The sequence below is a fragment of the Podarcis liolepis genome (genome assembly GCF_965112155.1).
Source record: "Podarcis liolepis genome assembly, chromosome: 7".
Lineage (NCBI taxonomy): Eukaryota > Metazoa > Chordata > Lepidosauria > Squamata > Lacertidae > Podarcis > Podarcis liolepis.
In genome coordinates, this window is record NC_139561.1 from 90,168,211 (window position 1) to 90,309,965 (window position 141,755).

Consider the following 141,755-nt stretch of genomic DNA (forward strand, 5'->3'; position numbering starts at 1 on the left):
GCAGCCAGTGCTGTCATTGGCCTTATCTGCAAACTGTCTTGGTGCAGGGAACAACCTTGCACAAAATGGCTTGGACTATATTATTCTCTGGGAATGAATTTTCATGGGGCATTTTAAAAAATCTTCTGTGCTCTACCTGGGACATTAGACACTGAATTAATAAGAATCATTCATGATAATGTACAATCTGATACTTGCTATGCGAGTGTGGATGTTATGTTATATACACATCTTTGCCACACACACACACACATACACACACACAAACACAAACATACATACGGTGGATGCTCAGGTTGCGAACGTGATCTGTGAGGGATGCATGTTTGCAACCCGCAGTGTCCGCAACCCACAGCTGCGCGTCTGTGCACACGCGGGTTGCGATTCAGCACTTCTGCGCATGTGCAAATCATGATTTAGCGCTTCTGCACATGCGCGACCACCAAAATCTGGAAGTAACCTGTTCCAGTACCTCTGGGTTTCGGCGGTCCATAACCCAAAAAAACCACAACCTGAAGTGTCTGTAACCCAAGATATGACTGTAATGTTAGATGTATTCTACAACCATGGCAGAGGAAGGAAATTCCACAAATGGAAACAGAGATAACGGAGGAGCTTCAAAAGAAAGGATAAGAGCATGGGATGGTTAACCTGCTCTGTCCCTTTACATGTTGAAGAATGCGACTCTTTTGGCAGTCGGGTGGCCAAGGTAGGTGACAATGGGACTCCGCTTCTCCAAGACACCTGACCACCTTCAGAGGGGAATGGCGCACATTTCATAAAAATGTGGGACATTGAAAAAGCCAACCAGCATGGGAGAGATGTCGATCTTTTCAGGAGGGATGGGGGATTTGAAGCAGAAGTTCTGCAGGATGCTGGTGAAGAAGAGGAAAAGTTCCGTTCGGGCCAGATGTTCTCCAAAGCAATAGCGCTTCCCTAGGAAAGAGGAGGAAGGTGAATATGGGCTTTCACAGTGCCGTTATAGACAACTAAGGAGTGTTTGGAAATGGAAGGGGACTCACTCACCAGCAGAGAAAGGCATGAAAGCCTTATTCCTCTTGAATTGCCCACTCTCATCCAGGAAATGTTGGGGGTCAAACACATCTGGTCTTGCAAAATGTTTGGGGTCTTTCAGCACAGACCCGAGCATGGGAAACACTTCAGTCCCCTGAACAAGAAACAGAGAGAAATGAGAAGAGATGGGAGAAATGGAAGATTCTTCTGGGTGACAAATCATTCTGAGATTTGGAGGAGCAAATCCTGTTATCTACTACCAGAACCAGTAGTGTACTGGTCAGTTCTGTACTGCAAAAAACTATCATGGTGGCCTCCACAGCCACGCACCTCTGAGGAGAGTCCCCAAATGCAGACAACTGTGACGATCCATTAGCCACCCTCCAGTACTAATATTCAGAAGATGATGACGATGACAATGATTATTAAATTGTCCTGTTTTTTGGCCTTCCCACAGTTATCTGGTTGGTAATAACTTTGCCTTCATGAAGTTAAATTAACAGCTGCTCCATCTAAGAAAAATACCGTAGCTTTTGGAGAGTTAGAACTAAGCCACCTTTCAGCCTCATAAGAAAACCCACCACCACTCCTTTGGGGAAGAAGGCACCAAGAAAAATGGGCCTAACATAGTGTCATCTGGCTGGGCTCTGTTGGAGGTTCCGTACGACTGAGGTGCAATGGCTCTCCTCGTCGTCACATCTTCCAAATCCATCAGGCTCTCCTCCTCCGACGGTGTTTAATGACCTAAGCCTTTGATGAGGCTTCAGGCACACTCCTCCATTACGCAGAGTATCCAAACAGTAGAAGGAGCCAAGAAATGTGTGCTACATCGCTACATTTATTTCTAACTACGCAGGATATAAAAGAATATGCATCTACTCTCTGTGAGAATCAGTGAACAACTGGAACAAAGAAACAGGAAACCAGTAACATCAACATCCGTCTCCCGTCTCCCGTGAGACTTCCAACAGTCTGGAATGTAAACAGAGTCTTGTGACTCCCAAAACTGCACAGTGGCATAACAGAAATCTAATAGGCTCTTCTGGTCTTATTTTGGATTTGACTCTTATAACCCTAGAGCGGTGATGACTGATAGGTGAGGGACAGAGGTACCTAAGGGAATTTTGTTGGCCTTCAAAATATGTCTGGAGATTGTACTGAATGGCAGAGTCTTCATCTCAGGAATTAATAGAACCACAATACCTTGGGAATGCTGTATCCCCGGAACTGGGTATCACGGGTCACACGTCTTACTACGCCTGTTGGGACCAGATCTGAGAATCTCTGGATCTCGTGGATCACAGCATCCGTATAGGGCATCAGGGGACGGTCATCCATGTTGGGAATGCGATTCAGGCCAATCACCCGTTCAATCTCTTTGTGGACCTTCTCTGTTGAGAAATCAGCAAGATGTGACCAAAAGTGCCATTTGCACCTTCAGGGAACTAAACAAGGATCCCACCTCACAGGTGGGAAAACAAAGAGGGACCATCCCATAGAAAGGCAAGGACACACCTCTCCACCCTCTTTTCCAGCCCTTTCCCCATTCACCTTCGATCTCTGGGTATTTCAGTAGAAGCAGGAAGCCATAGCGCAAGGTGGTGCTGACCGTTTCTGTGCCAGCGAAAAAGACATTGAGGGCCGTCATAACAAGATTCTCTTGGAAGAACTCTGTGTTTGGGTTTTCCTTTTCCTAGGCAGAAGAAAAACAAGAAAAGAAGATGTTTCACTTGTTATATCTTAGTAAAGGTAAAGATAAAGGTAAAGGGACCCTTGACCATTAGGTCCAGTTGTGGACGACTCTGGGGTTGCAGCGCTTATCTCGCTTTACTGGCCGAGGGAGCTGGTGTACAGCTTCCGGGTCATGTGGCCAGCATGACTAAGCCGCTTCTGGCGAACCAGAGCAGCGCACGGAAACGCCGTTTACCTTCCTGCCAGAGCTGCACCTATTTATCTACTTGCACTTTGACGTGCTTTCAAACTGCTAGGTTGGCAGGAGCAGGGACCGACCAACGGGAGCTCACCCCGTCGCGGGGATTCGAGCCGCCGACCTTCTGATTGGCAAGCCCTAGGCTCTGTGGTTTAACCCACAGCACCGCCTGACTGCCTCCTTTCTATGAAGCTCTCTTTCCTAATGATTGGCTGAGGGGGGAAGGAACAGTTGTGGAGTTCTGAAAAGCAGCCCAACGGTTGTGTAGGCAACAGGTGGCTGGGTGGAGTGGGAGGGAGCAACCACACAGTCCCTTTGTGCAGAAAGGCTACAGAGGAGAAGTCCTGCTGAATCAGGCCCATCTAGTCCAGCGTCCTGTTCTCACAGCAGCCAACCAGATGTCCCACTGGGAAGGAGGGTTTGAGCACAACAGCCCTCTGCCCTCCCGTGGTTTCCAAAAACCGGTATTAAGAAGCATGGTTGCAACCAACCCATGGAGGAGGGTAGGGCACAGCCATCCTGGCCAGTAGCCTTCAATAGAACTCTCCTCATCAATGCGTTGAATCTTCTTTTAAAGCCATCCAAGTTCCAAAATTTCCTTGGTTGAAACTGTTACGATATAGAAGCAATGTGGCTGCGAGCTACTGCTAGCTTGAAAGCAAAACATAATGGGAATGTTGGGACTGTTCCGTAGGAAACAGAGGGACAGTCTATTCACAGTGCGAAGCACCGGAATTAGCTCAGAGTGTAATATGAGCTGTACAGGAAGTACAGGAGGAGTTTGGTCTCTCGGCTGTTGGAGTTTGAAGAGAGCAGACGTGTTTTTCTGTAACGCTGCAAAGACAGAAATAAAGGCATGTAAATACGTTTCTGTCTATCTCTTTCCCCTGCCCGGGGGGGCAGGAAAGAGGGGGTGTGTTCTTCTCACGCTGAGAAGGATCGCCTATCGGGACCTAGCCTGTATCCTGCCGGGGAATGCAGACAGGGTGATCAAGCCGGGTGCCTGGAGAGTGGCCAGTTTCTCCTGATAAAGGCTTGATTCGCAACAGAAACAGGCTCTACAAAGTTTCCTTACACAGAAATTGACCATAGTACTTAGAAGAACATAATCGTACCTGCTGCATTTTCACTAGGAAGCAATCAATGAAATCCCGAGGGTTGTTGGGGTCCAGGGTCTCCTTGTTGGCTTTTATCTTCCTCACAAAGAACTCTTTCATGAGCAAGAGCTTCTTGAAGGCTTTCTCTTGTGGGCCAGGCAGGTGCTGCATGATGCCTGAGAACATCTCGTAGAGCTGTGTGTGATGGGTTTGGAGGAATGCAGCGTTGGCAGGAGGAAGAGAGAGAACAGATATTGAACAAAGTGTGTGGGGGGCGCTGGGGGCACCTTGGAAGATGGCGGATATTAACATCTATCCAGCCCGCACGAGGTAATTAGAGCAGTGTTTCCCAACCTTTTTTGGGCAAAGGCACACTTGTTTGATGAAAAAAATCTCGAGGCACACCACCATTACAGCCCCGTGACGTCAGCGCGCAGCGTCACGCCGGGAGGGATGCACGAAAGTGTAACTTTCAATTTTTTCCCCTCCCCCTTGCCGGGGAACCTCCAAGCTTTGGGGGTGGGGGGGGGGAGGAGGCAGCAAAGCGAGGGACTGAGGGACCCTAACCCTAACCCTAACCCTCACCGATCACCCGGGAAAGCATGCGAACGAGGAGCCCCCGTGTCCTGCTCCCGGCAGCGGACGGCACAAAGCGAGGAGGCCTGGACAAGGCAGCACGCTCCCCGCTCTCGCTGCATCGGAGCTTTTCTCCTCCAGGCCGCTTTCGAAGTCCCCTTCTCCGCTCCCAAGAGCCGGAGCCGCTGCTTCCAGGCCCTGTCCGAGCCCCGACTTGTGGCCTCACTTCGAGGAGCGCCTGTTGCTGGGGACGGGGCTGCATCCCCCTCAGCCGCCGCCTCGCTTCCTTCCAGGAGACCCGATGGCTCCCCCTCTCCCGCTCGCCCTCCTGCGCCCGCAGCAGACCGAGACCTCCCCGCCCCCGCCCGGCTCGGCCCTACCTGGGCGCCTCCAAGCCCGGCCGGCTCCGCGTCGCGCTCCACGCCGGGCAGCTGCAGCAGGGGCTGCGCGGGGGCGTGCGGCGGCCCGGCTGAGCGTGCCCCGGAGCCGCCGCGCCGTCGCTCGCGAGTCCCTCCTAGAGCCCTCGGGACTGACTCCGGAGTCGCGAGGCGGCGCGTCGCCCAGGGAAGGGGCGGCTTCCCACAAGTCCTCCGGGAAGCAAACGCCCTCGCCCGCCTCCCTCCAGGCAACATCTCGCGGCACACCAGGCAACATCTCACGGCACACTAGTGTGCCGCGGAACACCGGTTGGGAAACACTGTAGAGGCTGATTATGGGGTAATCAGTCTCCCTTCATCTCTCCAGTGGGGAGAGATGCAGCTTTCGCCCGCTGTTGCCATAAATCACCCCCGAGTTCGGAAGAAGGAGGGGGTGAGGCACTGGGTGCACAACCCTCGGCGGGCCTCGGAACTCCTCTGAAGCTGCTTCCAGGTGTGAAACTAGTTGCGTTACTTAAAGGGGAAAAAAAATTGGTGAAAGATAATGCACATGCTTCAAGAGAGGCAGGAGGTTTTTATCTGCTTACAATTTTACCACTGAAATGAAGAAGACTGAGACGGAAGATTACATCAAAGTACTACAGACATGGTATGTGGAATGGAATGCAATGGAACTGAAAGGGGGGGGGAATGACTTTTTTTTCCCCTCTATGTGATTAACTAATAACCCTCCCTCTTAGAAGATCCGTCACAGCAACTAATTGCAAATGGGACTAAAAATGAGCTGTGTGGAAATAATATGAACTTAAAGGTTTTACTTTGTGAAGGATTTGGAAAGAAGAAGGGCTCTCTTTGTGACGCAGTTAGAATGGAGATGTGATACGAGACCTGTGTTGCAGGAGATTTGGTCTTGGGGAGGGCGAGCCGAAGATTTATTATTTTCGAGGAGATTGTGATCTGGAAGGGGCAGCCCTCCTGGAAAAAGACTAAGTCCCGGCAGACTGGAGGAGGACAAATGTTGTCCCTATTTTCAAAAAGGGGAAAAGAGAGGACCCAAATAATTATCGCCCAGTCAGTCTGACATCAATACCAGGGAAGATTCTGGAGCAGATCATTAAGCAAACAGTCTGTGAGCACCTAGAAAGGAATGCTGTGATCACCAATAGTCAGCATGGATTTCTGAAAAATAAGTCATGTCAGACTAACCTGATCTCGTTTTTTGACAGAATTACAAGCCTGGTAGATGAAGGGAACGCAGTGGATGTAGCCTACCTTGATTTCAGCAAGGCATTTGACAAAGTGCCCCATGATATTTTTGTAAAGAAGCTGGTAAAATGCGGTCTTGACTATGCTACCACTCAGTGGATTTGTAACTGGCTGACTGACCGAACCCAAAGGGTGCTCATCAATGGTTCCTCTTCATCCTGGAGAAGAGTGACTAGTGGGGTGCCACAGGGTTCTGTCTTGGGCCCGGTCTTATTCAACATCTTTATCAATGACTTGGATGATGGACTCAAGGGCATCCTGATCAAATTTGCAGATGACACCAAACTGGGAGGGGTGGCTAACACCCCAGAGGACAGGATCACACTTCAAAATGACCTTGACAGATTAGAGAACTGGGCAAAAACAAACAAGATGAATTTTAACAGGGAGAAATGTAAAGTATTGCACTAAAAAAGCCAATGCAATTCTGGGCTGCATCAATAGGAGTATAGCATCTAGATCAAGGGAAGTAATAGTGCCACTGTATTCTGCTCTGGTCAGGCCTCACCACTTTCAGAGTTGGTTGCATTATCGACAACTATATGAAACACATAAAGTCTTTGTATCTTTCCCATACTCTCATTAGTGATTTCCTGATTATATGGTTGTAAAAACTTCTATGAACCTTCCCTTTCCTGTACCATAAGTATGCGTGCCAGCAGAATCTGTTGTCATGTCCTTCTAGTTCTAATGCCCCTTGCTTATCCAATCTCATCCAGTCCCTGATCCATACCAAACAAGCAGATTCATAATACAAGTACGCTTCTGGTCGGTCTTGACCACTGCTGGACATGGGGGTAATGACAGAGCCCCACACAGAGCTGGCTCTCCTGCGTACCATGCCTTCAGCAGATCAAGACAAATAGCATTATTCACAAATGCACAATAGAAGTTCTCCCCGTCCCCTCCAATTTACCTGTCCCCAAGAGCTGGAAACAAACTGGTAGGTTTCCTGCATAGTGGTGAGCAAGGAGAGGAATTCCTCATCTTTATATTCAAAGCGGTTGCCAAAGATGATGGAGCTGATGACGTTTGACACAGAGCGGCTCAGGATGTAGGTGGGGTCAAAGGGTGCACCTAGAAAGAGAGACACCCCCCCCCTCAAGTCACTCAGCCCTGGAACAAGTCAAGGCTACAGTTGACTTGCAAAGCTGTCCAGTCCTTGCCTTATCCATGTTATGGGTTGAAATCTAGGCCTCAAGCATGACACAGAAAACCTAACCGGAGTTGACCTTATGTCCATCTTAAGATGATGGGAGTGGTAGAAAACCACCTGAGCAAAAGGCCTCCAGGGAAAGTGCAGGACAGGACCATTTGGACCCGGGTTTGTGGTGGTGGGAGAAGGGCTGTCATATGGAGGATGGAGCAAGCTCATTTTCTGCTGCTCCAGAGGGCAGGCTACATGTCGCAGATATTTTAGCTGTGATTCCTGAATTGCAGGGTGTCACGAAGCTGGGGAAGGCTCCGGAGCTGAAGGAGGAGGAGGGACGGGAGCCTGTAAAAGAGGAAGGAGTAACAGAGGGTGGAGAGCAAGGGGAAGGCACTCAGCTGTGAGCCAATCTGGTCCTCCAGGAAGTGCACCCACAACATGGACAGGCCACGCAGAACTCGAGGCTGGAAGGTCTCCTGGAAGATGCTGCTCTTAGCACCATGCAATGGGGAGGACTTACTTGGGGGGCATTTAGGATGCTGGAGGAATTTGGTCTTTTAGCACAGACCTGCATCTCTCCCACTAATGCAGATGTCGAAACCTAACTCTGCACCCGATTTCATCCTTCTCCAAATGTTGTGGTGGTGCAGTTCTCAAGAATTCGAATAAGAGGATGGTGTCATTTTGAGTGAAAATGCCTTTTTTAACATGCATTTATGTGCAAAAGGCCTGCTAGGGACTACCCTGTTGTACACTTCGGTTTCCTACCTACTAGGATGCAGAATCCGGACCCCATTTCCAAAGGGGTTGCCGGTAAGAGCCCTGGAAGAGGGCATAAAAACTCCTTTTGGAATGAAAGAAGCTTACACGCAGCTGAGCTGGGGGTTGGATCATGACCTCAGAGACCTCTCAAGAAGGAGCACCAGCGGTATTAGAAACCGAGGTATGAAAGCTAGGAGCTAGATGGCACTTTAAGCCTAGGTTAGGGGCGCAACAACAGAATGTCTAGGCACGCTTTTTTTAATAACAAAAATACAAAGCTGAAAATGAAGGAACTGCAGCTAAAATATTATGTTCGTATTTCACATGGTCTAGTCCTTCCCCTGCCCACCCCCTTAATATTCTTAAGAGGGTCTCTTCTCCAGTCTTCAGAGAGTAGCTGGAAGTGGGGAGGCAGAAAAAGGCCCTCCTTTCCTCCCACTCTGCAGTTTTAATCTGAAATCTTCGGCGCAGTACTGCCCCCAGAGCTCAGAAACTGCAATGCCAGTTCCTTCTGCGCAGGACCGGAAACGGTTAAAATGCAGGGAACCAAGAAGGTGTTTGGGATTGCCCAAGCTGCTCTGCTGGAGGAGGAGCCAAAAACTCCCACTTCCGGGATCTTCTACGGATAATTCGGACGCATGAAAGCTATGCTCTGCATCTTGTAAATAGATGTAAATAAAGACATCTCTGAGTGAGCAGAGGTATTTCTTGTGAAAGGCCTCCCAAACCCATCACACAGGGGGATTGGTCTAGAAGACCCTTGGGGTCCCTTCAAACCCTAAACTTCTGCAATAGATGAGCCATTGGCTAGATTCAGCAGGAATTTCTTATGTTCTTATGATGTGAGGTGAAGCAGGTGTGCTCAGCTTCTGAGCACTAACTCCTGGTCTCTGAACACTTGTCTGATTGTCTCAGCAACATCCTTGTATAAAACTGCATGACCTATCGTTTACTAAGAATCTACCATGGATCAACTTCAAGGTGTGAGTCCAGCTTCTAATATTATATGAGAGAGGGAGAGTTTCAATTCGCAGAAAGCAGTATGTGTTTAATGGCGCTTTCCTTCATCTGTTATTTTTGCCCTCGACATTCATCAACAACTCTCAAACTGGCTTACAGATGACCAACATTCAAACACTCGGTTCACTGTCAAACATTTCTATCACCTCATGAAGCAACATTTCTTGAAGTTATAAAAACTGAGCTCACTTTTTGTTTCCCTCAGGGATTCCAGCAGGAAGTGGGTCTCCTCCAGGATCCGCTCTTCTACGGATCTCTTTCCCATCCCAAAATTCCTCAGCGTCATGATGGAGAAGCGCTGTAGCTGTTTTTCCCGTTCCCCGTTACTGAAGCCAACCCCTGAGAAGCAAAGGAGTGAGGAATAAGGAGCAGGATTGAATGATGTTGTGGCTGAAACCACAAAGGTATGGAGACCCCCTCAAAAAAATTTTTTTTGCTTTTTGGTCTGGTTTGAAAGACCCAATTTCAGCTTTTGAGAGAACATTCTAAGTGTAAGAGAGGTGTGTGTGTGTGTGTGTGTGTGTGTGTGTGTGTAAGAGAGAGAGAGAGAGAAGAAGAAGAAGAAGAAGAAGAAGAAGAAGAAGAAGAAGAAGAAGAAGAAGAAGAAGAAGAAGAAGAAGAAGGGGAGGAGGAGGAGTTTGGATTTGATATCCCGCTTTATCACTACCCGAAGGAGTCTCAAAGCGGCTAACATTCTTCTTTCCCTTCCTCCCCCACAACAAACACTCTCTGAGGTGAGTGAGACTGAGAGACTTCAGAGAAGTGTGACTGGCCCAAGGTCACCCAGCAGCTGCATGTGGAGGAGCGGGGAAGCGAACCCGGTTCCCCAGATTACGAGTCCACCGCTCTTAACCACTACACCACACTGGCGTAGAGAGAGAGAGACTTCCCTCAGTAAGAGGGGTTTAACAATAATCTACTACATAGGACCATGAGAAGGGCCAATGAGACTCTCCAGTGCTAAGCGTGATAAAAAGGGCATATAAATGCCAGTAATCATGCGCTCTGGGCAAGAATTGCCCAAGAAGAGACTGACCGTAACCCTGGAAAAGCCAGTCAAACGTGGCTTGTTCTCCACGGTCACTGAAATCTTCATCCTGGTCCACCAGGGCCTCCTTCACGGCATCGTATCCACACAAGACCACAACACGGCGGGGCCCTAAGTGGATGGTGTAGACAGGACCATATTTCTCACAGATCTGTAAAAGAGAGCACAAGGTGAGCCTGCTGGGTCAGGTTAAAAAGGGGTACATCTAGAGTCCAGGATCCTGTTCTCAGAGTGGCCAACCAGATTCCCCTTCTGGTAAGATTACCAGATTTTTTCAAAGAATCTAGGGACACTTTTTTTTTTGAAAAGAGAAAAAAAAGTTATTAAAAATGTTTATTTTCATTTTCCAAGTAATATCTTCTCTTCTGTGGTCTCCTCTGTCGTGCGGCCTTCCTCTGGGCCCCGCCTGATCTCTTGGAGCGCTAGCCACCATGAAGTAGGTTCAGGTCGGGCCTGGACTCGGCCATGTGTCCTTGCCCTTCCGGTGTTCTCTTACCTCTCCTCAGTGGTGGCAGTGGCATTGGTGTGGCAAGGTCAGGGCTCCCCTCTTTTTTCTCCTTCCTCTTTCTCTTCCTTCTCCTTCTCCTCTCCTCCTTCTCCCTGCATCGGCTCCAGAGTTTTCCTGGTTCCGGAGTGCCACTGGGCAGTCGGCTGGGTGGCCATGTGCCCTCGCTCCCGGCTCGACTTTGGTTGCGGGAGGGTCAGCGGTTCCCCCAGTTGACGCGCCAGGTTCCCCCTTGGCAGTGGCGGCAGCTGCGGCAGTCTCAGCAGCCCGGAGCCAGCCTGGTAGCGCAGTTGGCTCTGGCTGGCTTCAGAAGCTGCTTGCTGCCATGGCGCCCACCATTTTGCCTCACCGGAAGTCCCCATATGATGTGTCTTGTGCCGCTGAACCAATCATGCAACATTCATTCCCTACTAATAAATCCACAACACTTAAAATATAAATCCGAGGGCATTAAATGAAATCTGGGGACATTCTGGGGATGGATTTTGTCCGGGGACAGATTTGTAAATCCAGGGACTGTCCCTGGGAAACGGGGATGTCTGGTAACCATACCTTCTGGGAAACCTTTAAGCGCTCTTCCCTTGTTTGGTTTCCAGAAACTGGGATGCAGAGGCATAGCTGACTCCAACTGCGGAGGCAAAGCAGATCCATTGTGGCTATTGACACTTCCCTCCATTCCCACACACTGTTAGGCAGAGGGATGGAGAGGGAGAATCAAAGTTGGAATTAGACAAGAGAGAAGGCTGGGTTGGCAGACTGGAGTGATCTTCATTCACCATCAGCATATAATAATGATTTTATAACCACAATTCAGAAAATGGATAACTTTCCAAACGGCTTTCCAAACGGTTCATGTTGTCAACACACTTTTAAAGGCATGTGTCATTTCGCAACACAGTCATTCAGTATTAGTAGCAAACTGGGCATTAAACTAACCCCTTTCCAGCCCCGGGAGGAGCAGAGAGACATCTACACACTGCAGCCAACACACTAATGTGTCGTGACACACAGTTTGGAAAGCTCTGTTACAGAATGTTACCTTCATAAGTGAACGGTACATATCGCTTGTGTTGACTTGGAGCAGGTTCCCGATGAAGGGGAGGGGAGTTGGTCCGGGTGGCATCTTGCTTTTGCGGTGCATCTGCCGCCATGTTGAGAGGACCATCAGGCAAGAGAGGCAGATGACCAGGAAAAGGGTTGCTGCTCCCAGGAGATCCATGGGGAAGTTGCGGTGGCCTGTGGAGCTCTACAGGCAATGTGTTGCTGACCAGCTGGGAAGCGAAAATACCCGCACAGTCCGAGTTGAGCCTGTTACATACCTTTGGAAGAACCTACTCCTTGAAATTGTGCAACCTGTTTACTCTCTGCTCAGGGTCTTCTTTCAAGTCAAGAGAAGACCTTCCAGAGCAAAGTTCAGATGGACAGATAGTGGAGACAGGGAGTTGCCTGTCCAGGTCTGCACCACCACGGGAGCTTCAAGGAGTCAAACACAATTCTCTCACCTCATTTCTCAGAATTCTGTATCATTTGACAGGGTCTCTGCTGGTGTAAGACTAAGAGGAGAGCAGCAGAATTGTAGAGTTGGAAGGGATCCCCAAGGGTCATCTAGTCCAACCCCCTGCAATGCAGGGATCTCAGCTACAGAATCCCTGACAGATGGGCCCTCCAACATCTGTTTACAAACCTCCAAGGAAGGAGAGTCCACCACCTCTCGCAGGAGTCTGTTCCACTGTCCAACAGCTCTTACTGTTAGAAAGTTTTTCCTGATGTTTTGTTGAGATCTCATAATTTGAAGGTGCCCTCCAGAGCGGGAGAAAACAAGCTTGCTCCATGTTCCATGTGTCAGCCATTCAGATGTTCGAAGATGGATGGACTATATGGAACTTGCCAAACTGACTGGGAGACTCTGGGACCAGAGAGAAGAGACGGTGGAAGAAGATTGGAAGAAGTTTGAAGAATGTTTGAAAAAAATATGTTATTTTTAAAAATCTTAGAATAGCTTTGGAAGTGGATATAGGCTGTAGGGTTAGCAGTGGAAGATAGTGTATTTTAAAATAGTATTATTTGTAAGGGATAATATGTGAAGATTATAATGGTAAAAGTAAGTGTGATTTTAAAAATGGTTAAAAATTATGATATATGTAAACTGCTAAAGATGAGGTAAAATGAAAATCAGATGCGGGGACTTGGGGAAGCTCACCTAACAATGTTTAGAAAAAATAAGGATAAGACAAGAATTTGTTTGTATTCTTTGTTTGTTTTTTGTTTGTGTTGTTTATTAGTGTTATAAAATGAATATTTATTTATTTTTTGAAAAAATCCCCCACAGATGTTCGAAGATGGGTATCATATCTCCTCTCTTCTCAGGACTCCTCTCATATCATATCAAGAGAGATCCTGATCTATTTACCAACTTTCCTTGTTACTTATTTCTGCACATTCCCCCCCACCAATGGATCATAAAACCTGATCCTCCAGGCACACCTGCCTATTTCCCCTACTCTGTTGGGAGTGTTTGCAAGGTCTACATGCAACAGAAGTGCCCAATGTTGACAAAAGGTGAAAGAGCAACAGTGCGGCAGTGTTTTACACTGTTTTACAGCTTCAGGACCAATATCAAGGGCCACCCGACATAAAATGTTTTACAAAAACCAAGCTTGCCTGCTAGATCTCCAACAAAGCCACTTCCGAGCTGGAGAGGAGGTGGGGTTGCGGGCTTCACGCCCCTCTCCATGCACGTGGGGGCTGGCTCACAGCTCCCGCGATACTGGGGGAATCCTTGGACGTGTCATCCCCCCGGCCAGCCAATCGGCTAGTCCGGGAGGCGTGGCCTGCCCTATTTAGGGCCGGCGCGACTGAGGACCCCCCTCTTTCCGCGCTACAGCTGAGCAGGTTTTCCCGCCCACCCACCCATTGGGTTAGGCTCTCTGACATTGCTATGGACTTCAGTTGGTCACCGTTGAGGAGCCTGGTAGGAATTTTTCCCAGCTGGCAAATTGGCACCGGCCTTTTGGTTTTTTGCCTACCTCGTAGCAAATCGACACAACTCCCTTTTCATTGGCGGTTAGGCACTGGTAGGGGTATTGTTATGCAGATGGGGGGGGAGCACATCACCTTCCCCCAAATTGAAGGGTAGTCCGCTAAAGGATTCCGGGGGGCGTTGCCTTGTCCTAAGCCTATGGAGGTGTGGGCCTACAGCACGCCCCCGAGTGGTGACCCTGGGGGGAGTTCCTAGTTGATGTGCATCAGCAGGACTCCCCCTACTGGTGGTTAACCCTTGCCGGTCTTCAAGCAAGCAGGCTGAAGCCGGTTAGTTGGGAGGACCAATGCCTAAGCCAATACCGCTCAATTCCTGTAATCAATAAAGCTGTGGCCTAATTTGACCCATTAACCTAAAATCTTGTGTCTCGTGTCTTTATTTCCGAGAGGGGGGGGGAGGCGGGAACTCACCACGCAATGGTGTTATGGAGCAGGGACAGGCAGGGATGAAGTACAAACCATTTATTTCGCAGGGCGAACGTGTTGTCATTTGTCTGTGCACCCCATATATAATAGCTTTTTTTAAGAAGAAATCCGGCCGAATAAGCCAAGCAGGCAAAGTGTTCAGTCACATTACCATGCACAGCTCAGGGGTAAGCAGCCAGTTTTATTGTGAAAAATCCCATGTCCCTTTATTAGGGCTAACTAAAGTGTCACAATATTGAGTGAGCTTTTGAGTTTACCAGAATCTTCATCAGGTTAAGTACAGTGCGGGCAGAAAGGGACAGGCCACTGGTTTGGTATTAAAACAAAAAGGACAGCGTTGATTTTCGTTGCACAACCTTAGAAGATGTTCAGTTTCTGTTAATTGATTCTCATGAAAACTTACAGATTCTGGCTTCACACAATTAAGGCAGTGTCAATTTACTCTTGGCAGAAAGCCCAGGTCTGCTTGACCTAGAAACTATTTGCAGTGATTGGTTAACGACCAGCACTCAACTCTGTTATCTAGGAATGCTAGCACAGTTTGGGGTTAGGTGTGTTGAAGGAGTAGAAGTGCTGTGTATGGTTAAGAGAGAGAGAGAAAGAAAGGATTTATTTGCTTTGCTTTGTATGCAGAAACTCTGCTGGTTTCCCCCCCCCCCTTTTAATAAATCCTGTAAATAGTTATTCTGAGTCTAGCTGACTAGTCATTTCCACCTCAACTAGCTTCTTCGCTGTGCAGGAAAACTCTGCTACGTTTGGGCTAAAGCCATTAGGGCTATGCCTGACACTTCAAAGTTCCATGAGAAGAGGCATGTCTACAGAGTTGTCGTGCAGAGCCTATGCACTTCAGAATTTCAGTTTACCATAGAATCATAGAATCAAAGAATCATAGAATCATAGAATCATAGAATCATAGAGTTGGAAGAGACCACAAGGGCCATCGAGTCCAACCCCCTGCCAAGCAGGAAACACCATCAGAGCACTCCTGACATATGGTTGTCAAGCCTCTGCTTAAAGACCTCCAAAGGAGGAGACTCCACCACACTCCTTGGCAGCAAATTCCACTGTCAAACAGCTTTTACTGTCAGGAAGTTCTTCCTAATGTTTAGGTGGAATCTTCTTTCTTGTAGTTTGGATCCATAGCTCCGTGTCCGCTTCTCTGGAGCAGCAGAAAACAACCTTTCTCCCTCCTCTATGTGACATCCTTTTATATATTTGAACATGGCTATCATATCACCCCTTAACCTCCTCTTCTCCAGGCTAAACATGCCCAGCTCCCTTAGCCGTTCCTCATAAGGCATCGTTTCCAGGCCTTTGACCATTTTGGTTGCCCTCCTCTGGACACGTTCCAGTTTGTCAGTGTCCTTCTTGAACTGTGGTGCCCAGAACTGGACACAACACCTGGACTCTAGGAGATTTGGACAGAGATAACTCTGCGCTGGTATTGGTACAACTGCACACGGGTCCATTTTCTGCCCACTAAGAGGTTGTACAAGGACCGCTGCTCTGCATACAAACTATCCTGGACTTTGTGTTCATCATCTGAGGCCCTTTCTTTGTGTGCCTCCTCCACAAGAGGGCTGGACGGTGGCAACATGAGAACAGGAACTTTTCTGTGGTGGCTCCCTGTCTGTGGAATGCTCTCTCCAGTGAGGTTTGCCTGGAGCCTTCATTATATATTTTTAGGCACCAGGTGAAAATATTGCTCTTACTCCAGGCCTTTGGTGGACTCGTATCATACAGCCTTTTAGACATGTCTGTTTAATAAAAGTATTGGACTTTGAAGACTCCTTCATGTGCCCAGAAAGTTCCCTTCTTCAGAAATGTGAACAGCCCAGTTCTGAACAAGAGCCCATCCCTATTTGTAGCCTAACCAACTAACCCAATAAGAATTGCTCTGTTGGTATTTTGAAAATGCAAGATTATTTTCTGTCTGTTCTCTCCCGGCTGCCTGTCGGGTGTCTGAGTCTCCAAAATCTGAAGCACACGTTGCAAAGAAACTCCCATCTGATAATTCAAGAGAGAATATGACATGTGATATTTTGGCCAGTCACAAATAATTTAGACAATGCAGTTGCGGTTAGGCATTGGTGGGGGTACTGTTCTATTGTTCTGCAAATGAAGGGGGCAAGGAGCGCCATCACCTTCCCCAAACAAGGGTAGTCCGGTAAAGGATTCCGGGGGGCGTGGCCTTGTCCTAAGCCTAAGGAGGTGTGGGCCCACGGCGCGCCCCCACGCGGTGACACCGGGGGGAGGTCCTAGTTGACGTGCCTCAGCAGGGCTCCTCCCACTGGTGGTTAACTCTTCCGGCCTATGAGCCGGTTAGTAGTTAGGACCAATGCCTAAGCCAATACCGCTCAATTCCTGTAATCAATAAAGTTGTGGCCTAATTTGGCCCATTAACCTGAATTCTTGTGTCCTGTGTCTTTATTTCCTCGGGGGGAGGCAGGAACTCGCCACGCAAGGAGCTTCTTCTTTTTTCCCTTTTTTAAAGGGGGAGTGTGACTAATGTTTTTGAATCTTTACATGAAATTGCAAGAGACCCAGCCCTATCGTCCTCTGACTCAGGTTGCTATACCTCCTGATATTTTGGCTAGATATAAAGAAGATAAACATACAGCTGAGAAGCGGATAAAATATACTTTGTAAGCGATAATCCTTTCTCTAGGACTAGCCACATCTTTGAAGGAAACAAAGGTGGGAATTTGAATTAAACTTTCTGCTCATGCCTCTGTGAGCATAGAATAGATCAATAAGGTTCAATAGTCAGGGGGCATAATATGGTGGGTAGAGTGAACTGTTCTACAAGAAAGTGGGGTGAAAGGACAGCTCCAAAGTGAAATCTGTGACCTCTTTATTCACAACATGGGAACAGCAGCTGACATTAGAATTTTGAGGGATGCTTTTACAGCTGTGATTCTGGTACGCCTTATAAATAGGAGTACAGGTAAAAGAAGAGAATAGAGAACCAAGACAAAATATTTGATCTTGCAGCTTCCTCAATTAGGGGTGCAGCAGAAAAATGAACATTCACAAGAAATAAGGCAGCAAGATACTAAACATGTAGACAAAGAAGTAATTCCAGAAAATGGGAAAATGTTAAACATTGCCATTGCTAAAATTATGGGTGTGTGGACGTTAGGTGTGTGTGTGTGTGTGTTTTGTCTGTGTCTCTCCTTTTGGGTGGCCAAGGTTGGTGACGATGGGTTTCTGCTTCTCCAAGACACCGGACCACCTTCAGATGGGAATGGCACACATGTCAAAAAAACGTGGGATGGTGACAAAGCCAACCAGCATGGGAGAGATGTCGATCTTTTCAGGAGGGATGGGAGATTTGAAGCGGAAGTTCTGCAGGATGCTGGTGAGGATGAGGAAGAGCTCCATCCGAGCGAGGTGCTCCCCAAAGCAATAGCGTTTCCCTAGGAAAGAGGAGGAAGGTGAATACAGGCTTTCAAGGTGCTGTTAGACACGACTCGGCAGTGGCTTGGAAAGGGAAGAGGACTCACTCACCGATGGAGAATGGCATAAAAGCCTTATTCCTCTTGAACTGCCCGTTCTCATCCAGGAAATGTTGGGGGTCGAACACATCTGGCCTTGCAAAATATTTGGGGTCTCTCAGCACAGATCCAAGCACAGGGAAGACTTCAGTCCCCTGACCAAGAGAGGGAGAGAATCTTAGAACTATAGAATTGGAGAGCTGGAAGGACCCTGGGGGCATCTAGTGCAGCCACCTGTGATGAAGAGATCTCAACTAAAGCTTCCATGACAGATGGCCATCCAACCTCTGTTGAAAAACCTTGGTGGAAAGAGATTCCACCACCTTCTGAGGGAGCCCTTTCCACAGCTTCAAAGCTCTTACCATCAAAGAGTTCTTCCTGATGAGAAGGGAAGGGGAAAATGGCTTTTGGAGAGTTAGAATTAACCCCTTTAAGCCCCATAACCACCACCACCACTCCTTTGGGGAAGGCAGCACTAGAAGATGTGGAACCAACATCACATCATCTGGCTGGGCTCTTATTTTGGTCTTATTTTGGATTTACTTGGATAACCCCACAATGATAATGGCTGACAGGTCAAAGATAGAGGTGTCTCAGAGGAATTTGTTAGCCCACAAAACATGTCTGGAAATTGTACTGAACGGTGGAGTCTAAGTCTCAGGAATGAGTGAAACCAAAATACCTTGGGAATAGTGTATCCCCGGAACTGGGTATCACGGGTCACACGTCTTGCTAACCCCAAAGGGAGCATGTCAGCAAATCTCTGGATCTCGTGGATCACAGCATCCGTATAGGGCATCAGGGGACGGTCATCCATGTTGGGAATGCGATTCAGGCCAATCACACGTTCAATCTCTTCGTGGATCTTCTCTGTTGAGAAATCAGCAGGATGTGACAAAAAGTGTCCATTTGCACCTTCATAACTGGCAAAAACAAAGAGATTTCTCCACCCTCCTTTACAGCTACTTCCACATTCACCTTCAATTTCTGGGTATTTCAGTAGAAGCAGGAAGCCATAGCGCAAGGTGGTGCTGACTGTTTCTGTGCCAGCAAAGAAGACATTGACGGTTGTCATAATTAGATTCTCTAGGAAGAACTCTGAGTTTGGGTTTTCCTTTTCCTAGCAAGAAGAAAAATGAGAAAAGAGGATATTTCACATATTCTATTTTGGGATAGGCTACAATCTGACTGCCTCCTATCTATGAAGCTCTCTCTCCCCTACTGATTGGCTGAGCTACAGTGATGTCATGCAATGAGGGGAAGGGTCAGTTGTGGAGTGCTGAAAAGCATCCCAATGATTGTGTGGGAAACAGAGGGTTGGGTGGAGTGGGAGGAAGGAGTCACATAGTTCTTTTGTGCAGAAAGGTTACAGAGGCAAAGGAGAAGTCCTGCTGAATCAGCCCCAACCAGTCCAGCACCCTGTTCTCACAGCAGCCAACCAGATACCCCACTGGGAAGGAGGGTTCAAGCACAACAGCCCTTTCCCCTCCCGTGGTTTCCAGCAACTGGTATTCAGAAGCATGGTTGCAACCAACTGCGGAGAGCAGGGCACAGCCATCCTAGCCAGTAGCCTTCAATAGAACTCTCCTCATCACTTCCGGAGGCGGCGCGAAACGGCAATGGCGGTCCCCTTTGCACTGTGAAGGGGAAGCTCTGCAGAAACGGGTCGTCCGCTACGGCGAAGCGGAGACCCACATCGGAAAACCACAGGTAGAGTGAGCCTGTGGCCGTGGGACTCGGCGAGCACCAGAAGCGCCCCCCGAAACGAAGAAGGAACCCTGTAAGGGGCTCTGGAACGTGGAAGGGCTGGCGCGGTGCTGTGAGTCGATCGCTCTTTCTGCGGAAGTGAAGCCGCTTAGCTGCTGCCGATGAGCGCTGACCTTTTTTCCTGGAACATTTGATCTGAAACTACTAACCCGTGAGTAAGAGGGACTGAAGAATTTGGGGACTAAATTGATTTAAAATTTGGCGAAAGCGGGAGATGAAACCAGGAAGTCCGTCTCCCGGCTATGCTTAAAGACTCAAAGCAAAAGACTTTGACAAGCTGGAAACCTTTGAAGTGGCATTAGAAGTTCTTTATACGTGCAACATTTGAGCTGCTTTAAAGAGACTAAGAGAGGTAAATTTGCTTTTCTCTTCGCTTTTGGACTTGGCTTTTCCTCTCCCTTGTGGATTTACAAATGTTTGAGAAGCCCAAATACTCGGGCTGCCAGGTTAAATAAAACTGTCAAATTGTGGACTTTGTTCAGCTATTGGAATTGATACATTGGAGCGCTACTGGACTGGATATAATTGAGATACTGTTTCTCACACCTTTTAGAGACTTTGTTTCACTTTAAGGACTAGCTCTGTTTGCTAAAAGAGAGATGAAGGTCTTTTTTAAAGCTGTTTGGATATTAATGGAAGAACAATCTTATTCTTTCCTTTGAGATACTTTCACACTCCCCCTAGAGGATCTTGGATTTACAGCTGTCTGGGACTTGCTTTTTGTTTCTATTCTCTCCTGCCTTGTTGTTTACTCTCTGGACTTGTGGATTCCCATGGGAACACACACGGTTTGACCTTGACACGTAGACAGGAGTGGAATGAGTGGCTTTGGGAAAACAAGATCGGCTAAAGCGAAAGCTAAACAATTAACGCAAACAACTTTGTCTTCACAGCTACGCAGATCATCTGTCCCTACTGTTTTAGGGTCACAAGAGGAAGAAACTGAGCAGATTTTGCTAGAAGGTATGGCTGCAGGAGGATCCGCTGCAGTATTAGAACAAATTTTGGGAAAATTGGAAAGCTTAGATAAAAAAGGCTGATGAGCATTCGGCCAAAATTGATCAAGCCACAGCCAGTGTTAATAAATTGACTGAACAAGTTGCTCAGCATGCACAAGCAATTGGGAACCTTCAGGAAGCTACCGCAGAAAATCGTAAACTAGCTGTGGAAGCCAATCAAAAAGCTGAAGCACTACAGGTAGAAGTAAAGCCACTGCATAAGTAGATAGGTGAACAGCAGGCCTACCTGTCTATGATTGAACTACGAAATAGGGAAAATAATCTCAGACTGAGGGCGATTCCAGAACTTGAACAAGGGGACTTAATTGACTATTTGACAAAAGAATTTTCAAAGTTCTGGTCTATTGAGGAAGATAAGGACTTCAAAATTGTAAGTGCCTTCAGACTGGGAAAAGTGGTAAGGAAAGATAGATCCAGAGATTGCTTGATTATTTTGAGATCCAAGCAAGAAAGAGATAAAATATTAAGTCTTCATTTTGAAAAGTCACTTGTAATTCAAGGCAGCAGAGCAGAAATTTACAAAGACATCCCGAAACAACTTTTGGATCTTCGATCTACGTATACAGAACTAACAAGACTATTGAGGAGCAATTCAATTCCTTTTAGGTGGGAATTCCCTCAAGGATTATCCTTCAATTTCAAAGGGAAGAAAGTTAAAATCAAAACAGCTGAGGATCAAGAAAAGTTTGTGAACAACCACGGAAAAGACCTTCAGAAAGGGATCGCAGGACCTGGGTCTTGGCCACCGCCACCGCCTATACCTACACCTTTGGGATCAGAGGACCAAAAGAAAGAGACGCCACTACCAAAGGAATAGCAGATTTGCCCAGGATGTCTCTGCAGCTCCTCAGTTGGAACATCAATGGTGGAAATTCCCCAGAAAAAAGGAGAAGAATATTTCACGTATTGAAAAAAGAACAATTGGACATTATTTGCTTGCAGGAAACGCATGTGACTAGGCTCCACAGAAAAGTGTTAATCAATAAAAGATTAGGCCAAGAATTTATTTCATCGGACAGAGTTAAGAAAAGAGGAGTGGTGATTTATGCAAAAGAGAGCCTATCACCAAAATTTCTATTTAAAGATGAGCAAGGAAGAATTTTGGCAATTGAGATACAAACTCAAGGTGAAAAGTTTCTGATATTAGGAATCTATGCACCGAACGAGGGGAAATCAGAATTTTACAAGAAGCTGCATGAGACAATGCTGGACTATCTGGACTATAGCAACATCATTATGATGGGAGATATGAATGGGGTGGTCTCTACAAACATGGATAAGTCACAAAATCAAAATCTGACAAAAGACGGCAGACTACCTAAAACTTTTTTTGAGCTAACTGACAATATGGACTTGATTGATATTTGGAGGACAAAGAACCCCCTAGGAAAAGAAGGAACATTCTTTTCTGAAGCCCATCTGACATGGACAAGAATTGACCAAATATGGATAACTAGAGGACTGGCACCTAAGACTAGACAAGTGGAAATCTGCCCAAGAATCTGCTCCGACCATAACGCCATGAAAATGGAAATGAGACTAATTCCAACCGGCTCCTTCAGATGGAAGATGAATGACACCTTGTTAAGAGATCAGGAGATTATCAAGAAGGCCCAAAAGACTTTAAGAGACTATTTTGAAATAAATTTGAACACTACAGTGGAAAAAAGAGTAATCTGGGATGCAAGCAAAGCTGTTATGAGGGGGTTTCTGATACAACAGAATACGATAAAGAAAAGACTACAGAATGAGAAAAAGGATAAGATCTTGGAGAAAATAAGAGATGATGAGAAAAAGTTAAGATTGAAACCAAAATCACAGGAGATCCTGAGAGAAATTAAATTTAAATTAATGGTTTAATATGCTAAATTATTAAACCAAGAAGTTGAGTGGAAAATTAAGTGAAACAAAGGACATTTGAATCAGCAAATAAATGTGGGAAACTGCTTGCATGGCAGTTGAAAAAGAGACAAAAACTGAACACGGTTACAAACTTAGAGATTGAAGGGAGAAACATTCAGAACCCCGAGGAAATTAGAAAGTGTTTCCAGAGATACTTCAAACAACTTTATACGCAAGGGCCGCAAAAAGAGATTGAGATAGACCAATTTTTAAAAATAAATGGATTACCAAAATTATCTCAGGAAAAGAGAACAATCCTGAAATATAAAATAACACAACAAGAAATTGAAGGTGCCATTCAGAATATGCAACTTGGCAAATCTCCAGGGCCAGATGGACTTACCTCCAAGTATTATAAGATATTGAAAGATTATCTGACACAACCATTAATGGAGGTTTGTAATGAGATTTTGGAGGGGAAGAAGGCACCGGAATCGTGGAAAGAAGCTTTCATCACATTGATACCTAAATTGGAAACTGAAAAGACTCAACTTAAGAACTACCGTCCCATCTCACTCCTGAATGTGGATTACAAAATATTTGCAGACATTTTGGCAAGTAGATTTTAAAAAGTGTTAAATGAAGTAATTAATAAAGACCAGGCAGGTTTTCTCCCAGGCAGACACTTGTTTGATAACACTAGGAATATCATTGACATTTTGGAACTTTTGCAAACGAACATCAATACAAAAGCAGTGTTAATTTTTATAGATGCGGAGAAGGCCTTTGACAACATCTCATGGAAATTTATGAAGAAAAACCTTGAAGGGATGGGAGTGGGACGGGGGTTTGAAAATGGGATAGAGGCAATCTATTCAGAGCAAAAAGCTAAATTGATAGTTAACAATGTGGTGACAGAAGAGTTTAAAATTGAAAAAGGAACACAACAAGGCTGCCCTATATCCCCTCTGTTATTTATCTCGGTCCTGGAGGTGCTTTTGAATATGATCAGAGGGGACCGGTTGGTCGAAGGGATTCAGGTCGGAGCTAAACAGTACAAACTTAAAGCTTTTGCAGATGACCTGGTTCTAACACTACAGGAGCCAGAATCTAGTACGAAAAGAGTTTTAGAATTGATTCATGAGTTTGGTCGGGTGGCGGGATTTAAATTAAACAAGCAAAAAACCAAGGTTTTGGGGAAAAAATTGACACCTTTGGAATCAGAAAGGTTTCAGAAAGAAACAGATTTAAATGTGGTTAAAAAGGTGAAATACCTAGGGGTCAATTTGACTGCCAAAAATTTGAATTTATTTAAAGATAATTACGAAAAATGTTGGTCAGAAATTAAAAAGGACTTAGAAACTTGGTCAAGATTGAAACTTTCCTTGTTGGGTCGAATTGCTGCTATAAAGATGAATGTGTTGCCAAAAATGTTGTTTTTGTTTCAAACCCTACAGATTGTGGACAGAGTGGAATGTTTTGGAAAGTGGCAGAGAGATATTTCTAAGTTTGTCTGGCAGGGCAAAAAGCCCAGAATTAAATTTAAAGTACTAACTGATGCAAAGGAAAGAGGGGGGTTTGCCCTGCCGGACTTAAGGTTATATTATGAAGCTGCAGCTTTCTGCTGGATGAAAGATTGGTTACTTCTAGAGAACACTGATGTCCTAGATCTGGAAGGGTTCAATAATGTTTTTGGATGGCATGCTTATTTGTGGTACGACAAGGTAAAGGTTCACAAAACGTTCAAGAATCATATTGTCAGGAAAGCAATATTTAATGTCTGGACAAAATACAAAGACTTATTAGAAAACAAGACCCCAAGGTGGTTATCACCAATGGAAGCTAAGGCTCGGAAAAGACTCAATATGGAGGCCGTATGGCCGAAATATTGGGAAATAATAGAAAAGGTTGGAGATACCTGGAGGTTGCAGAGTTTGGAGAAATTACAGGACAAGGTGCGAGATTGGTTACATTACGCCCAGATTAAGGAGGTTTTTAATTTGGACAAAAAGATAGGATTCCAGGTGGAAAAATCGAAATTAGAAACAGAATTGTTAGAATCAAAGACTAAGGTACATTCAAGAATGTATAACTTGCTGTTAAAATGGAATACTCAGGATGAAACAGTTAAATCAGCCATGATAAAATGGGCTCAGGACATTGGGTACAACATTATGTTTGCCGACTGGGAACGGTTATGGACCACCGGTGTGAAGTTCACGGCATGTAATGCCTTGAAAGAAAATATTATGAAAATGATATACAGGTGGTACATGACCCCAGTCAAGCTTGCAAAAATATATCATCTGCATGATAATAAATGTTGGAAATGTAAGGAGACTGAAGGGACATTCTTTCACCTCTGGTGGACTTGTCCAAGAGTGAAGGCCTTCTGGGAAATGATCTATAATGAGTTAAAAAAGGTATTTAAGTATACCTTTCCCAAGAAACCAGAAGCCTTCCTCTTGGGTATTGTCGGCCAGAAAGTGTTAAAGAAGGATAGAACTTTTTTTATGTATGCAACAACAGCAGCAAGAATACTTATCGCAAAATATTGGAAGACACAAGATTTGCCCACACTGGAAGAATGGCAAACGCAACTGATAGACTATATGGAGTTGGCCGAAATGACTGGCAGAATCCGAGACTTGGGAGAAGAAACAATGGAAGAGGACTGGAAAAAATTTAAGGACTATTTACAAAAACAGTACAAACTGTATGCATGTTAAGAAACTGCATGATTGAAAAGAGCGTGGTACCAGCAACTTAGCTGAAAGATATATGAGACTAAGTGATGTTTAAGAAAAAGATGAAATCTGAAGTAATATTATGTTTGAATTAAACTGATAAGTATTGGACAAAAAGTATTTGAAGTTTGAGACATAATATTTGAGAAGTATAAATTAAGAACTGAAACAAGGTAATAAATTGCTGTTTAAAACTTTATTATTGAGAATGCAGAGAAGGGAGATGTGAGGAAGCCCAGTTAGGTATGAAAAAATATGTTATGAACAGTCATGATGTTTTTTATTTTAGATTTTTGTTCTTGTTTATGTATATATTTTTTTGTTTGTTATTTCTTGGTGAAGGGATTATATATGTTTGGTGATTTTTCTCTGTTTGAAATTTGCAATAAAAAATATTTATAAAAAAAAGCATCCTGTTCTCACAGCAGCCAACCAGATACCCCACTGGGAAGGAGGGTTCAAGCACAAGAGTCCTCTCCCCTCCCGTGGTTTCCAACAACCGGTATTCAGAAGCATGGTTGCAACCAACTGCGGAGAGCAGGGCACAGCCATCCTGGCCAGTAGCCTTCAATAGAACTCTCCTCATCAATGTGTCGAATCTTATTTTAAAGCCATCCATAAAATTCCCGGCGTGCTATAAGCTTAGGGAGAACGTAATGAAAATGATTTATAGATGGCACCACACTCCAGCAAAACTTGCGAAATGTATAAAGGCAGATCACCAATCTGCTGGAAATGCAAAAAAGAGACAGGGTCATACTTACACATGTGGTGGAACTGCGCAGTCATCCGTGAATTTTGGGATAAATTATACAGTGACTTCAAAAAGTTATTTAGATTTACATTCAGAAAAAGGCCAGAAGCCTTCCTCCTAGGTATAGTAACACTGGAAATCGGAAAAGATATAAGACTGTTGTTTATGTATGGAACTACAGCAGCCAGAATATAAATGTTAAGAAATTGGAAAAATGAAACAGTACCCACGATAACAGAATGGCGGACTCTTATGATTGAATACCTTCAACTGCCAACGATGACGGGGACAGTAAGAGGGCTTTACAATCGGAAAGTATACAAAGAGTTGAAAATACTCAATGATTACTTAAATACACACTGTACAAGTAACAAGCTCCTTGCAGAATTAAATTGATCCTTGTAAAACGCAATGTGTAAATGTTAATTTACCAGAGTACAGGAAGATAAATAAGGGCAATAGAAGCCTGTGCGTTAAGTGTAAATAACAATACAAGTACAATGAGAAGAATTGGAAGTCTCTTATTTAGAAATTTAACGAACGATTATATAATAATGCAAATTTCTTTTTTTGGTGTTTTTTTTTCTTTTTCTCTCTCTTTTCGTCTTAATCTTTTCGTCTTATCTTTATGTATGTATATATATTCATGTGTATATATTTGTATTTTAATTCAATAAAGATTTAGAAAGAAAGAAAGAAAGAAAGAAAGAAAGAAAGAAAGAAAGAAAGACTATAAAGTTTCCTTACACAGAAATTGATCGTAGTAACTAGAATAACATAATCTTACCTGCTGCATTTTCACTAGGAAGCAGTCAATGAAATCCCGAGGGTTGTTGGGGTCCAGGGTCTCCTTGTTTTCTTTTATCTTCCTTTTAATGAATTCCTTCAGGCCCAACAGCTTCTTGAAGGTTTTATCTTGTGGGCCAGGCAGGTGCTGCATGATGCCTGAGAACATCTCGTAGAGCTGCATGTGTCGGGTTTGGAGGAATCCAGAGTTTGGGGGAGGAAGAAAGAGAACAGATATTGAACAAGTAAGATGAAATGGATTTGGGGAGCAGGGAGAAGCAGGAGTTCCTCCCTCCCTTGGTTCCTCGTTATCATGGAAGGTTTGGGAAAACAGGAGGCTTAAAAGAAGGGAGACTGGAGAAGTGTCTCTCCAAGAAGAACAGACAGAAGGTACTCCTGACTCCACCCCAGATAGACCTTGGTGCTGACTACGCCATAAACTTGTCACAGACAAAACCTCAGGGCCTGAATTCTCCTCTTTGAGTGACAAAGAAGGAAATATGGAGGAAGAATCAGGGGGTGGGGAGGAATTCCTGACGAAGCAAGCAGCTTCAGTGCCTCAATCTGAGATTCGCTCCGGTTGAAGCAACATTGTAAACTTGCTCCGGGCTGAGCCTGACCAAAGAGCAAGGCAGACCAGGAGTTGCAGCACCACGGAGAGCTCAGAGTGAGACGCTTGCTCCAACAAATATCAAAACCATTTTTAAGCTTCTCCCAGGTTCTGCCCACTTGTGGAGCACTTAGTATGGTATGAAAGATTGTAATATTGGCTTTTGCTGGTCAGGCTCACTCAGACCCCTGAATGTGATCTAGGTCCTTAGCTGGTGATGCTGCAGCTTTTAACCCTGTGTCTTGACCACTGCTGGTCTTTGGAGTAGTGACAGTGGTGGCTGTCCTGCATACCGTGCCTTGAGTAAATTAAGAGAAATTGCATTATTCACAAATAAGTCCTCCACTTCCCCTCCAATTTACCTGTCCCCAAGAGGTGGAAGTAAACTGGACGGTTTCCAGCATAACGCGGAGCATGGAGAGAAACTCCTGATCTTCATATTCAAAGCGGTTGCCAAAGGCGATGGAGCTGATGATGTTGGACACTGAGCGGCTCAGGGTGTAGGTGGGGTCAAAGGGTTCACCTAGAAAGAGAGACCCCCAAGTCACTCAGCCCTGGAGCAAGTCAAAAGTACACTTTTCAAATCAATTCAGTCTTTAATGGTGTTTTCTTTCATCTGCCTGTTTCTCCCTCACTGTTCATTTAAAGGTGGCTTACAGAATATTAATTAGAAGATTATACACATGAAAACCACAATTACTACTTACTGTAAAAACTCATGAAACATCATCAAAATTAAACCAAAAGATTCAGTTTATCAGCATTCAAATTCTCACTTAACCGTCAACAGTTTCAATTACTTGTAAGCCATTATGTCACATTTCTTTAAGATACCAAAACTGAGCTCACTTTTTGTTGCCCTCAGGGATTCCAGCAGGAAGTGGGTCTCCTCCAGGATCCGCTCTTCGACGGATCTCTTTCCCATCCCAAAACTCCTCAGTGTCATGATAGAGAACCGGCGTAGCTGTTTGGTCCGTTCCCCGTTACTGAAGGAAATCCCTGGGAAGCAAAGGAGGAGTTGTATCACAGTGTGGTACGTTGGCTTGACAGCCACAGACAGAAAGTCTTTGCAGAGGGTGGTGAACACAGCCCATGATATCATGGGCTGTCCCCTGAGCTCACTAGACGACATCGCAAGGGATCAATCCCTGAGGAGAGCGAGAAAAATTCTGACGGACAAGTCACACCCCAGCCAGCACCTCTTTAATCTTCTACCCTTGGGCAGGAGATATAGAAGTATAATGAGTCGGACCAACAGGCTAAAAAAATTGTTTCTGTCCATGGGCTGTTAGGCTGCTGAATGGAAAATAATATAGTGCAACTGACTTTCGGGGCTGGTGTGTTGTGCGACAAGCACACAGAGTGCAATGAGATTGAATGTTTTTTTTGGGGGGGAGGGAGGGAGGCTTGGTTAATTTCATAGTACACAGGTTGTACATCAGGTTGTACATTGACAATAAAGGTGTTATTATTAAACAGAAGGAGGAGCAGGAGAATGTGCACTTAGTGGGAATGAGGATGAAAACACACAGTGATGGAGATCCCCCCTCCCCCCCCCCAAATGATGAGAACTTCTTCATTTTCAAATCTTGTCCAGTTTTGAAGTTCAGATTTCAGTTTTGGGGAGAACATCCTGAGATGTGTGTGTATTTTTCTTAGAGATAGAGACTCTCAGGCTCATTTACCTCTTCAGTAAGATGGGTATAACACAACCACCATTGAGAGTCTTTGGTGCTAAGCTTGCTAAAAGGTGCCATATAAATGCCAGTAATCATGTGCTCTGGGCAAGAATTGCCCAAGAAGAGACTGACCGTAACCCTGGAAAAGCTGATTAAATAGGGCTTGCTCTCCACGGCCGCCGAACTCTTCCGCCTGGTCCACCAGGGCCTCCTTCACGGCATCGTATCCACACAAGACCACAACACGGCGGGGCCCTAAGTGGATGGTGAAGACAGGACCATATTTCTCATGGATCTGTAAAAGAGAACACAAGGAGAGCCTGCTGGGTCAGGTTAAAAGGGGGCACATCTAGAGTCCAGGATCCTGTTCTCAGAGTGAGCAACCAGATGTCCATTATGGGAAACCTTCAAGCATGACCTGAATACAGGAGTGCTCTTCCCTTGTGTGGTTTCCAGAAACTGGTTTCCTCCAACTGTGGAGGCACTCCCGTAAGGAGTCTTGCCCTGACCTAGCCACTGTGATCCACACGACAGTCACCTCCAGACTGGATTATTGTAACTCGCTCTACGTGGGGCTGCCCTTGAGACTGACCCAGAAACTTCAGCTGCAGCAAAACTCCTTATGGGGTCCTTGCTGCGAGATCACATTCACCCGGTGCTATACCAGCTGCACTGGCTCCCGGTGGAGTACAGGATCAGGTTTAAGGTGCTGGTTTTAACCTTTAAAGCCCTACGGGACCGCCTCTCCTGGTATGTCCCATGGAGGAACTTACAATCTTTAAACAAAAACATGTTGGAGGTCCCTGGCCACAACCAGAGCCAGGGCTTTTTCAGCTGTGGCTCCGATCTGGTGGAATGCGCTGTCCCAAGAGACTAGGGCCCTGCAGGACTTGACACCTTTCTGCAGGGCCTGCAAGACGGAGCTGTTCCACCAAGCCTTTGGCCAGGGCACAGCCTGACTCCCTCCTTTGGCAATCTTCACAATGGTTGCCATCAATTTGTTTTGAATTAATTTTATAATGAAATGATTTTAGAATGTTGTATTATTTTATTGTTGTTAGCCGCCCTGACCCTGGCTTCGGCTGGGGAGGGCGGGATATATATATAAAAAAATATTATTATTATTATTATTATTATTATTATTATTATTATTATTATTAAAGAAGATCCATTGTGGCTATTGGCACTTCCCTCCATTCCCACATTCCATGAAGCAGAATAATGAAGAGAGGGAATCTGCATCTACAGCACCAAAGTGACCTCGCTGGAGTGCAAGCCTGACGGCAAGACCCCCCTCTCAGCCTCACTGATGTGGTCTGAGGGAGAACAAAGCAATAAATTTGGCAACAGCTTGGCTGCAGGAGTTGTTGGAAGGAAGCATACAAGGCATCATCCAAGCACCTTACAGACTCCACTCTGGATTTGCATATGGTTAATAATAATAATAATTTATTATTTGTACCCCACCCATCTGGCTGGGTTTCTCCAGCCACTCTGGGCGGCTCCCAACAAAGATTAAAAATACATTAAAATGTGACACATTAAAAACTTCCCTGAAGTTTAGTCCTTATCCCCCAAAGATTTCCCCCCCTCGGGGTTTATTCCTGAATCCTTTCCCATAAATGAGTGTAACCGCCAAGCAGAGGAGGTTTAGGATAAGAGTTCTGCAAGACTGTCTACTTTCTCAGGTTGATGAGCCCCTTCTTGCCCCCATTTCTCTCTTCATGCAGCAACAGCTTTCTTGACTGTTGGACCCGCTGTTGGTCTCTGTTTGCTGCAGCCAATCGTCACATACAAGGCACCTACCTAACTCACTGAGGGTTTGCAACCTGTTGGATACCTTCACCTGTTTTAGCTGGTGAATTTAAGCTGTTTCCTGGGGTCTGGCCACTGTCACGTGCTGACAGCTTCTATCTATCTATCTATCATCTATCTATCTATCTATATCTATCTATCTATCATCTATCTATCTATCTATCTATCTATCTATCTATCTATCTATCTATCTATCTATCTATCTCTATCATCTATCTATCTATTTATCTATCAATCTATATCTATCTATATCTATCTATCTATCTATCTATCTATCTATCATCTATCTATCTATCTCTATCTATCTATCTATCTATCTATCTATCTATCTATCTATCTATCTATCTATCTATCTATCTATCATCTATCTATCATCTATCTATCATCTATCTATCTATCTATCTATCTATCATCTATCTATCTATCTATCTATCTATCTATCTATCTATCTATCATCTATCTATCTATCTATCATCTATCTATCTATCATCTATCTATCTATCATCTATCATCTATCATCTATCTATCTATCTTCTATCTATCTATCTATCTATCTATCTATCTATCTATCTATCTATCATCTATTTATTTATTTTCTATTCCGCCCTATACCCGAAGGTCTCAGCTTCTAGGAGCCATAGAGGGGAGGGGGAATTAACAACCCAAAAGGAACACACTGCGTCCCCCACCAGGTATACTGCTTCTCCCCAACAACTCATACACCTCAGAGAGAGAATCAAAAGATGGAGAATGTGGTGGAAGAAGAATTATGAGGAGATGTTGAGTCAAGTGGGAGAGAGAGAGAGGGAGACACACACACACACACACACACACACACACAGAGAGAGAGAGAGAGAGAGAGAGAGAAGGGTGGGTGGGCGGATTGTATGGAGTGATCTTCATTCAGCAGCAGTATATAAAAATGATTTGATAATAACAAAGCAGAGAGTGGATAACTGACACATTATAGAAAGTTACCTTCATGAGTGAACGGTACATATCACTTGTCTTGACTTGGAGCAGGTTCCCGATGAAGGGGAGGGGAGTTGGTCCAGGTGGCATCTGGCTTTTGCGGTGCATCTGCTGCCATGTTGAGAGGACCATCAGACAAGAGAGGCAGATGACCAGGAAAAGGGCTGCTGCTCCGAGGGGATCCATGGGGAGGTTGCGGGTGGCCTGTGGAGCTCTGCAGGCAATGTGTTGCTGACCAGCTGGGAAGAGAAAATACCCGCACAGTCTGAGTTGAGCCTGTTACATACCTTTGGAAGAACCTCCTCTTTGAAATTGTGCAACCTGTTTACTCTCTGCCCAGAGTCTTCTTTCAAGTCTAGAGAAGACCTTCCAGAGCAAAGTTCAGATGGACAGATAGTGGAGACAGGGAGCTGCCTGCCCAAGTCTGCACCACCAAGGAGCTTCAAGGAGTCCCAGAGTCATAGAATCATAGAATCATAGGATCATAGAGTTGGAAGAGACCACAAGGGCCATCGAGTCCAACCCCCTGCCAAGCAGGAAACACCATCAGAGCACTCCTGACATATGGTTGTCAAGCCTCTGCTTAAAGACCTCCAAAGAAGGAGACTCCACCACACTCCTTGCCAGCAAATTCCACTGTCGAACAGTTCTTACTGTCAGGAAGTTCTTCCTAATGTTTAGGTGGAATCTTCTTTCTTGTAGTTTGGATCCATTGCTCCGTGTCCGCTTCTCTGGAGCAGCAGAAAACAACCTTTCTCCCTCCTCTATGTGACATCCTTTTCTATATTTGAACATGGCTATCATATCACCCCTTAACCTCCTCTTCTCCAGGCTAAACATGCCCAGCTCCCTTAGCCGTTCCTCATAAGGCATCGTTTCCAGGCCTTTGACCATTTTGGTTGCCCTCCTCTGGACACGTGGATTTCTGAAAAATAAGTCATGTCAGACTAACCTGATCTCGTTTTTTGACAGAATTACAAGCCTGGTAGATGAAGGGAACGCAGTGGATGTAGCCTACCTTGATTTCAGCAAGGCATTTGACAAGGTGCCTCATGATATTCTTGTAAAGAAGCTGGTAAAATGCGGTCTTGACTATGCTACCACTCAGTGGATTTGTAACTGGCTGACTGACCGAACCCAAAGGGTGCTCATCAATGGTTCCTCTTCATCCTGGAGAAGAGTGACTAGTGGGGTGCCACAGGGTTCTGTCTTGGGCCCGGTCTTATTCAACATCTTTATCAACGACTTGGATGATGGACTCAAGGGCATCCGGATCAAATTTGCAGATGACACCAAACTGGGAGAGGTGGCTAACACCCCAGAGGACAGGATCACACTTCAAAATGACCTTGACAGATTAGAGAACTGGGCAAAAACAAACAAGATGAATTTTAACAGGGAGAAATGTAAAGTATTGCACTTGGGCAAAAAAACTGAGAGGCACAAATACAAGATGGGGGACACCTGGCTTGAGAACAGTACATGTGAAAAGGATCTAGGAGTCTTGGTTGACCACAAACTTGACATGAGCCAACAGTGTGATGCGGCAGCTAAAAAAGCCAATGCAATTCTGGGCTGCATCAATAGGAGTATAGCATCTAGATCAAGGGAAGTAATAGTGCCACTGTATTCTGCTCTGGTCAGACCTCAGCTGGAGTACTGTGTCCAGTTCTGGGCACCACAGTTCAAGAAGGACACTGACAAACTGGAACGTGTCCAGAGGAGGGCAGCCAAAATGGTCAAAGGCCTGGAAACGATGCCTTATGAGGAACGGCTAAGGGAGCTGGGCATGTTTAGTCTGGAGAAGAGGAGGTTAAGAGGTGATATGATAGCCATGTTCAAATATATAGAAGGATGTCACATAGAGGAGGGAGAAAGGTTGTTTTCTGCTGCTCCAGAGAAGCGGACACGGAGCAATGGATCCAAACTACAAGAAAGAGGATTCCACCTAAACATTAGGAAGAACTTCCTGACAGTAAGAGCTGTTTGACAGTGGAATTTGCTGCCAAGGAGTGTGGTGGAGTATCCTTCTTTGGAGGTCTTTAAGCAAAGGCTTGACAACCATATGTTAGGAGTGCTCTGATTGTGTTTCCTGCTTGGCAGGGGGTTGGACTCGATGGCCCTTGTGGTCTCTTCCAACTCTATGATTCTATGATTCTAAGTATTCTTGTACTATCTCCTTAGTTATTCTGGGCTGTGTTTCCTTTGCTGAATCATTTGCTCCAAATTCTTCAGGTCGGGCATTGTTTTCTTTATCGGAGAAGACTGAGGCAAAGAAGGAATTGAGGAGTTCAGCCCTTTCTGTGTCCCCTGTTTGCATTTCACCATCTTCTCCTCTGAGTGACCCCACTGTTTCTTTGTTCTTCCTTTTGCTACGAACATACCCATAAAAGCCTTTTTTGTTGCTTTTAACCTATCTAGCAAGCCTGAGTTCATTCTGTGCTTTAGCTTTTCTGACTTTGTGTCTACACGTACTGGCTATTTGTTTGAATTCCTCTTTGGTGGTTCCCCCCCTTTTCCATTTTTTGTACACATCCTTTTTTAATCTTAACTCAGTTAAAAGTTCTTTAGATAGCCACCCTGGCTTCTTTAGGCACCTTCCATGTTTCCGTCTCATTGGTATTGCCTGACGTTGTGCTTTTACTATCTCCCTCTTAACAAACTCCCAGCCATCATGAACTCCCTTTCCTTTTAGTATTGCTGTCAAACACAATCCTCTCACCACGTTTCTCAGAAGTCCGTATCATTTGACAGGGTCTCTGCTGGTGTAAGACTAAGAGGAGAGCAGCTGAGAAAGAGACCGCGAAGGGGTGGCTGTAGCAGTAATAGAGTAGTCCAGGGAGATAGAGACAGTATCCCAGAAGTTCCACCATCTGAGTCTCCTAGAAGACATCTCCTGATTTACCAACTTTCCTTGTTACTTATTTGTGCACTCTTTCTTTTCTTTTCCTAACTTCTGAATGGAGAGGTGCTAATATTTGAATCTCAAGTCACATCTTCTGCTTCTCTTTCTGGGTTGGTCGAGGCTCTCTACAATGTGAATGTCATTTCCAGAACTGAATTAGCTTGACGACTTAAATCCAGCTGTTGCTCTCTGAGGAGTGGGGTACAGAGGCTCACTAGAAAGTTGGCTCAGGTTGCAACACTTTCAGCGGAGGTGTCCCATGTGGTCGATAGGTTAAACTGAAGAGTGACAGTGCAGCAATGTTTCACACAAACTTCCACAGAGCAGAGCAGGAACAGGCAGGGAGAAAGCATCATCATTTAATTCACAGGAGGAATGCAGAGCCATCTGTCAACCACAAACAAACACACACACAAGCTTTTCTCAGGAAGAAGCCCACGAAATAAGCCAGGCATTGAAAGGGTGTGTGTGTGACATGAGTATCCATGGCCACTTTTATCTTGAAAACCCTCAAAGTCCTTTTATTGGGGCCAACCCAATAGGGCAGCCTTTTCAACCTGTGGGTCCCCAGTTGTTGTTGAACTACAACTCCCATCACCCCTAGCTAGCAAGGCCAGAGCTCAGGGATGATGGGAGTTGTAGTCCAACAACATCTGGGGACCCACAGGTCGAGAACTGCTGCAATAGGGGAACCAAGCAGAGGGCCTTCTCGGTAGTGGCGCCCAATCTGTGGAATGCTCTCCCATCAGATGTTAAAGAAATAACCATCTGACTTTGTGAAGTCTTCTGAAGGCAGCCCTGTGTAGGGAAGTTTTTAATGACTGATGTTTTAATGTATTTTTAATCTTTTGTTGGAAGCCGCCAAGAGTGGGCGGAGCCAGATGGGCGGAGTATAAATAAATTATTATTATTATTATTATTATTATTATTATTATTATTATTATTACTACTACTACTACTACCCAAAATGTCACAAAATACCGCACAAGCCTCTGGGTCCAGCAGGACTTTTATGAGGATAGACGTTAAGTACCATGAGGGCAATTGGCCATTATGGGGAGAAAATATGGTTTGGTATTAAAAACATAAGGCCTGCCTTGATTTTTGCTGTATAGCCTTGAAAAAAGGCACGGCTAGGGAGGTTGTCATGTTGAGCACATGCTCTTCAGAGATCAGTTTTCCAAAACACTTGGAGACTGGAGCATTTGAACAGAAATAGCACTAGGATGGTTAGGCTGAGAGCTTGTTCCAGTGGATAGAGTACCTTAGTTTGCAGTTTGCAGACTTTGAAGGAAACAAAGGTGGAAGACCTCCTTCTTTGGAGGTCTTTAAGCAGAGGTTTGACAACCATATGTCAGGAGTGCTCTGATGGTGTTTCCTGCTTGGCAGGGGGTTGGACTCGATGGCCCTTGTGGTCTCTTCCAACTCTAGGATTCTATGATTCTATGATTCTATGAATTCCATTTCTTTCTGCTAATGCCTCTGTGAGCATAGGATAGATAAATAAGGTTCAATAGTCAGGGGGCATAATATGGAGGGTAGAGTCAACTGTTCTACAAGAAAGTGGAGTGAAAGGACAGCACCAAAGTGAAATATTTGATCTCTTTATTCACAACATGGCAATAGAGGATGACATTAGAATTTTGAGAGATGCTTTTACAGCTGTGATATATAAATAGAAGTGCAGGTAAAAGAAAAGCATAGAGAACCAAGACGAAATATTTGATCTTGCATCTTCCTCAATTGGGGTGCAGCAGAAAAATGAACATTCACAAGAAATAAGGCAGCAAGATACTAAACATGTAGACAAAGAAGTAATTCCAAAAAAATGGGAAAGTGTTAAACATTGCCATTGCTAAAATTATGGGTGTGTGGACATTAGGTTTGTGTGTGCTTGTGTGTGTTTGTGTGTGTTTCTGTGTGTGTTTGTTTGTGTGTGTGTGTGCTTTTGGGTGGCCAAGGTTGGTGACAATGGGTTTCTGCTTCTCCAAGACACCTGAGCACCTTCAGAGGGGAATGGCACACATTTCATAAAAATGCGGAAGGGTGGCAAAGCCAACCAGCATGGGAGAGATGTCGATCTGTTCAGAAGGGATGGGAGATTTGAAGCGGAAGTTCTGCAGGATGCTGGTGAGGATGAGGAAGAGCTCCATCCGAGCGAGGTGTTCCCCAAAGCAATAGCGTTTCCCTAGGAAAGAGGAGGAAGGTGAATACAGGCTTTCAATGTGCTGTTAGACACGACTCGGCAGTGGCTTGGAAAGGGAAGAGGACTCACTCACCAATGGAGAATGGCATAAAAGCCTTATTCCTCTTGAACTGCCCGTTCTCATCCAGGAAATGTTGGGGGTCAAACACATCTGGCCTTGCAAAATATTTGGGGTCTCTCAGCACAGATCCAAGCACAGGGAAGATTTCAGTCCCCTGACCAAGAGAGGGAGAGAATCTTAGAACCATAGGTTGTAGAGCTGGAAAGGACCTGTGGGCCATCTAGTGCAGCCACCTGTGATGAAGAGATCTCAACTAAAGCTTCCATGGCAGATGGCCATCCAACCTCTGTTGAAAAACCTTGGTGGAAAGAGATTCCACCACCTTCTGAGGGAGTCCTTTCCACAGCTTCAAAGCTCTTACCATCAAAGAGTTCTTCCTGATGAGAAGGGGAGGGGGAAATGGCTTTTAGAGGGTTAGAACTAACCCCTTTAAGCCCCATAACCACCACTACTCCTTTGCGGAAGGTAGCACTAGAAGATGTGGAACCAACATCGCGTCATCTGGCTGGGCTCTTCAGGTCTTATTTTGGATTTGCTTGGATACCCCCACAATGGCTGACAGGTCAGTGACAGTGGTGCCTCAGGGGAATTTGCTAGCCCACAAAACATGTCTGGAAATTGTACTGAAGGGTAGAGTCTAAGTCTCAGGAACGAATGAAACCACAGTACCTTGGGAATGGTGTATCCCCGGAACTGGGTATCACGGGTCACACGTCTTGCTAACCCCAAAGGGAGAATGTCAGCGAATCTCTGGATCTCGTGGATCACAGCATCCGTATAGGGCATCAGGGGACGGTCATCCATGTTGGGAATGCGATTCAGGCCAATCACACGTTCAATCTCTTCGTGGATCTTCTCTGTTGAGAAATCAGCAGGATGTGACAAAAAGTGTCCATTTGCACCTTCATAACTGGCAAAAACAAAGAGATTTCTCCACCCTCCTTTACAGCTCCTTCCGCATTCACCTTCAATTTCCGGGTATTTCAGTAGAAGCAGGAAGCCATAGCGCAAGGTGGTGCTGACTGTTTCTGTGCCAGCAAAGAAGACATTGAGGGTCGTCATAACAAGATTCTCTAGGAAGAACTCTGAGTTTGGGTTTTCCTTTTCCTAGCAAGAATAAAAATGAGAAAAGAGGATATTTCACATATTATATTTTGCGATAGGCTACAATCTGACTGCCTCCTATCTATGAAGCTCTCTCTCCCCTACTGATTGGCTGAGCTGCAGTGATGTCATGCAATGAGGGGAAGGGTCAGTTGTGGAGTGCTGAAAAGCAGCCCAATGATTGTGTGGGAAACAGATGGCTGGGTGTAGTGGGAGGAAGGAGTTATACAGTCCCTTTGTGCAGAAAGGCTACAGAGGCAAGGGAGTAGTGCCTGCTTAATCAGCCCCATCTAGTCCAGCATCCTGTTCTCACAGCAGCCAACCAGATGATCCACTGGGAAGGAGGGTTTAAGCACAAGAGTCCTCTCCCCTCCCTTGGTTTCCAACAACTGGTATTCAGAAGCATGGCTGCAACCAACTGCAGAGAGCAGGGCACAGCCATCCTAGCTAGTAGCCTTCAACTCTCTTCATCAATGTGTTGAATCTTCTTTTAAAGCCATCCATAAAATTCACGGCGTGCTATAACCTTAGGGAGAACGTAATGAAATCTTTTTATAGATGGCACCACACTCCAGCAAAACTTGCGAAAATGTATAAAGGCAGATCACCAATCTGCTGGAGATGCAAAAAAGAGACTGGGTCATACTTACACATGTGGTGGAACTGCGCAGTCATCCGTGAATTTTGGGATAAATTATACAATGACTTCAAAAAGTTATTTAGATTTACATTCAGAAAAAGGCCAGAAGCCTTCCTCCTAGGTATAATGACACTGGAAATCGGAAAAGATATAAGACCATCGGAAAAGATATAAGACCGGCGGACTTCTGGGTTGGCGCCTCCGGCAATGGCGGAGCTCCTCCATTCGGGAGGAACTTGCTCTGTGAAAAACAGGGTCTGACCGCCACGGCGAAGGTGGAGACCCATTGAATCACAAGCGGGAGAAGCTTGTGAACCTGGGATTTGGCTGGCACCTTTTGCGCCTCCCCTACTTGCGGGGAAACCCTGTTTTGGGGATCAGGAGCAACGTGGGGGGAGTGGCGCGGTGCTTTGAATCGACTGCTTTTTTCACGGAGTGAAGCCGCATTGCTGTTGCCGGAGAGCGCTGACTTTTTCCTGTAGACAATTGGATTTTAAACAACTACTCGTGAGTAAATCGGAAAATTGGATTTTTAAATACTTTAATTTGGCACTGAAGCGGGAGGTCATAAACAGGAAGTCCGCCTCCCGTTTTGTAAATAGACTGAAGCAAAGATGTTACAAGTTAAAGTCTTTGAAAGCTTTTGGCAAAGGATTAAATTTCCATCGGTTTAAAATACAAAACCCCCCTTGGAAGCAGGAGAAGAGGGGGAAATTTTGGATCTAGTGAGCCTGCAGGAGAGAGTGAAAAATCAAATTACCACTGCTCTGAACCTGGGAGCGGGCTGCCAGATGACGTTTGGAGAGAGTGCATTTGACAGAACGGATTTGACAGCTAGCTAAATAAGAGTAAGATACTGTTTCCATTGTCCTCCTCTGCATTTAAAAAAGAGGAAAAGTAACTGAAAATTTATCTTTAATGCTTGAGTTGTGCTTGAAAGAACTGATACAAGTGGAGACTGTTTCCCTCTAGAGGGAGCTTTTGAAACTGTTACAGGACTGTAACTGGGGGATTTCCAGCTGCAGATAAGGATTCTGTGAACCAGAGAGTGACCTTGGACCATTTAAAAATGTTGACAGGAGAGGCTATTGTGACTGTTTTATGTAAGATAAGCTGTTCGCTGGGACAGCTTCACAAGAAGATGGATGACATGACTTTTAAAGTTGATAATTTGGAACAGAAAGTGACTAATTTGAGTCAAAAAGCGAACATCAACACAGAAATAATTCAGGACTTGGTACAGGAATACATTTTGGCAGGACAAATGGTGGAGGAGAAGGAGGAGAAGGAGAATGCTGCTGTTGTTGAACATAAAGTTGAACATAAAGTAATACAAGTGAGATCCGTGGCTTACAGAAGCAAATTGAGGACTATAAGTTGAGGCCTTTTATGATTGAATCTAAGAAAAGTCAGACTCCGAGGAATGGATCCCGGCTTGGACGAAAGAAGGAAAGTTGGAAAGATCCCTCTATGCAGGGATTAACTGACTTTTGGGACATGGACTCGGGCCTGGAGGAGATTGAAGTTTTGGGGGCCTTTGGACTTGGAAGAATCTTGAAATATGCCCTGAAATACTTTATGGACTGTAGCTTTAACTATGGAAATTTGGCTGATCTGTTCAGAAGGAAGAAAAGGATTGACAGGTTGGCGTTTCCCCGAGATTTGCTCTTTAGCATTAAAGAAAATGAAGAAGACCTGCAGAAGGGACTTGGAAAAGAGTTAAGAGCCTCGGACATAAGATCACCAGGTTGATGGACTTTATGGAGTTGACGGAAAGGACTGGCAGAATCCGAAACCAGGGAGAGGAGATGGTGGAAGAAGATTGGATAACTTAAAGTTTATATATAGACTTATGGTAAAACTAATGAGTGATAGAAAAATGGTGGAATGATTTTTTATGGGCTTAGCAGAAATGTTATAAGGAGTTAAGTATATATAAATATTTTAGTTTTAATGGAAAATAAGGTTAAAAAATACGTTATTTACAATATGATAGAAAATGGAGAGAGATGGAAAGGATTTGCTGAAACAATTAAAAGAAGTGGAATACAAAAAGGGAGATGAGAGGAGGTCGAGGAAACAAGGGAATGAAAGATAGAGTATGGAAAAGAGATTATGTATGTTTTTAAATTGTTTTTGTTTTGTTTCATTTAGGGTTAAGGTTAGGGAGTGGGGTTTGTTTAGTTTAGTTTAATGTGTTTAGTTTTGAGTTTAGGTTGTGTTTTGCATTGTTTATATATTGCATTGTATTTTTTTCTTCTTTTTGCTTTCCTTCTTTGTCTTTTTTTCTGTTTTTTCTCTCTCTTCTTTTTTCTCTTTTTGTAATCTATAAAAGTAATAAACATTTTTTTTAAAAAAGGAAAAGATATAAGACCGTTGTTTATGTATGGAACTACAGCAGCCAGAATATAAATGGTAAGAAATTGGAAAAATGAAACAGTACCCACGATAACAGAATGGCAGACTCTTACAATTGAATACCTACAACTGGCAAAGATGACGGGGACAGTAAGAGGGCTTTACAATCAGAAAGTATAGAAAGAGTGGAAAATATTCAATGATTACTTAAATACACACTGTACAAGTAACAAGCTCCTTGCAGAATTAAATTGATCCTTGTAAAACACAGTGTAAATGTTAAGTTACCAGAGTACAGGAAGATAAATTAGGGCAAAAGAAGGCTGTGCGTTAAATGTAAATAACAATAAAAGTACAATGAGAAGAATTGGAAGTCTCTTATTTAGAAATTTAATGAACGATTATATAATAATTCAAATTTCTTTTTCCGGTGTTTTTTTTTTTCTTTTTCTCTCTCTTTTCATCTTAATCTTTTCGGTTTATCTTTATGTATGTATATATTCATGTGTACAGTGGTACCTCACAAGATGAATGCCTCGCAAGATGAAAAACGCGCAAGACGAAAGAGTTTTTCGGTTTTTGAGTTGCTTCGCAAGACGAATTTCCCTATGGGCTTGCTTCGTAAGACGAAAAACGAAAACGTCTTGCGAGTTTGTTTCCTTTTTCTTAAAACCGTTAATACCCTATGGGAAACCATGCTTCGCAAGACGAAAAAACTCGCAAGACGAAAAAACTTGCAGAACGAATTAATTTCGTCTTGCCAGGCACCACTGTATATATTTGTATTTAAATTCAATAAAGATTTATTAAGAAAGAAAGAAAGAAAGAAAGAAAGAAAGAAAGAAAGAAAGAAAGTCTATAAAGTTTCCTTACACAGAAATTGATCGTAGTAACTAGAATAACATAATCTTACCTGCTGCATTTTCACTAGGAAGCAGTCAATGAAATCCCGAGGGTTGTTGGGGTCCAGGGTCTCCTTGTTTTCTTTTACCTTCCTTTTAATGAATTCCGTCAGGCCCAACAGCTTCTTGAAGGTTTTATCTTGTGGGCCGGGCAGGTGCTGCATGATGCCTGAGAACATGTCGTAGAGCTGCGTGTGTCACGTTTGGAGGAATCCAGAGTTTGGGGGAGGAAGAGAGAGAACAGATATTGAACAAAGATTGATTTGGGGAGCAGGGAGAAGCAGGAGTTTCTCCCTCCCTTGGTTCCTCACTATCATGGAAGGTTTGGAAGAAACAGGTGGCTTGAAAAGAAGGGAGACTGGAGAAGTGTCTCTCCAAGAAGATCAGACAGAGGGAACTCCTCACTCCACCCAGACAGAAATTGGTCTGACTAAGCTATGAACTTGTCACAGACACAACCTCACAGGGCCTTACTTCCCATCTTTGAGGGACAAGGAAGGCAATTTGGAGGGAAAATCAGGGTGTGTGGTGGAATTGCTTACAAAGCCAGCAGCTTCAATATCTCAATCTGGAATTATCTCAGGTTGAAGCAACATTGTAAACATTGTAAACAGAAGGTACTCCTGACTCCACCCAGATATAACTTGGTGCTGGCTAAGCCATAAACTTGTCACGGACAAAACCTCAGGGCCTGACTTGTCCTCTCTGAGTGACAAGGAAGGCAATTTGGAGGAAGAATCAGGGGGTGGGGAGGAATTGCTTACAAAGCAAGCAGCTTCAGTTTCTCAATCTGAGAATCGCTCTGGTTGAAGCAACATTGTAAACTTGCTCTGGGCTGAGCCTGACCAAAGAGCAAGGTAGAACAGGAGTTGCAGCACCATGGAGAGCTCAGAGTGAGACGCTTGCTCCAACAAATATCAAAACCATTTTTAAGCTTCTCCCAGGTTCTGCCCACTTGTGAAGAACTTAGTTTCTGCTGCTATGGAAGATTGTAATATTGGCTTTTGTTGGCCAGGCTCACTCAGACTCCTGAATGTGATCTAGGTCCTTAGTTGATGATGCTGCAGCTTCTAACCCTGTTTCTTGACCACTGCTGGTCTTTGGGGTAGTGACAGTGGTGGCTGCCCTGCATACCATGCCTTGAGTAAATTAAGAGAAATTGCATTATTCACAAATAAGTCCTCCACTTCCCCTCCAATTTACCTGTCCCCAAGATGAGGAAGCAAACTGGAAGGTTTCCATCATAACGCGGAGCATGGAGAGAAACTCCTGATCTTCATATTCAAAGCGGTTGCCAAAGGTGATGGAGCTGATGATGTTGGATACTGATCGGCTCAGGGTGTAGGTGGGGTCAAAGGGTTCACCTAGAAAGAGAGACCCCCAAGTCACTCAGCCCTGGAGCAAGTCAAAAGTACACTTTGCAAATCAATTCAGTCGTTAATGGTGTTTTCTTTCATCTGCCTGTTTCTCCCTCGCTGTTCATCTAAAGGTGGCTTACAGAATATTAATTAGAAGAGTATTCGCATAAAAACCACAATTACTACTTTCTGTAACAACTCATGGAACATCATCAAAATTAAACAAAAAGATTCAGTTTATCAGCATTCAAATTCTCAGTTAACCGTCAACAGTTTCAATCATATCATATCATATCATATCATATCATATCATATCATATCATATCATATCATATCAATCTTTATTACGGTCCAGAGACCCAAGAAATCATTACAAAGCAATGCACAATTCAAACAGCCTATCTCCAGGTTAAACAAGCATTTTGTTCCGACTTAAAGATAGGGATCATTGGTTGTTGCAACCACTGATATAAACTTCGCAACTGCTAATGTTCTAGCATTTGTCTAGTCTTCCAATAGGAACCTGACATAGTGAGCCTCTGATTTTCCCAGGAAAGGTACCAGCAAGAAGAAGAAGAAGAGTTTGGATTTGATATCCCACTTTATCTCTACCCTAAGGAGTCACAAAGCGGCTAACATTCTCCTTTCCCTTCCTCCCCCACAACAAACACTCTGTGAGGTGAGTGGGGCTGAGAGACTTCAGAGAAGTGTGACTGGCCCAAGGTCACCCAGCAGCTCCATGTGGAGGAGTGGAGAAGCGAACCCGGTTCACCAGATTACGAGTCTACCGCTCTTAACCGCTACACCACACTGGCAAGGGTAATATCAGTTCAGCCCTGGCTTGCTCATATTTCGCACAGTGCAACAAAATATGTTTTAAAGAATCGATATCTTGAGCACATGAGCAAAGTCTGTCCTGGTAGGGAACTCCTCTCAACCTTCCATCCATCTATAATTATGCCACATTTCTTGAAGAAACCAAAACTGAGCTCACTTTTTGTTTCCCTCAGGGATTCCAGCAGGAAGTGGGTCTCCTCCAGGATCCGCTCTTCGACGGATCTCTTTCCCATCCCAAAATCCCTCAGTGTCGTGATGGAGAATCGGCGTAGCGGTTTGGCCCGTTCCCAGTTACAGAAGGCAACCCCTGAGAAGCAAAGGAGGAGTAAAGGGAAGGAGGAACAGGAGAAGGTGCACTCGGTGGGAATGTGGCTGAAAACACACAGTGATAGAGATATCCACCCTTCATTTTCCAACCTTGTACAGTTTTAAAGTTCAGAATTTGGGAGAACAGCCTAAGATATGATGTGGGGTTTTATTGTTATTGTTGTTATTATTATTATAGAGGGAGAAAGACTCTCTGACTCATTTACCTCCTCAGTAAAATGGATATAAGGGGATGTGGGTGGCGCTGTGGGACAACCCACAGAGACAAGGACTTGCCGATCAGAAGGTCGGCAGTTCGAATCCCTGTGACGGGGTGAGCTCCCGTTGCTCGGTCCCTGCTCCTGGCAACCTAGCAGTTCGAAAGCACGTCAAAGTGCAGGTAGATAAATAGGTACCACTCCGGTGGGAAGGTAAACGTCGTTTCCATGCGCTGCTCTGGTTCGCCAGAAGCGGCTTAGTCATGCTGGCCACATGACCCGGAAGCTGTATGCCAGCTCCCTCGCCCAATAAAGCGAGATGAGTGACTGGACCTAATGGTCAGGGCTCCCTTTACCTTTACCTAAAATGGATATAACAATAATCCACGGCACAGAACCACCATTGAGACTCTCCGGTGCTAAGCTTGCTAAAAGGTGCCATATAAATGCCAGTAATCATGTGCTCTGGGCAAGAATTGCCCAAGAAGAGACTGACCGTAACCCTGGAAAAGCCAGTCAAACGTGGCTTGCTCTCCACGGTCCCTGAACTCTTCAGCCTGGTCCACCAGGGCCTCCTTCACGGCATCGTATCCACACAAGACCACAACACGGCGAGGGCCTAAGTGGATGGTGTAGACAGAACCATATTTCTCACGGATCTGTGAAAACAGAACACAAGGTGAGCCTGCTGGTCAGGTTAAAAGGGAGCACATCTAGAGTCCAGTACAGTGGTGCCCCGCAAGACGAAGGCCTCGCAAGACGAAAAACTCGCTAGACGAAAGGGTTTTTCGGTTTTGCGTTGCTTCGCTAGACGAATTTCCCTATGGGTTTGCTTCGCAAGACGAAAACGTCTTGCGCTTTTTTCTTAAAGCCGCTTGAAGAGGCGCAGTTGCGACGGACCGTGCTTCGCAAGACGAAAAACATCGCAAGACGAAAAGACTCGTGGAACGAATTATTTTCGTCTTGCGAGGCACCACTGTATCCTCTTTTCAGAGTGAGCAACCAGATGCCCATTATGGGAAACCTTCAAGCAAGAGCGCTCTCCCCCGTGTGGTTTCCAGAATCTGGTTTCCTCCAACTGCGGAAGCAACGCAGATCCATTGTGGCTATCAGCTATTGGCATTTCCCTCCATTCCCACTTTCTGTGAAGCAGAATTTGCAACTCATTACCAAACTTAAAACCATGGAGAGACCTGGTCTGAACAAAGACATTGGATTCTTATCTCATTATACATGACTAAGCCATTTTTCACCTTCTCACCCCTTGCCTTTTCCTGTAAGACCTATTGCAGTCGTTAAGAGTCGTCAACAGGCTCATCTCAGCTATCTGCCAATCACCCATTCCCACCACCCTCCTGAGTAATACCCCTCCCCACCTTCTCACTATATAGAAGGATCTGGCAACTTCTGTTTCAGTGTATCTGAAGAAGTGTGCATGCACACGAAAGCTCATACCAAGAACTAACTCAGTTGGTCTTTAAGGTGCTACTGGAAGGAACTTTTTTATTTTGACTATGGCAGACCAACACGGCTACCTATCTGTAACAGAATAATGAAGTGAGAAAATCTGTATCTACAGCACCAAAGTGACCTCTCTGGGGTGCAAGCCTGTGCGGTGTGTAGGGGGGTCCTGGGCTGCCCAGACGGCAAGACTCCCTTATGTGGTCTGAGGGAGAACAAAGCAATACACTTGTCAACAGCTTGGCTGCAGGAGTTGCCGGAAGGAGGCATACAAGGCATCATCCGAGCACCTTACAGACTCCACTCTGGATTTGCGTATGGTCTAATCCTTATCCCCCAAAGATATCTCACAAGGCAGTGGGTCCAGACCCCCCCCCCAGGGTTTACTCCTGAATCCTTTCTCATGAATGAGTGTAACCGTGAAGCAGAGGAGGTTTACGATCAGAGTTCTCCTAGATTGTCTACCTTCTCAGGTTGATGAGCCCCTCTGCCCCTATTTCTCCCTTCATGCAGAAACGGCTTTCTTGACTGATGGACCTGCTGTTGGTCTCTGTCTGCTGCAGTCCATCGTTGCATACAAGGCACCTCCCTAAATCACCGAGGGTTTGCAACCCATCGGATACCTTCACCTGTTTCAGCTGGTGAGTTTAAGCTGTTTCCTGGGGTCCGGCCACTGTCACATGCTGACAGCTTCTATTCATTATATTATATTATATTATATTATATTATATTATATTATATTATATTATATTATATTATATTATATTATATTATATTATATTATTATTATAATTTTCTATACCACCCTATACCCGAAGGTATAGGAGCCATGGAGGGGAGGGGGAATTAACCCAAAAGAAACATGCTTTGTCCCCTTCAATATATACTGCTTCTCCCCAACACCTCAGAGAGAGAATCAAAAGCTGGAGAATGCGGTGAAAGGAGAATTATGAGGAGATGATGAGTCAAGTGGGAGAGAGAGAGAGAGAGAGAGAGAGAAGGGTGGGCAGGCGGATTGTATGGGGTGATCTTCATTCAGAAGCAGTATATAAAAACGATTTGATAATAACAAAGCAGAGAGTGGATAACTGAAACTGAAGTTACCTTCATGAGTGAACGGTACATATCGCTTGTGTTGACTTGGAGCAGGTTCCCGATGAAGGGGAGGGGAGTTGGTCCAGGTGGCATCTGGCTTTTGTGGTGCATCTGCCGCCATGTTGAGAGGACCGTCAGACAAAAGAGGCAGATGACCAGGAAAAGGGCCACTGCTCCCAGGAGATCCATGGGGAGCTTGTGGGTGGCCTGTGGAGCTCTGCAGGCAATGTGTTGCTGACCAGCTGGGAAGAGAAAATACCCGCGCAGTCCGAGTTGAGCCTGTTACATACCTTTGGAAGAACCTCCTCTTTGAAATTGTGCAACCTGTTTACTCTTTAAGTCTTTAAGTCTTTCAAGGACAGATAGTGGTGACAGGGAGTTGTCTGCCCAACTTTGCACCTCCAAGGGAGCTTCAGGGAGTTCCAGAGTCAAGCACTTTCTCAGAAGTCCGAATCATTTGACCAGGTCGCTGCTGGTGTAAGACTAGGAGGAGAGCAGCTGAGAAAGAGACTGCAAAGGGGCCACTGTAGCAGTAATAGAGTAGTCCAGAGAGTGAATGATAGAGACAGTATCCCATAATCCAATTCAAGGGCAGCCCCACATAAAATGCCTTGTGGCAGTCACCACCAAAGGTGTAAGCAGAGCAGGAACAGGCAGGGGGAAAGCATCACCATTTATTTCACAGGAGGAATTCAGAACCATTTGTCAACCACACACTCACACACACACGAAGTTTTCTTAGGGAGAAGCTCGTCAAATAAGCCAAGCACTGAAAAGGGGTGGTGACATATGCAGGCACGGCCACTTTTACCTTGAAAACCCTCAAAGTCCCTTTATTGGGGCCAACCCAGAATGTCACAAAAAACTGTGCAAGCCTCCGAGTCCAGCAGGACTCTTTATCAGGCTGGACGTTAAGCACAACGAGGGCAATTGGGCATTATGGGGAGAAATACGATTTGGTATTAAAAACATAAGGCCTGCCTTGATTTTTGCTGCATAGCCTTCAAAAAGGCACGGCTAGGGAGGTTGTCATGTCAAACACATGCTCTTGAGAGATGAGTTTTCCAAAACACTCGGAGACTGGGGAATTTGAACAGAAATAGCACAGGGACGGTTAGGCTGAGGGCTTGTTCCAGTGGACAGAGAACGTTAGTGTGCAGTTCTCATAAGCTCACCTGAAAAGGGACATTTTAGAGTTGGGAAAAGACTCAGGAAAGGACAACCAAGATGGTTCAAGGGGTGGAGCAACTTCGCTATTTTGGAAGATTGCAGCCTTTTTAGCTTAGAGAGAAAGTAAGAGGGGACCTGATACAATTTTACAAGATTATGCATGACATGGAGAAAGCGCATAGACAATTTTCTCTCTCTTAGGGAGTTTTTGCACATTTCAGAAAAGCCCTCTTGATTATTTGGCTGTGTGTGTGTGAGAGAGAGAGAGGGAAGTTTGTGGTTTTTGAATAGACAAGACGAGGACCAGCTTTCAGGTTGGACTTTGAAGACTCCTTCATGTGCCCAGAAAGTTCCCTTCTTCAGAAATGTGAACAGCCCAGTTCTGAACAAGAGCCCATCCCTATTTGTAGCCTAACCAACTAACCCAAGAAGAATGGCTCTGTTGGTATTTTGAAAATGCAAGATTATTTTAGGTCTGTTCTCAGATTTATCTCAACTTTACTGCTTTGAGGCTTTTTGGAGGTGGCAGTTTCTTTTTATTGCCCAGGTGAAGTTTCCTAAAACTCTCCCTGCTGCCTGAGACAACATTTCTAAAACTTTGAAGCACGGGTTTCAAAGAAACTCAAGGCTGCCCATCTGATAATTAAAGGGATAATTATCTTTGTCCTTGTCTGTTTCTGCCTCTGCAAGGACCAAGGAAGACATGACTCTAGAGTTGCGTGAGCTATGTCAGAATCCTCTTCCCTCAGGCTGTTTTATACATATAGGTGCGGGTAACAGAAAGTAAAAGAGATAGAGGAGGGTAAATTCAATCTTGGATCTTTCTCAATCTGAGTTGCAGCATATATGTGACTGGTCACGGGTTCCTATGAACAACTGCTGGTTGCAAGGACAAAGTAAAGTTGCAAGATACTAAATATGTGGAGAGAGCTTTGTTTAATAAGAGCTATTTTGAGATGCAAGGAAAGTGATTTGGGTCAGCTACTCTCCAAAGCAATCATGTTTCCCTTGGAAAGAGGAATAAGGCAATGATGGGCTTTAAGGCTGTTGCTATAACCTGCTTGTGAGTGCTTGTGCGAAGACTCCTCTAAACCACACAACCCTGGATTAAATACCATTGGTCTTATGGTGTGCATGGTTTGCAAAAGGATTTTTCCGTAGAAGGGAAAAGAGAGACTGTTTGGAGAGACAGGGTAATTCAGGGTTACATCTGCAGCAGCAGCAACTAGTTCTTTGCACTTCAATTGGTCGATTATGCTGGGCTGTTATGTGCTGTCACCCCCCTCTCCCAGGGGCTGCTGAGGCCTCACCTACAGAGAAATGCAAAAAAACAACAACACCCTCATTCTTCTTGAACTGCCCATTCCCATCCAGAAAGCGTTGGGGGCCAAGCATGTCTGGTCTTGCAAAATCTTGGGGCAACCCTAGTAATAATAATAATAATAATAATAATAATAATAATAATAATAATTTATTATTTATACCCCGCCCATCTGGCTGGGCCTCCCCAGCCACTCTGGGCGGCTTCCATAAAAACCAAAAATACAGTAAAATATCACACGTTAAAAACTTCCCTGAACAGGGCTGCCTTAAGATGTCTTCTGAATGTCAGGTAGTTGTTTATCGCTTTGACATCTGCTGGAAGGGCGTTCCACAGGGCGGGCGCCACTACCGAGAAGGCCCTCTGCCTGGTTCCCTGTAGCTTTGCTTCTCGCAATGAGGGAACCGCCAGAAGGCCCTCGGCGTTGGGCCTCAGTGTTTGGGCTGGACAATGAGGGTGGAGACGCTCCTTCAGGTATACTGGACCGAGGCCGTTTAGGGCTTTAAAGGTCAGCACCAACACTTTGAATTGTGCTCGGAAACGTACTGGCAACCCTAATAATAATAATAATAATAATAATAATAATAATAATAATAGTAGTAGTATAATAACCCTAGTAAAATGTGCATCAAAAGGCATATACTATTGAAAAGCATATTTAAAAATGCATGATTTGTTGTTTCTTTATTCACAACATGGGAACAGCAGACAACATTAGAATTTTGAGGGATACTTTTACAGCTGTGATTTGGGCTTGCCTTATAAGAAGAAATGTGGGTAAGAGAAGTGACTAGAGAACCAAGATGAAATGTTTGATCTTGCAGCTTTCTCAATTAGGGGTGCAGCAGAAAAATGTACATTCACAAAAAAGTAATTTCAGAAAATTAAAAACTGTTAAAATTATCATTGCTAAAATTCTGGCAAGTGCCACAGCAAGAAGATTCAGTAACATTAATGGATTATATAAACTAGATTTATTAAGAGAAGGCACCTGAGTACATATATGTTGAAAAAGCAGTATACATTGTGAGGAAAGCAGAGATAAACAGGTTACTGTTTTATTATTTTTAAGTGCCACAAAAGCCTTTGACAGGGTAGAATGGCCCTAAGTATTTGAGGTATTGAGAAAAATTTATAAAGGTGATTGAAGTAGTTGCATTATCAGCTGGTTAAAGGAGAGAAATTTTCCATCTCCATACGCAAACATATTCCCAAGGATAATGGAACAGATGACATTGAAGAAACTTTGACTTACAATGGAGGTGGGTCTCAAAGGGTGCCTTTAGTTGGCGGATGGGGGTGGGGTGGGAGGGTGTGATGTCCCCGCTTCAGGGTCCCTGAGTCTTCCTGAGGAGGACTCAGATCCAAACAATCCACCATCATTGCCTTCTGTCCCTCCTCATACTGTGGATTGAGAGATGACAAGATCCCAGAGAGGCAAGATTTCCTAGGTTATGACTGACCTATGGCTGTAAAACCTTCCAGCAACTGTCATATCCTGCAGGGTTAACTATTCTTCCTTAGCTTTTGTTGTTGTTTAGTCGTTTAGTCGTGTCCGACTCTTCGTGAGCCCCTGGACCAGAGCATGTCAGGCACTCCTGTCTTCCACTGCCTCCTGCAGTTTGGTCAAACTCATGCTGGTAGCTTCGAGAACACTGTCCAGCCATATCGTCCTCTGACGTCCCCTTCTCCTTGCGCCCTCCATCTTTCCCAACATCAGGGTCTTTTCCAGGGAGTCTTCTCTTCTCATGAGGTGGCCAAAGTCCTGGAGCCTCAGCTTCAGGATCTGTCCTTCCAGTGAGCACTCAGGGCTGATTTCCTTGAGAATGGAGAGGTTTGATGTTCTTGCAGTCCATGGGACTCTCCAGAGTCTCCTCCAGCACCAGAATTCAAAAGCATCCATTCTTCAGTGATCAGACTTCTTGATGGTCTTCCTTGGCTACTCACTGGGAAAGTGACAGCAAAGGAATGTTGGCATACAGACCACAAAGCAGAGAAGGAATGAAAGGGATGGGGAAGGGGGGGAACCATTTCATGGCTGGACTAGATGCCAGGAGGGATGCTGATGGCCAGAAAGGTAAATGAGGAGAGGTGCCTTGGGGAAGTGGGGTAGAGGAGGAAGAGGGCAGAGAGTCAGGGACCAGATATTTATTCACCTCTGAGATCGATTCCCAAAGAAATGCAGAGTAAGGAAATTCCACAAATGGAAACAGAGATAATGGAAATTCAAAAGAAAGAAGACTTGGTATGGTTAGCCTGTTCTGGTGCTTTACATGTTGAAGCATGCCTCCTCCTTTGACACTTGGGTGGCCAAGGTAGGCGACGATGGGGCTCCACTTCTTCAAGTCCTGCTTCAGAGGGGAATGGCACACATTTCATAAAAACGCGGAAGGGTGGCAAAGCCAATCAGCATGGGAGAGACGTCAATCTTTTCAGGTGGGATGGGAGATTTGATGTGGAAGTTCTGCAGGATGCTGGTGAAGAAGAGGAAGAGTTGCATCCGGGCCAGCTGCTCTCCAAAGCAATAGCGTTTCCCTAGGGAAGAGGAAGAAAGCAAAGACGGGCTGCTATAGCAAAGGGCAAAGACTCCTCTAACCCACATGACCATGCATAATAATAATAATAATAATAATAATAAATTTTATTTATATCCCGCCCTCCCCAGCCGAAGCCAGGCTCAGGGCGGCTAACAACAATAAAACAGTATAAAAGTATAACATAAACAACACTCTAAAATCATTCATTGTAAAATTAATTAATTCAGGCCACTGGCAACCATTGGGCCAGAGCTCCGCGAAGATTGCCGAGGGAGGGAGTCAGGCTGTGCCCTGGCCAAAGGCCTGGCGGAACAACTCTGTCTTGCAGGCCCTGCGGAAAGATGTCAAGTCCCGCAGGGCCCTGGTCTCTTGTGACAGAGTGTTCCACCAGATCGGAGCCACAGCCGAAAAAGCCCTGGCTCTAGTTGAGGCCAGCCTAACTTCTCTGTGGCCTGGGACCTTCAAGATGTTTTTATTTGAAGACCGTAAGTTTCTCTGTGAAGAGAAACTTTATTTGAAGACCGTAAGTTTCTCTGTGAAGAGAAACTTTATTTGAAGACCGTAAGTTTCTCTGTGGGGCATATTCCTAAGGATAATGGAACAGATGACATTGAAGAAACCTTGACTTACAATGGAGGTGGGTCTCAAAGGGTGACCTTAGTTGGTGGATGGGGGTGGGGTGGGAGGGTGTGATGTCCCCTCTTCAGGGTCCCTGAGTCTTCCTGAGGAGGACTCAGATCCAAACAATGGATCTGAGTCCTCAGGACTCAGATCCAAACAATGCAGCAACATTGCCTCCTGTCCCTCCTCATACTGTGGATTGAGAGATGACAAGATCCCAGAGAGGCAAGATTTCCTAGGTTATAACACCACTGGTCCTTTGGTGTGCCTTGTTGGCAAAGGGATTTTATGTAGAAGGGAAAAGAGATACCACTGGACAGACAGAGTAATTCTGGGGGGAAATCTGCAGCAGCAACATCTAGCAATTTTTCTCACTTCAATTGGTCCACCAGTGTGGTGTAGTGGTTAAGAGCAGTGGACTCGTAATCTGGTGAACGGGGTTCGCGTCTCCGCTCCTCCACATGCAGCTGCTGGGTGACCTTGGGCTAGTCACACTTCTTTGAAGTCTCTCAGCCCCACTCACCTCACAGTGTTTGTTGTGGGGGAGGAAAGGAAAGGAGATTGTTAGCTGCTTTGAGACTCCTTCAGGTAGTGATAAAGCGGGATATCAAATCCAAACTCTTCTTCTTCTACTGGTGATTGGCCTATTATTTGCTCCAAACTCTATGGTCACCAGACGTCCCTGTTTCCCAGGGACAGTCCCTGGATTTTCAAATCTGTCCCCAGACAAAATCTGTCCCCAGAATGTCCCAGGATTTCATTTAATGTCCCCGGATTTATATTTTAAGTGTTGTGGATTTATTAGTAAGGAATGAATGTTGCATGATTCACAGCACAAGACACATCATATGGGGACTTCCGGCGAGGCAAAATGGTGGGCGCCATGGCAGTGGGCAGCTCCTGAAGCCAGCCAGAGCCAACTGCGCTACCAGGCTGGCTCTGGGCTGCTGTGACTGCCACTGCCGAGGGGGAACCGGGGACACCCGGTACATCAACTGGGGGAACCACTGACCCCCCGCCCATGACCCAAATTGAGCTGGGAGCGAGAGTGCCCGGCCACCTGGCCAACTGCCCAGCGGCGCTCAGGGGCCAGGAAAACCCTGGAGCTGATGCAGGGAGACGGAGGAGAGGAGAAGGAGAAGGAAGTGAGAGAAAGAGGAAGGAGAAAAAAGAGGGGAGCCCCGACCTTGCCACACCACTGTTATGCTGCTGAGGAGAAAAGGTAGGAGAGCACCGGGAGGGCAAGGACACGTGGCCGAGACCAGGCCTGACCCAAGCCTACTCCATGGCAGATAGCGCTCCAAGAGAGCAGGCCGGGGCCCAGAGGAAGGCCGCACGGCAGAGGAGACCACAGAAGAGAAGATATTACTTCTTTATTTTTTAAAAAAATTACTTTTTTTTCCTTTCAAGAAAAAAAAGTGTCCCCGGATTCTTTGGGAAAAATATCGTAACCTTAGTAAACTCCCCACCCTCCGGGGCTGCTGAGTACTCACCAATAGGACCCCTGACCATTAGGTCCAGTCGTGACCGACTTTGGGGTTGCCACGCTCATCTCGCTTTATTGGCTGAGGGAGCCGGCGTACAGCTTCCGGGTCATGTGGCCAGCATGACTAAGCCGCTTCTGGTGAACCAGAGCAGCGCACAGAAACGCTGTTTATCTTCCCGCCAGAGTGGTACCTATTTATCTACTTGCACTTTGACGTGCTTTCGAACTGCTAGGTTGGCAGGAGCAGGGACTGAGCAACGGGAGCTCACCCCGTCGTGGGGATTTGAAGTGCCGACCTTCTGATTGGCAAGTCCTAGGCTCTGTAGTTTAACCCACAGTGCCAACCGCGTCCCTTACTCACCAATAGAGAAAGGCATAAAAGCCTCATTCTTCTTGAACTGCCCACTCTCATCCAGGAAATGTTGTGGGTCAAACACGTCTGGTCTTGCAAAATGTCGGGGGTCTCTCAGCACAGACCCAAGCATGGGAAACACTTCCGTTCCCTGAAGAAGAGAGGGAGAGAAATGAGAAGATACGGGAGAAATGGGACATTCTTCTGTTATGAAATCAGTGACAGTTCCCCATTTCTGTATTTCCTCCCTTGGTGAACTGTGTCCCTCCCTCATTATTAACACTCATAAGGAATTTTAGAACATTCCTGTCCTCTTTGTGTGGTCTTCTCACAGGAAAGCCACTTTTCCGCCCTAAAGAGGAGGTGGGGTTGCGGGCTTCATGGCCCCTCCACGTGTGTGGTGGGTGGAGGCCAGCCCCCGTGTGATCGGGGGGATTCCCAGCAGCGTCAGCCCCTGGCTGGCCAATCAGCCGGTTCAGGGTGCGTGGCCTGCCCTATAAAAGAAGACACGGCTGGGGATCTCCCTCTTTGCCGCCCACCAGCTGTTCCTGTTTCGGTTGAACCTGAACCTGGCTGGCCATTTTGGGGAAGAGGAATGCTAGTGTTATGTACTGAGTTGAATAGGATCCAAAAGGCAGCAGTCTGATTGGTCCTAGAACAATAGGATTCAGAATGCAGCAGTCTGATTGGTCCACAGGAGCCACCCAATCCAGCTCCAGGTGGAAGTGAATCCGCAAGCTGATTGGCCTACAGGTGAATCCAGGAAACAGCCAATCAGGTGGGGCCCATTGTGTAAATAATGTATATAAAGCAGACATTCTGGGGGAACTTCCATTCCTCCTCACCACTAGGAGCTGAATAAAGAGCATGAAATCCACTCTCGACTCCGAGTATATTTCAGCTAGGGATGATGGACCCAAGGTGGTTTCATCTGGCAGGGCTCCTCTGCTTTTATTATGGTTCTGACTCCACAGCAGTGATGACAGATGAGACAGAGACCAGCGGTGCCTTGGGAATATTAACTGGCCCATCATCCATATCTGGAAATAGTACTGAATGGTGGGGTCTCAGGAATTTTTTAAAAAGATAGAAAAATAAGCAATACCTTGGGAATGGTGTATCCCCGGAATTGGGTATCACGGGTCACTCGTCGGGATACCCCCATAGGAATTATGTCAGAGAATCTCTGGATCTCGTGGATCACAGCATCCGTATAGGGCATCAGGGTCCGGTCGTTCATGTTGGGACTGCGATTCCGACCAATCACATGTTCAATCTCCTTATGGACCTTCTCTGTTGAGAAATCAGCAGGATATAAGAAAAGGGAGACCTCTCATACCTGGGAAAGCTGACAGGCATATTCCCGAAGAAAGGAAGGCAGTTTCCCACCTCCCGCCCCGTTCTGCTGTCACCTTGAACCTCCCTACATTCTCAAAAAATATTTTTAAACTTACTATAAGGGCAGTGGTTACTAAAAATGACTTAGACTCCATGTATCTATCCACATGCGCCCCATTATGTTTATTATATTTTAAACTTAGAAAAGGGACATGGGTGGCGCTGCGGGTTAAACCACAGAGCCTAGGACTTGCCGATCGGAAGGTCGGCGGTTCGAATCCCCGCGACGGGGTGAGCTCCCGTTGCTCGGTCCCTGCTCCTGCCAACCTAGCAGTTCGAAAGCACATCAAAGTGCAAGTACAGTGGTACCTCGGGTTACATACGTTTCAGGTTACAGACTCCACTAACCCAGAAATAGTACCTTGGGTTAAGAACTTTGCTTCAGGATGAGAACAGAAATCGTGCTTCGGCGGCGTGGCAGCAGCGGGAGGCCCCATTAGCTAAAGTGGTGCTTCAGGTTAAGAACAGTTTCAGGTTAAGAACGGACCTCCGGAACAAATTAAGTATGTAACAAGAGGTACGACTGTAGATAAATAGGTACCGCTCGGGTGGGAAGGTAAACGGCGTTTCCGTGTGCTGCTCTGGTTCGCCAGAAGTGGCTTGGTCCTGCTGGCCACATGACCCGGAAGCTGGATGCCGGCTCCCTCGGCCAATAAAGCGAGATGAGCGCCGCAACCCCAGAGTCGGCCACGACTGGACCTAATGGTCAGGGGTCACGTTACCTTTACTTAGAAAGGCCCATGAACATATGTTTTACTTCAACGAACTGACTTTTGTACAACTCCGAAAGCTTTTACAAAGTTACTATTAAATACAATAAACTCTGTTTATAGAGATGGGAGACATAGAGGCATACCAGTAATTGAACCAGTTACAGATAGGTAGCCGTGTTGGTCTGCCATAGTCAAAATAAAAAAAATTCCTTCCAGTAGCACCTTAAAGACCAACTAAGTTAGTTCTTGGTATGAGCTTTCGTGTGCATGCACACTTCTTCAGATACACTGAAACAGAAGTTGCCAGATCCTTCTATATAGTGAGAAGGTGGGGAGGGGTATTACTCAGAAGGGTGGTGGGAATGGGAGATTGGCAGATAGCTGAGATGAGCCTGTTGACGACTCTTAACGACTGCAATAGGTCTTACAGTAATTGAACGTGTTTGTATTAGGGGATGCCCTGAATTAGAGCACCTTACGCATTATATCTTGCTCTGCCCCTTATACACTGAAGCAAGAGAACGGTTTTGACACCTATAATGATAAGGTCCTCTGGCCAGAATCCTTCTGACATGATTCTATATCTCCTTGCAGACATTGATAAGTATGTGACCTGGCAGGTAGCACTTTTTGCAACTGCCTCCAGGAAAATTAGAAAAAAATTATATAGCTGAGATTGCTATCAACTGTAAAGGAGATGAATTTATTTGACCCCATCTACCCCAAGCTGTATTTTTCTCACCAAACTTTGTACATAATTGTCTATTCTATTATTTAACATTACAGTGGTGCCCCGCAAGACGAATGCCTCGCAAGACGGAAAACTTGCTAGACGAAAGAGTTTTCCGTTTTGGAGGTGCTTCGCAAAACGAATTTCCTATGGGCTTGCTTCGCAAGACGACAATGTCTTGCGAGTTCCTGCTGGTTCCCCCCCCTTTTTCTAAGCTGCTAAGCCGCTTATCAGCTGATCCGATCAGCAGATAAACCGCTAAAAGCTGCTAATAGCGCTAATCCGCTAATCCATCAATGGGCTTGCTTCGCAAGACAAAGAAACCGCTAGACGAAGAGAATCATAGAACGGATTCTTTTCGTCTTGTGAGGCACCACTGTACTTTAGCCTATAAATTTTATTGTCCAATGTTTCAATTTGTATATTAAGGAGTTTTTATAGCTTTGTGCAGATTAGGTGGTGTTTTTTTGACAATATAAATGTTTTCAAGTTTCTGTATCAAATTAGTATATATTCTGTTGAATGATATTGTATACATTGCAGCAGCCTTTGGCTATAAGCAATAAATTTGGCTGACTGACTTACCTTGAACCTCCGGGTATTTCAGCAGAAGAAGGAAGCCATAGCGCAAGGTGGTGCTGACAGTTTCTGTGCCAGCAAAGAAAACAGCGAGGGTAGTCAAAACCAGATTCCTCAGGGAGAACTCAGAGTGTGGGTTTTCCTTTTCCTAGCCAGAAGGAAGAGGGAGAGGAGGAGGTTTCTCTTATTAAACATTGCTATACTCTAAACATTGCTATAGTTCGTATAGTTAAAGCTCTGGTTTTCCCAGTAGTGATGTATGGAAGTGAGAGCTGGACCATAAAGAAGGCTGATCGCCGAAGAATGGATGCTTTTGAATTCTGGTGCTGGAGGAGACTCTTGAGAGTCCCATGGACTGCAAGAAGATCAAACCTCTCCATTCTGAAGGAAATCAGCCCTGAGTGCTCACTGGAAGGACAGATCCTGAAGCTGAGGCTCCAAGACTTTGGCCACCTCATGAGAAGAGAAGACTCCCTGGAAAAGACCCTGATGTTGGGAAAGATGGAGGGCACAAGGAGAAGGGGATGACAGAGGACAAGATGGTTGGATAATGTTCATGAAGCTACCAGCATGAGACTGACCAAACTGCGGGAGGCAGTGGAAGACAGGAGTGCCTGGTGTGCTCTGGTCCAGGGGGTCACGAAGAGTCGGACACAACTAAATGATTAAACAACAACAACATAGTCTAAAGCCTTTCCCACAAAACGCTCTTTCTCTTACTGTTCAGCTGAGCTGCAATGGTGTCTTGGTCAATTGGATAAGGGGATATGGACAGTCGCGGACTGTTGAAAAGGTGGCTTCAATTCATGGCCCTCCAAGTTGTGGGAATGTTCAGGGATTCAGGAGAGGATATATTGTTTGATTATAGCCTTTCCAACTTGTGTTAATAAGTTCACAATTTAGCAGAGTAACATTCCCCTTTTTAAACTCGCAGTGGATGCGTTTGCTCAGGCTCGCTAAAGCCTCTATAATAACTGTTCTGGTAAAGGTAAAGGTAAAGGGACCCCTGACATTAAGTCCAGTCGTGGTCAACTCTGGGGTTGTGCCGCTCATCTCGTTTTATTGGCCGAGGGAGCCGGCGTACAGCTTCTGAGTCATGTGGCCAGCATGACTAAGCCGCTTCTGGTGAAACGAGAGCAGCACACGGAAACGCCGTTTACCTTCCCACCAGAGCGGTACCTATTTATCTACTTGCACTTTGACGTGCTTTTGAACTGCTAGTTTGGCAGGAGCTGGGACCGAGCAACGGGAGCTCACCCCGTTGCAGGGATTCGAAACGTCCCAACTGTTCTGGTATTTCCCCCTTATTTCATCATAAAAGATAAGACACGACACAGTCTTCTATAAAAGTATAAAAAGAGTTTATTCACATTCTGTTCACAATCAGATCCCAGAAGGCAGACTTATCTTAGAAAAGTAACATACACCTGGAAACTATCTCATAAGGAGACAGTCCCTTTGTCCTCTCTTGGCTGGAAGCCAAGAGAACATCTTTGGCTAAGCAGATGTTGCTTCTTCGATGCATGTAGTCAAAGAGAGATGGCTGCCCTGCCCTGTGCTTTCGTCGTTAGCTGCACAGGTGAGGCCACGCCCACCTCTAGTCACATGCAGAGGAAGTCTGTCCCAGCCCAGAAGGAAACAGGAAGTTTACCTGCTGGCTGGACAAACATTCCTCCCCATGTGTAAGCATGATCACTCTAGGAATGTTTAACTTGACTGCTCTTGTGTTTCACATCCCACACAAGTTGGCATGGGGCGAGACAACTTTCTTTCCCAAGAAAATCATCACAGTTCTTCGAACGCAATAATCATACCTGATGCATCTTCACAAGGAAACAGTCGATGAAATCCCGAGGGGAGTTGGGGTCCAGGGTCTCCTCATTGGCTTTTACTTTCCTCGTGATGAACTTCTCCAACCCTAAGAGTTGCTTGAAGGCTTCCTGCTGTGGGCCAGGCAGGTACTGCATGACGCCCGAGAACATGTCGTAGAGCTGCAGAGTCATGGGGAGGAAGAGAGACCCGATATTTCCCCAAGTGAAGCTGAGATAAAGGTGCTGTTTGCGTCTGAGGCTCACCTAACACACCCAACATCCGACCCTCCCTTTATGGTGGAGGCTGATGCCTCTGACAGGGAAGTGGGAGATGTGTCTGCAAGCTGATGAGGAAAGGGAGCTGAGGTCATGCGCCAGCCATTCAGTCATGGGTGTGGTCGGAAACCTGGAAGTGTTTCTCTTGCCAATACAGAATTAACAATCAGACAGGTGCCTTCCTTATCTGGGACAGGCTGTGACAGTAGGCACAGAGACAAACAGAAGTTGTATAAGGCCTTCAAGGGGCATGTCTGAGGTCCAGCGCCGAGGGCCTTCTGGTGGTTCCCTCAGTGCGAGAAGCCAAGTTACAGGGAACCAGGCAGAGGGCCTTCTCGGTAGTGGCACCCGCCCTGTGGAACGCCCTCCCACCAGATGTCAAAGAGAACAACAACTACCAGACTTTTAGACGACATCTAAAGGCAGCCCTATTTAGAGAAGCTTTTAATGTTTGCTGCATTACTGTATTTTAATATTGTGTTGGAAGCCGCCCAGAGTGGCTGGGGAAACCCAGCCAGATGGGCGGGGTATAAATAAAAAATTATGATGATGATGATGTCTCTGGTGCACATCTAGAATGGTGAGGTGTTGTGTGAGGCATTTGGTTTTTCAGGCTCAGGGAAAGACATCGCTCCTGGTTCTGGTGCTATTTGTACTGTGAGCTTCTGTTGGTCAGCCTCACTCAGACCCCTGAAGGTGGTCTGCTTGTTAACTGGCAATGCTGCAGCTTCTGACAGTGTCTTGATCACTGCTGGACTTTGGGGTAATGACTGATTAAGAGGAATTGTATTATTCACTCACTCACAAAGGAAGTCCTTCCCATCCCCTCCAATTTACCTGTCCCCAAGAGGTGGCAGTGAACCGGAAGCTGCCCAGCATCATGCTCAGCAAGGAGTGGAACTCCTGATCTTCGTATTCAAAGCGGTCGCCAAAGGCGATGGAGCTGATGACGTTGGACACCGTGCGGCTCAGGGTGTAGGTGGGGTCAAAGGGCGCACCTAGAAAAAAAGACACACACACACTGTGCAAGTCACTCAACCCAGGAACAAATCAAGAATACACTTTGCAAAGCAGTCCACTCTAACCTCATTACAGTGGTACCTCGGGTTAAGTACCGTATTTTTCGCTCTATTGGACGCACCGGACCACAGGACGCACCTGGAGATCCACAGCCACTTCACACAATGCCCACTCCCAATTTTCATCTGAGAGACATGTGTCTCTCAGTACCCCCCTACCTGCCACACTTCCCCCACCCCACTTAAGCTGAGGGAATTCCTGCCCAGAGAAACTCCCAGCAATCAAGGAGGAGGAATCCGCTGCAGCCGTGAGCAGCGGAGGATCAATGGTCCCCTTCCTTCTCTCCTCCGTAGTTGCTTTGAAGCAGGAAAGTGGGAGAGGAGCTGCTTACACGAGTGTAAGCTGCTCCCCTCCCACATTGCCGCTTCAAAGCAATCACGGAGGAGGGAATCCGCTGAAGCCTCCAGCAGCGGAGGATCCATGGTCCCCTTCCTTCCCTCCTCCGTGGTTGCTTTGAAGGAGGAAAGTGGGAGAGGAGCTGCTTACACGAGTGTAAGCTGCTCCCCTCCCACTTTGCTGCTTCAAAGGGAGCCCGGGAGGAGGGAATCTGCTGCAGCCTCGAGCAGCGAAGAGGATCCATGGGTCCCCTCTTTCCCTCCTCCGTGGTTGCTTTGAAGCAGGAAAGTGGGAGAGGAGCTGCTTACACGAGTGTAAACTGCCCCCCTCCCACTTTCCTGCTTCAAAGCAATTACGGAAGAGGAATCCGCTGAAGCCTCCAGCAGCGGAGGATCCATGGTCCCCTTCCTTCCCTCCTCCGTAGTTGCTTTGAAGGAGGAAAGTGGGAGAGGAGCTGCTTACACGAGTGTAAGCTGCTCCCCTCCCACATTGCCGCTTCAAAGGGAGCCCGGGAGGAGGGAATCTGCTGCAGCTTCCCCCACCTCCCGCAGAAGCCGCGCGCTCTTTAAAGGGGCTGTGCGACTTCTCCTGGCTTTTCTGGGAGGTGGGGGGATTCCCCCACCTCGTAGAAAAGCCCGCAGGAGCCGCGCAGCCTTTAAAGAGGGTGCAGCTCTTGGGGGCTTTTCCCCCAGGAGGGAGAAGGTACTGCTGCAGCCAGTCAGTCCCTTCTCCCTCCTAGAGAAAAGCCCGCAAGAGCGCACGAAGCTTGTGTGCGGCTCTTGAGGGCTTTTCCCGCCTGCCTCCCCCCTGCATTCGCTCCATAGGACGCACACACATTTTCCCTTGCTTTTTAGGAGGGAAAAAGTGCGTCCTATGGTGCGAAAAATACGGTACTTAATTCATTCCGGAGGTCCGTACATAACCTGAAACTGTTCTTAACCTGAAGCACCACTTTAGCTAATGGGGCCTCCTGCTGCTGCCGTGCCGCCAGAACACAATTTCTGTTCTCATCCTGAAGCAAAGTTCTTAACCTGAGGTACTATTTCTGGGTTAGTGGAGTCTGTAACCTGAAGCGTATGTAACCCGAGGTACCACTGTATTTCTTCTTTGTGTGGGTGTAGAGTGTTGGTGATGTACAGTCATACCTTGGGTTACAGACGCTTCAGGTTGCGGTTGCGGACTGCCGAAACCTGGAAGTACCGGAACGGGTTACTTCCGGGTTTCAGCAGTTGCGCGTGTGCAGAAGTGCCTATTTCCAACCCGAGCGTGCGCAGATGCACTGCTGCGGGTGCGAACGTGCATCCCGCACGGATCACGTTCGCAACCGGAGCACCCACTGTATTTAGCTTAGGCTAAGTTACGTCTTTTCCCACCCATTACCAAAAATAAAAGCAGCCGTGATAATATTCAGTATAAAGCCTTCAGCTGCCCACTTAACTGCCCACAGTTCTAAATATCACTGTCAAGTGTTTCTGTCACCTGTAACTCATTAAGCAGCATTTCTTGAAGGTACCAAAACTGAGCTCACTTTTTGTTTCCCTCAGGGATTCCAGCAGGAAGTGGGCCTCCTCCAAGATCCGCTCTTCGATGGATCTCTTTCCCATCCCAAAATTCCTCAGCGTCATGATGGAGAATCGGCGTAGCTGCTTGGCCCGTTCCCCGTTGCTGAAGGAAACCCCTGGGAAGCGAAGGAGCCATTGAAATGAGGAGGAGGAAGAGGAGCTGGAAGGTGACACCATTTTAAACTAGACTTAACTATGTCTTTTTAACTGGATGACGGTATTAAGCCTCCCTGAAAATGCTGCTATATCAGTTACTCTTCAACAGGTATTCTGTATGCGTAAGTGCTGTTTTCCCCTTTTGTGGGGTTATTTTAAGGGGGAGAAAAGAGGGAAATACCAGGAGAATCCAGTCTGCCTTAAATCATCCTGGATTAGCTACGATAGTTTTAGCCTTTTTGCTTATCAAAGCTTCCCTGCAAAGGGATGTACTCTGTGGAACTCGGAAATGTGAGGAAGGAAGGACAATATCTAATAAATGTATAATCTTCTACCATCTATTCACATCCCAACATTTAAGAGTGCCTGGGAGAACAAAAGAGGCAAAAACACAGTTGACAATCAACTGATAGAAGGCACTTGCAGACTCAAGAGCTTTTTCAATATTATCTATGCTTGCAAAGTTACATCGGTGGTCCTTTACTTGGCTATGAATATTCAGATGCAAATCCCATCTCTTCTATGACTTGTCTGAATTGTCGGAGCTTCCGTACGACTGAGCTGTAATGGCTCTCCTCCGTGTCGTATCTTTGGAATCCATCGACCTCTCCTCCGACACGATTAACGACCTAAACCTTTGAATGAGGCTTCAGGCATGCCCCCATTACACAGAGTATCCAAACAGCAGCAAGAGAGCCAGAAATATGTGCTACATTGATACATTTATTTCTAACTACACGGGACAGAAAAGAATATGCGTCTGCTCTCTGTGAGAGACAGAGAACAACAAGAAGAAAGAAACAGGAAACCAGTAACATCAACATCCGCCTCCCATCTCCCATGAGACTTCCAGCAGTCTGGAATGTCAACAGAGTCTTGTGACTCCAAAAACTGCACAGTGGCATAACAGAAATCTAACACGAATGATGTAGAGAAGCCCTCCCTCAGCCTGTCCTAAGAAACTGGTATAAAAAAATCTACTTCACAGGAAGGACCACTGCTAAGTTCAATGCCAAAACAATGGTAGTAATGATGCGCTCTGCCAAGGGTTGCCCAAGAAGAGACTGACCGTAACCCTGGAAAAGCCAGTCAAACGTGGCTTGCTCTCCACGGCCACCAAACTCTTCGGCCTGGTCCACCAGGGCCTCCTTCACGGCATCGTATCCACATAAGACCACAACACGGCGGGGCCCTAAGTGGATGGTGTAGACAGGACCATATTTCTCACGGATCTGTGAAAAGAGGAAGAGGGCATTGTGTGAGGTCATGCAACTGATGCAGAGATGGAGCAAATTGCTCACCTACCTGTGCAGAGATTAGTAGCTCCTGAAAGCCTAAGCCTAATTAGGCAATGAAAAACACATCCTTTATGATGAACCTTTGGTTCTCCATTATCTGGGCACCAGAATTTAAGAAGGATATTGGCAAGCTGGAATGTGTGCAGAGAAGGGCCACAAGGATGATCAAGGGTCTGGAGATGAAGCCTTATGAGGAATGGCTGAAGGAGTTGGGTATGTTTTGCCATGATAAGAGGAGACTGGGGAGAGATATGGAGGCCTTCTTCAAATATCTAAAGGGCTGTCACCTGGAAAATAGACCAAACCAATGGATTCATGTTATAAGCAAAGAGCTTCTGACTTAACTTCAGAAAGAACTTTCTGGTGGTAAGAGCTGTTCTACAGTGGAACAGAATCCCTCAGAAGGTAGTGGTTGAAATTTGCAGTTCCTCAAATTTTGCAATGAATTTCTCCAAACCCACAAGTATACAAAGTGTGCATATAAAGGCATATATTTGTGGAAATAGCATACAAAATTGCATTATATTTGGGGGGGGGGGTTCACTACATAAATGTGGCTATAAGGCAGATCTGCCCACAAAAATGTGTATACTCTATTAGGAAAACGCACAGTGAAATTCTGACGAATTTGCATGAGGATTAAAAACATATAAACTGGTGCAGAATGTCATGGACTGAGAGAAATGGAAAGAAACAGATTCACCCACCAATAAAGGCACACAACACCAGCAGGCTGCCATGAGGAAACCTCTCCTCCATGCGGGGAACTGAAATTAAGATTGGAATCATGGAATTATAGAGATGGAAGGTACCCCAAGGGTCATGAGAAATGAGAACAACGAGAGAAACAGATTCGACCACTTTGACAGCCACATGACACCAGCAGGCTATCCTGAGAAAACTTCTCCTCCATCAACAGATTTGTGGTTAAATCCGGGCTGGTCTCAGATATTAAATTGCCCTGCAATCTACCTGTGTAGTTGGTGCCAAGAAGCTGAATCTGGGTGGGGAAAAGAGTCATGCAGGCCAAGCCCTGGGAGAAGATGATCTTGGATTAAGACAGGGCTCTTGTTCTGCCAGGACTTTGTTTCCCTCCTTGGCCGATATTTTTCCCCGTCCAAATTCAGCTGCTTGGCACCACTTACATAGGTAAATTGCAGGACCATTTGATAGCTGCCAAGATTTTGTTTTGAACTTTGATCATTTGTTCCTTTTGTATTTGTGTGCATTTGTTATTTGTCAACCACCTTAGGGGACTTTTTTGGTTGAAAGGTGAGTATAATAAATAAATTACATAATATAACACAACATAACATGCCATCTGGATAATCCCTGGGCACCGCCTCCAAGCCTGGACAAGCTCAGCACAGTCTCCAGTTTCACCTACCTGGCAGAGCAGGTTCTGCTCAGTGTTGGATTTCCAACTGATTCCAAAGAATCAAACAGTTGGATCTCCTTAGGTGGTGCAATATTTATTTCTGGTTATGTTTGCACGCAACCTTTCTGTTAAGGGTTACCAGGGCTGAAACTGAGCATGGCGCCAACTGGGTGAAATAAGCCAGGCTGAATGACTTCCCACATGGCGGTCCAGCTTTGGGCAGTCTCTGCCCCACATAAAAAGGTAAGGGTAAAGGGACCCCTGACCATTAGGTCCAGTCGTGGCCGACTCTGGGGTTGCGGCACTCATCTCGCTTTATTGGCCGAGGGAGCCAGCGTACAGCTTCTGAGTCATGTGGCCAGCAGGACTGAGCCGCTTCTGGCAAACCAGAGTAGCGCACGGAAATGAGGTTTACCTTCCTGCCGGAGTGGTACCTATTTATCTACTTGCACTTTGACATGCTTTCGAACTGCTAGGTTGGCAGGAGCAGGGACCGAGGAACGGGAGCTCACCCCATCGTGGGGATTCGAACCACCGACCTTCTGATCGGCAAGTCCTAGACTCTGTGGTTTAACCCACAGCCCCACCAGCATCCCAGCAAAAATGGCGTCAAGAAAGGATGTTCCTGGCTGATCTCCACAGCCTGTTTTGATTGTTTAATTGGGCTTTGTTTGTGTTATGTACTGAGCTGAATCCTAGATCAATAGGATCCAGAATGCAGCAGTCTGATTGGTCAGCAGGAGCCACCCAATCCAGCTCCAGGTGGAAGTGAATCAGCAACCTGATTGGCCTGCAGGAGCAGCCAATCAGGCTCCTGGATGAAGTGAATCAGCAACCTGATTGGCCTGCAGGAGCCATCCAATCCAGCTCCAGGTGGAAGTGAATCAGCAACCTGATTGGCCTACAGGAGCACCCCAGAATTAGCCAATCACATGGGGCCCATTGTGTAAATAATGTATATAGAGCTGGATGTTTTGGGGAAAGTTTCATTCATTGCTACTATGAGCTGAATAAAGAGCATGAAATTCACACTTGACTCTGAGTATATTTCAGTTGGTTTTTCTCTTTATGTGATAGTGCTGTTGCTGGCCTAGCAGCTATCTAATTTATCAGGGGGCAAGGACCTTTTTTGTGTGTTGTTTTACTCTCTGGGGAGCCAAGAATTGTTAACCAGTTTTAAAGGGAGTTCAACAGCCGCAGGTCAGCCACCTCTTTGGAGTTCTTGACATTTTATCTTCACTGGTTTCAAACTTTATTCTAAGGACTTTTAAACTGTTTAAAAACCAGAGTTTCTGAATAGGAAACTGGCAGATGTGGTAACTGTGTCAGCATCGCCCTAGAGCCAGTGCACCAACTGGACTCATGCACCTCAACCCCGACTGGGCTAGGCGAGCTGGGTAGCACCGCCAGAGACCTCCTTTCTCACAGGAACAGGTCACAGTGCTGTGGACTCACAGCTTAAAGCTGAGAGCACCGGATTCACTGTCTCAATAATACAGTCGTTGCGCAGCAGAGTTTTGCAGAGTCTTGCAGAGTATAAACCACTCGGAGAGCAGCTCTGTAGAATATCTTCCTTTTATTCTGTAACTACAACTATGATACAAAACTATATACAGAGCTGAATATTCTAAGCATAAATCAATGCTACACTGAGAGTCTGCAGCTGCACTTAGCAGCAATCTTATCTCTAGAATCTCTAACACTCTCACTTTCTCCGATACACTGACTGACTGTCTCTCTCACTCACACACACTGATATGTTGCTGGGCAGAATAAGTAGATAGGCAGGACACGCCTCCTCCTCTCTGGAGAGTCAGCAGAGACCATCAGGAGATCATCAGGAGATTCTTGGGTATGGGAGGGGTGAAATCTCCTCAAACTGATCCTTTAAATTGTACGCCTTCTGGGACAAACAGTCTGCCAACAGAGTTTTCTTCAGATACTCCTCACAGTCCTTAAAGGGTGTCTTCGGGTTATAACTACATGATTTCAAGAGACGTGTGTTATCTATTTGTAGACGAACACCCCCAATAATATGCACTCTATAAAACAAAAAATTTCAGCGCTGAGATCTGCTTTGGATTCTGTAGTGGCTATAGCATCCGATGAATTTTGTGAGAGGAAATCAGAAGTGCTTCAGGCTGATAAACTTGGAACTGGAGCAGTTAGGAGTGAGAATGGGAGCGTCCCTTCCAATGAGCCCTCCATCCTATTCTATCTAAGGAGAGAACAACTAGACCGGCAGTACATAGAAAAGATTTTGGGGGGTTTTGCATTAACGCTTTCGGACTCAGACTTGGTTGTTTTGGATGAGTGGCATTATGATGACCAGTAGGAGGGCTGTTCTCAGTCTTCACCTGCGATGGGAGCTGCCATGGAGGACTCTTAGAGGGTTGGCAAATGCCTGGATGTTGACCTTCATAAATCACTGCAAGAAGAAAAGTTCCTATACCCAATTACACCACAAAGAACTCATAATCCACCTACTTTCAGCAGCCAAAAACACCATAACCAGACACTGGAGAGACCTGTCAGGAGGAAGCATGGACCAATGGTACCAAGAAGTATGGGAAACAGCCCTACTAGAAAAATTAACCAATAAACTGAAAGTGACACGGGGACAAATAGAAGAAGACGCCTTCACCCCGGTACGGCTCCCCTTTATCACACACACACAGCCCAACAAGACAGTGACAAAAATCCACCAACGGCATACAAATCAATGTGGCTAATCTGATCCAAAACACCCACCCACCCCACTCACACATGAAAACAAAGACCACCACAGCGAATCACAAAACAACAACCATACCCCAGGCCAACCCCAACCTCTCTCACCACCAAAGGAACACAAGTACGTTTCCGGGCACAATTCAAAGTGTTGGTGCTGAACTTTAAAGCCCTAAACGGCCTCGGTCCAGTATACCTGGTCCAGTATATCTCCACCTCCATCGTTCTGCCCAGACACTGAGGTCCAGCTCCGAGGGCCTTCTGGCGGTTCCCTCCCTGTGAGAAGCCAAGTTGCAGGGAACCAGGCAGAGGGCCTTCTCGGTAGTGGCGCCCGCCCTGTGGAACGCCCTCCCACCAGATGTCAAAGAGAAAAATAACTACCAAACTTTTAGAAGACATCTAAAGGCAGCCCTGTTTTGGGAAGCTTTTAATGTTTAATAGGTTATTGTATTTTAGTGTTTTGTTGGAAGCCGCCGAGTGGCTGGGGAAATCCAGCCAGATGGGTGGGGTATAAATAATAAATTATTATTATTATTATTATTATTATTATTATTATTATTATTATTATTAAATAGCACAGAAGCTGCACAAGCGACGCTGACACAAAACCCCACATATATTAGGTATAATAGAAACATCGCCACCCGACCCCACACCATCTCCTCCCCCTTTCCCCCTTCTTCTTCCGAATGTCTCAACAAAGGAAACTGATCTGTGAAAAATGTTACTTGGAGGAGAAAAAAGAGAGAGAGAGAGATTGCACATACTTTGTAAACTAAGAAAATCTTTAATAAAAATACATTTTAAAAAAAGAAGAAAAGTTCCTAACTGATCCTAACAGCAACACCAGGAACTTCTGATAGATTGGTTCCCCGGGAAAGTCAGATTTTGATTACTATACTTCATTGCAGGAGAAACTTTAACCATTACTAATTGTGTTGCCATCTTCAGTTGGCCGCTAATAGGGTCAAATAACGTAAGGGAATCAGAGGTGCTACAGGATATTTGAAATATGACAGGGGGAGCCTGGTATTGTAAACTGCCTCTGCATATACGTCACTAGGTCTATGCACATAGTCATTGGGCCTGGGTGGGGTTGGGTTATTTTTTTTGGGGGGGGGGGAAGCCTGCTATATAAATTTAATGGCAAATGCATCTCCTTTAAATCAATTCCCAGACCAAATGAGTAAATTTTTCATCAAGGAATCGTAAGCTTGCCTCTTGTGCAAATGCCTGTAAATCTAAATTTCAGAAGACTGTGTCCCTATTTAAAGGTAAAGGTAAAGGTACCCCTGCCCGTACGGGCCATTCTTGACAGACTCTAGGGTTGTGCGCCCATCTCACTCAAGAGGCCAGGGGCCAGCGCTGTCCGGAGACATTTCCGGGTCACGTGGCCAGCGTGACGAAGCTGCTCTGGCGAGCCAGCACCAGCGCAGCGCACAGAAACGCCGTTTACCTTCCCGCTATAAAGCGGTCCCTATTTATCTACTTGCACGCAGGGGTGCTTTCGAACTGCTAGGTTGGCAGGCGCTGGGACCGAGCAGCGGGAGCGCACCCCGCCGCGGGGATTCGAACCGCCGACCTTTCGATCGGCAAGCCCTAGGCGCTGAGGCTTTTACCCACAGCGCCTCCCGTGTCCCTATTTAGAACAGGACAATTGTCTTTCTTTTTTATCAGCACCTAATAATGTCCCCAGAGGGCACTCTCAACCCCCAGAAGCTAGATCTAGCGTCCAAAAGTTAAAATCAGAGGATTTCCTAACACACGGGATACCTGTCAAATCATAACCCCCAGAAGCTGCCCAAAAAGTGTGACCTTGTGTCAAAAGGAACTAATAATATACCTGCTGTACAGCTTGGTTGGTTAGAGCATGGTGCTGATAAATTAAAATTAAAATTATTATATTATTATATTATTTATTTTTTAAAAAAATATTTATTTAAAAGAAAGGCACACTAAAATGCTGACTAATTTTTTTGAGGACATGAGAATTGATAGATGTGCCCATCCCTTCACTCAGGCAGAAATATACAGTGGTACCTCGGGTTACATACTCTTCAGGTTACATACGTTTCAGGTTACAGACTCCGCTAACCCAGAAATAGTGCTTCAGGTTAAGAACTTTGCTTCAGGATGAGAACAGAAATTGTGCTCCGGCGGTGTGGCAGCAGCAGGAGGCCCCATTAGCTGAAGTGGTGCTTCAGGTTAACAACAGTTTCAGGTTGAGAACAGACCTCCGGAACGAATTAAGTACTTAACCTGAGGTACCACTGTAAAGAGAGAGAGAAGCAAAAGCTGGAGAATGTGGTGGAAGGAGAATTATGAGGAGATGATGAGTCAAGTGGGAGAGAGAGAGAGAGAGAGAGAGAGAGAGAGAGAGAGAGAGAGAGAGAAGGATGAGTGGGTAGGTAGATAGATAGATAGATGGGAGTGACCTTCATTAATCAACAGTATTTAAGAATGATTTTATAATAACAATTCAGAGAATGGGAAACTGTGCTCTGTCACATTATAGAAAGTTACCTTCATAAGTGAACGGTACATATCGCTTGTGTTGACTTGGAGCAGGTTCCCGATGAAGGGGAGGGGAGTTGGTCCAGGCGGCATCTTGCTTTTGCGGTACATCTGCCGCCATGTTGAGAGGACCATCAGGCAAGAGAGGAAGATGACCAGGAAAAGGGTTGCTGCTCCGAGGGGATCCATGGGGAGCTTGCGGGTGGCCTGTGGAGCTCTGAGTAGCTGGGAAGAGCAAATACATGCACAGCCCGAGCTGAGGCTGTTATGTAACCTAACCTGAGGGATAACACCCTTTGTGGAGTTATGCAATTTGCTTGCAGTCACTCCTCTTGGCCTCCTTTCTATTTAAGAAGAGAAGATCTCCTGCCAAAAGTCCAGAGGTCTTATTTTTTGCGTGAGACAGTCCTGCTTCATCGATTTTTCATGCTTTATGTACAAGAGAGAACTGGCACTATTTGGAGATTATTTCTGAGGCAGAGGATGGCTTCTCTGCATCAGAGGCCAACCCTTCCAGCGGTTCTCCACCTGTGGGTCCCCAGATGTTGTTGGACTACAACTCCCAACATCCCTGAGCTCTAGCCTTGCTAGCTAGGGATGATGGGAGTTGTAGTTCAACAACATCTGGGGACCCACAGGTTGAGAAAGGCTGCTTTAGGCAGACATGGGTGGATTCTGTGTCTCAGTGTAATAACGTAGTATGACAGAGAAAGACCCAAATGATTTCCACAAACACAAGCACAAAACTATCAAGGAGAGAGGCACTTACGAGAGAGTGACCTGCCCAAGCCCACACCACTAGGAGACCTTCATGGAGTTCCCAGGACATGCACAATTCCCTCCCACTTTTCCAAATTGTTGGACAAGGTCTCTGGTACATAAAACAAGGAAGGAGGACACAGAGATGGAGGCTGCTAAAGTGTGTGTGGCCATGATGGACTGTCCCAGGAAGCCAAGGGCAGAGATAGAATCCCAGAAGCCCCACTTTCTGTATCTCCCTTTACAGCCTAGGACCCTCGTACCTACGGGACCGCCTCTCCCTGTATGCCCTGCAGAGGACCTTAAGGCCCATAAATAGCAACACCCTAGAGGTCCCGGGCCCTAAGGAAGTCAGATTAGCCTCAACCAGAGCCAGGGCCTTCTCAGTGATGGCTCCAGCCTGGTGGAACGCTCTGTCTCATGAGACCAGGGCCCTGCAGGATCTGATTTCTTTCCGCAGGGCCTGTAAGACAGAGTTGTTCCGCCTGGCCTTTGGCTTGGAATCAACTTGATCCCCTCCCCCTCCCCCTCTATCCTTTTTCCTTTCTATTTCTGTGATGGAACTCCTATTTGGGGGACTTCCCTGGCTTTTCTGACCCACGTAGGACCAGTCTGGAATGTTGGCCTTGGTGAAGATTTGACGTTTTCATCCCCCCAAAGTTTTTGATTTGAGTTTCTACTGAAATGAGGCTGCATTTTAATGTTGTATTTTAATCTTGTTTTTAAGTTGTATTTTAATCAATTGTTTTATAGCTGGTGTTAGCCGCCCTGAGCCCGGTCTTGGCTGGGGAGGGGGGTATAAATAAAATTATTATTATTATTATTATTATTATTATTATTATTATTATTATTATTATTATTATTATTTACTAATTTATTTACCAGCTACCACTGTTATCACTTTGTCCGGGTGTTTGCTGCGGCTTGTTTCTGAATGGAGAGGTATCTTCCTGGCTCTGGGTGAATTGTCTGAGGCTGTCTTCAAAGTGTCTTTCATTTCCAGAACTGGATTAGATTGATGACTCAAATCTATCTATGACAGGCATAGGCAAACTCGGCCCTCCAGATGTTTTGGGACTACAACTCCCATCATCCCTAGCTAGCAGGACCAGTGGTCAGGGATGATGGGAACTGTAGTCCCAAAACATCTGGAGGGCCGAGTTTCCCTATGCCTGATCCATGGCTTTCTTTCCTGCATTGCAGGGAATTGGCATAGATAACCCTCAGGGTCCCTTCCGACTTTAAAATTCTATTATTCTAGGGCTTGCAGGGTGCAGAGGCTCAATGGAAAATCGGCACCCAGTCCAGCACTTCCAGGAGAGGTGCTCCATGTTGTTCGTAGGTTAAATCAGAGAGCGATGGTGTAGCAGAGTTTTACACCATCTGCAGCTTCTCCACCAAATTCAGACCAGGGAACAATACATTTGGGGGTTTTTTTGCATGGAAACCTGGAAAATCTGCATGTTCCATTAACTGTTATGCTTCCTCTTCAGTAAGGATGGTGGAGAAATTTGATTCAGTTCACATTTAAAGACAAACTTATTCACACTTTTTGATACAAGCTGTAAACTGAAACGCAGCCGGTCTTCAGAATGTGTAGTACTTAGAATTTTGAAATACAGTTTCCCCAGGCATGTAATGTATTCAAGCAAGTCTGTACTAGAGTAATGTGTGAATCAAAAAGCACATGCTATTGAAAATTAGATTTATTTATTTTGAAATGCCTTATTTGCAGGACAAATGGAAGAATACATTACACCAACTTCTTTGCTCTCCATAAACATGGCAGCTGCTCTCTAGCCACTGTGGGCAGGCAGAACCTTCTGCTAGAATGAAGGACATGAGCGGGCATAAATCAGGCCAATAGGGCAGGATATCCTAGAGAAATATATTAGCCTACAGGTGAGGAAAGCTATTGTTGTTGTTTAGTCGTGTCCAACTCTTCGTGACCCCATGGACCAGAGCACGCCAGGCACTCCTGTCTTCCTCTGCCTCCCGCAGTTTGGTCAAACTCATGCTGGTCGCTTCGAGAACCCTGTCCCACCATCTCGTCCTCTGTCCTCCCCTTCTCCTTGTGCCCTCCATCTTTCCCAACATCAGGGTCTTTTCCAGGGAATCTTCTCTTCTCATGAGTTGGCCAAAGTATAGGAGTCTCAGCTTCAGGATCTGTCCTTCCAGTGAGCACTCAGGGCTGATTTCCTTCAGAATGGAGAGGTTTGATCTTCTTGCAGTCCATGGGAAAGCTAAGTAAGGTAAAGGGACCCCTGAGCATTAGGTCCAGTCATGGCCGACTCTGGGGTTGTGGTGCTTATCTCGCTTTATTGGCCGAGGGAGGCAGCATACAGCTTCCGGGTCATGTGGCCAGCTTGACTAAGCCGCTTCTGGCGAACCAGAGCAGTGCACAGAAATACCGTTTACCTTCCCGCCGGAGCGGTACCTATTTATCTACTTGCATTTTGACGTGCTTTCGAACTGCTAGGTTGGCAGGAGCAGGGACCGAGCAACGGGAGCTCACCCCGTCACGGGGATTCGAACCGCCGACCTTCTGATCGGCAAGCCCTAGGCTCTGTGGTTTAGCCATGGGAAAGCTATTGACCTCCATTTATTGGGTGGGAGAAAAACTGAGTATTGAAAGGCATTTAACAGAGGCAATGGGGGGAATGCATCCTGATATTTTAGCCAATCAAAGTGAATTTAGACTTCACAATTGAGAAGGAGATAAACTATATTTGTAAGTGGGAAATGATAATTCTTACCCTAGGACTAGTTGCATCTTTATGCCACCAGGGCTTTTCAAAGGCAAAAATTGGAATTAAACTTCTTTTTTCCAAATTATTTTTATTATTTTTTCCAAATTATTACAAATCAAACCAAATTAATTTAAAATTTAATACAATTTCTTAAGATCAGGTTTCCTGTTCCGGTTCCAAGCATATGACCATCATCATTTCTTATTTTGAGTCCAGTTAACATCTTTCACTTGCCGTCAAACCATTCTTCCAGCAGACCACTTTTTCCACTTTACAAAACAGCACCTCCATTACATTTTATAAATAAGTAATCCATTTCACGTGTATACATTGTTGTTCCAGACCTGGTGTGCTGGGAGAGTTCATTACTATCTTCCATTACTCAGTTCTATGCAGTGTTTAACTGGATGGTACAAGGTCACATTCCATTCTTTCTGATGCTTACCAAATTAGCATATGAGCTGATGGGAGGGCGTTCCACAGGGTGGGCGCCACTACAAAGATGGCGCTCTGCCTGGTTCCCTGTGGCTTCGCATCTTGCAATGGATGGGTTTGGCATAGAGTAAAACAATCAAACATTCCAGGAAGAATAAGATCCATTTTTGAAGAAGCTGTTTAAATATTTCCCACAGAAAGAAGTAACTCCAGAGAGCTGGAATTAATCAAAAATTACTCTAATTCTGGCAAGTGTCATATAAAGAAGGCTCAATGACATCAGTGGATTGTACATTCGTCCAGTTCAAACTGGATTTATTAAGAGAAGGCAATAGAGTACAAATATTGAAAACAGTGTACTGTACATCCTGAATAAGGCAGAGATAAACAGGTTACGAACTGTTTTGCTACTTTTCAGTGCAACAAAAGCCTTTGACAGGGTAGAATGGCCCTAATTATTTGAGGTATTGAGAAAAATCAATATACCGCTTCAACTTAGTTTCATTCTCAGCTGGTTAAATGTGAAAAAATTCAATCTGTAACAGGTGACATTGGCGAAACATTGACTGATAATGGAGGTGGGGGTCAAAGAGTGCCCCTAGCTGCAGGGGGAGGGAGACACAGGGCCCCAGATTCTACCTTAGGAGATTCTACCCAGGGGTGGAGGAAGGGGTGTGTGGTAGGGGCGGGGTGCCCCGGGTGTCACCACTGAGGGGGGTGACAAAATGCTGGGAGAGACACGGTGGTTTGGGCGCGCACAGGCTCCGCTCTGCCCAAATGGTCCATCCACTGCCTCCCCCCACCCAGCTGTAGGCAGCTGAGTAGGAGGAGACAGGCAGACTCCAGAGGCCCCGCGCTGTGGCCTTCCCCTACGGGTGGCTTACCCCGCCCTCGCCCCACCCCTATGGGAAGCGTGCCCCGCCCCTGGGCGCACCAATCCAGGCGCCCGAGTAGCTTCCTCTGCCGCTGCCTCTGCTCATCATACTGTGGATTGAGAGATGGAAATATTCAGAGAGGCAAGATTTTCTAAGGTATGGCTGACCTCCTCAAGCTGTAAACCGTGCTAGCAACTGTCCTATTGTCAGGGATCGGTTGGCAGAGAAGGGGGGAGAGACCGGAATGTACAGCGAGCCGCCTCCTTTGATGAGCAGCTGCACTTGTCAGAGGGAGAGGAGGAGGGACTGTCAGGAAACACGGAAAATGAGAGGGAGGGAGATCCAAAGGCTGCTATAGTAGAGAGAAAGGAGCAGCCTCCGGCGCTTAGGTTTTCACGTAAGGAGAGGAGAAAAAAGGGGGGGTGTCAGGAAGCTTCTCTGCTGGAGGGGGAACAGGCACGAGCCACTTCCAGCAACTGATAGCAATTGAGGCAGACATGCTTTCAAGAGCTCCGTACTGTATATAGTTTTGGACTTAATAAATCTTGTAAAGACAGGCTGGAATCCCGGGCTGTTATCTTGGCAAGCACCCACATATCACCCTGACACCTAACCCACAGGTTCTTCCTTAACTACAATTCTTCCTTAACTACTCACAACGAAAGTGTCAGCAAAGGAATGTTGGCAAACATATCACAAGTGGAAGAACAAAGATAGGAAAGGGAGGGGAACATGAGATGGAAATAAAGACTTCAGAGTTGGACTAGGTGCCAGAAGGGAGACTGGACTGGTGACTAGAAAGGGGGAAGATAAGAAGGACTCAACCTTGGTACCTCAGGGAAGTAGGGTAGAGGAGGAAGAGGACAGAGAGCCAGGGACCAGATATTTATGGACCTGTGAGATCAATTCCAAGAAAATGCAGAGGAGAGAAATTCTACCCATGGAAACAGAGATCATGGAGCTTGAGAAGAAAGATTCTGGAGGAGGAAGGGCCAATGTGTTCTGGCCCTTCATGAGTTCAAGCTTTCTCCAACTTTTGCATTTGGGGCAGCCAAGTTGGGTGACAACAGTGCTCTGTTTGTTCAATACACCTGTCCTCCTCTTTCACAAGGGAATGGCACACATTTCATAAAAACGTGGAACGGTGGCAAAGCCAACCAGCATGGGAGAGATGTCAATCTTTTCAGAAGGGATGGGGGATTTTAGGCGGAAGTTCTGCAGGATGCTGGTGAAGAAGAGGAAAAGTTCCATTCGGGCCAGCTGCTCTCCAAAGCAATAGCGTTTTCCTAGGAAGGAGGAGGAAAGCAAAGACGGGTCATCATAGCCTGCACTGAGGTTTTCAGGCCAAGACTCCTCTAACCCACACAGCCACAGATAAAATACACCCATTACAACTGAGATCTACAGGCAAAGGGCAGCATACAAGTTTAATAAATAATAACAATAATTTTGGTGTGCATGGTTCAAAAATAGATTTTTCTGTAGAAGGGAAAAGAGAAGGGAGAGACAGAGGTACATCAGAACCAGCAACAGTTTCTGGCTAATTTTTCTCACTTCAATTGGTCGACTATATTGGGTTACTATTTGCTGTAAACAGCCAAGGGGCTGCTGAGGACTCACCAGTAGAGAATGGCATAAAAGCCTCATTCTTCTTGAACTGCCCATTCTCATCCAGGAAATGTTGGGGGTCAAACACGTCGGGTCTTGCAAAATGTTTGGGGTCTCTCAGCACAGATCCCAGCAAAGCAAATACTTCAGTTCCCTGAACAAGAGAGGGAGGGAAATGAGAAGAGAGGGGAGAAATGGAACGTTATTCTCGTGGGCAAGAAAATATTGTGTGTTTTTTGGGGGGGTGACCTTCCTAAACTTTATAAATTAATAAATGGCAGGTTCTTTATTATTTGAGAGAAAGCTGAATAAGAATTCCTGGGCTAGCCTGTGCAGAAGAAAGTGGCCAAGCTAGGGCCATTAAGAAACAATACAGAGTCACTGAGTGGCTGGGGAAACCCAGCCAAATTGGCGGGTATCAATAATAAATTATTATTATTATTCTTATTATTATGAGGGCCAATGGCAATGCAAAAGAACTGTCTTTCCACTTGCCTTGAGGTGTGATAATAATAATAATAATAATAATAATAATAATAATAATAATAATAATAATAATAATAATTTATTATTATTTTCAATGAGAGTTCCCCATTTTTGGGACACCACCCTTTGGTGTGGTGCCTCTGTCTCCCTGATTATTATCACTCAGAGGGTACGGACAGGTGGAACAGATATGCTTGGGGAACTTCACTGAGCCACAAACTATACCTGGAAGGGTGAAGTCTTATTTTTTTCTATTAAATAAATTTTACTGGCATATAAAACACATGCATATACATTTACACAATGACACAATACACGAACGTAACCCACTACCTTATATTCATAACATAAAACATACCTACATTACTCTATATAATATCTACCTATACTGTACATACACCTGCCAACCTAGCAGTTCGAAAGCACGTCAAAGTGCAAGTAGATAAATAGGTACAGCTCCGGTGGGTAGGTAAACGGCGTTTCCGTGCGCTGCTCTGGTTTGCCAGAAGCGGTTTAGTCATGCTGGCCACATGACCCGGAAGCTGTGCGCTGGCTCCCTTGGCAAATAAAGCGAGATGAGCACCGCAACCCCAGAGTCGGCCGCGACTGGACCTAATGGTCAGGGGTCCCTATACCTTATACTGTACATATCAACATACCTACACACTTGGGGAACTTCACTGAGCCACAAACTATATCTGGAAGGGTGGAGTCTAAGTCTAAGGAATTAATAGAACCACAATACCTTGGGAATGGTGTATCCCCGGAACTGGGTATCGCGGGTCACACGTCTTGCTAACCCCAAGGGGAGCATGTCAGCAAATCTCTGGATCTCGTGGATCACAGCATCCGTGTAGGGCATCAGGGGACGGTCATCCATGTTGGGAGTGCGACTGGAGCCAATCACCCGTTCAATCTCTTCGTGGACCTTCTCTGTTGAGAAATCAGCAGGATGAGACCAGAAGTGCTATTTGCACCTTCCAGGGAGCTAAAGAAGGATCCCAGCTCACAGCTGGGAAAGCAAAGAGGGACCCTCCCATAGAAAGGCATGGAGACATCTCTCCACCCTATTTGCCTCCCCCTTCCGCAGTCACCTTCAACCTCCGGGTATTTCAGCAGAAGCAGGAAGCCATAGCGCAAGGTGGTGCTGACCGTTTCTGTGCCGCCGAAGAAGAGGTTAGCTGTTGTACAAACCAGATTCTCTAGGAAGAACTCCGAGTTTGGGTTTTCCTTTTCCTAGGCAGAAGAAAATGTACTTACTTATTATTTATTGGGATAGGCTAAAATCTGACTGGCTCCTGTCTATGAAGCTCTCTCTCCTCTACTGATTGGCTGAGCTGCAGTGATGTCATGCTCACTCCAATGAGGGGGAGGGGACAGTTGTGGAGGGCTGAAAAGCAGCTCAACAATTGTGTGGGAAACAGATGGCTGGGTGGAGGGGGAGTTTAATCAAATGCTGCAGGAAGAAGTACATTATTTGATCTGTCCTGAATCCTCCAACATACTTCTTCCTTTGTTTGAATTTAGTTTAGTTACAGTATCTTCCCAGTGGGCCCAGGGTCCACAAAGTTTCCTTATGGAGAAATTGATTGTAGTAACTAGAATAACAAGGGAGGTGGGTGGCGCTGTGGGTTAAACCACAGAGCCTAGGACTTGCCAATCAGATGGTCGGCGGTTTGAATCCCCGCGACGGGGTGAGCTCCCATTGCTCAGTCCCAGCTCCAGCCAACCTAGCAGTTCGAAAGCACGAAGTACAAGTAGATAAATAGGTACCGCTCCGGCAGGAAGGTAAATGGCATTTCCGTGCGCTGCTCTGGTTCGCCAGAAGCGGCTTAGTCCTGCTGGCCACATGACCCGGAAGCTGTACGCTGGCTCCCTCGGCCAACAAAGCGAGATGAGTGCCGCAACCCCAGAGTCGGTCACAACTGGACCTAATGGTCAGGGGTCCCTTTACCTTTACCTAACTAGAATAACATAATCTTACCTGCTGCATTTTCACTAGGAAGCAGTCAATGAAATCCCGAGTGTTGTTAGGGTCCAGGGTCTCCTTGTTTTCTTTTATCTTCCTTTTAATGAATTCCTTCAGGCCCAACAGCTTCTTGAAGGTTTTATCTTGTGGGCCAGGCAGGTGCTGCATGATGCCAGAGAACATGTCGTAGAGCTGCGTGTGTCAGGTTTGGAGGAATCCAGAGTTAGGGGAAGGAAGAGAGAGAGAACAGATACTGAAGAAAGTAAGATGAAATGGATTTTGGGGGCAGGCAGAAGCAGGAGTTTCTCCCTCCCTTGGTTCCTTGTTATCATGGAAGGTTTGGAAGAAACAGGTGGCTTGAAAAGAAGGGAGACTGGAGAAGTGTCTCTCCAAGAAGATCAGACAGAGGGAACTCCTCACTCCACCCAGACAGAACTTGGTGCTGACTAAGCTATGAACTTGTCACAGACACAACCTCACAGGGCCTTACTTCCCATCTTTGAGGGACAAGGAAGGCAATTTGGAGGGAAAATCAGGGTTTGTGGGGAAATTGCTTACAAAACCAGCAGCTTCAGTATCTCAATCTGGGATTATCTCTGGTTGAGGCAACATTGTAAACTTGCTCCAGGCAGAGCCTGACCAAAGAGCAAGGCAGAACAGGAGTTGCAGCACCACGGAGAGCTCAGAGTGAGACGCTTGCTCCAACAAATAGCTAAACATTTTTAAGCCTCTCCCAGGTTCTGCCCACTTGTAGAGAACTTAGTTTCTTAAGATTGGTGCCTCTGCTTTCTTTCTCACACTTGGTGCAGTTCCTGTGAAGTACTGGGGGAGGCATTTGGATCATTTGTGAAAGACACTTGTGAGGGTCCTAGTTGTGGTTCTACGGTCCCTGATGCTCTGGGAGGTTGTGCTGTGGGCTTCTATTGGCCAGGCTCACTCAGACCCCTGAATGTGGTCTGGCTCCTTAGCTGGCACTCCTGCTGCTTCTAACTCTGTGCCTTGACCACTTGAAATATACTCAGAGTCGAGAGTGGATTTCATGCTCTTTGTTCAGCTCATAGTGGTGAGGAGGAATAAATGTTTCCCCAAAATATCTGCTTTATATACATTATTTACACAATGGGCCCCACGTGATTGGCTAATTCCGGGATTCTCCTGTAGGGCAATCAGGTTGTGGATTCACTTCCACCTGGGTGGCTCCTGTGGACCAATCATACTGCTGCAGTGTTCTAGGACCAATCAGACTGCTGCATTTTGGGTCCTATTGTTCTAGGACCAATCAGACTGCTGCATTTTGGATCCTATTCAACTCAGTACATAACACCACTGCTGTGTAGGAGTGCAAATATCCAGAGTGTGAGGTTCAGGTGGGATTGCTATGAGGAATTATGACATATGGAGCAAGCCATTGTGTCCGCAATGAACGCATTGCGTTGACTGGGTTTAATTCATTGACAATAATTTCTGATCAAATCCCACAAGCCTCTCCACCTCTGGCATTTGCTTTCTCTATGCCTCACAGGCACGTATCAGCATTCTAAGTACACAGGCCAGTTGTTCATCAGGCATCCTGGGTCATAAAGCTAGCTTTGATGTAGTTTGTTAATCGTTCACAAGGAGATGGTAAATACTACCTATCCTTCCTCTCCTGTTTATTGCTGTTTATGACCTCTGGAGTTTCCTAAAAGCATTCCTCCTTGCTTTCTCTTTTATTTACTCTGAATTACATATGCATGCTCAAGTAGGAAATTAGCTCTTTGTCGTTTTAACTTTAACTTTGTCCCATGTGGGGTTTTTTGAAATGCTCAGAGGAAATCTGATTGGTTCTTACGAACACCGTGTAAAAAGTTCTTTTGTGAATAAAATGACCTGGGCTGAGGGGAAGGGAATTACTATTATACACACCCATAGCTGTCAACTTACAGATTTGAAAATAAGGGACCAGCCGCCCCGAAAATAAGGGATCAGCAGCCAAAATAAGGGATTTTAGTCAACCAGCAGCCCAACGAAGCCTCAAGCGGTGGTTCCCACAGCGCAGCAACTCGGCAAAGGGGATGCAGCAAGGAAAACCACCGTCACCTCTCCGCTGGGAAGCGCTGAGCAAAGGCGAGTCCCCAGGCAACGCGGCTGATTTGATCGGCACAAGGCATGCAAGCTCCACCCCCCAGTCGTTCTTAGACTCCTTATTGGGTGAGCAACACAGCCAAGCAACACAGTTGGAGCCTCCCTCCACCCTGGCCGGCAGGGAAGGAGGGAGAGGAGCTGCTTCCTTTGAAACCCGGGAAATTTAAGGGACATCATCAATAAGGGACAGCAGCGGGACACGGCGCTGGGATAAGGGACTGTCCCACCAAAAAAGGGACGCTTGACAGCTATGTACGCACCCCTCCCAGAGTCTTGCTGGTCAAGCTTCTGTGTGTATTTTATCAGAGTCCAATCCTTCCTTGCTTTGGGAACGCTACACTGCTGGTTTTTGGGGTACTGACAGGGCTCCACCTGGTGTTGGCTGTCCTGCATGCTGTGCCTTGAGCAGATTAGGAGAAGTGGCATTATTCACAATCTCATGCTGGAAGTCCTCCCCCTCCCCTCCAAAGTACCTGTCCCCAAGAGGTGGCAGTGAACTGGAAGATTTCCAGCGAAGTGCTGAGTAAGAAGAGGAACTCCTTATCATCGTATTCAAAGCGGTTGCCAAAGGCAATGGAGCTGATAACGTTGGACACTGAACGGCTCAGGACGTAGATGGGGTCAAAAGGAGCACCTAAAAATTTATATATATTAACAGTAACTAACTGTGTTATCTCTCTTGGCATTAAGATGCCTAGGTATTTAGCAGATTCGGAACAAATCCGAAATGGATATTCCTTTAATGAATGTGCAATCAAATTTTTGACCTACTGGCATCAATTCCAATTTGTGTTTTTTAAAAAATTATTTAACTTTCCAGTTCAATTTCCCCCCCAATCAATTATCCAACAACCAACATAAAAACAAGATCCCAAAGAATCTCCTGGACTTCCCTCCTCCCCTTTGTGGGTCCTTTTGTTAACCATTTTCTCCTGCATCATTTATAATAATCCAAATCTATTTCATCTCCATTATATCCAAAACTCAACATTAAACTGCAAGTGTTATTCAAATCAATTCCGATTTGGACCAGTTAATAGAATATTAAAATATTTGTATCAACATTAATCAAAGATACGCTATAGACTGATAACCTGCACACTGTGTATGATCTTTATCTGGTTTGGGAATAACTGTAGTTTAAGCTCGAATACATATTGTTGATAAAATACCTTTATCAAGTACCTCATCACACAATTGATGAAGTTTTGGTACCAATAGATCTTATACCATTCAATGGCGATTCTATCCAATCATTGTGTTTTGCCACTTGTCATTTTAAGAATACCAGTAGTTTGTTTAATTTTTGCCTCCCATTTAGTATTGGTGTTAATAGCATTTGTTTTTGTATATCATCTAAATGGGATAGTTTTATTCTATTAAAAAAGACCTTCATATCTTTGTGACTGATGTGACTGATGTCTTTCAGTTTAGTATATAATTCATCATCATCATCATCATCATCATCATCATCATCATAATTTATTTCTATCCTGCCCAACTGGCTGGGTCTCCCCACCCACTCTGGGCGGCTTCCAACACAAGATTAAAAATACATTAAAACACCAGTCATTAAAAACTTCTCTAAACAGGGCTACCTTCAGATGTCTTCTAAAAGTCTGGTAGTTGTTTTTCTCTTTGACATCTGGTGGGAGGGCGTTCCACAGGGCGGGCGCCACTACCAAGAAGGCCCTCTGCCTGGTTCTCTGTAACCTCACTTCTCACAGGGAGGGAACCTCCAGAAGGCCCTCGGTGCTGGACCTCAGTCTCTGGGCTGAGTGATGGGGGTGGAGATGCTCCTTCAGGTATACAGGACCGAGATATTAATTGATCATTAATATCTTTTGAGTTTTTATAACTTTCACCTTTGTCAGTTTTAATGCTTGGATCACTTGGGTCACATTTTGTGTATCTGGCTTATTTTGTCCGAGGGAAGCAGAGACTGGCGCTTTTCGTTCCTGCTCCTTGCAACCTTGGAGCTGTCCAGTATACAATTGGGACTCAAATGCCGCAGTGACAAGGTTCAGATTATCAGCGTTCAAATGCCCAGGTAACTGTCCAGTTTCTAACTATTACCTATAACTCATTAAGCAGCATTTCTTGAAGGTATCAAAACTGAGCTCACTTTTTGTTTCCCTCAGGGATTCCAGCAGGAAGTGGGCCTCCTCCAGGATCCGCTCTTCGACGGATCTCTTTCCCATCCCAAAATTCCTCAGCGTCATGATGGAGAATCGGCGTAGCTGCTTGGCCCGTTCCCCGTTGCTGAAGGCAACCCCTGAGAAGCGAAGGAGGAGTAAAGGGAAGGAGGAACAGGAGAAGGTGCACTCAGTGGGAATGTGGCTGGAAACACATAGTGATAGAGATTTCGCCCGCAATGAAATCTTTGTTGACTGGTTTTTAAAGTTGCAATTTCAGCACTTGGAAGAACATTCTAGGTGTAAGTGTTCCCTCTCATTCTCTCTCTCTCTGTAACTCCTAGTGGTGCAGCAATAAAACTGCTAACACATTTGCAAAGTTAAGGAGTCTCTCTCTCTCTCTCTCTCTCTCTCTCTCTCTCTCTCTCTCTCGTGTGTGTGTGTGTGTGTGTATGTAGACAGTTGAGGTATTTAAGAGTGGGCGAGAGTGTTGGATTTCGGTTATGCCACTGTGCAGTTTTTGGAGTCACAAGACTCTGATTACATTCTAGACTGCTGGAAGTCTCATGGGAGATGGGAGACGGATGTTGATGTTACTGGTTTCCTGTTTCTTTGTGTTGTTGTTCACTGACTCTCACAGAGAGCAGATGCATATTCTTTTTTGTCCTGCGTAGCTAGAAATAAACGTAGCGATGTAGCACATATTTCTCGCCCTTCTGCTGTTTGGATACTCTGCATAATGGGAACATGCCTGAAGCCTCATCAAAGGCTTAGTTTGTTAATCACCGTCAGCAGACAAATGATGGAAGGCACATGCAAAGCCCAGAGCTTTTTCCAGGCACACTTACAAAGCAAGTAAGTTACATCACAGGTCCTCTACTTGGCTTTGAATATTAAAATGCACATACCATCTCTTCTAGGACCACTGTCGGAGGAAGAGGAGTGCGGGGGGAGTGCACCACCCCCAGGACCATTGCTAAATGTTGGGAGACATTCTGCACAGAAACATGTGTATACCTTTAAGAAGTTTCTGGGTTAATTGGTTGCAGCTGGCCGTGGCTACAAAAGGAAAAAGCAGCATTTTGTAGCCTGCCTGCAGGAATAACACCCACCAGAGTTTCTGTTTGTTGTTTTGTAATAAAGTCTTCGTTTTAGTTTCGGTTTTACACCTATGTCTCCTGGAGTCACAGTCTGTCCTCTGCCACCAGTTGAAAATCCCCCTCCAATAGGTTATGGGCCCAGTCCTGAGTGGGCAGAGACAGAGTGTGAAAAGAACCCAGAGACTGGAAGCAACTCAGCGTTTCTCAAGCAGCTGGCTGTGTGAAGGCATCAGCAGAGAGTGTCTGTTTGAGACCAGGAGCCGAACATTTCTTCAAGCCACGTATGAGTAAAATGGAAAGCTGAAAGCTGGGTGGAGCCATGGCTGGACTTGGAGCTGGAGCTCAAGGGGGAGCTTCCTATTTTCCAGTAGAGAAACTGGGAGAGTCCAATTATATGTCATGGAGTTTGCAGAAAGAACAATGTTGGACTGTTATTGTTAACCCTCCTGTAAAAGATGAGGATGAAGAAGTAGATGAAGCAGACCAAAGGCTGGAGGACAAAGCCTATGCCAATTTAATTTTGAGTTTAGAGAAGTTTCAGTTATCTCATGTGCGAGACCTTGAAACAGCAAGTGAGATTTGGAAAGCACTGAGAGCGATACATATTAGAGAGACTGCTGGCAGCAAAATTACTCTAATGAGAGCTCTGTACCGAGCCAGACTAAGTGAGGGTGAATGTGTTTCAAAACACCTTCAAAGAATGCGTGATTTATTTTCACAGTTATATGAACTTGGGGAACATTTTTCTGAACAGAGAAAGGTTTATATTGTCCCATGACACTTCCTGAGTCATGGGACAATTTAGTGATGACCTTGGAGGCAATTCCAGAAAGCCAATTAACAATGCATTTCTTAATTGGGCGTTTGCTTGATGAGGAGAAAAGATGCCATGAGAGGAAGGCCACAACCCCTCACCGTAACTCCAGAAAGGGGAGGCAGTCCAGTAAAAGATATGCAACTGATGAGGAGCAGCAACCTAAAGAGGCTGTTGAGGAAGCAGCTTTCACAGTCAGAAGATGCTATCATTGTGGGTCAACTAAGCATTTAGTACATCTAAGGGCTAAGGGAGCTGGCCATGTTTAGCCTAGAGAAGAGGAGGTTAAAGGGTGATATGATAGCCATGCTCAAATATATAAAAGGATGTCACATAGAGGAGGGAGAAAGGTTGTTTTCTGCTGCTCCAGAGAAGCGGACACGGAGCAATGGATCCAAACTACAGGAAAGAAGATTCCACCTAAACATTAGGAAGAACTTCCTGACAGTAAGAGCTGTTTGGCAGTGGCATTTGCTGCCAAGGAGTGTGGTGGAGTCTCCTCCTTTGGAGGTCTTTAAGCAGAGGCTTGACAACCATATGTCAGGAGTGCTCTGATGGTGTTTCCTGCTTGGCAGGGGGTTGGACTCGATGGCCCTTGTGGTCTCTTCCAACTCTAGGATTCTATGATTCTACGTCAGCGCACTGTGTCTGTGGGAAAAAACACAAGAAAAGGGCGGCCTGCATTTGTTGGGAAGCGAGGAGACAGGAAGAGTCGAGTCCAGTATGTTTCTGCAGCAGTTCGAGGCATCAGTCACGACGTTGGACAGGACTGGATTTTAGACTCAGCAGCGGCAAACATTTTTGTTAAGTCTGCACAAGCCCTTGTAGAAAAGCAGCCTTGTAAGTCTGTAAATGTAGTACTAGCTGATGGAACAGTGCATGAGTCAGCTGGAAAGGGTAGTGTGAATATTAACTGTTTAAGTACCAAGTTTACCAATGTTTTATGTGTACCAAGTTTAGAAAATAATTTGCTTTCAGTTACACTAGAAAATTGCCAGTGAAGATGCACTCTGGCCAAGGGTTGCCCAAAAAGAGCTACTCACCGTAGCCCCGGAAAATCCAGTCAAATGCCGATTGCTCTCCACGGCCGCTGAACTCTTCGGCTTGATTCACCAGGGCCTCCTTCACGGCATCGTATCCACACAAGACCACAACACGGCGGGGCCCTAAGTGGATGGTGTAGACAGGGCCATATTTCTCATGAATCTGTGAAAAGAGGGGGAGGGCATTGCGTGAAATCAGATGGACAGATGGAGCAAACAGGTTGGTTTTCAGGAAGACAAGCAAGATTAAAAACTGGCTATCCTCCCTAGGATTAGCTGACCAAGAGCTATTTTTCTAGAAAAAGAGGTTCATACCCTTCAACATTTCTCTGATGCAAATAGGGACATCCCATTCCATAATGATAATTTTACTATTTATACCCCACACATCCTACTGGGTTGCCCCAGTCACTCTGGGCAGCTTCCAACATATATAAACACATAATACATAATGTTTATCTGCTAGCCAGTGGTGGGAATGTTGCTTTGTTAATTGTTTGAGTATTACTAATGTTGTTTCTTACCGTTCTAGAGGCTGGTGTGGTGTTGTTTTTCCACAAACTGTATCTTACACGAAATGTTAGCTCATAATGTGATCCCCCCTTCCCCTGCCATGGCATTACATATGTGCATATATATTTCTTTAATCTAAGTTGCTTGGACACTCATGCCCAAATACCTCTCTTGGGTGGGAAGTCTCCATTTTCACCAACTAGGTAGAGCAGGTTCTGCTGGGTGTGAGATTTCTAATTAATTCTTAAGAACTGAATAGCTGGATTTCTTTGGGCAGTGCACTATTCAATTCTTGGTTAGGTTTGCTTGCAACCTTCCCTTTAAGGAGCCCAAGACTGTAACTGAGAATGGTGTGAACCATGTGAAATAATAAGCCAGGCTGAAAGAACTCCCACCGGGAGGTCCAGCGCTGGGCAGTCTCCTTCCGTCAGCGGCTCCCTTGGTCTGGGCCACATGTGCCAACTTCAGAGATGATGAAAAGGAAGGAAGGTGTGCCACAGCCTGATGAAACTGCTGGTGTTGCAGTAAAGCATTTTTCTGGACTTACATGTAGCTGCTGCAATAAATCTCTAAAGACATTCGTGGGGGAGAATTTAGGGTTCGGTCCACGTAGTAATGCAAACAGTCCTCATTCCCACTTTCTGAAACAGAGCTGCCCCTTCAAAATTGAAACGTTTTTGAGTCGGATGATGCAGTCCTCCACCCCCACCCCCACCAAGAAAATGTGAGGATAAGTACATATATTAGGGGAATGTGTGCACGAAAATGTTCATAGGATCGAAAATAACATTGGAAAATCCTCAAAATCTGGAGGAATGGCTAGGGGAAAATGTTTATTTAAAAGGAATGCACACTAAAATGCTGACTAATTTTCTTGAGGACTTTCCTTAAAAAGAACCACCAACTGATGTGGAAATGAGACACGAGAAAACCTAAGATTATGGTCAAGAAACAGTGGGATTGTCTAAATGAATATTTACAAAACCAGGGCTCAGTTACCCAAATTTGGTTGTGTTTAGACTAATCTTGTGAAAAATATAAAGAATGTGAAAAATTAAGGAAAACCTATAGGAAGGATATGAAGAACAGAGGTTATGGCGGCTGAAGTATAAAAGACGTGTGGCGTAAACGGTGGAAGTCTTTTTAAAACATTTTAAATAAGGTTGGTATCTTGCAAGATGGAAATGTATGCAAGCATAGATCCTTCCACTCAGGCAGAAATATAAAGAGAGAGAATAAGAAGCTGGATAATGTGATGGAAGGAGAATTATGATGAGATGATGAGTCAAGTGGGAGAGAGAGAGAGAGAGAAGGATGAGTGGGTAGATAGATAGATGGGAGTGACCTTCATTAATCAACAGTATTTAAGAATGATTTTATAATAACAATTCAGAGAATGGCAAACTGTGCTCTGATACATGATAGAAAGTTACCTTCATGAATGAACGGTACATATCGCTTGTGTTGACTTGGAGCAGGTTCCCGATGAAGGGGAGGGGAGTTGGTCCAGGTGGCATCTGGCTTTTGCGGTGCATCTGCCGCCATGTTGAGAGGACCATCAGGCAAGAGAGGCAGATGACCAGGAAAAGGGTTGCTGCTCCGAGGGGATCCATAGGGAGCTTGTGGGTGGTCTGTGGAGCTCTGCAGGCAATGTGTTGCTGACCAGCTGGGAAGAGAAAATACCTGCGCAGTCCGAGTTGAGCCTGTTACATACCTTTGGAAGAACCTCCTCCTTGAAATTGTGCAACCTGTTAATCTCTGCTCAGGGTCTTCTTTCAAGTCAAGAGAAGACCTTCCAGAGCAAAGTTCAGATGGACAGATAGTGGAGACAGGGAGTTGCCTGTCCAGGTCTGCACCACCACGGGAGCTTCAAGGAGTCAAACACAATTCTTTCACCTCATTTCTCAGAATTCTGTATCATTTGACAGGGTATCTGCTGGTGTAAGACTAAGAGGAGAGCAGCAGAGGAAAAGGGTTGCTGCTCCGAGGGGATCCATGGGGAGGTTGTGGGTGACCTGCAGAGCTCCAAGTAGCTGGGAAGAGAAAGTGCCCACGAAGCTGAAACTGAAGCTCTTGTATAAATTTTGCTAAAGGCTCACACCCCCTTTTGGAGTTATTCCATCTCTCTCTCCAGCCTCTCTATCCAGTTGGGAGGGGGGTGTAGAGTTTGTGTTCTGGGCATTGGGCAATCAGGACAGATTAGAGATTCTGCTGGCCAGGGGTCCCTTTACCTTTAGGAAACAGGAAGAATGCCAAGATGGGCTTTCAGGGTACTGTTATAGCCTACTTGGGTGTGCTTGGGCCAAGACCCCTGGATACAACAAGACCATCGATATTTTGGTGTGTGTGGCTGGCAAAGAGATTTCTCTGCAGAAGGCAAAAAAGATGATGCTTGGACAGACAGGGTAATTTGAGGGTACATCTGCAGCAGCAACACTTTCTGGCTAATTCTTGACTTCTTCCTGTTTCCAGGGGAAACCACTCTTTAGCGCTCAATCAGAACAAACAGCAGTTTGGGTTTCCCCTGGATTGTCTATTGCTAAAGATTGGGTTTCTCTTGGCAACCCAGCCAGATGGGCAGGATACAAATAATAAAATTATTATTCTTATTCTTATTATTTCCTCTTGGAATGGAGCAGGACAAGGGGGAAATCTGTGCTGGTCCCGGGGGGGGGGGTGTTACCGTGTGGCATGGTCCATGTCTGGTCCGAGGCTGAAGCGGAGTCCAAGGCAGGGAGTCAGGCGTGGTAAGTCTGGCAGAAAGGAGGACAGGGTGCTTTCAGGAACAGGTTTCCAACAATGTTGCTCCCGCAACCTAGGACTGGGCTGACTGGCCTTTATCTGCCTGGAGGCATAGGGTGGTCCCGGCCCACAGGTGACTCGCCTCTCCTGGCCTGGAGGCGAGCACTCCTCCTGAGAGAACTTCGTTCCCTCCGCCTCTCTGCCCTGAGCCTCTGCAGCTCAGGAGAGGCTGGAGGGTTACTGGACCTCACCTTCCCCTGACAGGGCTGGGAGAGGAGCACCTGCAGGCAATGGGTCCTCCATCACCTCTGGAGCCAGAGCGGATTCAGCTGGTGTCTGCTCCTGAGGATCCAGCACAGGTGCGGGCCCTTCAGATTCAAGCCCCTGCCCCAGCTCAGCCGGCCCTGGAGGCAGGGACTCCTGTGCAGGCTGGGATTCCTCAGGTTCAGCCTCTGAATCCGATTCCCAGGCCATCACAAAATCACTCAGACCTCTGCTTTCTAGGCACAACACAAGTCTGCTTACCTTTAATGGTCAGGCGGTGCTGCGGCCCTGGTCATGTCCACGATCCGGCACTGACCTGGGGTCGGATTGCAGCCTGCTTGCAGATCAGCCAATGGCAGGCAGCCATGCTCTGGTTATCTCCCGCTTGGACTACTGCAATGCGCTCTACGTGGGGCTACCTTTGAAGGTGACTCGGAAACTACAACTAATTCAGAATGCGGCAGCTAGACTGGGGACTGGGAGCGGCCGCCGAGACCATATAACACCGGTCTTGAAAGACCTACATTGGCTCCCAGTACGTTTCCAAGCACAATTCAAAGTGTTGGTGCTGACCTTTAAAGCCCTAAACGGCCTCAAAGGCCCAGTATACCTGAAGGAGCATCTCCACCCCCATCATTCTGCCTGGAAACTGAGGTCCAGCACCGAGGGCCTTCTGGCAGTTCCCTCACTGCGAGAAGCCAAGTTACAGGGAACCAGGCAGAGGGCCTTCTCGGTAGTGGCGCCCTCCCTGTGGAATGCCCTCCCACCAGATGTCAAAGAGAACAACAACTACCAGACTTTTAGAAGACATCTGAAGGCAGCCCTGTTTAGGGAAGCTTTTAATGTTTGATGTATCACAGTATTTTAATATTCTTTTGGAAGCCGCCCAGAGTGGCTGGGGAAACCCAGCCAGATGGGCGGGGTATAAATAATAAATTATTATTATTATTATTACCAACAGGCATCAATTGGCTCCACTCCCAGGGGGATAAACAGAGGTCTGCGAAGGCTTCCTCCCCAGCTCTTCACTGGATCTCCCACTCTGCCTCGATTATTCATGTGTTTTTTGCCTTCATGTTTAACCTTGCTATGGACTTTATTGGCTGCCATATTCAGAACCAGGCCAGAATTCTTCCACTTGGCAAATTGGCTCCAGTTTTGTGGTTTTTGCCTTCCTCGTAGCAATAGTCACAACTTTGTAAGGTTAGGCATGGGGTAAGCCTTGGTCTTGGCTGGAGGGGAGGTTGTAGCCTCTGCCTGCCCCTCCTGGGTTATGGTTATCCTGTTAAAGGGATCTGCAAGGAGTTGCTTCTGTCTGGATGCCCAGACAGGGACTAAGATCATAGTACTCCTCCACGGGGAACCCCCATGGGGTACCCCTATTTGATGTAGGTGATATCACACACCCCCAGATGTGATTTACCCATAGATGCACTCCCAGCAAACCATTCACACCTGTAATCAATAAATTTGTGGCTGATTTGAAGTCAATTTATGTTGTTGTCTTGTCTGCTTATTTATCACTTAGGTCGTGATGTAGCCACAGGGCCTTGGCACACAAGTGGAAGTGTGGGAGAGTCCCGTGTTGAGCTATTATTTGCTGTAAACACACACACACACACACTACACACACGGACTCACCAAAAGAGAATGGCATAAAAGCCTCATTCTTCTTGAACTGCCTGTTATCATCCAGGAAGCGTTAAGGGTCGAATCCTTCTGATTTTGCAAAATTTTTGGGGTCTCTCAGCACGGATCTCAGTGCCAGGAAGACTTCAATTCCCTGAACAAGAGAGGGAGAGGAATGAGAAGAGAAAGGGACAAATGGAAGGTTCCTCTGGGTGGGAAGAAATCAGTATGAGATTTAGAGTAGCAAATTACCTTCCACTGATCCTGGTTGTCTTTGTCCATGGATTTTTCTTGGCAGGGATACTGGAGTGGCTTGCGGGTTCCTGCTCCCGGAACCTAAACAGCATCTTAAAAAGCAGAGACATCATCTTGCCAACAAAGGTCCGTATAGTTAAAGCTATGGTTTTCCCAGTAGTGATGTATGGAAGAGAGAGCTGGACCATAAAGAAGGCTGATCGCCGAAGAATGGATGCTTTTGAATTCTGTTGCTGGAGGAGACTCTTGAGAGTCCCATGGACTGCAAGAAGATCAAACTTCTCCATTCTGAAGGAAATCAGCTCTGAGTGCTCACTGGAAGGACAGATCCTGAAGCCGAGGCTCCAAGACTTTGGCCACCTCATGAGAAGAGAAGACTCCCTGGGAAAGACCCTGATGTTGGGAAAGATGGAGGGGACAAGGAGAAGGGGACGACAGAGGATGAGATGGTTGGATAGTGTTCTCGAAGCTACCAGCATGAGTTTGACCAAACAACTAAACAACAACAACAACAACAAACCCAAGTAGAAGAGGGGTGGATCTACACATAGGGGGGGAAACATGATGCTACAAATAAGTCAGAAATTAAATAATTATAACAAAAGGGGGAGAAATATTATGTAAAAAAATTGCATAGAATTTTTTTTGTTTGCTCTCTGGCTCCATCTAGTGTTGCATGTTTATAACACATTCAAAGTGTTGGGTGTGTGGGAGTTTTTTGGGACTAATGTAGCTGAGTCCCAGATGTCCTCAAAGCATCTGACGTGAAGACAAGATTGGACCAGCCAAACTGTCCAGAACATCGCTTAAAATGGCAGGTGGCATTTTAAACATGGTGCAGCCCAACTCCCTATTCATCCCCTCCTTCCTGAGTCAGTCTCGGTGGAGCAGCACCAGGATTTCCCGTATTTCCCGTGTATAACACGCCCCCATGTATAAGACACCCCCTGTTTGGGGAACTCCAAATTAAGAAAATGGGGGGGGGGGTCTTATACCCGTGTATTAGACGCCCCTAGTTTTTTAAACATAATTTTAAAAGGAAAAAACCTAGTTTTATACATGGAAAAATGTGGTATTTGCTCATTTAAGACAAAAGCAAAAGCAACTTCCCTGTGCACTTTTTTTGGTAGAAACCTGCCTTGAGGGAAGCAAAGCGTCGACAACCTTGCCAGAAAAGCCCCTTTGAGTCAGCCAGAGCTTTTTATCTCCAGCCCTGTCTAGTCCCATAGGCCTCCACCAAGGAATAGCCTGCATTGATCAGCCTTGGGCATCCAAAAATGAAGACTGTAGGTCTCAACAAATCCCCCAGAACTCTAGGCCACCATCCCCATCTTGGTAACCACCTGGCAGAGATGAGCACCCCAAGCGAACAGACTGCAAGCTGCCACCAGGATCCGTCCCTGCAGCTCGCTCCCTCCATTAACTGGGGAGGGATGAAGCACTGTTGTAGCTGGGTCAGGAATGGACACTTGAATCCTCAGCTCCACTGGAAATGGATATCAGAATGGAAGCAGAAGCTGCGGAGGAGACCAAGAGGGAGAACGCAGTGCCGGATTTACGTATAAGCTAAACAAGCTCTAGCTTAGGGCCCCACTCTCTTGGGGGATCCCCAAAAATGTAAAGAGGGAAAAAACTGGATGTACATTTCCAAAATGTAAGATAAAAAACAAATAATATAAAACCTACATACAGAAATAGTGTTTTGTGTTGTGTGGGCTCCTGTGATGTAAGTCATGGGCCCCGTCTGCTAGGCTGCTCCCTAAAATATCACTGGTTTGCTCATTTCTATATATAGGGTGCCTACATTCTGCATGGGACGTGGGTAGCGCTGTGGGTTAAACCACTGAGCCCAGGACGTGCCAATCAGAAGGTCGGCGGTTCGAATCCCCGCAACAGGGTGAGCTCCCATTGCTCGGTCCCTGCTACTGCCAACCTAGCAGTTCGAAAGCATGCCAGTGCAAGTAGATAAATAGGTACCGCTCCGGCGGGAAGGTAAACGGCGTTTCCATGCACTGCTCTGGTTTGCCAGAAGTGACTTAGTCATGCTGGCCATATGACCTGGAAGCTGTACGCCGGCTCCCTCGGCCAGTAAAGTGAGATGAGCGCCGCAACCCCAGAGTCGGTCACGACTGGACCTAATGGTCAGGGGTCCCCTTTACCTTAACTTTACATTCTGCACGGAATGGTTGCATGGCAACATGTGCAAATGTCTTGAGATACCTATTAGGCCCATAAATTACCATATAGCATATATTCAACTCAAAAAAACAGTGGCAATTTGTTGTTGACAAAGGATAGCTGGACATATAAAAGGCCCCATTCCCTTCAGTAGCTCCTCACCAAACCTAAATCCAGCCGTGTGAGAACCACAACCGCCAATTGGGTTGGCACCTGACACCATCAGGCCCTATAGCCATTCTCACCCAAGGTGCCAGGGCATCCCCTGGGATCGGAGGAGGAAGAGGAAGAGGAAGAACGGACGCTTGTGCATTTAGCCAACGCTACTCCTGAACATTTTAACATCAGCCAAAAATTACTCGGTTGCATCAAGTCAAAAGACAAACTGTTTGTCCTCGTATTCAAACCGCTGGCCAAAAACCACAGAGCAGATAACATTGGAGGCGGCGTGGCTGAGGTAGAAGGTCGGATCCAATAGCAGCCTTCTCATGCCTGACTTGGTCTTGGGTTTGGGGGATTCCTGCCCTTTTGGCTGCCTCTGATGTGTGCTCACTTATTTTATTTCGGAGAGGGAGTGAGGTGTCATTATTAGCATGGCATATAAGAATGGCAGCCTATGTGTGCATTCGTGGCTCAATTTCTCTGCTGTTGTTTTCTCATAATCTTCATTATTATTGTTGTTGTTGTTCAGTCGTGTCCGCCTCTTCGTGACCCCCTGGACCAGAACGCGCCAGGCACTCCTGTCTTCCACTGCCTCCCACAGTTTGGTCAAACTCATGCTGGTAGCTTCAAGAACACTGTCCCGCCATCTCGTCCTCTGTCGTCCTCTTCTCCTTGGGCCCTCCATCTTTCCCAACATCAGGGTCTTGTCCAGGGAAGCTTCTCTTCTCATGAGGTGGCCAGAGTATTGGAGCCTCAGCTTCAGGATCTGTCCTTCCAGTGAGCACTCAGGGCTGATTTCCTTCAGAATGGAGAGGTTTGATCTTCTTGCAGTCCATGGGACTCTCAAGAGTCTCCTCCACCACCAGAATTCAAAAGCATCCATTCTTCGGCGATCAGCCTTCTTTGTGGTCCATATATGGACCATATAACACCGGTCTTGAAAGACCTACATTGGCTCCCAGTACGTTTCCGAGCACAATTCAAAGTGCTGGTGTTGACCTTTAAAGCCCTAAAGGGCCTCGGTCCAGTATACCTGAAGGAGCGTCTCCACCCCCATCATTCTGCCCGGACGCTGAGGTCCAGCGCCGAGGGCCTTCTGGCGGTTCCCTCATTGCGAGAAGCAAAGCTACAGGGAACCAGGCAGAGGGCCTTCTCGGTAGTGGCGCCCGCCCTGTGGAACGCCCTTCCAGCAGATGTCAAGCCTCATTCTTCTTGAACTGCCTGTTATCATCCAGGAAGTGTTAAGGGTCAAATCCTTCTGATTTTGCAATTTTTTTGGGGTCTCTCAGCACGGATTTCAGTGCCAGGAAGACTTCAATTCCCTGAACAAGAGAGGGAGAGGAATGAGAAGAGAAAGGGACAAATGGAAGATTCCTCTGGGTGGGAAGAAATCAGTATGAGATTTAGAGTAGCAAATTACCTTCCACTAATCCTGGTTGTCTTTGTCCATGGAGTTTTCTTGGCAGGGATACTGGAGTGGCTTGCGGGTTCCTGCTCCAGGAACCTAAACAGCATCTTAAAAAGCAGAGACATCACCTTGCCAACAAAGGTCTGTATAGTTCAAGCTATGGTTTCCCCAGTAGTGATGCATGGAAGTGAGAGCTGGACCATAAAGAAGGCTGATCGCCAAAGAATGGAGGCTTTTGAATTCTGGTGCTGGAGGCGACTCTGGAGAGTCCCATGGACTGCAAGAAGATCAAACCTCTCCATTCTGAAGGAAATCAGCCCTGAGTGCTCACTGGAAGGACAGATCCTGAAGCTGAGGCTCCAAGACTTTGGCCACCTCATGAGAAGAGAAGACTCCTTGGAAAAGACCCTGATGCTGGGAAAGATGGAGGGCACAAGGAGAAGGGGATGACTGAGGACGAGATGGTGGGACAGTGTTCTCGAAGATGCCAGCATGAGTTTGACCAAACAACTAAACAAAAAAAAAAAAAAACTCAAGTAGAAGAGGGGTGGATCTACACACGGGGGGGGGGCAGGAACATGATGCTACAAATAAGTCAGAAATTAAATAATTATAACAAAAGGGGGGGAATATTATGTAAAAAAATTGCATAGAATTTTTTTTGTTTGCTCTCTGGCTCCATCTAGTGTTGCATGTTTATAACACATTCAAAGTGTTGGGGGTGGGGTGGGGGTTTTTTGGACTAATGTAGCTGAGTCCCAGATGTCCTCAAAGCATCTGACGTGAAGACAAGATTGGACCAGCCAAACTGTTCAGAACAGGCAGGTGGCATTTTAATCCTGGTGCAGCCCAACTCCCTATTCATCCCCTCCTTCCTGAGTCAGTCTCGGTGGAGCAGCACCAGGATTTACCGTATTTTCCGTGTATAACACACCCCCATGTATAAGACGCCCCCTGTTTGGGGGACTCCAAATTAAGAAAATGGGGGGGGGGCGTCTTATACCCGTGTATTAGATGCCCCCAGTTTTTTAAACATAATTTTAAAAGGAAAAAACCTAGTTTTATACATGGAAAAATATGGTATTTGCTCATTTAAGACAAAAGCAAAAGCAACTTCCCTGTGCACTTTTTTTGGTAGAAACCTGCCTTGAGGGAAACAAAGCGTCGACAACCTTGCCGGAAAAGCCCCTTTGAGTCAGCCAGAGCTTTTTTATCTCCAGCCCTGTCTAGTCCCATAGGCCTCCACCAAGGAATAGCCTGCATTGATCAGCCTTGGGCATCCAAAAATGAAGACTGTAGGTTTCAACAAATCCCCCAGAACTCTAGGCCACCACCCCCATCTTGGTAACCACCCGGCAGAGATGAGCACCCCAAGCGAACAGACTGCAAGCTGCCACCAGGATCCGTCCCTGCAGCTCGCTCCCTCCATTAACTGGGGAGGGATGAAGCACCGCTGTAGCTGGGTCAGGAATGGACACTTGAACCCTCAGCTCCACTGGAAATGGATATCAGAATGGAAGCAGAAGCTGCGGAGGAGACCAGAAGTGAGAACGCAGTGCCGGATTTAGGTATAAGCTAAACAAGCTCTAGCTTAGGGCCCCACTGTCTTGGGGGATCCCCAAAAATGTAAAGAGGGAAAAACTGGATGTACATTTCCAAAATGTAAGATAAAAAACAAATAAAACAAAACCTGCATACAGAAACAGTGTTTTGTGTTGTGTGGGCTCCTGTGATGTAAGTAATGGGCCCCGTCTGCTAGGCTGCTCCCTAAAATATCACTGGTTTGCTCATTTCTATATATAGGGTGCCTACATTCTGCATGGGATGCGGGTAGCGCTGTGGGTTAAACCACTGAGCCTAGGACTTGCCAATCAGAAGGTCGGCGGTTCGAATCCCCGCAACAGGGTGAGCTCCCATTGCTCGGTCCCTGCTACTGCCAACCTAGCAATTCGAAAGCATGCCAGTGCAAGTAGATAAATAGGTACTGCTCCGGCAGTAAGGTAAACAGCGTTTCCATGCACTGCTCTGGTTCGCCAGAAGTGACTTAGTCATGCTGGTCATATGACCCGGAAGCTGTACTCCGGCTCCCTCGGCCAGTAAAGTGAGATGAGCGCCGCAATCCCAGAGTCGGTCACGACTGGACCTAATGGTCAGGGGTCCCTTTACCTTACCTTTACATTCTGCATGGAATGGTTACATGGCAACATGTGCAAATGTCTTGAGATACCTATTAGGCCCATAAATTACCATATAGCATATATTCAACTCAAAAAACCAGTGGCAATTTGTTGTTGACAAAGGACAGCTGGACATATAAAAGGCCCCATTCCCTTCAGTAGCTCCTCATCAAACCTAAATCCGGCCCTGTAAGAACCACAACCGCCAGATTGGGTTGGCACCTGACACCATCAGGCCCTATAGCCATTCTCACCCAAGGTGCCAGGATATCCCCTGGGATCGGAGGAGGAAGAGGAAGAACGGACGCTTGTGCATTTAGCCAACGCTACTCCTGAACATTTTAACATCAGCCAAAAATGACTCGGTTGCATCAAGTCAAAAGACAAACTGTTTGTCCTCGTATTCAAACCGCTGGCCAAAAACCACAGAGCAGATAACATTGGAGACGGCGTGGCTGAGGTAGAAGGTCGGATCAAATGGATGCCCCGGGGAGGTGGAAAATGGGCACAACATCACCCAAGATGCCAGGATGCATCCTGTGGTCAAAGGAGAAAGAATATGCCTAATGGGCACTGGTGCATTTAGCTAAAAAGGCTCCGAAGTGTTTTAACAGCAGCCAGAAATATGCAAACGAGCTTCTCCAGTTACAGATAGGTAGCCGTGTTGGTCTGCCATAGTCAAAATAAAAAAATTCCTTCCAGTAGCACCTTAAAGACCAACTAAGTTAGTTCTTGGTATGAGCTTTCGTGTGCATGCACACTTCTTCAGATACACTGAAACAGAAGTTGCCAGATCCTTCTATATAGTGAGAAGGTGGGGAGGGGTATTACTCTCTCCATGGACCGGGTCTGAACAGGGACATTGGATTCTTGTCTCATTATACATGACTAGGCCATTTCTCACCTTCTCACCCCTTGCCTTTTCCTGTAAGACCTATTGCCGTCGTTAAGAGTCGTCAACAGGCTCATCTCAGCTATCTGCCAATCTCCCATTCCGACCACCCTTCTGAGTAATACCCCTCCCCACCTTCTCACTATATAGAAGGATCTGGCAACTTCTGTTTCAGTGTATCTGAAGAAGTGTGCATGCACACGAAAGCTCATACCAAGAACTAACTTAGTTGGTCTTTCAGGTGCTACTGGAAGGAATTTTTTTATTTTGAGCTTCTCCAGCTAGATGAAGCCATATAAACCTCTGCGCATGGGCAGGAACTTGCCATGCCATAGGAGCCAGTGCAGAACTCCAGCCAGCCCCATATTTCTACAGTTGAAAGGGAATACTAGAAAGCTTGGGGGCCTTCTAGAAATTCTCCTCAATTCTATTTAATTTTTTTTGAAACTATTTGTCAAAGAAAGGAAAGAAGAAAAAATATTTTACATTTTACATTTACAAGAATACACAGGCAGAAAAGACAGAGTGGCACCTGGGTTATTTCATGTGCAAACCGTGGCCCAGAAAATGAAACTCTGCAGAGTGAAAATGAAATTCACTACAGAGTGAATTTCAAGAGTTCCTTAAGACAATGACTTGGAAAGCTGTGGTAGAAGAGAGGCAGCTTTGCCTTTTCAATAGCTGAGGGGGAAGCCTAAGGAAACGAGGAAAAGGGACAAGGCCATCACTCAACAATGCAATTCCAAGCCATCCCCTGGGGAACCTTCCAAATTCCTCAGGGACTCATGAGGCATGTATAGTAATTCATTTATTTCAGAATGAGGCATGTGTAGTGATTAATTTATTTCAGATGGTAGCTGTTTAGAAGGGCCATCGAGAAGGGCTTACTCCATGGGGGAGGAAGAGGGCAGGAGAACCTTTTGAATCGTCATGAAAGAAAGGAAGGAAGGAAGGAAGAGGCATGTACCTAAAGGCAGCCATTTTGAACCTGGCGTTCATTTAGCCTCTTCATGGCGGGAGAGAGGGAAAAGGCGGGAAAATGCCTTCACTAGAGGATGGCTCCATTGCCTCTGCTCAGTTTGCTCACATCCCTTGTCTGGTCTGAGGAGAGAGAAAAAAGGGTCTTATTTCTCCACAGAAACAACCCATTTGGTTCCTCACCAGATGTCTCACCCCTTAAGTCTCTGAGGGAAGAGGGAATAGAGGCAGACGAGCCGGAGGTTTCCGAGGGAAGGTGCTCAGAAAACCACAATCTGACACCCAAAATGCAGAGGTTACACTACACACACCCAGCAAAAAGCAGGCCAAGTTTAAAGTTATTGTGAAAAATTACAGGTGGCAGTGATTGCATCGCACAAATGCAGAGCCCCACACCTTGAGGTAAAACCCTTTGCAGATCTGGAACGCAAAGAGCAGGCATAGGCAAACTCAGCTCTCCAGATCTTTTGGGACTACAACTCCCATGATCCGTAGCTAACATGACCCGTGGTCAGGGATGATGGGAATTGTAGTCCCAAAACATCTGGGGGGCCGAGTTTGCCCCCCTCTGGGGGGCAGAGCAGCACACGGAAACGCCGTTTACCTTCCCGCCGGAGTGGTACCTATTTATCTACTTGCACTTTGATGTGCTTTCGAACTGCTAGGTTGGCAGGAGCAGGGACCGAACAACGGGAGCTCACCCCGTCACGGTGATACGAACCGCTGACCTTCTGATCAGCAAGTCCTAGGCTCTGTGGTTTAGCCCACAGTGCCACCCACGTCCCACCAGGTGCCTATAGGGGGGAAATATTCTCTAGGTGACCCGCCTCTTCCCCATTGCACTTCTAATATAGAGAAACCCTTGCCGCTGTGAGAGATTGCTCACACTGAGCCAGCCAGGAACCATTTCTGACAGCCTGATGAGTCCCAGGGAGCCATGCGTTGTGCCTCATGTGGGGTTTCAGCCATGGTGGTTGGCAGCAGGTGGTGCAACAGCTAACACTGGACTACAAATCTCCAAGTAATGTGCTCTTAGGGCTTTAAGGAGGCAGCAATTTCCACCCCATCCTGTGCTTATCACAAACTCAACACCCTTCATGTTCTGCTACTTTGCGTTCTTCCACTGAAACCTGTGCTGTCCATTTTACTATCCGCTATGGCCAAAACTAAGGGACACGGGTGGCACTGTGCTCTAAACCACTGAGCCTTGGCTTGCCGATCAGAAGGTCGGACGTTTGAATCCCCACAACGGGGTGAGCTCCCGTTGCTCGGTCCCTGCTCCTGCCTACCTAGCAGTTCGAAATCATGTCAAAGTGCAAGTAGATAAATAGGTACCACTCCGGCGGGAAGGTAAACGGCATTTCCGTGCACTGCTCTGGTTCGCCAGAAGCGGCTTAGTCACGCTGGCCACATGACCTGGAAGCTGTACGCCGGCTCCCTCGGCCAATAAAGCGAGATGAGCGCCGCAACCCCTGAGTCGGCCACGACTGGACCTAATGGTCAGGGGTCCCTTTACCTTTACCTTATGGCCAAAATGAAATAATTTCAATGCATTTCAATGGAAGGGGGATGTCAAAAATAATGCAAAAAGTAAAATAAATAAATACATACATACATGAAATGGTTGCGGGCTTTAAAAAGCAATGGTAGTGTATACTGCTTGCTTCCATTTCTGGTGGAATTCTCTAACATCCCTGTTTTCCTTTAAGCTCTCCAAACAAACTCAACTTGGCCAGCGCAAGATGCCTCTGGGGCAAAGTTAATTGCTTGCCAACAGAGAAGGAGTTAAATGATAATTGATTTGGACTGATTCTGTAAACGAGTTAAAAAGCACAGGAGGGTAATAACATTGGCACTATGCTATTGTGGCTTTTAGGTCCTGCCCCCACCCCCCAAAAAAGGACTGAGACTCTCTTGTGCCAACACCCACACACCGTATTTGTGCTCCAGTCTGAAGGAAACCTTTATAAATTAAATCCATATTCCCTTGTTGATAAAATACATTTTATTCTATGTTTAACCATCAGCAATACAACATAAAAACAATAATGGGAAGCATTATCTTGCTTGATGCAGTACTTTTCATTCTATATTTCTAGAAACTCTATTACAACGCAGTACATATCTATTAACGATGGGAAAATTTAAAATTCAGAGGAAAATCAATCTGATATTTTTTTCAAGTAGATTCAGACTCAGAGAATTTGCTTGAGAACTTCCTTTTCCCCCAGCCACTCGTTGGTCCACTCACTAGCTGGTTTCAGTTCCAATGCTTTGTGCATAAATATGCCTTAAACACCCTTTGAACCCAGTAATTAATAAAGCAGACCGTCCCCACTTCTTCAAGAAGTCTTGGGTAGATCATGGATTCTAATCTGTACTAATGCTTCAGATATCAGAATCAACTGGGGTATTTATTCTTTCATCCCTGGCATTAGCGAGTGGCTGTGTTGAACCATGAGATGGAAATGACCTCTCCTGGTTAATGACTGATTGACGGTTGCTCGTGCGAGAGAGAAAGCTTTGCAGAGGCATTTGACATGCACGTGAACATTCTGGTCAAGGCTGTTTGTGTATTTGCTAACAGGCCTTGCCAAAGGCAACCTCAGAACCACCCCAGCCCCCAGCAGGGATGGATGATAGAGAAACCCTTTGAAACAGAAGGAGGCGGGCTCTGGTCAAGGGTGACCTCTCACATATTTCTGGGTGTGTTTTCAATGGAAACATGAGAGTCTGTGAAGATTTCAAAAGCTAGGTAAAGGTAAAGGGACCCCTGACCATTAGAGGTCTAGTCATGGCCGACTCTGGAGTTGTGGCGCTCATCTCGCTTTATTGGCCAAGGAGCCGGCGTACAGCTTCCGGGTCATGTGGCCAGCATGACTAAGCCGCTTCTGGCGAACCAGAGCAGCGCACGGAAACGCCGTTTACCTTCCCGCTGGAGCGGTACCTATTTATCTACTTGTGCTTTGACGTACTTTTGACCTGCTAGGTTGACAGGAGCAGGGACCGAGCAACGGGAGCTCACCCCGTTGCGGGGATTCGAACCGCCGACCTTCTGATTGGCAAGTCCTAGGCTCTGTGGTTTAACCCACAGCGCCACCTGCATCCCTTTTTTCAAAAGCTAGGTGGCTGTTATTTAAACAGGAGATTTTGCAGCATTTGAACCAAAAAGTGTGCTTCACCATCACACAGAGCAAATCTATTCCTGACCTGGGACGCACCTTTAAGGCAAACAGGCATTTATGGACTAATTCTCAATTTTACCATCTGCATGGTATGAGTTCTGCTGTTGTTGCCATCCACCTTAGACAAGCTGTGACCCAATCGTAGGGACCTGGCCCACCAGTTGAAGACCAATGCCATAGAGCAGTCTTGCTCAACCTGGTGCCTTCAAGCTGTTTTGGACTATAACTCATTGTCGTCTGAAGCAGCTGGAGGGCACCAGGTTGCAGATGGCTGCCATGTTGGGGTGCCAGGTAGCTCTTTGATTGCTTGTGACTCTTTGTGATCCAAGACCTGTCCACCTCCCTCCACTGAGTACCATCTGGAGATGTTCCATAGGCTGACTCTGGCCACAAGGTGGCCGTTAAAGGCACAGAGTCTAGGAGATTTGGGCAGAAACAGCATTGGGATAATATTAGCATAACCTTGGAGAATGTCACTGTGTAGTTCTGGTTGCTTCAGCTCAAAAACGATATTGCAGAATCGGAAAAAGTTTAGAAAAGTACAACCAAAACAATCAAGGAGCAACTTCCCTATGAAGAAAGGCTGCAGCGCTTGGGACTTTGTAGTTTAGAGAAGAGACAAGAAAGAGGCATCATGATAGAAGTTTCTAAAATTATACATGACATGGACATCCATTGAAGCTGAATGTTGGAAGATTCAGGACAGAGAAAAGTCAGTCCTTCCTCATGCATTTCAGAGTTAAACTACGGAACTCTCTCCCACTGGAGGAAGTGGTGTCCACCAATTTACACGGCTTTAAAAGAGGATTGGACACATTAATGGAAGAGGAGAGGGCTATCAGTGACTACTAGCCATGATGTCTATGCTGTATCTCCATCGTCAGAGGCACTAATGCTTCTAAAGATGAGTTGCTGGAAATCTCAGGAGCGGAAAGTACTGTTGCCCTCATGTCAAACTTGCAGGCTTCCCACAGCCATCCGGCTGGGCACTGTTAGAACAGAATGCTAGGCTAGATAGACCAGTGACCTGTTCCAGCAGCTCCTGATTTGTGTTCTTATGTTTTCGATTCGATTCAATAATCTTTATTGTCATTGTCCCATACAGAACAACGAAATTGAAAAATCTACATTCAAAACACAACAAGCCTGCTATCCCAGCTATCCCAACCTGGTTAGCCCCCTAAAAACTCTGATACAGTGGTACCTCAGGTTACATACGCTTCAGTTTACAGACTCCGCTAACCCAGAAATAGTACCTCAGGTTAAGAACCTCGCTTCAGGATCAGAACAGAAATCGTGCTCCAGCGGGGCGGCAGCAGCGGGAAGCCCCATTAGCTAAAGTGGTGCTTCAGGTTAAGAACAGTTTCTGGTTAAGAATGGACCTCTGGAACAAATTAAGTACTTAACCTGAAGTACCACTGTACCTGATTTTTTGTCAGAATTGCCCCACTGGGTCAAACTAAGCAAATCCATCTATCCCAATCTTCTGTTCCCAGAAGCTCACAACAGAGCAGGGCAGGAGACAGGAATGTCACATAGCCCAGACAATTCACAGGCTTAAAATATGACTAAATAATGGGGTGTGTTTCTGCATAGTTCTAGAGCAGCTTAGGGCGAAATGAAAACGTACAAGACCCATGATGAACTGGTGAACCCAATATGCATCTTCTCCCCTCCCTCCCACCCTCCCTCCCCACCCACCCCAGGCAATGGCTTGCCAAATCTGGGATCAGCGAGGCACCAGACACAGCTCATATGTTGGGGGGATGTTCCCAAAGCCACTCAGTTTGGGGGAGAGGTCAATGTCCTTTGCAGGCACAAGGGATTTCAGAGAGAAGCTTTGCAAGATGGTGGTGAAATAGAGGAAGAGCTCCATGCGGGCCATGGCTTCCCCCAGGCAGACGCGCTTCCCTGTGGGGGGAGAGAGAGAAAGGAACCCGAACAAGTTATAATTTGCTTGGCCAAGGGGGGCTCCACTCTGGCTGCAGATGCTACAGAGGTCTTGGAAAGCCACCTTCCCTTTATATTTCTCTCTCACATTATTCTCTGCCAGTACTACTATATAAAAAAATTATTTATTTGTTTGTTTGTTTGTTTGTTTGTTTGTACATACCCCGCCCAACTTGCTGGGTTTCCCCAGCCACTCTGGGAGGCTTCCAACAAAATATTAAAATATAATAGTCTGCTAAACATTAAAAGCTTCCCTAAACAGGGCTGCCTTCAGATGGCTTCTAAAAGTCTGGTAGTTGTTTTTCTCTTTGACATCTGGTGGGAGGGCGTTCCACAGGGAAGGCGCCACTACCGAGAAGGCCCTCTGCCTGGTTCCCTGTAACCTCCAGAAGGCCCTCGGAGCTGGACCTGTGTGTATAGTACAGTGTCAGTACTATGAGCTCCATTGCTATCACTACCACTGCTATTATTCTTAATCATCATCATCGTTTGTTTCCCTCATTTCTTCCAAGGTTTTCAGGGTGGCGCACACAGGAATCATCCCATTGTATCTTCACAACAGAGCTGCAGGCTCGGTTAAGCTACAAGGGAGCTGACTAGCCAAACGCCACTTTCAGTAAGCAGTAAAAAGCAAACAGGGACAAAGGCCTACCCGAAGAAAATGGCACAAAAGCATCGTTCTTCTTAAAGCGCCCTTTCTCATCCAGGAAGTGCCCAGGGTTGAACTTCTGGGGGTTGCTGAAATATTTGGGATCACGTAAGACCGAGCCTAATAAGGGGAAGACATCGGTGCCCTGGAAAGACATGAGACAGAGGTCCATCTTGAAATGGAACTGACAGGGACAGCGAGGGCCTCATAAACAGATATGGCTCACCCTTCCATCCCCCCTGTCAGGGAACTGACATCGGAGCTAGAGGCGGAGGGAAGGCTCTCAAATGATGCTGGAGAAGGGCCCAGCAGGGAGAGAGGCAGCTCCGCAGATGGGGAAGCAAATCAGCGCAACACCAGGGATATAGAGGGGCTGATGGGGGAATCGGCGAGAGGGCTCCAGGACTCTTCACCGGACACCAGCGGGGAGAGCACGGGTCCTCCGCTACCCACGCCCACCCTGCGCAGAAGACTTCCATGCAGAGAGAGCAGGAGGAGACTGGGTGTCAAACAACTTTTATGTTGGAAAAGATTTAAGAAACGCCCACTGACGGATTCTGCTAGCGACTGAGGCAGCCACGAAGTGAAGGGCTGCCCAGACTGAAAGGTTTAGCAAGGCAACAAAGCCTGGAGAGGCGGCAACTTACGCACGAGCCACCCATACACATTACACCCCCTTTTCCCATAGGCTTGTTCTTTTTAAACTTAACTCTTGTCTCACCTTGGGGAGGTGGTACCCCCGGAACTGAGTGTCTCGCATCACAGTGTGTGGAACTCCCATGGGGACAATGTCCGTCAGTCTCTGGATCTCATGGATGACGGCGTCTGTGTAGGGCATGTTCATCCTGTCCTCGCTGGCAGGGATGCGGTTGAGGCCAATGATGTGGTCAATTTCCTGGTGGACCTTCTCTGTGGAGACACCAAGAAACACCTTCTAGGAGAGCAACCGGGGAAGTGAAAACATGGCCTTCTGAGAACATAAGTGAGAGAAAGAAACGCATTATGGATGCGAATGGAACAGCCCTGGGATTAGCTGCCTTCCGGAGCTTAGAATTGGAAGCTGTGTATCATGTAGAGCCATCAAACCTTAAACTGGAAACAAGTGGACTTAGTGCATTCAACCTTGTTTAATGCCTGACAGTTCCTCATCATTGTTCAGTTCCTATGGGCCTGGAAGAAGCTGGTATGAAACGATGCCTGAAAGATCCAGCAGTCGTAACTTACTGCTATCTCCCTGGGACATTGCGGCAGAGAGTACAGATGGCTCCGAAGTAGGGAGTAATTGCTTCAGTCCTCCTGAGCAGAAGAGTTAGCTAGAGGGAAGCCTTTCAGAGATGGCCACTTCCATATCCCCTCACTCATATGCGGTGGCTACTTTTTCTCTTTGTCCACAGCAGTCACAAAATTAAAAGATGCCTGCTTCTTAGGAGAAAAGCAATGACAAATCTAGACAGCATCTTAAAAAGCAGAGACAGCACCTTGCCGACAAAGGTCCGTATTGTTAAAGCTATGGTTTTCTCAGTAGTGACGTATGGAAGTGAGAGCTGGACCATAAAGAAGGCTGATCGCCGAAGAATGGATGCTTTTGAATTCTGGTGCTGGAGGAAACTCCTGAGAGTCCCATGGACTGCAAGGAGATCAAACCTCTCCATTCTGAAGGAAATCAGCCCTGAGTGCTCACTGGAAGGACAGATCCTGAAACTCCAAGACTTTGGCCACCTGTTGAGAAGAGAAGACTCCCTGGAAAAGACTCATGCTGAGAAAGATGGAGGGCACAAGGAGAAGGGGACAACAGAGGACGAGATGGTGGGACAGTGTTCTCGAAGCTACCAGCATGAGTTTGACCAAACTGCGGGAGGCAGTGGAAGACAGGAGTGCCTGGCATGCTCTGGTCCAGGGGAACACGAAGAGTCGGACACGACTGAATGACTAAACAACAACTTTTTCTCTTCTCCTCATTATGGGTCAAAACTGAGGTGAGCAGCCGTAATTGAATCACTCCTCAACTAACCATGTGAAGGGGGCAGGAATCAAGTTGTCTCCAGTTGAACTTTAATGTGGGGATCAATAAATCGCTGTAGGGAGGGAAAGGAAGGTGTGTGAGCACTTCCACCCTGAAGGATGGAAGGCGAGCTCTTTCACTACAATATGCACCTGGCCTCTTCTCCATCTCACCTTGAGATATTTTTGTTTTGCCCTCCAATTCTTCTCCTCTTCTCTTTCTTAGGGCTTACTTAGATCTCATGTTAAACATGTAATTGGGAAGCCCACCTCGCTTCTTCTTTTATTTTATTTTTTCAGAGAAGGCGTGCAAAGGCCAGCTTTCATTGGGACCACAACAGAGAGAGAGCAGGTTTTGCCAGTGGTGGCTGGTGCCCCTTGGGATTGGTTGGGTGGAAGTCAAACAGCCCAACAGCAGGTGGTGCCAGAGTCAATGACAGGCAGAGCCAACTAACCCAGCCTTGCCCCCATTTTTCATCCTCCCTGCTGAGCTCTGCAATGAGGAAAATTGAGACTAGGGAGGAAGAGAAAGCTGGCAGTAGGTTCCACCACTCGGACTGGACGTGTGGGAAAAGGCAGGCAGGTGGGGGCTGCCCAAGGGGCACGGGATTAGTTGTTACCTACTTCACTGGGACGCGGGTGGTGCTGTGGGTAAAACCTCAGTGCCTAGGACTTGCTGATCGTAAGGTCGGCGGTTCAAATCCCCGCAGCGGGGTGAGCTCCCTTCGTTTGGTCCCAGCTCCTGCCCACCTAGCAGTTCGAAAGCACCCCTAAGTGCAAGTAGATAAATAGGTACCGCTTTATAGCGGGAAGGTAAACGGCGTTTCCGTGTGCGGCACTGGTGCTGGCTCGCCAGTTGCGGCTTTGTCACGCTGGCCACGTGATCCGGAAGTGTCTTCGGACGGCGCTGGCTCCCGGCCTCTTGAGCGAGATGAGCGCGCAACCCTAGAGTCGGTCACGACTGGCCCATATGGGCAGGGGTACCTTTACCTTTACTTCACTGTGATCCCAATGAAAAGCCCCCCCTTGCTATTAAACTCTAGGGGAAAGTCCCCATTGACAGCAGCAATGATGAAAAGCAGAGTGAGGCAACACTTTTCATAGGAACTGAAGGAAGACTTAAATCTTTCCTTCCCGTGTGCTGCAGTCTCTCTCTCTCTCTCTCTCTCTCTCTCTCTCTCTCTCTCTCTCTCTCTCACCTGTCAGCTATCCTCATGATGCTTTTAGCACCATGTCTAGTTGGGTGCCTCTAGTCCCTTGGTTCTTCTGATTTTGATACAGCTGCTAATGCATATTAGGTGCCAACATTAACCGTCTTATCAATAGTAAATGGCAATGGCTACAAACTGCTATCTGAGCTTAATGGGTCGTATTTGGCTACAGACTTGGATTGCTATACTTTCAGATAATGATTTAACCCCAAACCAGCCTTTACCAACTTGGTGCCTCTATATATTTCGGACTACAATTGCTGTGCCGACTGGGTTTGATGGGCGTTGTAGCCCAAAATACCTGAAGAGCCCCAGGCAGATGAAAAAAGGTAAAAGTAAAGGACCCCTGACAGTTAAGTCCAGTCGCAGACGACTCTGGGGTTGCAGCGCTCATCTCGCTTTACAGGCCAAGGGAGCCGGCGTTTGTCCGCAGACAGTTTTTCCAGGTCATGTGGCCAGCAGGACTAAGCCGCCTCTGGTGCAATGGAACACCAAAACCAGAGCAGCGCTCGGAAACGCCGTTTACCTTCCTGCCACAGCAGTACCTATTTATCTACTTGCACTTTTTGCCGTGCTTTCGAACTGCTAGGTTGGCAGGAGCTGGGACCGAGCAACGGGAGCAAATCCCATCACGGGGATTCGAACTGCCAACCTTCTGATTGGCAAGCCCAAGAGGCTCAGTGGTTTAGACCACAGCGCCACCTGCGTCTGATGGGCGTTGGTAGCCCAAAATACCTGAAGAGCCTCAGGCAGATGAAGGAAGAAGAAGAGTTTGGATTTTATATCCCGCTTTATCACTACCTGAAGGAGTCTCAAAGTGGCTAACACTCTCCTTTCCCTTCCTCCCCCACAACAATCACTCTGTGAGGTGAGTGGGGCTGAGAGAATTCAGAGAAGTGTGACTGGCCCAAGGTCACCCAGCAGCTGCATGTGGAGGAGTGGAGACGCGAACCCGGTTCCCCAGATTACGAGTCCATCGCTCTTAACCACTACACCACACCACTACATCAGCACTTGCTTGACATCTGCCAGTCCCAGATGTCATCCTCCATACCTTCCACTTCCGGGTGTTTCATCAAGAAGAGGAATCCGTATCTCAGGGTGGAGCTGACTGTCTCTGTCCCAGCAAAGAACAGGTTGAGGGTGGTGAGGACCAAATTCTTCAGGTTGAATTCACTGGAAGGGTTCCCTTTTTCCTTTGAAGGAACAAAGAAATTAGCGTATGTGTGTGCATGTACGTGAATGTGCACCGTGCACGCAAGCATGGCCACTGGTGGGAAGAATGGTTTTATGGTTCAAAGGTGCTTTGACTCTGCTCAGGGATGGATTGAGGTTTGATGAAGGTAATGGGGCCCTTTATATGTCTAGCTTGTCAACATCAAACTATTGCTGTTTTGTTTTTTGTGTTGAATATACACTATATGGTAATTTATGGACCTAATAGGTCTCTAAAGCCATTTGCACATAACAAAATACAGTGGTACTTCGGGTTAAGTACTTAATTCGTTCCGGAGGTCCATTCTTAACCTGAAACTGTTCTTAACCTGAAGCACCACTTTAGCTATTTCTGTTCTCATCCTGAAGCAAAGTTCTTAACCCGAGGTACTATTTCTGGGTTAGCGGAGTCTGTAACCTGAAGCATATGTAACCTGAAGCATCTGTAACCCGAGGTACCACTGTATGCATTTTCTCAAAGTCATTGTTGAACTGAAATACAATTAAGAAGTATATTAATAGTGAAATACAATTAATTATATTAATAGTGAAATACAATTAAGAAGTATATTAATGGTGAAATAATTATTAAGCACTAACCGTATGTGGGTTTAATTTTTTATCTTATATTTTGGAAATGTACATCCAGGTTTTTTTCTTTTAATTTTTTGGGGCCCCCAAGAGAGTGGGGCGCTAAGCTATAGCTTGTTTAGCTTATGTGTAAATACGGCACTGACTCTGCTAATGCCTCTTGCTTGTCTGGAGAGATAGGGAGGGGTGTGGGTGTTACAGATACCATCATGCAAAGGTCACATTCAAATTCATTGCTCAGCCCACTTTTTCCTCTGGCTCCATGCACTCCTGCCGTGGGAAAATGGCCCTAGGGCAGAAAAAGGTTCCCCCACCCTTGGCATAAAGGTAAAGGGTAAAGGGACCCCTGACCATTTGGTTCAGTCGTGGCTGACTCTGGGGTTGCGGCGCTCATCTCGCTTTATTGGCCGAGGGAGCCGGGTCATGTGGCCAGCATGACTAAGCCGCTTCTGGCGAACCAGAGCAGCGCACAGAAACACCGTTTACCTTCCCGCCAGAGCGGTACCTATTTATCTACTTGCACTTTGATGTGCTTTCGAACTGCTAGGTTGGCAGGAGCAGGGACCGAGCAATGGGAGCTCAGCCCATCGCGGGGATTCGAACCGCCGACCTTCTGATCGGCAAGTCCTAGGCTCTGTGGTTTAACCCACAGCGCCACCCGCGTCCCTTCTACCTTGGCATACACCATGCATAATTGGACAAATTTCTGCTATGTCTCCGCTGAGCTGTCTTTTTCCCCCAACCGGAAAACCTGATATTGTAGCCCTTCCTCATAGGGAAAAATGCCCCAAGCCACCCCCAAGTACTTTGGTTGCCTTTCAGCGCACGTTTCTGAGTGAGGAGAGCTGCACACACAACCAGGATTCCAAGTATTGCTGCCCCTATCCTGGCAATGGGGGTGGGGGCTTCCCTCCCAATTTCAAATAATACGGTCCAATTTGGTTCTCTTCCCTTCTCCCATGGCTGAAGAGGGGATCCATTCTGGTACCTTCTCCATCTGGATAAGGAAGCAGTCAATGAAATCCCGCGGGTTGTTGGGGTCGAGTGTCGCTTCGTTCTTTTTGATTCTGTCTGCAATGAAATCCTTGAGCTCCTCGATTAGGTAGTAGATGCGGTTGTGTCTCCCGGGCAAGTATTGCATGACGCAGGAATACATGTCATAGAGCTGGAAGGGGAAAGCAGCTGTTGTTGCTGTATTCTGAGATCATGCACCCAAAGAACAGAGTTTGAAAAATTGAGAGGAATAAAGAGCAGAGACTCTTGCTCAGAGATGGAAAGACGGTAAGATTCCCACTGAGGAGGACTGGCAGAAACTACTGGATTATGCACAGATGGCAAGATTAACTAGGAAGATCAGAAATCAGGAGGATCAAAGCTTCAGTAAAGAATGGGACAAATCTGCATTATATTTGAAAGACCACTGGAGATGCTTGAACTCTCAGGCAGGTTTTAAATAACTTGCAATGACTTTGGATACAATGGAGGATAGCCAACTAAATGGACTTATTAGGTAAAGGTAAAGGGACCCCTGACCATTAGGTCCAGTCGTGGCCGACTCTGCGGTTGCGGCGCTCATCTCGCTTTATTGGCCAAGGGAGCCGGCATACAGCTTCCGGGTCATGTGGCCAGCATGACTAAGCCGCTTCTGGCAAACCAGAGCAGCACACGGAAACACCATTTACCTTCCCGCCGGAGCGGTACCTATTTATCTACTTGCACTTTGAGGTGCTTTTGAACTGCTAGGTGGGCAGGAGCAGGGACCAAGCAACGGGAGCTCACCATGTCGCGGGGATTCGAACCACGACCTTCCAATCAGCAAGTCCTAGGCTCTGTGGTTTAACCCACAGCGCCACCCACGTCCATATAATGGACTTATTATATGCAGGAGGGGGGAAATTTACTTGAAGAACCCACGGAAAGAAGAAGGGAAGTTCTGAGTTTCAGAAGAATCTTGTGCTATTTTTACCTTATGTGTTCATGACTGGGAATGGAGTTGTAAAATCAAATTAAAAAAATAAATACAGATCAGAGACTCCCAGAGAAGGGGTCTGTTGCCTCTTCCCATTGTCATCTTGAAAAGCTGAGGTTCCATATTTGGAATGCTTTCCCCTTGCAGAAAAAGGGCAGATGGACTCCCTTCCAGATCTTTCCATTACCTGTGCCCAAGGAGTGCTCATCTCAATGAAGCTCTCGTTGATCATGCGCAACAAGGAGAGAAAAACCTTGTCGTCATATTCAAAGCGACTGCCAAAGACAACGGAGCTGATGACATTGGAGACTGTGCGGCTTAGGAAGAAGGTGGGATCAAAGGGCAGTCCTGAAAAACAAAAAACCAAGGGTCCTCAGCAACAGCACCCTTTCTCCATTTCCATCTCCACAAGCCTCTGGCAGCAGCAGCAGCACTGTGGAAGGAGCTGGGCGAGGCCAACACTAACCTTTAAAGGTAAAGGTAAAGGGACCCCTGACCATTAGGTCCAGTCGTGGCCGACTCTGGGGTTGCGGCGCTCATCTTGCTTTATTGGCCGAGGGAGCTGGCATACAGCTTCCGGGTCATGTGGCCAGCATGACTAAGCCGCTTCTGGCGAACCAGAGCAGCGCACGGAAACGCCGTTTACCTTCCCGCCGGAGCGGTACCTATTTATCTACTTGCACTTTGACGTGCTTTTGAACTGCTAGGTTGGCAGGAGCAGGGACTGAGCAACGGGAGCTCACCCCGTCGCGGGGATTCGAACCGCCGACCTTCTGATTGGCAAGTCCTAGGCTCTGTGGTTTAACCCACAGCGCCACCCATGTCCCAACACTAACCTTTAGTTTTCCTAAACTCCTCCAGCAAGTACTGGGCCTCCTCCTGGATCCGCTCCTCAATGGACCGTTTCCCCATCCCAAAATTCCTCAGGGTTGTGAGGGAGAAGCGACGCAGCTGCCTCCACCGTTCCCCATTGGCCAAAGCAACTCCTGGAAATGAAAGCAGTGACTTTCATTAGGGCAGCCGTGGTTGATACAAAATCTTATCTCCTGCCCTCCACATTTAGGCCTGAACAGGGCAGGCACATATTACAACTCAGCTGCTCCACTCACAAGCCCAGGAGAAGTTCTGTCTGGCAGGAAATTTAAGAAATTCTGGTGGTAATTTACATCGGCGATAACCCCTCTGTCCCTGCTCCCAATAAGCTACCCCACCTTAAAGCAGACCTCACTGACTGTAGTTCAAAACAGCTTTCTCTAGTTGAGAAAGGCTATCCCCAACTAGAGATAGGAAAATCTGTAGATCTCAGTTTCTTCCACTTTCCCAAACTGAAGTTTGGTCTGCCACATTCCCATGCCTGTTTGAAATTCTTCTTTTTAAAGCATTCATGAATATTAATCAACCTGAAAGTGTGATTTTCTCCTAGTATATACATTTTTTTTGCAACCAATTCCCCCTAATATAAAGGATCTTTGAATCTTACATATGCATTTTTATGGACACTACCCTAGCGGGCACATTTTGGTTACTTGTTTGGAGAATTTCCCTGCAAAATTTGGAGAGCTGCAAATTCTGAAGGATGGCCGTGTTTTGGTTTCTGTATTGTTTCAAAAAGGTCAGATTCAACCAGTTCACCTTTAAATATGAATTTCTGCTCTGTTCCTACCTGCAAAACAGACTCTCCTTTACCAATCATAAGAGTTTCTCCATGTTGTTTTGGCAGAACCCACCAGATCTACTCGACTCACCAAAGCCATTGAAGTTCCGGTCAATAGAAGCCAGCTCCCCCCGGCCACTGAACTCCTCAGCTTGGTCCACCAGAGCTTCCTTCACTGCCTCATGTCCGCACAGGACCACAACTCTCCGCGGCCCAAGGTACACCGTGAACACGGGACCATATTTTTGCTGCAGCTGCGGAGGAAACCATAGTTAAGAAGACAATGGGGAAACAGGCAAAGCAGGAGGCATGAAAGAAGGTTGTAAAAGCCTTCAATCCGTCTGGGCCAACCTGGTGCCCTCCAGGTGTTTTGGACTACAATTCCCATCAGCCCTAGCAACCATAACCATGATGGCTCAGGCTGATGGGAGTTGTAGTCCAAAACATCTGGAGGGCACCAGGCTGGCATATATGGGAAAAGTAGATAGACATACACACACCTTGCAATTAATTCTATAACATGCTGTCATTCAAAGAGATTCGTTAATAAGAGATTCAGAACACAGAGAGAAAAAGTCCTACTTCACACAACATAGTTAAGTGGTGATGGTGGTAGACCCTTATGGTGGTAGACACTTGGGTGGCTGTAAGTAGAAATAAAATAAATTCATGCATTTGTATTTGGCATAGCTGTCAACGTTTCCCTTTCTTTAAGGGAAATTCCCTTATTCCGAATAGGATTCCTCGCAAGAAAAGGGAAAAGTTGACAGCTATGGTATTTGGTCAGTGGGTATTTGCTCATAAAAGGTGATATAGAGCTTCCATTTTCAAAGGCAACATTTCTCTGTGTAGCCTTTGTGGAGCAAAAAGTGGGGTGATGTTGCCTACAGGCCCCTCTGGGGGCTTTCCAGAGAGTTGTGCTCAGTCACAGATGCAGTGGTGAGCAGACCACTGGTCTCACCTGGCTGGAGTCATAAGAGCTACCTTGCGGAAGGTGTAACATGCGCTCATAACTGTTCCCTGACTCCACTTTGGCAGTTCGAAACACGAGAATTCTTGAAAACTAAGCATACAGCCCCAGCCCAGCCATACATTCTCCCCTCATTTCCTCCCAAGCTTCTGATGGCAAAGAGAGCACAACTCACCGCCAAAAAGGACTTAAAGGGCTCGCTGGTTTTGATTTGCAGCAAGTTGCCAATGAAAGGCAAAGGCGTTGGCCCAGGGGGCAACTTGCCTTCCTTGTGCATCCTCTTCCATGCTGAGAGGAGGAGCAAGCAGGAGACACAGATGGCCAGGAAGATGCTCAGCGCCCCTCCAAGCTCCATGGCCAAGTGGCTGAGAATTCAGCTGAAGGCCGAGCTCAGCGCACCCATTATATGCCCGTGCCCTGTAAGTGAAACCAGCTAGCCTGGCCTCCTGGACTTCCTTGCAGAGCAGGAAAACAAGATTGGGTTTCAATATAGCATTCATTGTGTGGGGAAGGTAGAGGATGGACGGATTCCTCTCTGAGTTCAAAGTGAGCATTTGGGGCACGTGGAAGATTTCTTGGCTAAACCGAAGAAGGCATTTTTTAAAAAACACCGCATAGCTTCCCACCTTTCTACTGTATCTTACAGAAGCAGGCAGATTTAGGATCACAGTTCAAAGTCTGCAGAAATCAATGACACAGCCTTGCTGTCAATATTTATCAGGAAAATTCCTTTGAGCATCCAGGAGATCTGTTGTTGTTGTTGTTGTTTAGTCGTTTAGTCGTGTCCGACTCTTCGTGATCCTCTGGATCAGAGCACGCCAGGCACTCCTGTCTTCCACTGCCTCCCACAGTTTGGTCAAACTCATGCTGGTAGCTTCGAGAACACTGTCCCACCATCTCGTCCTCTGGCGTCCCCTTCTCCTTGGGCCCTCCATCTTTCCCAACATCAGGGTCCTTCCCAGGGAGTCTTCTCTTCTCAGGAGGTGGCCAAAGTCTTGGAGCCTCAGCTTCAGGATCTGTCCTTGCAGTGAGCACTCAGGGCTGATTTCCTTCAGAATGGATCGGTTTGATCTTCTTGCACTCCATGGGACTCTTAAGAGTCTCCTCCAGCACCAGAATTCAAAAGCATCAATTCTTCGGCGATCAGCCTTCTTGATGGTCCAGCTCTCACTTCCATACATTGCTACTGGGAAAACCACAGCTTGAAGTATACGGACCTTTGTTGGCAAGGTGATGTCTCTGCTTTTAAAGATGCTGTCTAGGTTTCTCATTGTTTTTCTCCCAAGAAGCAGGTGTCTTTTAATTTTGTGACTGCTGTCACCAGGAGATCTGTATATGCTGCTGCTGCTGCTGCTGCTGCTGCTGCTGCTGCTGCTTCTTCTTCTTCTTCTTCTTCTTCTTCTTCTTCTTCTTCTTCTTCTTCTTCTTCTTCTTCTTATTATTATTATTATTATCTACAGGAGGACTGCCAACTTGAATAAAATGTTGGGGGACCCAGGTAAGTCCCGCCCCACATAATTGATCACAGATGCATGCTCCCCATTTGAATGGAAATGCCCGTCAACATTTTTTGGAGGGAGGGCTCAAACATTTTATTGGGGGCCAAAGGAACCTGGGCTCCTAGGAGTTAACTCCTATGATCTACAGCCTCTGCTTATATACTGGGTTAGGGAGATCATTGCTCCGCCATGTATGAGCCCATTGCTAGGTCCCAGAAGCAGCCTCCAGTTAAACGTTCTATTCTGAAAGATGTTTGAGATCATGGGGAGAACTATCGCCTGCCCAGGCAGGGCCATAGCTCAGTGGCAGGTCACCTGCCCCACATGCAGAAGGTGCTGGGTTCAATCTCTGACAGCATCTCATACCAGGCTGGGAAAGAAGGTTTCAGCTGTGATTCCTGCATTGCGTAGGGTTTGGCTAGATGACCCTTGGGGTCCCTTCTGTAAGCTGCCTTGCATGCAGAAGGCCTCAGGGCCAGGGCCAGGTCCAATCCCTGGCATATCCAGATGGAGCTGTAAGAGGCTCTCTGTCTCAAACTCTGGAGAGCCATTGCCAGTCAGTGCAGACTATGACAAACTGGGTGGACCAGTGGAAGACAGTTTGCTATGTTCCAGCTGGTAAACTGGGGCCGGCTCCAGAGGGTGACAAGTTGAGCATTTGCCAAAGCCACCAGCGGTGACTGACAGTGCTGCCTTTCCCCTTGTGCACAGAAAAACCAGAAACATCATAGACACAACAGGGGTTTATTCTCTATCGATGCAGAATGCTGCAGCGAGGCTCCTCACGGGGTCTCTGCCATGGGAGCATATTCACCCTGTGCTTTTCCAGCTGCACTGGCTCCCGGTAGAGTACAGGGTCAGATTTAAGGTGCTGGTTTTGACCTTTAAAGCCCTTCACGGCTTAGGACCCTCGTACCTACGGGACCGCCTCTCCCGGTATGCCCCACAGAGAGCCTCAAGGTCCATAAATAGCAACACCCTAGAGGTCCCGGGCCCTAAGGAAGTTAGATTGGCTTCAACCAGAGCCAGGGCCTTTTCAACACTGGCCCCGGCCTGGTGGAACGCTCTGCCTCATAAGACCAGGACCCTGCAGGATCTGATTTCTTTCCGCAGGGCGTGTAAGACAGAGTTGTTCCGCCTGGCCTTTGGCTTGGAGCCAATTTGATTCCCTCCCTCTCTTTCTTTTTCCTTTTTCCTTTCTCCTCCTGTGATGGGGCTGCATTTTAATATTTTAATGTTGTATTTTAATTTTGTTTTTAAGTTGTAATCATTCAACTTGTTTTTATTATTGCTTGTAAGCCGCTCTGAGCCCGGCCTTGGCTGGGGAGGGCGGGGTATAAATTATTATTATTATTATTATTATTATTATTATTATTATTATTATTATTATTATTATTATTATCTATCCTTCCCACCTCTGCATGCTTTAGAGGCCACTGCGAAGGCCCTGCCTGAAGATTCTCCACCTCATCCCATAGGGTGCAGAAACAAACTCTGGGTGGAGTAAACTGTTTTGGGCTGGGTGGTCTGACTTTGTACAAGGCTTGGGAGTCTTGTCTCATCCAGGACAATTTCAACAAGGCACCACTTGGAAAATGAGACCCATTCAAAAATTCATGTGATGCGAGGGCTTCAGCTGCCCAAAGAACGACAAGGCACTTCCTTGGGAAGTGATTTATAATGAGTTGGGGGGAAATGTTTAAAATTGCCTTCCCGGAAAGATCAAGGTCCTTTCTATTGGGAATAATCTAGACAGAAATCCCTAGGTGTCAGAAAAGCCTGTTTATGTAGGCAGCAACAATGGCCCATGTTTTGTTAGCCCCCAAATGGAAAATGAGCGAGGTCCCTCGTAAACAAAATTGGCAACTTAAGATGTTAGAATTTGAGAACTCGCAGGCTTAACATATAGAATAAGAGAGCAAGAAGAACGTATATTTAAAGAAGAGTGGGAAATATTCATTGAATATGTGGAAAACAACTATACGCAGCTGAAAATGCTGGCAGCATTAAGATAAACCCAACAGTGTAAGTAATAATTGATTGTTGTAAAAGTGGAAATCTGATTTGAATGGTTAAGGTAAAATATGCAGGAACAGAGGATATGCAAAACGAACCACGGAAGGGGAAGAAGGGAAGTCAGCGGATATCTTAAAGTTTGTAAAATGTTTATTTTGAGATGTAAAATTGAAATCTTTAATAAAAATCATTTTAAAAAAGGAACGACGAGGCACTTCCATGCTTTAGTATCAGCTGGGAAAAGGTTCTCATGGCTACCTCAAAATTGATCACGGGTGTTGTCAACTCTCAACTCAATGGCCCTGGCCTTTCAGCCAACTGTCCTGGGTCAAGAATTCAGGACGATTGCTTCATTTAAAACCTTAGCAAACAGAAAAGCATTTTACAAAACACTGAAATCAATGAGAGATTGGGAAGTACTCTGCGAGCAAATGGATCAACAGGAGCAGGTGAGGAGGTGGGGGCTGAGCTTTGCATCAGAAGTTATGTAAAGCGAGATTGGGTTGCAGCTGACGTTATGCAATCCCCTGCAAGGGAATAATTCTCCCTTTGGGAGCCTGACTTTGCACTTTGAGTGCCTTTGTTTACCCACCAATCACTCAAAGCCTTGTGAACAGAGGCGAGGCAGCGAGAACTGATCCTCTATACCTCAAGCATGTATGGCCCCAGCTGACTAATATTTATCAAGGCACGAGAAGACCTGAGATGCCTCTGAGAGGCGGCGCAATGTAGACGACCTGCGGCAGGTCATTCCCCCCAACACAACACAACACAACACACTTTTGACAGGCTTTAGTGAGTGTTACGGAAATGACCGGGGGGGCCCCCACATTTTTAAAGTTGTTACAATGTTACAAATATTATGCCTGAATGTATCCTTTTGACTTGACAGCTCAGGGAAGATACAGTGGTACCTTGGGTTAAGAACTTAATTCGTTCCGGAGGTCCGTTCTTAACCTGAAACTGTTCTTAACCTGAAGCACCACTTTAGCTAATGGGGCCTCTCGCTGCTGCCGTGCCACCGGAGCACGATTTCTGTTCTCATCCTGAAGCAAAGTTCTTAACCCCAGGTACTATTTCTGGGTTAGTGGAGTCTGTAACCTGAAGCGTATGTAACCTGAAGCATATCTAACCCGAGGTACCACTGTACCTAGCTTTATAAATTCATAGGAAATCCATACTTTAACCGACTCTCCTCATCCCAGCGCCATTTTAACCCTTAAAGAAAGGTGAATTTGGGCTCCACATCCCTCCACGGACCAAAAAGCAGGAAGTCACATGGGGCATCCTGCCATAATTCCCCAAGCGTGAGAGCAAATACACGACCCCCCACCCAGGGAGTGACCAAGGGGGCAACACTGGACATACGCAGAGGCAGTTGAGCAAGGCAGGTGAAAGCCCATCTCCAGACCAGTCCTGAGGGCAAGCAGATGTCAAGAGTTTTATTGTTCTTTCGGTGATGGTGTTGTCTGATCAAGTGACCTAATGTTGAACTTGTGTAACCCTTGTGTACCCCTCCCCATTTGTGACATGCTGGTGATGTAGTGATGATGTATCAATGCTGCTGCTCAAAGTGTATTCTGGGGGAAAGAGGGAAGTTTTGAAAGAGGGTGTCACCCTGTGCTCAGGGTTCTTACTCCTGTGGGAACCTGTCGCGCAATGATAAAGATCATGGTCTACTGACTGCTGTTTTGCTCCAAATTACTTGGCTGGAACTTCCTTCTTTTACTGACTGCATGGACCCGCAGGGGACTGGCACCCCGATGAGCTAGGCTGTTGAGTAGGCTCTCACCCTGGAATTCCCCCCCCTTAACAGAGGTATTCTGTATCTGTCTTGGTACCTTACTCCCTCTCCTACCACTGCAGCAAAGCCCCCACCCCCACCAATTTTGGCTCAGCATATCTGAACGATGTAAGTGCCCCACATCATAGCTCTCTGTCCAGTGTGCAAGTTCCTTAATAATTATGACCTGCCAGAAAGACCCAAAGGTGTGTGTCCCCCCCCCCAAACATAAAAGGGACGTGGGTGGCACTGTGGGTTAAACCACAGAGCCTAGGACTTGCCAGTCAGAAGGTCGGCGGTTCGAATCCCCGTGACAGAGTGAGCTCCCGTTGCTCAGTCCCTGCTCCTGCCAACCTAGCAGTTCGAAAGCACGTCAAAGTGCATGTAGATAAATAAGTACCACTCCGGCGGGAAGGTAAACGGCGTTTCTGTGCGCTGCTCTGGTTCGGCAGAAGTGGCTTAGTCATGCTGGCCACATGACCCGGAAGCTGTACGCCGGCTCCCTCGGCCAATAAAGCGAGATGAGTGCCGCAACTCCAGAGTCGGCCACGACTGGACCTAATGGTCAGGGGTCCCTTTACCTTTACCTTTAAACATAATATCTATGTATTTTTAATATAAAAAAACACCCAGTTGTACTGCTGATGGTCTAGGCCTTTGGTTCTAACCATTGTTCACGCTTTCTATTTTCAGCTGCAGAGTAAGGTTGGAGCCCAGTGCGAGTTACACAATCAGGCTCCCAGTGTTTGCCAAACTCATTGTGCCTAATCGTACCGTGACAGTTCCCTGAGAAGCCAGAAGGAGCAAGCAAGGAAAGAAAGAAAGAGAGAGAATCTATAAAGGACAAAAGGCTGTGAAAAGGCAGGATTAGCCTTTGGGGAATCCACCCTGAGCACAACGGGTAATGCTAAACCTCTCAAAGGGTTGGTCCAAACCAGTTCTTCATTATGTCCTTGAAAAAGGAGCCGCTTAAGCAGGTTGCGTAAGAAAAACATTCTGCGGCTTGGACAATACATGCTGCCCAGATTGTCATGGGCTTCAGCCATGTGAGAGCAACAAAATCCATGTGTGCAAAGGCTGAAGATATCTGGCAAAGGCCAGGGAACTGTTGTGCACAACTTGCCAGGAGGCTGAGGCTGGGATGTGAGGACAGAAGCTGCTTAGATTTGGCTCAGTAACATCGAAACTGGGGGAAGGAACACAGGAGGCCTTATTCTGAGCCAGGCTGGCTCAGTATTCTCTGGACACAAATTGGCAGGGGTTCTCCCAGGATTTCAGGAAGGGGAAATTAACAGCCCTATCTGGAGGTGATGCCAGGTATAGAACCTGGGACCTTTTGCTCTATCCCTGGGACACAGCTCTTCCCAAAAGGGAAGAAAGGGCTGTCTCAAAAATATCTGTGGCTGGGGAAAATGGAGAGCACAGTCCAAGACCAAACCCTGGCTCTGGGTGGGGAAAGTGGCAGATGTTCCAAAAGTCATAAATACTCTCAATCTTTATAACGGTCCAGAGACCCAACAAATCGTTACAAAGCAATACACAATTCATATAGCCTACCTCCAGGTTAAATAAGCATTTTGTTCAAAAGATAGGGATCATTGGTTCTTGCAACCACCGATAAAAACTTTGCCACTGCTAATGTTCTAGCGTTTGTCCGGTCTTCGAATAGGAACTTGACATATTGAGCCTCTGATTGCCCGATTCCTCAGTAGCAAACTGACAACCTTTCTAAATGAACATAATATACTATCTGAAGCCCAGGCAGCCTTTCGTGAGAACCATTCAACATCAGACCACTGTCTAATGCTGTCCTTCCTAGTTGAGAAGTATACCAGAAGTATACAGGGTAAACTCTTTGTGGCCTTCTGAAATCAGTGTTTGATTCCACCCCCAAATCCCAGCTATGGTCCAAATTAAATCTGATTTTGCAGGACAAATGACTCCTCTTTCTTATAAAAGCCCTGTACAATGGAATGAAACTGCAGGTCCGATGCGGTCGGCAGGGACAGTTATTGAACAGCATCAAGATGACTAGGGGGGTGAGACAGGGATGCATTTTGGCCCCCACACTGTTTTTCCTCTTCTTAAATGACCTAGAAGAGAGCTTAATGGACCCAGATGGACACCTTCCAAAAATAGGAATGAGAAGGACCCCCTTGTAGTTATATGCAGATGATGCGGCCATCATCTCACATTCCAGACCAGGTTTGAAATATATGCTGAGGAAGTTTTCTGATTGCTGTTCTGGAAATGGTTTATCCATTAATTATGAAAAATATAAAATTTTAGTATTCAAAATCATAAATAGTTCAATCCTTACTAGCAAATCCTGTCAGTATCCTCATTGGATCCTCATGCTGGCTTTTGCCAATAAGAAATTAATTTAGGTTTGGCCTGAGCAGGAGATTTGAAAAGGGTGAAACCAGAAAAGGCAGAGCCTCTGAAATTTGGTGATGAGGCTATCTGGTCCAGAGTGAGCCAGTTCCTTTCTGAACCTCAATTAAAGTGGAGTTCTTTGGCTATTGGGGAGTGGTCAGTTCTACAGATATAGCAGAGGATCTTGTCAGTGGTTCACATAAGCCTCATTTTGATAAACCTTGGGCTCATCCACACTTAACCTGTTGCCCAGTGCTTTCTCCACACAGGCCCGTGCTTTCCCAGTCAATGTCCAAGCACATTTTTATGCCCAGGATGCAGCAAGGGGAAGTTTGGACGAGCCCTTAAAAGTGTAAGGCAGGCGATAAAGAATAGCCCTGAGCATAAGTTTACTTTGAAGCCAGTTTTCCATCTTCCTACAGGCAGACGTGTTGGCTGACCTCAGGAAATAACAGAGAAACTCAGGATTTTGGGGTAGCAGCGACAGAAGAGTTTAGAATCAGCCCTGAAACAAAAGGTAGCAACAAGTTCACAATCTTTCCCAGGTCTTATTACATGGGATTGGGTTGCTGATTTGCTTATTTTTGGTTTGCAGACATTTTTTAAATGACATTGCGAGTGCAAATAGCAATCTGGATATTTGGCATACCCAATGCACAGGTGCCGTGTGTGTGTGTGTGTGTGTGTGTTTCTTAGAGATCTGACTTATAAAGCAACCCAGTGTTGCTATAAACCCATATTGTGGTAGGTGGGGGTGGAAGAAAGATGATTACATCGTAGTTGTTATTTCAATTTATTTCTCGCCCAGGGCAGCAAGCACATCAATATTTTCTTTTAAGCATTCTAAAAACAATCCCTGCGATGGGGTGAGCTCCCGTTGCTCGGTCCCTGCTCCTGCCAACCTAGCAGTTCGAAAGCACGTCAAAGTGCAAGTAGATAAATAGGTACCGCTCTGGTGGGAAGGTAAACGCCGTTTCCGTGCGCTGCTCTGGTTTGCCAGAAGCGGCTTAGTCATGCTGGCCACATGACTTGGAAGCTGTATGCCGGCTCCCTCGGCCAGTAAAGCGAGCTTCCTTCCAATTTGACAAAGACATCTCTCTGCTCTGCGCTTCGTGATAGGGCTGGGCAGCTGTTCGGCCTTGGAGCCAAATCTGCTATGATCCTGACGGCTCCAACCCTGAGAGGCCAAAGAGGGCGAGCTGGGCTTGCCAGCTGGCTTCCCAGCCCCTCTGCATGTCGACACTCCCATCATCCCAGACCACTCATCCCACTAGCTAGGGATGATGGGAGTTGTAGTCCAACAACAACCGGGGATTCAGGTTTGAGAAATATTGGTGTACTCTGTTTTGTTGGTTTTTTATAAAATATTTATTAAGGTTTTAAACACAAACATAAAATTACAAAATAAAAATTTACAAAGATCATAACTTTACAAAATATAAAGAGTTAACAAACTAAAGAAAAAACACACACATTAAAAAAATATGTAGAAAAGAAAAAGGAAATGATAACTAAACAGAAAAAAGGAAACACAAAAAAATTAAAATTAACTCCATCTTTCGATAATCCTTGATCTCATTACCCTAATTCTTTGACCTCCTCACGCCTCCCCTTTTGTATTCCCGTTTAAAAATCCTTTCAGCAAATCCTTGCCCTCTATCATTTATCATAACTCAGTATCTTAACCTATCATAACTATATATTTTTAACCATTATCAATCCATACTTGCATATTCTTAAAAATCTTTTTACCAATACCACTTATTTTCGATCAGACATCATTTTAACATTCCTTAATTTTACAGTATTTCTGCAAGTAGTCTTTAAATTTCTTCCAGTCTTCTTCCACCGACTCTTCTCCCTGGTCACGGATTCTGCCAGTCATTTCTGCCAGAAATATTGGTGTACTCTGAGGGTCAGTGGCTGTCCAGGGTTTCCCATCTTGGCCCGGCCTGGAGATGCCAGGGATGGAACCCAAGGCCTTCTCCGTGCCAAGCAGGCGCTCCAAATAACAGGGGAAGAGCCCACCGCTCCTTCGCATGGAGAAAGTCCCAGGTTCAGTCCTGGGCAATAAATCCTCTGCGTGAAGCCCTGGAGAGCTGCTGCTGCCAGCCAGTGTAGCCAACACTGAACTAGATGGACCAATGATCTGGCTCCGTAGAGGGCAGCACCTTATAATCTTTCTGTCCGCTCTGCAGGTCACTGGGACTTGTGGGCCCGTCTCCCTATGTGTCCTCAATCTGCAATTCCCAGTGCAATCCCAGGCAAGCGGGAAACGACCAAAGAGGCAGAAGTCACAGCAACGGGCAAAAAGGACAACTCGGCCAACCCCAGCCGGCAACGTTGGGCAAGCAAGCAGTTGATAGGTTGGGAACACTGGAAAACGAATCCCTGGATCTTTGTGGCTTCGCTGCCTTGGGCTGCAACTGAGAAAGGAATGGTTGGAGATCCTGAAGCTGTAAGGAATGCACTTCTGAGCATGTGCAGAGTGCTTTCTTTGGGTAACACTGGACAACCGCCAGCCACTTCCACCCCTCTGGGTTTAGGAGGCCCATTGAGCTTGTGCTTCCTACCAGACTTTAGCCCTGGTGGCATCTCCTTGCAATAATAATAATAATAATAATAAATATTTTTATTTATACCCCGCCCTCCCCAGCCAGAGCCAGGCTCAGGGAGGCTAACACCAGTAAAATTACAGTAAAAACATAATAGGAAAAGAAAAAAAAAACACAATTTAAAATACAGGTTAAAATGCAGCTCCATCTTGCAGGTCCTGCGGAAAGATGTCAAGTCCCTCAAGGCCCTGGTCTCTTGTGACAGAGCGTTCCACCAAGTCGGGGCCAGTACTGAAAAGGCCCTGGCCCTAGTTGAGACCAGTCTAACCACCTTGCGACTTGGGACCTCCAAAATGTTGTCATTTGTGGACCTTGAGGTCCTCCGTTGGAACATACGGCAATACAGTGGTGCCTAGGTCCCTTTACCTAAGTCCATAAAGAATGCTGTATTATTTTACTGTTGTTAGCCACTCTGAGCCCGGCTTTGGCTGGGAGGGCGGAATATAAATAAAATATTATTATTATTATTATTTATTATTCAAAGAAGTGTCCCAACAACCAGATTTACGAATCTGAACCATTTGCTTCTCCTTCCAGATCCAGCCTACAAGAGCCTTCAATCATCTCCTGCCTCCCAACCCAGAAGCCCCCCAGACTCCCCGCCATATGGAACAGGACGGTGATGGTCCTCAGCGCCATCCTGCTGCTGCTGCTTCTCCTGGCCAGCCCCTTTCCTCTGTACCCGTCGGAGCTCTCCTGCCTCCAGCAAAACCGCTACGCCAGATCCTTCCACCTCATGCTCACGTACAGTGGGCCACCACCCACGTAGAAGGCAGGGAGTGCTGGTGCGGCGTGGACTCTTCATAATGCATGGAGAGAAGAAAGTTGTCTCTGGGAGTTCCATAGGCTCTTCCTCCAGTGGGTTCCAGAATCTGTTCCTGCAGTGCAGTGCCTGGCTGCATCTGTTCAGAGATGGGCTGTAGCACCAGAGGAAAGGAGAGAGAATACCCCCCCCCCAAGTGTTCAATTATTAGTTGTTAACACAAATATTCACTGTTAGGCCTATCCTCCTCCATTCATTTAACTGTTCTTAAAAAAGATGGAATTTGTTTGTTCCCCCCCCCAAATATATTTATTAAAGTTTTTAAAATATAACAATAGAAATGAAAAAACAAATACAAAATACAAAATACAACATAAAAACAATTAAAAAACAAATAATTTTCCATAACATATCTTCCTTACGCTTATTTCCCCAGACCTCCTCATCCCTCCCTTCCCTGTATTCCACTTCAATTTGTTAGTTCAGCAAATCCTTACCATTAAGCTTTTACCCATTTGTAAACTTTTTTTCTTTCGTATCTGCGTTACAGCTGGAAACCCCTTAGTTTCTTTCCAACATTCTTCTAACATTCATCAATTTTACAATATTTCTGTAAATAGTCTTTAAATTTCTTCCAGTCTTCTTTCACCAACTCTTCTCCCTGGTCTCAGATTCTGCCAGTCATTTCCGCCAATTCCATGTAGTTAATCACCTTCATCTGCCATTCTTCCAGAGTGGGTAGATCTTGTGTCTTCCAATACTTTGCAATGAGTATTCTTGCTGCTGTTGTAGCATACATGAAAAAAGTTCTGTCCTTCTTTGGCACCAATTGGCCGACAATGCCAATTGCCAATGCCAAAAAGATGGAATTTGTATTCAACTACGCATGCCCCATACATTTGCGGCACATTCCCTTCCTCCTAAGAATCCTCCTAAGAACTACAGTTCCCAGGACCCTTGACAAACAGCTATACCCAGGATTCCTGTGTTTGGGTGAGCTTTAAATGTGTGATGTGTACATCGCCTTTCTTCCACTCAGCACAGTGTCACAGAAGTCAAGGAACCTAGGTTAGCCATCCCCATTAAGTTCAGTGTGTCAGCGTACATCACCCTGAGGCTAGGAGTTCCGTCGATCGCAGGCGGCTGCCTTTTGAAACGCAGGACCTTAGTTGTTAACTCTGACAACCTCTGCTCTTTGGTTGCTGTGGCAACATCTGGAATTCCGGGTGGCCTTTTCTGCAGAACATTTTGCTGCCACAGACTCTGCTTGAACATGAACAAGAGCACATTTAGAAATGGGCATTTTGAAGGAAATGATTTTGAGAGGAAAATGCACTTTAAAATATTATTAAAAGGCTGTTTTTTGAAAAGATCATGGCGTCACACAGAAAGGAGGCAGAACCGACTTCTGGGTGAATCCACACAAAAACATCATGAACCATTAATATAAGGTTACCAGATTTTTTTCAGTGAATCTGGGGACGCTTTTCAACTTCAGTGGATTTTGTCAGGGGACTGATTTGTAAATCCGGGGGCTGTCCTCAGGAAACAGGGACACCTGGTAACCTTACATTAATAACATTTTATCACCCATTTATTTGTTTGCAAGAAGCCTTGGACCACTTTGTAGGGAGGTGGGGGCAAATAATTTTGCCTGCTCTAGTCTCAATGCTCCCTGTCAACGGAGAAATCTGAGGGCTCCCTTGGACAAAAAACAAAGACCCCAGCCAGGAATACCAGAGCAAAACAGCAGCCAGGAGGCTTGGTCTTCATTGATGACTGTCCCGACAGGACTCCCACCTGCCACAAGGTGGAACAAGATGGAAGCCCCAAACAAAAGAGCCCCCAAATTTTATTAGCTGCTAATCCCCATGTTACACGCCCCCAAACTACATCACTCATACATCATGAAAGGGGAGGTCTGGTGGCCGTAATCTGAGCATCCTGGACCCCGCCCCATGGTTCCCCTTGCCCTCCACCAAACACCCATCAAGTGTAACAAAAGAGATATTTACATTTCCCTGCTTCCCAGCCAAGTTCATCACACCCTTTTGTCTTCATCTGGGTTTGCTATTTCTGGAATGGCTACCTGTCTGGCACTCAGGTATCAGGATGCCAGGAATTACCACTCAGGAATTTCTGAAGTTTCCCTTCAGATACATTTGTTTTGCGTTTTGTGCCTTTGGGGGGGGGGGCGTTTTGCAGCCTAGTCGGGCCCGTGCCGCCCTCCCGGTGCCCGCCCGCCCCCCCCATAAAAGCAAGCAGGCCACGGCTTTGCTGGAGCCCTGTGCCACCCGCCTGGGTCGGAAGGAGCACCCGGCAGGCGGCGGTGGGGAGCGATGCCCCCCCCATGCAAGCTTGTAATAGGAATTTTATGGTCTTAGATATATGGTAATGTTCATAAGTGTACCAACCAAGCACGTACATAGATCAGCACAGGAAGGCCAACCTGGAACCATTTTGATTCCTAAACTGACCAAATCTTTTCTCTGCAAGGTCAAAATGGAAAAGCCTCCCCATTGTCTCTTTCCTCACAAATCCTGTCTGTGTTTGAATAGGGTGTGAGCCCAGGAACTAAGTATTTATCATTACAAAAGGCTGGCCAGGCTACCCAGGAAATCCAATTAAGTAACCTGCCAGACCGGAGATAAACAAGGACAAGAGAAAAACAACATTTAATTTTCTGTGATGTATGTATGATGTTTCTGGGGGTGGTCCTGATCTACAGGATGGGAATTTCAAAAGTCTTTATAAGGCCTTGCGCGCCATTTTTCTGGGTCCTCCTCCTCTCCTGCGTGTGAGGGGAGCACCCTGTTGCAACAGATCAATAAAGATCAGGCTTACTAGCTGCTTTGCTTCTCAATATTCTCTGCTTGGCCTCTGTTCTTTTCCCCTACCAATAGGGAACCTACGTAAGGACTCTATATGGGCTCTTGGATACTCCATAAGGGAAAAGGGCAATTTTTGTTTACAACACAAGCAGCCCGCAGCTGCGGCCCACACCACCGCTGGCCATCACAAAAAGCTGGTAGGCCGACCTAGCGGCTTACTCAGGGGCCGGGCTGCCCACTCGGGCTGGCAGCACCCTGGGCAAGCAGCTGCCGGTGGAGGAGCCGGCTCCCCCCCATACTGCTGCCAGGGAAAAGCTCCCAAAAGGCCGCAACATGCCTAACCGAGCAGGCTAAAACGCGGCCTAGCCTGGCGGAGGGGCAAAGAAGGCCGGTTACTTACATCAGTCCCTCCGCCTGGACACGATCCTGATCCTGATCTTGGAAGGAAGAAAGGCAAAAGAGGCTTGAGCCCAGGAGTCAGCCTCTTTTCTTGTGGCCTTAGGCCCACCCCCGGCCGGCCGTCCATTGCCCTCCCTGGCCGAGGGCGGGTCAAAGGCCAGTTCAAGCAGCATAGCTGTCAATTTACAGATTTGAAAATAAGGGACCAGCGGCCTTGAAAATAAGGGACCAGCAGCCTTGAAAATAAGGGACCAGCAGCCTTGAAAATAAGGGACCAGCAGCCTTGAAAATAAGGGACCAGCGGCCTTGAAAATAAGGGACCAGCGGCCTTGAAAATAAGGGACCAGCGGCCTTGAAAATAAGGGACCAGCGGCCTTGAAAATAAGGGACCAGCGGCCTTGAAAATAAGGGACCAGCGGCCTTGAAAATAAGGGACCAGCGGCCTTGAAAATAAGGGACCAGCGGCCTTGAAAATAAGGGACCAGCAGCCTTGAAAATAAGGGACCAGCGGCCTTGAAAATAAGGGACCAGCGGCCTTGAAAATAAGGGACCAGCGGCCTTGAAAATAAGGGACCAGCGGCCTTGAAAATAAGGGACCAGCGGCCTTGAAAATAAGGGACCAGCAGCCTCCCCTGTTCCAGTCTTCCTGTCCTCCTGCAGTCTGGTCAAACTCATGCTGGTAGCTTCGAGAACACTGTCCAACCAATTTTGTAACCAGAGGTTCAACTGAATAGAATCTGAATCACATGCACCACAAGGCCTATGCAGCCTCAACTTAAGATGGCTCCCCGGCCTGGCTTTGCACTGCAAAGTTTGCAGCAGCACGTGCAACAAAATGGCGCCCAGCATTCAAAACCCCCCTCAGCTTGCATTAACTAGCCACACACACACAGCCTCCGCCCCTCGCCATGAGATCACCACTCATCCACCATTTTAGTCAACCAGCTCCTTTATTTTCCCCCATACGTCAATCGAAGGAGCCTTCAAAACAAATTCAAAAGCCCCCCCCTCCCACGAGATCTCCTTTCCTTTTCCGCCACCATGTGCTCCCGCTGCAGACAGACCTGAGTGGGCCGTCGATGACGTATCCATCTGATTCTGATCCGAGCACTCAGCACAGGTATGTTCAACTTGTGAGCCCCTCTGAGTCAAAGGCAGAAAGCCCAGCCAGGAGCCAAATGAAGCCTCAAGGAAAACCATCGTCACCTCTCCGCTGGGAAGCGCTGAGCAAAGGCGAGTCCCCAGGCAACACAGCCAATTTGATCAGCACAAGGCATGCAAGCTTCACCCCACAGTCGTTCTTAGACTTCTTATTGGGTGAGCAATGCAGCCAAGCAACACAGTTGGAGCCTCCCTCCTCCCTGGCCGGCAGGGAGGGAGGGAGGGAGAGGAGCTGCTTCCTTTGAAACCCGGGAAATTTAAGGGACATCATCAATCCGGAACAGCAGCGGGACATGGCGCTGGGATAAGGGACTTTCCCGCCAAATAAGGGACGGTTGACAGCTATGTCAAGCAGGTGGGTGGCACCCGCCCAGGTGAGCCTCGCTTGGTGCCGCAAACCCCGCCCACCTGTGGGGAAGGGAGGGCGGATATTCCTGCAACATCCCCACTGGCATTTTGCATGGCTCCTTTTCCGGTGCTACAAAGACAAGTGTCAGACGAGCTGCTTCCTCTGGAATCCTTAAACAGGCGATACCATCAGCTGGTGAGGAGTGGGGCCATCGGCCCACAGCTCCGGCCCACGGTGCAAGAGGTCAACCAGCGCTGGGACGACCTTCAGGCTCGGACGGCTGCCATTTGCAAGAGGCGGAAGGTGGGTCCTGGTGGGCGCTGGACCTTGGAGGTCCACAGTCACCTTGAGGTCCACATTCCCTCCGGGACAACTGAAATATACTCAGAGTCAAGAGTGGATTTCATGCTCTTTATTCAGCTCCTAGTGGTGAGGAGGAATGGAAGTTCCCCCAGAATGTCTGCTTTATATACATTATTTACACAATGGGCCCCACGTGATTGGCTAATTCAGGGATTCTCCCGTAGGCCAATCAGGTTGCGGATTCACTTCCACCTGGAGTTGGATTGGGCGGCTCCTGCGGACCAATTAGACTGCTGCATTCTGGATCCTATTGTTCTAAGACCAATCAGACTGCTGCATTTTGGATCCTATTCAACATAGACACCCGACTGCTGAGCTATGGCTTTCCTATGCAGATTCACAAACACCTGTCTCTCTCCTCCCTCCATTGCCAGAGCTCAAGGATATATTATTCCACCCAAGGAAATTGGGACCAATGAGGGGTGTGTCTTGGGAAGGGTCCTGGGGGCCACATAGAGAGGTCTCGAGGGCCACATTCAAACCCTGGGACTGTGGCTCTGCAAAGGCCAGAGGGCCCCCGTACCTACAGAAGCCTAGGACCCCCGTACCTACAGAACCGCCTTTCCTGGTATGTCCCACGGATGACCTTACGGTCTTCAGATAAAAACATCTTGGAGATCCTGGGCCACAGGGAGGTTAGGATGGCCTCATCCAGAGCCAGGGCCTTTTCGGCTGTGGCCCCAGTTGAATAGTGGGTAGACATGGCAGGTGACACAGCGATTTCTCCAAAGCAGCTCTTTATTTTGTAAGCTGGAACAGAACTGAACAGCAAACAGCTCAGCCGGCCTGCTTTTATAGGCAGCCGGCTGTCAACATTGTAGCAACAACAACCCAGGGTTTCCCTGCTGAAATTTCAGTGCCTATCTTCGGAGAACTTCCTGACATTAGTGACGAAGATGCCTCCAGTGTTGAAGGACATGAAGAAGAAGAAGTGGTTCTTGAAGATGATGCTCCACATCCATTTTCCCAAAAGGAGTTGAATGATCTAGTTCGCAACCTGAGCTTGTCAAAGGACGCTGCCGAACTGTTGGCATCCAGATTAAAGGAAAAAAACCTCCTCTCTGACAGTGCTCGCATCAGCTTCTTCCGTAACAGGCATCAAGAGTACCTCTGTTTTTTCTCGGAAGAGAAGGACTTGGTGTACTGTGCAGATATTGCACAGCTTCTGCTCAAGCTTGGAGTGCCACAGTACGAACCCAAAGATTGGAAACTGTTCATTGACAGCAGCAAGAGATCACTGAAATGTGTTCTGCTACACAACGGCAACCAGTTTGCCTCTATACCCCTGGCTCACTCGAGTACACTGAAGCAGAACTATGAAGCGGTGAAGTATGTGCTGGAGAAAATTGGTTATGATCAGCATAAGTGGTTTATTTGTGTTGACCTGAAGATGGTGAACTTTTTGTTGGGACAACAGTCTGAATTCACCAAGTACCCATGTTTTCTGTGCATGTGGGATAGTAGGGACTGTGCTCAGCATTACACGAAGAAGGACTGGCCTGTGCGGGAGGAATTGGTGCCTTGCAAAGAAAGGAACGTCATCAACAACCCTCTGGTGGACAGAGACAGAATACTCTTCCCACCGCTGCACATCAAGCTCGGCTTAATCAAGCAGTTCACCAAGGCTCTGGACAAGGATGGTGACTGCTTCACTTACTTGTGCCAGGCTTTTCCAGGATTGACCATGGAGAAGTTGAAAGCTGGCATCTTTGACGGTCCTCAGATCCGTCAGCTCATCAGAGATCCAGAGTTCGGAAAGTCAATGAACAAAGTGGAACTGGAAGCGTGGAAGGCATTTGTTCTGGTAGTGAAGAACTTTCTTGGCAACAATAAGGCCAGAAACTACGCAGAACTTGTCAACAACATGCTGACTGCTTTCAGAAACCTGGGCTGCAACATGAGCGTCAAGATGCACTACCTATTTTCACATATGGACCGGTTTCCTGAGAACCTGGGTTCAATGAGTGACGAGCAGGGGGAGAGATTCCATCAGGACATGAAAGAGATGGAGACCAGGTATCAGGGTCGCTGGGACGCAGTCATGATGGCTGACTACTGTTGGACTCTGAAGAGAGACCTCCCTGCCGCTGAGCATTCCAGGAGTTCCAAGAAGTTCAAGCCCTGAAGTTTGAAAAATGGTGAAGCAACATGCAATTTACGTGTACTTACCTTTATCAATGCCCACCATTCAGTTTACAGTAAACCTGACCTGATGGAGAGAAACGGATACCATTTCCTGATTCAGCAGTGCAAAAATACCCTAAATCAGTTGCAGAAATCTAGACAACATTCAAAAAGTAAAAAAATTGTTCCCGAGTGATTCATTACTTCCCCTGCAGGCTCCACATTCAAGATAGCACAACAAAATGTCATAATAAATCCATCACACAGCAAAGCAATGCAAGAAAATTACCAGCAAATCCTTTCCCATCTAGATGTTCTAAGCCATGGGTAGGCAAACTAAGGCCCGGGGGCGGGATGCGGCCCAATCGCCTTTTAAATCCAGCCTGTGGATGGTCTGGGAATCAGCATGTATTTATATGAGTAGAATGTGTGTTTTTATTTAAAATGCATCTCTGGGTTATTTGTGGGGCATAGGAACTCATTCATATTTTCCCCCAAAATACAGTCCGGCCCCCCACAAGGTCTGAAGAACTCCATGCTGAAAAGGTTTGCTGACCCCTGTCTAAGCATTTTCTCACCAGTCCCCCATTCTAACTACAGTAGAACCTCTACTTACGTACAGCTCTACTCATGTACGATTCCAGTTACAGTGGTGCCTCGCAAGACGAAATTAATCCGTTCCGCGAGTCTCTTCGTCTAGCGGGTTTTTCGTCTTGCGAAGCGACCCTATTAGCGGCTTAACGGATTAGCGCTATTAAAGGCTTAGCGGCTATTAAAGGCTTAGCGGCTATTAAAGGCTTAGCGGATTAGCGGCTAAAAGGCTATTAGCGGCTTAGCGGCTTAGAAAAAAGGGGGGGAGCAGGAAAAAATCGGAACACTCGCAAGACGTTTTTGTCTTGCAAAGCAAGCCCATAGGGAAAATCGTCTTGCGAAGCAGCTCAAAAACGGAAAACCCTTTCGTCTAGCAGGTTTTCCGTCTTGCGAGGCATTCGTCTTGCGGGGCACCACTGTAAGACCTTCAGTAGGTGCTTCGACTTATGGACTTTCTTCTAGATACAAACAGAGGCCTTGCCAGCAGCCCAGAGCTCACCTGGCCAGCTGCAGGGCAGCTCTGAGGCCTCTGCTACAAGGGAGAGGGCCCCCACCCCACCCCCAAAGCTGTGGGAGAGGTGCCACCTGCAAGGGGCACAGCAGGGCGCATTGCAGGCCCAAACTCCACTGAGGTGTTACGATACAAAAGCAATGCAGCTGCGAGCTGCTAGCTTGAAAACAGCACATGATGGAATGTTAGGACTGTTCTGTGGGAAACAGAGGGACAGTCAATTCACAGGGCAATGCACCAGAATTAGCTCAGAGTGTAATATGAGCTCTTCCTTTTGCTCTTGTACAGGAAGTACAGGAAGTGTTTGTGTCTCTCGACTGCTGGAGCTTGAAGAGAGCAGTCATGCTTTTGTAATGCTGCAAAGACAGAAATAAAGGAATGTAAATACGTTTCTGTCTATCTCTTTCCCCTGCCGGGGGGGGGGCAGGAAAGAGGGGGGGTGTTCTTCTCACGCCGAGAAGAATCGCCCATTGTAACCTAGCCTGTATCCTCCTGGGGAATGCAGACAGGGAGGTCAACAGGAGATCAAGGCGGGTGCCAGGAGAGTTGCCAGTTTCTCCTGATAAAGGCTTGATTCCCGACATGAGGAACGAACCTGAGGAAGTCCAGAGAAGAACCTGGCCTGGCAAGAAAAAAAAGTAACCCTGGCTGAAGTGAATCAGCTCTTTACTGACCCTTGCCCCATCCCCAGCTTGAGGCCAGGTAAGCCCACTCACCCTTGGTGCACGTAATACACCATCTTAAAAAGCAGAGACATCATCTTGCCAACAAAGGTCCGTATAGTTAAAGCTATGGCTTTCCCAGTAGTGATGTATGGAAGTGAGAGCTGGACCATAAAGAAGGCTGATCGCCGAAGAATGGATGCTTTTGAATTGTGGTGCTGGAGGAGACTCTTGAGAGTCCCATAGAGTGCAAGAAGATCAAACCGATCCATTCTGAAGGAAATCAGCCCTGAGTGCTCACTGGAAGGACAGACCCTGAAGCTGAGGCTCCACTACTTTGGCCACCTAATGAGAAGAGAAGACTCCCTGGAAAGGACCCTTATGTTGGGAAAGATGGAGGGCACAAGGAGAAGGGGAGGACAGAGGACGAGATGGTGGGACAGTGTTCTCGAAGCTACCAGCATGAGTTTGACCAAACTGTGGGAGGCAGTGGAAGACAGGAGTGCCTGGCGTGCTCTGGTCCATGGGGTCATGAAGAGTCGGACACGACTAAACGACTAAACAACAACAACAACAACTTTTCTTTGGTTAGGCGGGATGCTTGTGCGATTGTATCAAGCTCTATGCCCAAATAGGTCCTGGTTGTGACTGGAGCCTCAGTTTTATCATTCGCCAAAAGGACACCAAGCTCCCCGGCCAAGGATGTAAATGCTTGTAGCAACGCTATGCAGTCGGGCGGGTTACTTGCCACGAGAATAAAGTCATCCAAATAATGCCCCTCCCCTTTGGCACCTGTTCTAAAGCGAAGGGCCCTATCCAGGAATGTGCTAAAGGTCTCAAAGGCTGTGCAGGCTTCTGAGCAACCCATGGGCATGACTTTATCTATGAAAAATGCCCCCTAGAATTTAAACCCCAGCCAATGGAAGTCTTCCGGATGAACTGGGAGGAGACGAAAAGCTGACTCAATGTCACACTTCGCTAGTAGGGCTCCCCTCCCAAATCCCCAAATAAGCTTTACTGCTTGATCGAAGGAGACATACTTCACAGAACAGAGTTCCTGAGGTGTGGCATCATTAACTGACGTCCCCCTAGGGTAGGACAGGTTGTGAATCATGCGGAATTCTCCCGGGGCCTTCTTGGGGACAATACCTAATGGTGAAATGTGTAAACCCTGAAAAGGAGGCTCCATGAAGGGGCTAGCTACCCTCCCAGCGGCAATTTCCTTAAATATTTTCTTTTTTGCAATTTCTGGCATGTCCTTTACTGACTTCTGATTCGGGGAGTTACCGGAGCTGGGTGTGTGAATGACACAGGGATTCTAAAGCCGAGGGGAAACCCATCCCACAGATATCTGGTGGCTTTCCTGTTTGGATATAAATCAACGAGGACTTTCAATGGCTGAAGTTTAATTGGTGAGAAGGCCAGACCGAGGTTAGTATTAATACCCGTTTCTGGCCGCACTCTGGGAGGGACTGGGGGCACTACGGTTGCCCTGGTGGAAGTGCCCCCTGCCGCCCCGAAAGGCCTGCTTACCTTTGAAACAAGTTGTGGCCAGATGGTTGCCCAGGCATTTCCCCCACTCATGCAGGTACTTACAACTTGGTCGCAAACACGGCCCTTTGTTATACTCCCAGCATTGCCGATGCCTTTTTTGGCTCGACCTTCCCAGATTTATTGAAGGCTTCAATGGTTGGTACGCAGGATTGTATTCCAGACCCTCCACCTAGCATTTTGGAGCAACCGGGTACATCTGCAGCTGGGCAGCAGTACTGGCAGTCGCCCTAACACACGCTCCCAGTCATCATGTAACAGAAAGTCTATGCCAAGTTCCGCAGGTGGTGGGACCTCTTTCACTAGACCTAATCGCTCTGCTCCACAGCGGCAGGTTATAGATGTTCCTAGTATAGTCCAGCTGATGTATGCTGCGCTTTAGTTAGCTGGCCACATTTTTGATACCCCTGTGTTGCTCCTTGTATTAATGAAGAAAGCTGGAAACTGCAAGCTGAAAACAAATGTTTATTTAGCTGTAACATAGAATACGTTAACCATGAGCAACCTTCCTCAGATTCTGGCTGTTTCCCTCTCTATTCCAGCCAGGCCTCTCTTCACTCCTTGTTCCTTCCAGCCCCTCCACTCAAAGGAGGCTATTAGTCTTGCAATCACCCTCAAAAAATAAAATTTCATAACAACTTTGGAAGCAATACGCAATTGTCAGGAGAGTTCAAAGGCGGACAACGTGACTATTGACTAGAAACCACTAGATTAAAAAGTTTAAAGTCAATGGCATGGAAATCGTTTACCCACATCACGAAGAATGTGCACACAAACTCTCGTGCTCCTGGAACAAATATTCACAATCCTGATAACCAGGAAATAGATGATTAACTTTTGGCACAGGTTTATTGGGATTAAAGCTCTCAACAGGTTGGCCTTGTGGAGTTACATAACGCAGAAGGTGGGGCCAAATCCAGCCTTGATTCAGTATCTAGAACCCTGCCAAAATGGGACAGTTGTCTGCACTGCGACAGACTGGTAGTGACCTCCATCATGGACCCGGCCAGCATTGTAACTCTCCTTCTTGTCATCTGCCTGACTTGGCTCCTCATTTCGGCAGCAGTGAGGAGCATATCGAGCCACGGGAAGCTGCCCCCCGGACCCATGCCGCTCCCTGTGATTGGAAATTTCCTGCAGATCAAGTCATCAGAAACTTTGAAATCCCTCCTCAGGGTGAGTTGACTGCCTCTGGGAACCAGGGGCAGAAGGTGCAGTCAATTTTGGCTCTCTGCTTCTCAGTTTTCCAACCTTAAATTCAGTTCTCAGTATTTCTGGAGAAATTTGCAAACTATTTCTTTTTTAAAAAAAGAAATCTTCATGGAAATTTACCAACATTTTAGTGCAAATGTCTCCTTATAAACACATTCCCCCTCGCATGCCCTTTTGACTAATGTGCACATTTTTTCAAGTGATTTCCCTGAATAGTTTCATTTGCATGCACCCTTTCCTGTGGTGTCTTCATTTGTGATTGTCTGGCTGGAGATCTGCGTTGCAGAACCTGGATCCATGTGCTTCAGTTTGTGCATGGTTTGTGCATGGTTTTGGAAAGTGAAAGGGTGGTAGATTAGCCTTCCAGTGAAAACGGAACCAGATTTCTCCTCTAGCCCTTCTAGGAACAGAGCAGCAAGAGCAGCACCCAGGAGTCAAAGGGAAATTAAAATAATTGAGATGCACGGAGGCATCAGTTTTGCCTCCATCTCTCTCCTCTTCCATCTCCACCCTTTCTCTTGCACAGGAATATGCTCAAAATACAGTGCTTGCGTGGCAATTCCCCTCCCCCATGTGAAATGAAGACACTGGACACATTATTTAAGGTTAATGGGCATAAAAAGGCCACAACTTTATTGATTACAGAATAGAAAGGTATTGGCCTTAGGCATTGGCTCCTATTGACTACCCGGCATGGGGACCGGGAAGGGTTATCCACAAGCCGTGGGGGTTCCTGTTGAAGTACGCCAACTAGGATCCCATGGGTGTCACCGCTCGGGGGCATGCCGGAGGCCCTTACCTCCCTAGGTTTCGGACAAGGCAACGCCCCCCGGAGTCCTCTACCGGACTACCCTTTCCTTGGGTGAAGGTGATGGCACTTCCTTCCCCCCCATTCATTTGCATAACAATGAAACCCTGCCAATGCCTAACCGCCAATACCGCGGAAGTTGTGACGTTTGCTACGAGGTAGGCGAAAAAACCAAAAGGCTGAAAGTGCGCCAAATTGGAAAAATTCCTACCAGGCCCCTTGCGGCGACCAACCGGAGTTCATAGCAAGGTCATAGCTAGCTAAGCCTAAGGGTGGGTGGGATGGGGAAAAACCGCTCAGCTGGAAAGGGGCAAAGAGGGCGGTCCCTGGGCGTGCCTAGCCTTAAGTATGCTAGGCCACACCTCCCCAGCCAGCCGATTGGTGGGCCGGGTCGCAGGCACGCCCGGGGATTCCCTGGATCTCGCGGGGGGCAAAAGGCCAGCCCCCGCGTGTGTGGGAGGGGGTAACCCGCAACCCCCTCTCCTCCCAAGCTCGGAAATGGCTTTCCCCAACTAAGCATCTCTGTGTCTTCTTTGTGGCTTTCTGGATATTCCTGTCTCTCTGCCTTTTACCAAAACACCTTCCTCCATCTCTCTCCTTGTATCCCTGCCGGCCTGCCTGCCTCTAGTTGGGTAGATTAGATGACGGTTGCCCTGTCCATCCAAAAGCTTTTATAAAGAGAGACACCTTTGATGAAACCTGCCTCCCCTTCTTTTCATACACAAGGGAAGTAGATAGCAAATTTCTCCCACCCGTTTCCAAAGAGGTCTATGGACAGCCTACAATGACCCATTAATGTTTTAAGATGATGTAAAATGACACTATAACACCAATGCTATGTTTGTTTGTTTTTTGCAGAGACTGCATTAAATTTTATTTTTTTAAAAAATGAGAGTTGACACACTTGGTAATCTTTTGCTTCTCTTTTCTTTGGATCCATATGTTCACCCATTTGCCTGATGCCAGCTTGGTTAAATAACACAAAAAAACTCTGTTAGGGTTCATCCACTCTTACCTTTGTGCTGCCTTTTCTTGGCACAGGTCTGTTTTTGAAAGCTCCCTGTTTGCACACTTTCCCTATTTTGCCCTGGTGCTTTCCCCATGAAAACCCGCTCTTTACTACGGAATCGAGCAAACTGCAATCCTCAAAAAACCCAAATTGCTGTTTGTTCCGATTCAGCATTAAAGAGCAGGTTTTCCTGGGGAAAGTGGAGGTACCAAAAGAGCGTTACTGCGAGTAGAAGTAACAGTAGTAAATCCACTTGCCTGCCTTTGCAAGGTTGTTGTGAGGACCAAATGTTGAGGTGCACTTTCAGCACTCAGCAACCGGAGCATGATTCTTGCTAACTTCCAAAAGCATTTTTTCTTTTTCTTTTTAAACAACTCAACAGCAATCCTACATCTTTCACAACCCTCCCCTTCTTTTTAAACTTTCCAACCTGTTTTGCATTCTGGTAGGCAGCATTTAACTAAACAGCATTTAACTATAAGGTCCGTATAGTTAAAGCTATGGTTTTCCCAGTAGTGATATACGGAAGTGAGAGCTGGACCATAAGGAAGGCTGACTGCCAAAGAATTGATGCTTTTGAATTCTGGTGCTGGAGGAGACTCTTGAGAGTCCCATGGACTGCAAGGAGATCAAACCTCTCCATTCTGAAGGAAATCAGCCCTGAGTGCTCACTGGAAGGACAGATCCTGAAGCTGAGGGTCCAAGACTTTGGCCACCTCAGGAGAAGAGAAGACTCCCTGGAAAAGACCCTGATGTTGGGAAAGATGGAGGGCACAAGGAGAAGGAGACAACAGAGGACGAGATGGTTGGACAGTGTTCTCGAAGCTACGAACATGAGTCTCACCAAACTGCGGGAGGCAGTGGAGGACAGGAGTGCCTGATGTGCTCTGGTCCAGGGGGTCACGAAGAGGCGGACACGACTAAATGACTAAAAAACAACAGGCAGCTTTTTGGAGACTCTAAATTTGGATAGAATCCTAGAATTGTAAAGTTGGAAGGGGGACCATCCGGGACATCCAGTCCAACCCCTGGCAATGCAGGGATCTTTTGCCCAACACGGGACTCGAAACCACGTGTGACGAAAACGTTGGGTTTTGCTGGACCGGTTGGATCAATAAGCATTTCTTTCTTTCCCTGCCAGCAAATGGTTAATGAACGGCAGCCTCCGACTGGCCGTGGTTCCAGGAGGGAGCGTTTAAAAGGAGAGGATTTGAAGAGAGACAGGAGAGTTGAGAGGGTTGGTT

General features: G+C 46.5%; 6 protein-coding genes and 1 long non-coding RNA gene across 8 annotated transcripts in view; 2 read left to right on the top strand and 5 right to left on the bottom strand.

Moving 5' to 3' along the window:
• Positions 1-754: 754 nt before the first annotated feature.
• Positions 755-34,491, bottom strand: LOC310711107 (uncharacterized protein; the record flags this gene model as incomplete). Its single annotated transcript, XM_083512579.1, has 19 exons — positions 34,421-34,491; positions 31,705-31,937; positions 29,044-29,206; positions 28,082-28,231; positions 27,595-27,755; positions 26,624-26,800; positions 18,686-18,827; positions 18,390-18,577; positions 17,721-17,862; positions 17,454-17,629; positions 11,785-11,991; positions 10,229-10,391; positions 9,382-9,531; positions 7,177-7,337; positions 4,060-4,236; positions 2,566-2,707; positions 2,218-2,405; positions 1,027-1,168; positions 755-936 (listed from the first exon to the last, which is right to left on the bottom strand). Exons 1-19 carry the CDS (start codon positions 34,443-34,445, stop codon positions 755-757), a joined length of 3,069 nt encoding a protein of 1,022 aa, XP_083368705.1. The 5' UTR covers positions 34,446-34,491.
• Positions 34,492-36,519: 2,028 nt separating this feature from the next.
• On the bottom strand, positions 36,520-99,252 carry LOC310712826 (cytochrome P450 2A13-like). Its single transcript, XM_083516224.1, has 10 exons — positions 98,878-99,252; positions 47,159-47,391; positions 45,090-45,252; positions 44,227-44,376; positions 43,078-43,238; positions 41,886-42,062; positions 37,836-37,977; positions 37,540-37,727; positions 36,883-37,024; positions 36,520-36,791 (listed from the first exon to the last, which is right to left on the bottom strand). The coding sequence occupies exons 1-10, from the start codon at positions 99,062-99,064 to the stop codon at positions 36,610-36,612; spliced, it is 1,725 nt and encodes a 574-aa protein (XP_083372350.1). The 5' UTR covers positions 99,065-99,252; the 3' UTR covers positions 36,520-36,609.
• LOC310712844 (cytochrome P450 2A13-like) lies at positions 50,596-71,467 on the bottom strand. Its single transcript, XM_083516254.1, has 9 exons — positions 71,207-71,467; positions 64,347-64,509; positions 63,088-63,237; positions 60,981-61,141; positions 59,871-60,047; positions 58,063-58,204; positions 55,742-55,929; positions 54,646-54,787; positions 50,596-52,175 (listed from the first exon to the last, which is right to left on the bottom strand). Exons 1-9 carry the CDS (start codon positions 71,384-71,386, stop codon positions 51,994-51,996), a joined length of 1,485 nt encoding a protein of 494 aa, XP_083372380.1. The 5' UTR covers positions 71,387-71,467; the 3' UTR covers positions 50,596-51,993.
• Positions 74,775-89,936, bottom strand: LOC310712845 (cytochrome P450 2A13-like). 2 transcript variants are annotated; one of them, XM_083516256.1, is made up of 10 exons: positions 89,705-89,936; positions 89,242-89,474; positions 87,296-87,458; positions 84,329-84,478; positions 82,677-82,837; positions 80,095-80,271; positions 79,205-79,346; positions 78,856-79,043; positions 77,637-77,778; positions 74,775-77,302 (listed from the first exon to the last, which is right to left on the bottom strand). In XM_083516256.1, the coding sequence occupies exons 2-10, from the start codon at positions 89,419-89,421 to the stop codon at positions 77,121-77,123; spliced, it is 1,485 nt and encodes a 494-aa protein (XP_083372382.1). In that variant the 5' UTR covers positions 89,422-89,474; positions 89,705-89,936; the 3' UTR covers positions 74,775-77,120. The 2 variants fall into 2 exon arrangements, with proteins under 2 accessions (XP_083372382.1, XP_083372381.1); XM_083516255.1 differs by having other exon boundaries at positions 89,242-89,936.
• A 3,229-nt stretch (positions 99,253-102,481) lies between the features above and the next one.
• LOC310712846 (cytochrome P450 2G1-like) lies at positions 102,482-116,777 on the bottom strand. Its single transcript, XM_083516257.1, has 9 exons — positions 116,064-116,777; positions 115,010-115,172; positions 114,101-114,250; positions 113,452-113,612; positions 112,284-112,460; positions 110,544-110,685; positions 106,999-107,186; positions 106,281-106,422; positions 102,482-105,589 (listed from the first exon to the last, which is right to left on the bottom strand). Exons 1-9 carry the CDS (start codon positions 116,241-116,243, stop codon positions 105,408-105,410), a joined length of 1,485 nt encoding a protein of 494 aa, XP_083372383.1. The 5' UTR covers positions 116,244-116,777; the 3' UTR covers positions 102,482-105,407.
• A 3,066-nt stretch (positions 116,778-119,843) lies between these two features.
• LOC310712960 lies at positions 119,844-127,176 on the top strand. Its single transcript, XR_014529043.1, has 2 exons — positions 119,844-120,149; positions 125,761-127,176. It is a non-coding gene; the product is annotated as an uncharacterized lncRNA (long non-coding RNA).
• An 11,119-nt stretch (positions 127,177-138,295) lies between these two features.
• Positions 138,296-141,755, top strand: part of LOC310712841 (cytochrome P450 2G1-like) — a 16,690-nt gene continuing 13,230 nt past the window's right edge. Inside the window, exon 1 of the mRNA XM_083516250.1 lies at positions 138,296-138,658. Within this exon, the coding sequence (XP_083372376.1) occupies positions 138,479-138,658 (180 nt within the window). The 5' untranslated portion in view covers positions 138,296-138,478. The remainder of the gene's footprint in view (positions 138,659-141,755) is intronic.

What these genes read in the sequence shown, in the direction of transcription:
- LOC310712846 (XM_083516257.1), bottom strand. Translation starts at nt 116,243, where the DNA reads ATGGAGCTTGGAGGGGCGCTGAGCATCTTCCTGGCCATCTGTGTCTCC. An exon ending in GAAACACCCGGAAGTGGAAG is followed by an intron (nt 107,187 to 110,543) that starts GTATGGAGGATG and finishes GTGTCTCCACAG; the next exon opens with AGAAGGTCCACCAGGAAATT. An exon ending in GGGGGTACCACCTCCCCAAG is followed by an intron (nt 106,423 to 106,998) that starts GTGAGACAAGAG and finishes ATGTCTTTCCAG; the next exon opens with GGCACCGATGTCTTCCCCTT.
- LOC310712826 (XM_083516224.1), bottom strand. Translation starts at nt 99,064, where the DNA reads ATGTTATCTGCTCTGTGGTTTTTGGCCAGCGGTTTGAATACGAGGACA. An exon ending in TGTACCGTTCACTCATGAAG is followed by an intron (nt 45,253 to 47,158) that starts GTAACTTCAGTT and finishes CTGTTTTCACAG; the next exon opens with ATCCGTGAGAAATATGGTTC. An exon ending in CTGGCTTTTCCAGGGTTACG is followed by an intron (nt 44,377 to 45,089) that starts GTCAGTCTCTTC and finishes TTTGCTTCTCAG; the next exon opens with GGGTTGCCTTCTGTAACTGG.
- LOC310712845 (XM_083516256.1), bottom strand. Translation starts at nt 89,421, where the DNA reads ATGGATCCCCTCGGAGCAGCAACCCTTTTCCTGGTCATCTGCCTCTCT. An exon ending in TCCTAGTGAAAATGCAGCAG is followed by an intron (nt 79,347 to 80,094) that starts GTAAGATTATGT and finishes TCTTCTGCCTAG; the next exon opens with GAAAAGGAAAACCCAAACTC. An exon ending in TTTTATGCCATTCTCTACTG is followed by an intron (nt 77,303 to 77,636) that starts GTGAGTCCTCAG and finishes CCTCCTTCCTAG; the next exon opens with GAAAACGCTATTGCTTTGGA.
- LOC310712844 (XM_083516254.1), bottom strand. Translation starts at nt 71,386, where the DNA reads ATGGATCCCCTCGGAGCAGCAACCCTTTTCCTGGTCATCTTCCTCTCT. An exon ending in CTGGCTTTTCCAGGGTTACG is followed by an intron (nt 63,238 to 64,346) that starts GTCAGTCTCTTC and finishes TTCGCTTCCCAG; the next exon opens with GGGTTTCCTTCAGCAACGGG. An exon ending in ATCCCTGAGGGAAACAAAAA is followed by an intron (nt 61,142 to 63,087) that starts GTGAGCTCAGTT and finishes CTTTTTTTCTAG; the next exon opens with GTGCGCCCTTTGACCCCACC.